The 133,673-nt window shown below is 46.6% G+C and overlaps 10 protein-coding genes, 2 long non-coding RNA genes and 5 pseudogenes across 17 annotated transcripts in view; 10 read left to right on the forward strand and 7 right to left on the reverse strand.

Annotated features, from left to right (window-relative positions):
- The window catches only part of LOC120663054 (non-homologous end joining protein Ku-like), a 1,214-nt gene extending 962 nt beyond the window's left edge, over positions 1–252 (forward strand). Inside the window, exon 1 of the mRNA XM_039942088.1 lies at positions 1–252. This exon is cut by the window's left edge and continues 962 nt beyond it. Coding sequence (XP_039798022.1) covers positions 1–14 — 14 coding nt within the window. The 3' untranslated portion in view covers positions 15–252.
- A 76-nt stretch (positions 253–328) lies between these two features.
- Positions 329–3,549, reverse strand: LOC120663055 (annotated as a pseudogene).
- Positions 3,550–5,763: 2,214 nt separating this feature from the next.
- On the forward strand, positions 5,764–8,024 carry LOC120659130. Its single transcript, XM_039937184.1, has 2 exons — positions 5,764–6,306; positions 7,823–8,024. Exons 1-2 carry the CDS (start codon positions 5,764–5,766, stop codon positions 7,829–7,831), a joined length of 552 nt encoding a protein of 183 aa, XP_039793118.1. The 3' UTR covers positions 7,832–8,024.
- Positions 8,025–19,791: 11,767 nt separating this feature from the next.
- LOC120663056 lies at positions 19,792–22,682 on the forward strand. The gene is made up of 4 exons (XR_005670294.1): positions 19,792–20,918; positions 20,993–21,193; positions 21,773–22,018; positions 22,107–22,682. It is a non-coding gene; the product is annotated as an uncharacterized LOC120663056 (long non-coding RNA).
- Positions 22,683–28,487: 5,805 nt separating this feature from the next.
- LOC120663057 (disease resistance protein PIK6-NP-like) lies at positions 28,488–33,139 on the forward strand. 2 transcript variants are annotated; one of them, XM_039942089.1, is made up of 2 exons: positions 28,488–29,354; positions 32,999–33,139. In XM_039942089.1, exons 1-2 carry the CDS (start codon positions 28,522–28,524, stop codon positions 33,063–33,065), a joined length of 900 nt encoding a protein of 299 aa, XP_039798023.1. In that variant the 5' UTR covers positions 28,488–28,521; the 3' UTR covers positions 33,066–33,139. The 2 variants fall into 2 exon arrangements, with proteins under 2 accessions (XP_039798023.1, XP_039798024.1); XM_039942090.1 differs by lacking the exon at positions 32,999–33,139 and adding an exon at positions 30,918–30,962 and having other exon boundaries at positions 28,490–29,354.
- A 5,257-nt stretch (positions 33,140–38,396) lies between these two features.
- Positions 38,397–45,737, reverse strand: LOC120663058 (disease resistance protein RGA5-like). 4 transcript variants are annotated; one of them, XM_039942094.1, is made up of 5 exons: positions 45,562–45,737; positions 42,598–43,490; positions 39,741–41,034; positions 39,487–39,646; positions 38,397–38,901 (listed from the first exon to the last, which is right to left on the reverse strand). In XM_039942094.1, exons 2-4 carry the CDS (start codon positions 43,428–43,430, stop codon positions 39,533–39,535), a joined length of 2,241 nt encoding a protein of 746 aa, XP_039798028.1. In that variant the 5' UTR covers positions 43,431–43,490; positions 45,562–45,737; the 3' UTR covers positions 38,397–38,901; positions 39,487–39,532. The 4 variants fall into 4 exon arrangements, with proteins under 4 accessions (XP_039798028.1, XP_039798027.1, XP_039798025.1 ...); XM_039942093.1 differs by having other exon boundaries at positions 39,487–39,640; positions 39,741–41,811; XM_039942091.1 differs by having other exon boundaries at positions 39,741–41,811.
- On the forward strand, positions 45,001–45,531 carry LOC120659132 (disease resistance protein RGA5-like). Its single transcript, XM_039937185.1, has one exon. It carries the CDS (start codon positions 45,001–45,003, stop codon positions 45,529–45,531), a length of 531 nt encoding a protein of 176 aa, XP_039793119.1.
- Positions 45,738–73,143: 27,406 nt separating the features above from the next.
- Positions 73,144–82,365, forward strand: LOC120659133 (annotated as a pseudogene).
- Positions 82,366–82,375: 10 nt separating this feature from the next.
- Positions 82,376–83,167, reverse strand: LOC120663060 (annotated as a pseudogene).
- Positions 83,168–87,370: 4,203 nt separating this feature from the next.
- LOC120659134 (probable LRR receptor-like serine/threonine-protein kinase At2g16250) lies at positions 87,371–90,598 on the forward strand. The gene is made up of 5 exons (XM_039937186.1): positions 87,371–87,960; positions 88,904–89,032; positions 89,662–89,684; positions 89,806–90,245; positions 90,581–90,598. Exons 1-5 carry the CDS (start codon positions 87,806–87,808, stop codon positions 90,596–90,598), a joined length of 765 nt encoding a protein of 254 aa, XP_039793120.1. The 5' UTR covers positions 87,371–87,805.
- A 1,926-nt stretch (positions 90,599–92,524) lies between these two features.
- On the reverse strand, positions 92,525–93,837 carry LOC120663063. Of its 2 annotated transcripts, XR_005670296.1 has the most exons (3): positions 93,791–93,837; positions 92,821–92,931; positions 92,525–92,731 (listed from the first exon to the last, which is right to left on the reverse strand). It is a non-coding gene; the product is annotated as an uncharacterized LOC120663063 (long non-coding RNA). The 2 variants fall into 2 exon arrangements; XR_005670295.1 differs by lacking the exon at positions 93,791–93,837 and having other exon boundaries at positions 92,821–93,137.
- A 7,894-nt stretch (positions 93,838–101,731) lies between these two features.
- LOC120663059 lies at positions 101,732–106,206 on the forward strand (annotated as a pseudogene).
- On the reverse strand, positions 106,207–106,980 carry LOC120663062 (protein app1-like). Its single transcript, XM_039942095.1, has one exon. The coding sequence runs from the start codon at positions 106,912–106,914 to the stop codon at positions 106,459–106,461; it is 456 nt and encodes a 151-aa protein (XP_039798029.1). The 5' UTR covers positions 106,915–106,980; the 3' UTR covers positions 106,207–106,458.
- Positions 106,981–108,450: 1,470 nt separating this feature from the next.
- On the reverse strand, positions 108,451–109,618 carry LOC120659135 (uncharacterized mitochondrial protein AtMg00810-like). The gene is made up of 2 exons (XM_039937187.1): positions 108,904–109,618; positions 108,451–108,563 (listed from the first exon to the last, which is right to left on the reverse strand). Exons 1-2 carry the CDS (start codon positions 109,616–109,618, stop codon positions 108,451–108,453), a joined length of 828 nt encoding a protein of 275 aa, XP_039793121.1.
- A 2,648-nt stretch (positions 109,619–112,266) lies between these two features.
- Positions 112,267–113,094, reverse strand: LOC120659136. Its single transcript, XM_039937188.1, has one exon. It carries the CDS (start codon positions 113,092–113,094, stop codon positions 112,267–112,269), a length of 828 nt encoding a protein of 275 aa, XP_039793122.1.
- A 2,851-nt stretch (positions 113,095–115,945) lies between these two features.
- On the forward strand, positions 115,946–121,628 carry LOC120659137 (probable LRR receptor-like serine/threonine-protein kinase At2g16250). The gene is made up of 6 exons (XM_039937189.1): positions 115,946–116,121; positions 117,065–117,193; positions 117,822–117,844; positions 117,966–118,299; positions 121,276–121,308; positions 121,418–121,628. Exons 1-6 carry the CDS (start codon positions 115,967–115,969, stop codon positions 121,626–121,628), a joined length of 885 nt encoding a protein of 294 aa, XP_039793123.1. The 5' UTR covers positions 115,946–115,966.
- A 7,352-nt stretch (positions 121,629–128,980) lies between these two features.
- LOC120663064 lies at positions 128,981–131,457 on the forward strand (annotated as a pseudogene).
- The last annotated feature ends 2,216 nt before the right edge of the window (positions 131,458–133,673 follow it).

Consider the following 133,673-nt stretch of genomic DNA (forward strand, 5'->3'; position numbering starts at 1 on the left):
CTCCCAAGGCCTAAGCAAGCCATGTAATCATGGACGTATGCAGACATCTTGCTCTTCAGTTCGGCACACAGGCCAGCCAGATGGTTGTCTTAAGTTGTGAATTGGTGTTCCTTTTTTGTGATGGTTTCATCCATATTCTTGTGTAAAGTTTGAATGTTAATTTTGTAATTCTGTATGTATGCACATATTTGTGTATATGGTATATGTATGATTTTACCCTTTTTAACCAATATGATTTATTTTGACCTCTGACAGAATGTCTATAATTTTATCTTTGTTAACTCTTCATGGATTACAAGCATAGTAGTTTTACATCCTGGTCTACAGTAAAAAGCTCTAAAATACCTGTAATTCTTTTCCCCTTCAGAACATGTACACGGCAAGGAGGCATGATTTGCTCGGATTTTTGCAGAAATACTACATATACATCATCTAGCTAATCTACCTCTATGCTGTTTTGGTATGCTGCTGCTGCTGCTGTAGTTTCTTCTTCCTTGGATGTCTCTGCAGCATCTGAAAATGTCTCCACAGCACCTTTTCTAGCTTCGAATCTCGCTCTCCTCTCAACGGCCTCCCGCACCCTCTGTGCAAATTCTTCATCAGATCCTGTCAGCATGTACCGCAGCTTCATGTTGATCCTGTTGGCCACTAATGTTTGGTGCCGAGGCTCTATCCTGTCCTCCAGGGAGTAACTGAAGAACCTGAAAACCATCCAACGGCGAGGTACAAGGGTGAAGGTCACAACAAAGGCAAAGCATCAGTTAGGTATTGTTATCTTTGTTTTAGATGCAAACAATGAACTCCAACTCACCGCGGAAATTCGATGAGGTCTTTCAGTGGCCGCACCATTACACGCCTCAAGTACTGGTATTTTGGCTTTAGGATGTCCACGTTGTATCTGAGAAGTGCTGGAAAGTTGGCAACCATCTGACCGAGCACAAAGTGGTAGATACCCAGTGACCGGAAGTACTTGACGCTAACTTCTAGCTTGTGTGCAATACTACAGCCCAAGAGCTGTGGATCCAGAGCAATAACCTTTCCAATGTCATCCTGTTTTACTCCACCTTTTGTCAACAGGAATATAACCTTTGGTTTGCACACGTGTAAGACAGATGGAATAGTAGAAGAAATATGTAAAAGTAAAAAAATCTGGAAACAAACACACTACTTATACCTAACACATTTAACTGAAAATATGTTGCCAAAGTTTTTTTTTAAAAAAAAGGAACAGGAGGGGCAAGCCCTACTGGATATAATTAATGTATGAAATATGAAAAACAAAATTTATGTACAGAGGAAAAGAAAAGTAGAAAACGAAATTTTTGTACACAATTTTCTACTAAAACCAAGTATTGTAAAAACAAGACAAATTGAACTAATAGTTGCAGAAACCAAAACGAATAATAACAAGATATGAGAACACACCACTGGGCGTATTTTCTTGTACAGGCTGTAAGTTAATACAGGAGGGAACTTCACAAGCACATTGCTGATTGCATCACTCCTTACACCAATATCTTGTAGAAATTGTACCTGAAACAGATGTTTGCATAGAGGTAGAGGAGTCAAACTACCAGACTTCAGAGCATTAAGATCTATAAACCCCAGTAGCACACTGTGCAGAAATAATTAAACACTTAGTCCTATTGGACATTTAAAGAGGAAGTCTCACAAATCAAACTATTTTCAAGGAGCTTAGATAATCATAATAGTTTTCTGTGAATACCAGAAGTTGAAAAGCGCATAACAGCTAAAAGATGCAAATATATTTCAAAGCAAGTATGAAGTTACCTTTGTTGCTATCACTGTCTCCAAATCAAGACAGAATATTGTAGGTTGGACCAGCAGCATTCGCTTCATGCCATCCCGTGAAACATTCAGGTGATACAGATACTTCACAAGAGGCTTCCACCTTTCTTCAATGCTACAGGCCATGAGTTGTGGCTTGAAAGCCAGTAGCCTCCCAAGTTATTCGTTGCTCAAACCAAACTCTTTGAGATACTGAACCTGTGACCCAGAATGATATTTCATTAGCAACTAGAAAAGTAGAAGTCAAGGAACTGAATGTAATATCTAAACTAACTCAGTAGTTATCAGAGACCTTCCAAAAGTAACAAGGAGGGTTAGTAAATGAGTTCCTTACTTCTTTATCAATTCACACTTCAAAGTAGATAAATTATTTCATATGGAACTCTCTAGACATAAGACCACATATTGCTCATCAGCACAATGATGGATAATATTAGTAGGGGAAAAGACATACTGCGACTCAGTTTTATTCACCCTTTTTTTTCCTAGAGAACAAAAACAAATAGAGCTTCAACCATTGTGAAGTTCAACTCTTCTTTTCGTAGCAATAAACAAAAAATGAATTGCATAAAACAAAAGAGGCTAACAATCCTGCCAATGTACCGTGTGCAACAAAAATAGCACAGAACTTAAACTAAATGTAAAGCAAACACCTTACTGTTCATCTCTTCCAAGCTTAAAAATCCAAGAACTCTTGGATAGTCATAGACCATAGTGCCAAAATCCTTCTCATCCATTCCCATATCTGTATAAAACCCCACTCTTGTCTCCAACTCATCCATGGACAGATTCAGCAGCTGTGGACATCTACTGATCACATAACCAATCCAGTCTCTCCTCACACCACAGCTTTCCAGACAGTCAATAATCTCTTCCAATTCTTCAAAGCTTCTGTTCAAAAAGGATCCACCATTGGCAAGGACACGTCCCAAAAAATCTCCTTTTACATAAATTGACCTCAGCCACTTTATGATCATCCTTACTCTCCCCAAATCACCAGAACACACACAAACTACTTTGGCAATTTGGGGATATGTCATAGCATTGTGCTTGAACCACCTAAAGTATGCAATGTAATCATCTCAATAATGGAGAATTTCACGTGTATAAAATAAAAAAATTGCATTTTTATGATTGGCAATGCATCTGGTAGTGGAATTATCACAGTTCTTGTGCAGACAGAACAGAAATAAACCGAGGAAACAGATGAAGGAATGCAAAGCTGGGATCTTTACTTGACCTTTGCCCGCGCGTTGAAGGACATATGCGCGAGGTCTGGCCGGTCCCGCCGCATTGCAGCGGCCTCGACGACGATACGGTCCACGAACGGCCCCATCCGCGCCGTGGGGTTATTGATGTACGTCAGGCCACTGAGAGCACCTCAGCGGCCACCGCGCGGCGCACCTCCAGAGCGCGCCGCAGGACGGCATCCTCCGCCTCGGCGAGCCCATCGGCGGCGGCGGAGCCTGTTGGGGTGGAGACGGATCCCGGAAATCGGTGCTCCCGGCGCGGCGCGAGGGAGGCCCCCTCGGCGGCGAGGAGGGCGGCGGAGGGGGCTGGTGCCGGGGGCGGGAGGACCGGATGGGTCGCGGTGGTGGAGTTCTGGAGTCGTGAGGCGGCGACGAGGGAGGGGAGGCGAAGGCGATGGCGGCGGCGGGAGGAGGGGTCGGGGGTGCGGAGCGGGAGGTGGAGGCGGAGATGGGAGTGCCGGAGAGTGGCGGCCATTGGAGTGGAGTGGTGGAGCTCTATCCACTTTGCCTCTTTGGTTTGGGGCCTTGGTTCCAGGAAAGATTTTTCCAAAAATGAATTATTGCCTGTAATAAATTTAACATTTCAAACAGGCTATGTAAAAAAATTGTTGTTGGCATATCTAGAAACACCCAGATATTTTAAGGAGTCCTGTCTTTACCCAGTACTTTTTTCAAACAGGTTATGTAAAAAAATTGGTGTTGGCATATCTAGGAACACCCAGATATTTTAAGGAGTTCTGTCTTTATCCAGTACTTTTTTCTTCCTACCTTCTCCTATCCTTTTTCAACTTCATCGAGGTTTCCCAACAATTATCCTACAACTTCTCTTATATTTTCTATAAACTTAGTTAGAATAGTTTGATCTAGAACAAACTTACTTATACTATATTTTAGGATGCAGGAAGTAGTAAATAAGTCCACTTCATTCTCTCATATAAAGTAAGGTATAGAGAAAAGTTTGGCAGAGGTTTCAAAAAAAAAGGTATGGCTCTAAATCCAGAGGTCTCTTGCTGTAGTTTCTTATTTTTCTAAATATTAGAAAACTTTCTTGTGAAGCTAGAACATTTTTTATTTGATCGTGAAGCATTTGTTCTAAACATCAGTAATTTTTTTAGGATAGAACAGTTTTTACTTTGAACATGAGATATTTGTTCTACTGAATGAAAAAAGGATTTAGAGAGAGTATCATCCAAACACAAGTGTGGTTTTACCATCAAGATCTTGTTGTAAAGAAACAATAGTGCTTTGAACACTATAATCTATAAAACCTATATAGAAGCTCCCCACTAAGCATCATTAACTTTGATTTCTCTCAACTCACATTGCGCCACATCATCAACAAAACTGTGTCCATTCGATCTTAAGCCCAAGTTTAATCATGATAGTTGATTCATCATTCTAGTTTATGTCTCACTACTACAAAAAACTGATTAACAGCGACCTTTTTTTAGAGGCTCTGAGGCGGGCACAAAAAATAACCGCCAACATTAATAGAGGTGATCATTTCTTATTAACTGAGGTGGTTACAAAAACCGCCTCAGAAAATCGATTAATAGAGGCGGTCAACATTAACGTGACCGCCTCTGTTATTTGTCATATTTTTAGAGGCGGACCATTTACAATAGCCCACCTCAGTTAATGGTCTGAGCCCATTAAAAACCCATACCCAGCCAAATCCTAACTAATCTCTCTCCCTCACTCTCTCCCTATCTCTCCCTCCCCCATCTCTTTCTCCTGCAATGGCCAGTGCGGCGGCGGATCCGGCCCACGCGGCCTTCGGTGCGGCGGCCGGCGGGCGGAGCCAGCGCGGTCTCTTTCTCCCCTTCCTCCTTCTCTTTATCTCTCCCTCCCTCCCTCTTTCTCTCTACATCCACGCGCTGCTCAAGGCTGGCCTCTCTCTACCCCCCTCTCTTGCGCGCGAGCGGCTGCTCAAGGACGGGGGCGGCGCGAGCGGCATTTTAGTTGGTCAAATTTTATTAGCAAGCACCTAATTACTAGATGTAAGTTTATACCAACCCACTTAAGAATATAAACATAAAGGATCCGACATTATAAAGCCATAGTACCACAAATTAAATTATTCTTCAAGTTCGATTATCATGTGAGGGTCCAGGCCACTCTTGATCGTGAGCACGGCTGATATATCAGTTTTACACTCCGCAGAGGTTGTACACTGTAACACCTCATGTGTTAATTCCTAGTAATTAGGAGTAATCATGTGTTTAACATCGTCATTAACACTAACTGTGCATGCAAAAAAAATGTTTTTAATTACATTTTGCTAGCTTGTTAACACATGAAATGATGACTATTTTTTCAAATCCAATAAAACATGTTTTAAAAATAACTTTTAAATTTTTGCTCAAATAAACCTTTGCCAAAAAAAAACAAAGGTTTAGAGTTTTATACTGTGAACAACTTTCATATTGGTGGATTTTGAGGTTGCTATGCAAAAAGTGAAGAAAACTTTTAGGCTTTGAATAGGACATTAATACTTTGGTTTTAACATTCCAAATTTTAAACCATGATTTGATCTTCAAATGAAGTTTTGCCTAAAACAAAAGTTGGAGGAAATCAAATTTTGAACAACTTTCATTCTTGGAATTTTTTGAGTTTCTCTATGAAATTTTGAGTTTTGGACGGTCAAAATCGAGCTAAGTTTCGTTGAACCATTTTCTCCCTCTGTTCACAGCTCTCGGTGCCCATGCCGCATGCCCATGCCAGCGACGAGTCCACGCGTCGGCGATCCTCGGCCTCCGCTCGAGCGCGTCCTTATCCTCTCCCCGAGGCCACGTTGCCCTTTCACCTTTCCTCTTCTCCTTCCTCGAGCTCGAGACGAGCGTCGACGTCGCGCCGACCACCCCTCGCTTTCCCGCCCCGTTTCCACTCCCCAGAGCCGATTCGCCTCGCCCCGAAGCTCCGTAGCCTCTCCACGAGATTGACCGAGCCTCTCCCCGGCCGAATCGGCCCGGCGCCGCGCCATGGCCGCTACGGCCACGAGCTGAGCACCAAGCCGCCGCTCCCCTGCTATGCCGCTGTCGCCATCGCCGGCCACCCCAAGCCCATGTGCCGCGCCTCTGCGAGCCACTGCGCGCCGCGGACGCCCTTGGCCAGGCTGATCTCCGCGCCGCTCCGCTGCGCCGTCGACCGGCCTCGCCGCTGGCAGGAACGCCGCTCGCCATGGCCGCCGTTTGTCCTGCACGTCGAGCCTTTCCTCCGGTTCTCCTCCGCCCGAATCAAAGCCGTGGTGAGCTCCCTCTCGACGCCCTCATCCTCCCTGGCCCCTTCCCCAACCTACATCGGCTGCCCCCTCACCGGAATGACCTCGCCTCGCAGCTCGAGCTGCTGCTCTGCCGCTGCCCCCCTACAGACCACCTCCGACCCCGGCTCTTGCTTCAAATCGGCCCTAGGCGAGCCTCTTGTGCTTCCCCACCACCCCACTGCAGCCGCCATGGCCTCCCCTTGCCAAACCGAGCTCGTGAGCACCTCCTCTGTTCCAACTTCACGTGGAGGGCCTCGTGCAGCAATTCAGACAAGTGCAGGGGGGTTTCTGCACTGTCATTGACTCATAGAAATAGTGTTTCAGGGACCAAATCGCTTGAAACTTTGAAAATGCATAGTAAATAGTAGAAAAATCGTAAAATAGAAAATTAAGATGTTTTGGAATTCTTGTGAGTAGATCTATGCAGTGGAATCATAAAATAATGGATGTTAGTTGAAAATATTTGCTGTAAAAATAGATTTGTGCTTGTTAAGGTTTTAATGCTAGTGTTGCTTGTCTTTTTCATAACTGCAGTTATATTGCTCTAAATGATATGAAATTTTTATGGTAGGCTATTCTTGTGATGTGTGTGCTGTGATAAAAATTTCAAGTTCATTGAGGGCAGTATGACTGAGTTTTTGATTAAACTTGTTGAATGCTAAGTAAATAGTTTATAAATAATAGAAATGCGTGAAAATGGAAAATGGGATTCCAATGCCCTTGTATGATGTTATGTTGGCCTAAGAAAATATAATATGGCCATGTGTTTACAGAAAATATAAAATTTTACATTTAACTTGCTCTCACACGATTAAGTGCAATAAAGATTTGTGTTTTTTTATAATCAATAAAATATAAAACCTGATCATGTGAAATTTGTACAGTAGACTATTAGGAGTATTGGTGATCTACTGTGATTTTTGGTAGAATGTATTGTGCACTTTACATGTATGATCATATATATATATGCCTATATGTCTTATTATCTAAATAAATTAAGAAAGGCTTTAAATAAATTAATTTGGGGTTGGATGCTATGTTTTCTGGTGATCATAAGTCATGTATGACATGTTAGTATGTTGCTCAATTGTGTTAGTTCTGTTTGAGCTTTCAAATGAGATGTGCATGCTCTCTTTTAACAAAACAAGCAATGCACAAGATATCTGTTTAATGAATTTTTACATAGGTTGCTTGAGTAATTAAAATGTGGCTTAGGTGGAGGCTTAGCTCCTATGGCATGTTTAATGTAAACCTTACTGCTGTGAGTAGTGTTTGAATGCGAGCACCTATCTTGGTTATAGCTCCCTTATATGTGTAGATGTTGCTCATGCAACTCTTGTTTAAGCTTGATATTGTTTGCATGTTTGCTAAAGCTAGCTCATGACCTTCATTCATATGGATGCTCAGTCGTGACCTTGTGTCTGTCTTGCTTGCTCTTTTTGATGCATTGTCTATTGTACCTCTGTGCATTCATATATCCGCATTGTTGCATCTCATTTAGGTACGCTAGATGTGTGACGCGTGGAACTGAAGGGTGATGTTGGAGTCGATCCAGAAGATGGTGTATTGATGAACCGACCCAGAAGATGGAAGGACCGACTGGAGTGCATGCTTGGACTGGGATGATGTCAAGCCGGTGCAAGACTACAAGCTAACTAACTGACTTTGTGTCAAACCCAGGCAAGCCCCGGAGCATAACCATAATTTAAATTATTCAATGTTTATTTAAGTATTGTGCATTTATATTCTAGGAGTTGAATGGAACCATAGTATGCATGTTTTCCCTAGGTACCGTGGGCCTATACTAGTATGCAGGTGTCGATAGAAATGCTTTGCTAAATAGGATTTCGGTAGAAGTCGAGTGATTACTGTCACTCGCGAGTTTAGGATCTTGATCCCTTAGCTTTGGCTTGGAAATACGTTGATGAGTAAAAAGAATTAGAGACCGGGCGGGAATGAGTTGGAATAGATGAGAAAATGAACTTCCGCCTGTGTCGATTGAGGACCGTACCGTTGTTGGCCCTGATGACCGAGTTTGAACAGTACTAACCACATACCGGAAGTAGGAGGTAGTCGAAACCGGTGAGCTGTGTACCACTTTACAGCGGTGATTTGAATTCCGTCATGCTACGCTGGGCGTGGGAGTTGGCGGGTGTTGGATAGGATGCCGCCTCCGGGTTCTCCGGGAGTTCACCGCGAGGGGCCCATCACCTGGGTTTTAGCAGGCGTAGTTCAGATGCCGTGGTAATGATGGAAACAGTTGACGCGCGTGACCCGACGGGGTTTACATGCGTCGTGTGAGTTAGGTCCGCCTTGCAAGGTTAAATCGGATCGATTTGCCGTCTCTCTCGGTTAAGAGAATCTTGGTCACTGCGTCACATCGTAGTAAAATATTGAAATGAGATTGAAAAGTTGAGATGATGAGATATGAGTCTGGTACTCTAAAAAGATAATGTGATCAACCATGCGTGCTCTAGATATTCAGACAAACCTAATTGGTATTTATATGATAAATTTGAGCTAAAATATTGAAAGTAAGGATCCACTATTAGTAGCTTTTCAGCAAAACAAACCCAGAGCCAAAAGCCTGCATGTCTAGGAGTCGGCTAAGTATATACCATAGTCGGGTAAGCCTTGCTGAGTATTAGTATACTCAGGGTTTGTTGTTACCCTGTTTTCAGGTAGCTACTGCTGGCTGGAGCTAACCAGGATTCACATCGGTGGGCTCGATGTGACGTCCTCACGTCATCGTAGTAATCGTTGTTTTTCTAAACTAAACTTCTATTTAATTTCTGCTGCATTTTGAACTCTGATATTTTACGTAAGCTTGTTTGTAAAACTCCGCATTATAAATTAAATTTGAGAACTTTTATCTGCTTGTAATCATCTGTGCTCGTCTTCGTGCGAGACTTCCAGTGTTTTCGATCCTTAACCCAACAAGCTGCCGGATTACACCGTTTTAAGTGCGTGTTTACTTGATTAACGCTTAAGATGATAGTTAGCGCACTTAAGCCGGTTTAATTTGGGCGGTTCTGCTACAGCTGGTATCAGAGCCGAAACGCACTGGGATGATTACTTGTATGCTTAATTAAGTTTAAAACTAACTTTTTGGCTTGCAAAATGTTCGGTTTCAAAAGTTTGACGCTAGTTGCGCTAAGGAATTAGATAGATAGCTCGTATGCCCTATCTAGGTTTTATTAGCTATGGTGGCATCTATATATCTATTTTATTCCAGCACTTCCAGCTCTTTGCATTCTGTTAAAACTTACTTTCTTGCACAACTGGTATCTAATATTCTGTAACGACGCACCTACGCTCAGGTGAGCCAGGTAAGCATTCTTGGTAGTCCTTTAGAATAGCTCACGTGTTTCATACGTGTGCGGGTCCCGTATGATGAGCATACGAGGAGGTGATAAGGTTCAATTCAAACGAGCCTGTCGCTATCTGCCGCCTGATATGGAGTGCGGATTTCCCACCGTGTGATTGTAATCATGGCCATCTCGTAAGGTAATGTTACGAGCTGAAGACCTGTTATGTGGTTAGACATAACCGTGTACCTTGGGACACGTGTACCCTTGGGTGTCCCGTAAGGCGATTTGTACGGGAAGTGAATACGTTGCTTCGGTAACGTATGAAGCGCTGCCCATTCAGCGTCGAACGTTTGGGTGCCATCTCTATAGTGGATGGTAATGTATGTGTGAATATGCGGGAAACTACATATGCGTTACCCGTGTGGCGTAGGACACATGGGAGCCGTTCGTGTGTGCTGGCACGAAGGGTTCAGAAATGGATATTTATGTCTCTTTATATCTTGTGTTTGTCTGCAGGTACACTAACCACGTTACGTAAGCTTTGAACGTAAGAACGACTAGTATATATAGGGAGAGTACGTATCTGTGCCACCAATTGTCCCCGTATGCCTAGTTATTGGCATTTGTTGGTGAGGAACGATAGAACGTGCATGCATCTTGGCATAATCTTGAGTTTGATTGATTGTCATGCTTGTTGCGTCGTTTGCTAAAATGTGATGCTTTTACCTAAAGGTTCACCTAGGTTTTGTGTTGTAGTAGTGGGGCTAACATAATCTGCTAGACTAATCTTGGCTTAAGAAGATCTTTTGCAAGTTGGTGGCTTGGGTCTTACGTGAATCTTATGTTTCTCTTAGCCTGCCATTCCAATCAAACCCTTGATCTACGCATTGCACTTGTTCTAGCAAAAGCAAGCTTTTCCTTCAATGTCTAAGCCTCAATGTTTGTCAACAAAATCCTTCGATCCATCGTTCAATGACCGGCCTATCATTGATTTCCTAATCTATATTGTTGGTTATTTTGGTTCTCACACCGGAACCTTGTACATTCCATTCTTGTTCAGTAGTTTTGGATAAATTTAAAAGGTTCATGACAAAATAACTTTTTGAATATAGTCATTGCAACAATCATGCATCATGTCATTGATTAGTGCATGGCGTTGCATCATCGTCGAGAATCCATAGATTGACTAACGGGAATGTGTTCGAGTGTAACATCGTGGGTTGTCTTGGGTTCCCTTTAACCTATCTTGCTCTTTTGGCCTGTTGGGTTGCTACTCTTGATTTCGTGTGGTGGTGTTTAATCACATAACCCTGATGCCGCGACGGAACCTAGGGCCACATGTGCGCTGCAGCCACATGATCGAGCCACTAGGAGCGCGCTGGTGTCTAGGTATGTGTGACGTAACTCACTACGATCCCCTTTTATGCAACCTTACTAGTGTCCTATCTGTTGATCCTTCCTCGAGGGTATAGATCTAACAAGGTGTTAGCCATGAGAGAATGGTTACGGGGTGTGAATCATGTGCATCATGCGTATGCATATCATACATGCATACATTAAGAGCATTATCATCTTTGCATAATGGTGTATGCATCATTGAGTCGGCATCATGACAAATGCATCATGTCATATGCAGCGTTTCATTTGTGCACGGGACCTTCCCTTATCGCGTTGCACCACCATTGCAATCATCCATCTCTAGGGTGCATCATTATCATGGCTATCGAGCATTTGCACTCTGAGTTGGAATATACTTTGTCATTATTCCTTGATTGCATCGGCATAAATGGGCATGTTTTGCAACTAGCATCGTGCAAATCAATAAATCCGCATTGTTAGTATGTTTTAAGCTTGATATTCTGTAATATTACATGCCCATGAATCTCACCGATATGGCTTGTTTTAAGCACAAGCCTCCATCGTGTTATCCTCACTTGTTCTCCCAAGCCTTGTGCTGAATCTCACCGATATCCGTTTTCTTCGTGTTGTGATTTCAACTTGATGAGAACATGATCACTTCGTCTCATCACCATATCCTTGATTTGTTAACCTTTTCCCTGCTGGATCAAGAAGCTTTACGAGACTTCACCAACCGTTCTAGTTGAAGAGCCGTGTACGAATCGAGTATGGTGTTTTCTTAAAAGCATTGTCGTTAGCAAGAGCCATCCCTGGCTGCATGCAAAGAGGAACTTCCTATCACCTTAGTGGTGAAATCCTAAATCTGAAATGCGTGTCTAATCTTTTGAGTTCCATAAATGGCCCTGATCAAGGTTTTGAGCTAGAAATCTTAAACGCAGTGCTAGTTACGGTTGTTTGTGTTGCAAAAAAATCCAGGATCTATGCATCCTGTAGACATTTTCATTGACCCACTTACCCTAGCCAAGTTTCACCAAGTGCTTGTCTATGTCTGTGGTCTGCTCATGTGCCTGATGTTCAAAAGCCATACCTACAATCCTGGTGGAACCTCTCTGTCGCTTATTCTAAAGATGATCTAGTGCAATGCTAATCTCTTTTCTACCTTAGCGTCAAAATCGTTCCTTTGTAAATCACGTCATTGCTTTATCAGGTAAGTCTCTGGAGGGTACATCGGCTTTGTTCCAGGTGTTCTGCTTGTTTCGTTTATAGTTCCCGTAGGTTCCTGAATGGTTAGCGATCTTGATCTCATGTTATTGTCCAACCGGACCAAATGGCATGTTGATCGTTAAACAGATAATTTTGTCGATGGACGCAAGCTGTATGTGAAGCTTATGCAAGAGTTTTAATTCTTGCAGTCTGTGGCAGCTAATCTCTGTTGCTCTCATGTTATGCCTCCATTTTTTTTTCAGATCACTTCTTTGCTACCCCTCATTCTCATAATGCTCATCCATGCATGCTCCATCTGTGCAACAAGGGAATTCTCATCAGTGGTATCCTCAGTAATGGTGTAATGATTAAGGATAGACGGTGACGCGATGAAACCAAGAGCCTTCTATGAGTGATCGACACACACTAGGATTGAGGTTGCTAATTATGATCCCTTATACAACTATGTTGGTGTGCTATCTCCTCGTGGACATTTCCCGCATCTATCCTTCGCTATTCTGCCTAGAGATCTCTATGTTGGACCTAAATCTAGTGGGCCTTTCTACCGAAGTTACTTCGAAAGAACTGCTACTGGATGAACATATTAGAAGACTGCAAGAGGTGGTAGACAAGGAACGTTATCCCGATGATCAAGCAACCTGTGCCATTATGGTTGGCACGAGCGGGCATAAAACATGCAAAGTTGGACAAGCTAACCATTGGACAAAATCGTGGGAGATATCGTATTTCTTATACCTTGCTTCTTAAACTTTCTCTAAGTTCTCACTCTTTATCTGCAAAGGATCATATCGTTAACATCAATCTTCTCTAGTGTGACTTTGTCCTGCTGGCTTTGATGGTTAGTCTGCTCCTCTCTCCTTGAAAGTATTTCGTTCTGAACCTCGGGTAGAGATTCTTTTAAGGGGGTGAGGCTGTAACACCTCATGTGTTAATTCCTAGTAATTAGGAGTAATCATGTGTTTAACATCGTCATTAACACTAACTGTGCATGCAAAAAAATGTTTTTAATTACATTTTGCTAGCTTGTTAACACATGAAATGATGACTATTTTTTCAAATCCAATAAAACATGTTTTAAAAAAAACTTTTAAATTTTTGCTCAAATAAACCTTTGCCAAAAAAAAACAAAGGTTTAGAGTTTTATACTGTGAACAACTTTCATATTGGTGGATTTTGAGGTTGCTATGCAAAAAGTGAAGAAAACTTTTAGTTTTGCTTTGAATAGGACATTAATGCTTTGGTTTTAACATTCCAAATTTTAAACCATGATTTGATCTTCAAATGAAGTTTTGCCTAAAACAAAAGTTGGAGGAAATCAAATTTTGAACAACTTTCATTCTTGGAATTTTTTGAGTTTCTCTATGAAATTTTGAGTTTTGGACGGTCAAAATCGAGCTAAGTTTCGTTGAACCATTTTCTCCCTCTGTTCACAGCTCCCGGCGCCCATGCCGCACGCCCATGCCAGCGACGACTCCACGCGTCGGCGATCCTCGGCCTCCGCTCGAGCGCGTCCTTATCCTCTCCCCGAGGCCACGTTGCCCTTTCGCCTTTCCTCTTCTCCTTCCTCGAGCTCGAGACGAGCAGAGCCGAGCGGAGCGCCGTCGACGTCGCGCCGACCACCCCTCGCTTTCCCGCCCCGTTTCCACTCCCCAGAGCCGATTCGCCTCACCCCGAAGCTCCGTAGCCTCTCCACGAGCCCGACCGAGCCTCTCCCCGGCCGAATCGGCCCGGCGCCGCGCCATGGCCGCTACGGCCACGAGCTGAGCACCAAGCCGCCGCTCCCCTGCTATGCCGCTGTCGCCATCGCCGACCACCCCAAGCCCATGTTCCGCGCCTCTGCGAGCCACTGCGCGCCGCGGACACCCTTGGCCAGGCTGATCTCCGCGCCGCTCCGCTGCGCCGTCGACCGGCCTCGCCGCTGGCAGGAACGCCGCTCGCCATGGCCGCCGTTTGTCCTGCACGTCGAGCCCTTCCTCCGGTTCTCCTCCGCCCGAATCAAAGCCGTGGTGAGCTCCCTCTCGACGCCCTCATCCTCCCTGGCCCCTTCCCCAACCTACATCGGCTGCCCCCTCACCGGAATGACCTCGCCTCACAGCTCGAGCTGCTGCTCCGCCGCTGCCCCCCTACAGACCACCTCCGACCCCGGCTCTTGCTTCAAATCGGCCCTAGGCGAGCCTCTTGTGCTTCCCCACCACCCCACTGCAGCCGCCATGGCCTCCCCATGCCAAACCGAGCTCGTGAGCACCTCCTCTGTTCCAACTTCACGTGGAGGGCCTCGTGCAGCAATTCAGACAAGTGCAGGGGGGTTTCTGCACTGTCATAGACTCATAGAAATAGTGTTTCAGGGACCAAATCGCTTGAAACTTTGAAAATGCATAGTAAATAGTAGAAAAAATCGTAAAATAGAAAATTAATATGTTTTGGAATTCTTGTGAGTAGATCTATGCAGTGGAATCATAAAATAATGGATGTTAGTTGAAAATATTTGCTGTAAAAATAGATTTGTGCTTGTTAAGGTTTTAATGCTAGTGTTGCTTGTCTTTTTCATAACTGCAGTTATATTGCTCTAAATGATATGAAATTTTTATGGTAGGCTATTCTTGTGATGTGTGTACTGTGGTAAAAATTTCAAGTTCATTGAGGGCAGTATGACTGAGTTTTTGATTAAACTTGTTGAATGCTAAGTAAATAGTTTATAAATAATAGTAATGTGTGAAAATGGAAAATGGGATTCCAATTCCCTTGTATGATGTTATGTTGGCCTAAGAAAATATAATATGGCCATGTGTTTACAGAAAATATAAAATTTTACATTTAACTTGCTCTCACACGATTAAGTGCAATAAAGATTTGTGTTTTTTTATAATCAATAAAATATAAAACCTGATCATGTGAAATTTGTACAGTAGACTATTAGGAGTATTGGTGATCTACTGTGATTTTTGGTAGAATGTATTGTGCACTTTACATGTATGATCATATATATATATGCCTATATGTCTTATTATCTAAATAAATTAAGAAAGGCTTTAAATAAATTAATTTGGGGTTGGATGCTATGTTTTCTGGTGATCATAAGTCATGTATGACATGTTAGTATGTTGCTCAATTGTGTTAGTTCTGTTTGAGCTTTCAAATGAGATGTGCATGCTCTCTTTTAACAAAACAAGCAATGCACAGGATATCTGTTTAATGAATTTTTACATAGGTTGCTTGAGTAATTAAAATGTGGCTTAGGTGGAGGCTTAGCTCCTATGGCATGTTTAATGTAAACCTTACTGCTGTGAGTAGTGTTTGAATGCGAGCACCTATCTTGGTTATAGCTCCCTTATATGTGTAGATGTTGCTCATGCAACTCTTGTTTAAGCTTGATATTGTTTGCATGTTTGCTAAAGCTAGCTCATGACCTTCATTCATATGGATGCTCAGTCATGACCTTGTGTCTGTCTTGCTTGCTCTTTTTGATGCATTGTCTATTGTACCTCTGTGCATTCATATATCCGCATTGTTGCATCTCATTTAGGTACGCTAGATGTGTGACGCGTGGAACTGAAGGGTGATGTTGGAGTCGATCCAGAAGATGGTGTATTGATGAACCGACCCAGAAGATGGAAGGACCGACTGGAGTGCATGCTTGGACTGGGATGATGTCAAGCCGGTGCAAGACTACAAGCTAACTAACTGACTTTGTGTCAAACCCATGCAAGCCCCAGAGCATAACCATAATTTAAATTATTCAATGTTTATTTAAGTATTGTGCATTTATATTCTAGGAGTTGAATGGAACCATAGTATGCATGTTTTCCCTAGGTACCGTGGGCCTATACTAGTATGCAGGTGTCGATAGAAATGCTTTGCTAAATAGGATTTCGGTAGAAGTCGAGTGATTACTGTCACTCGCGAGTTTAGGATCTTGATCCCTTAGCTTTGGCTTGGAAATACGTTGATGAGTAAAAAGAATTGGAGACCGGGCGGGAATGAGTTGGAATAGATGAGAAAATGAACTTCCGCTTGTGTCGATTGAGGACCATACTGTTGTTGGCCCTGATGACCGAGTTTGAACAGTACTAACCACATACCGGAAGTAGGTGGTAGTCGAAACCGGTGAGCTGTGTACCACTTTACAGCGGTGATTTGAATTCCGTCATGCTACGCTGGGCGTTGGAGTTGGCGGGTGTTGGATAGGATGCCGCCTCCGGGTTCTCCGGGAGTTCACCGCGAGGGGCCCATCACCTGTGTTTTAGCAGGCGTAGTTCAGATGCCGTGGTAATGATGGAAACAGTTGACGCGCGTGACCCGACGGGGTTTACATGCGTCGTGTGAGTTAGGTCCACCTTGCAAGGTTAAATCGGATCGATTCGCCGTCTCTCTCGGTTAAGAGAATCTTGGTCACTGCGTCACATCGTAGTAAAATATTGAAATGAGATTGGAAAGTTGAGATGATGAGATATGAGTCTGGTACTCTAAAAAGATAATGTGATCAACCATGCGTGCTCTAGATATTCAGACAAACCTAATTGGTATTTATATGATAAATTTGAGCTAAAATATTGAAAGTAAGGATCCACTATTAGTAGCTTTTCAGCAAAACAAACCCAGAGCCAAAAGCCTGCATGTCTAGGAGTCGGCTAAATATATACCATAGTCGGGTAAGCCTTGCTGAGTATTAGTATACTCAGGGTTTGTTGTTACCCTGTTTTCAGGTAGCTACTGCTGGCTGGAGCTAACCAGGATTCACATCGGTGGGCTCGATGTGACGTCCTCACGTCATCGTAGTAATCGTTGTTTTTCTAAACTAAACTTCTATTTAATTTCCGCTGCATTTTGAACTCTGATATTTTACGTAAACTTGTTTGTAAAACTCTGCATTATAAATTAAATTTGAGAACTTTTATCTGCTTGTAATCATCTGTGCTCGTCTTTGTGCGAGACTTCCAGTGTTTTCGATCCTTAACCCAACAAGCTGCCGGATTACACCGTTTTAAGTGCGTGTTTACTTGATTAACGCTTAAGATGCACTTAAGCCGGTTTAATTTGGGCGGTTCTGCTACATACACTTTCACCACAAGTCGCGTAAAAGTTCAAAAGAACTTTGGACCCAACCACGCTGATCAGGCACAATACCACACTTCCGAGGTGTGATTGCATAGGGACGCGACAATTCCTTTACAAAGATTCTCTAGTAAGAAGTAGTCCGCTAAAGTTTCCGGAGTAGTAGCAGAGCATGAACCTCCCTAATGGGCATAGTGTCTTAGCAAAGCCCACTTCCCAAGAAGAGCAGGTTATACCCTGTCAACCGCCGCCCCTCTTGCACTTTCGGTTAGACCACTTCAAACTAGAGTCTCTAATTAATCAGCCAAGACCAGAGCCATATGGTTCTTGTGGTTCTACTGTTTTCTTGGGTGGTTCTCTATGTTCCAATTAAAGTCATATAATCTTGTAATTAACCACATATAACAACATGAATAAAGCATGATTAACATTTCTCAAAAGATTATGATATCACAATTCCCAATGTTAAGAACATAAGCATTTCTACCCAACAGATACATTAAACCCGGTGTTCAAGGTTTTGGGGTAAAAGACTCGGTAAAGTCCTTAATAGGTGTCCCATCAAATTTATGCAACTCAGCAATAAAGTAAAGTGAACTATCATGCTACTATTGTGACAAAATGGAAAATACAGGGAGAGAAAGTCCACTTTCCTTCCTTGACAAACTGTTGTTGCTCTTCTTCGAACTGCTGCTCTTGATTTCCCTCGAACGGCGTGTCATCTACACGATCACACAAACAAAACATGCACAAAATAAGGAACAATACATAAAATTGTAAAAACAGAGAAGGATATGGTGATAAAGCTGCTGTACGCCTTGCGAGGATCGCGTGAGCGCAAGGCTCGCTGAAATCGGAGTTAAAACGAGAAAGATATGGCTAAAGCAAGGTTTCGGGAGCTTTTTTGAGAAGAAACCGAACTTCCAGCGGCTAGATCTAAAGAAGCCAGGGGCTAGAATGAAATTAAACCTAAACATTAGGGGTTAGCTTGCTAAATAGGGGTCCTTGGATGGTGGGTTGGATTTTGTAGAAGTGTAGGGGTGAAAACAGAAAGAAGTGGACTTGTTTGTAATGACTTTTGAACTGGGATGGACTGCGGGTTGATTATCAAAAAACCCAGGGGCCTTTTTGCAAAAATGCCAAGGGTTGGCCGATATCTAAGGGTATTAACTTGGATTTGATTGAATCCGATTCGTCGGTTTGAGATCCGACGGTGCGGAGGACGGCTTGTCGGCTCGGATCAAAGGCTCAGCCCTGGCGACGACTCAGGCGAGAGGCTCGGGGCGGGGCTGGGCAGCTCTCCTACACATGCAGCTCGGGCGGGTGGCGCTAGTGGCTTGGTTCGGCTCGCATGGGCGAACTCGCAGCATACGCGGCGAGCGGCACGACGGCGGATGGCCGGAATCGGCAGTCTGGAATTGGTTTGGGCCGGGGAAAGGCCAAAGAGGAAGAGGAGGGCACGGGGAAGCCGTTGGAGGGGTCGGAGAGGTGCTGCGATGGCCGGAGTGGAGCTCACGGTGGGGAGGGGCAGATGGTGTGCTCCGGCAAGGAATTGCTGTGGCGCTGGTGCAGGAGAATGAGGGCAAAAGGGACTGGGGGCATCCTCACCACGACGCGCAACTCCAGAGGTGGTCAAAAGTCGATGGGACATGACGGAGCGGGAGATCGACGACGACGGCACTCCAGACGTGGCGTGCAGCGGCGCTACGGGGTAGAGAAAGGGGGCGCAAGGTCCGGGAGCAGGGAAAGGAGCGAGGCAAGAGCCCGGGTGTGTCATTTATAGGGTGAGGGAGGGAGAAGGAAGGCCGGGAAAGAGAAGGGGCAACGGAGCTCGATGGCCAGTCTTGATGGCCATAATGGCGGCAACGGTTACGACCGAGGGAGGGGAGGAGGCGAGGGGATGGTGGCGGCACAGATAGCGGCATCAAGGCGGGCTCAGGTGGAGATGGAGGCGAGCGGGCGTGGGCACTCGGGTAGGCGATAGTACGCGCGGCGGTGGGGAGCTGGGCAGCCGAAGGTAGAAGAGGGGTCCGATATGCGGGCCCCACCTGGCGGTGAGAGAGAGCAGGAGGGAGGCGAGTTGGGCCGGGAAGGCGAGTTGGGCCAGGTGGGCTGTGCGCGAGAAAAAGGGTGGGATGGGAAAAAGAGGGTTTGGGCTGGGCTGGAAAAGAAAGATGGAGAGAGAGATGTTTGTTTTTTTAACACAAGAAAAAGATACATTTTTTTGAACATGCCAAATAGGTCTTTTGAAATTGAAACATTTACTTTTTATAAAAAATGATTTTGGGTGTTACAGCTGGATCTCAGTGGATCGTGGCAGCAAGGCCACTCTACCACTTTCAATGCCCCGTCTTGTATTTAAGTCGTCCGCAAAGGATTCAGCCCACCGCCCGTGAGGAAGGGAGCTTCGTGGCGGCCTGCCAAGACACGTCGGCCAGACAGGCTGAGCCAATGGCACAGGCCCTTGGGGCGCGAACGTCCTAATGTGGGTCGGGGCGAGCGGTAGGCACAGGCGCCGGTTGCTAGCTTGGATTCTGATTTAGAGGTGTTAAGTCATAATCCGACACACGGTAGCTTCGCACCACTGCCTTTTCAACCAAGCGCGATGACCACTTGTGTGAATCAATGGTTCCTCTTGTACTAGGTTGAATTACTATCACGGCATGGTCATCAGCAGAGTAAAACTAACCTATCTCACGACGGTCCATACCTAGCTCACGTTCCCTATTGTTGGGTGAACAATCCAACACTTGGTGAATTCTGCTTCAAAATGATAGGAAGAGCCGACATCGAAGGATCAAAAAGCAATGTTGCTATGAGCGCTTGGCTGCCACAAGCCAGTTATACATGTGGTAACTTTTCTGACACCTCTAGCTTCAAACTCCGAAGGTCTAAAAGATCGATAGACCACGCTTTCTCGATTCGTATTCGTACTGGAAATCAGAATCAAACGAGTACCCCCCCATGCAATGGTGGAGCCACCAATACAGCAGGGTGAGGCAGCTAGCCCAGCTACTGCCGAAGCAGATCCCGACTCCCCATGGTGTTTTTAGTCGGCCGGAGGCGAGCAGGAGGTCGGAGAAGTGAGCGGTGGCGGCGTTCTGGCGAGTAGGAGGTCAGAGGAGGAAGAAGGAAAAAGAAGGCCGGCTTGGGCCATCGCTGGTGAAGTGGTGGTTAAGTGGAAAAAGCCCATGACCCAAATAACATTGGCCCAACAGCAAACCAAAACATTCACCTCCACCGTTTCCCCCTTCTCGCTGGCTCTGTGTCGCCTCCGACCCCCCTGTCCCATTTGTGTCCACTCCTAGCGGGCGGCCACCAAAACCCTAGCCGCCGCCCCTTCGGTTGCCAGATGACAGAGCCGCCGCCCACCAGCCCGCGGCCATTGCCGCTGTCCTGTGGGCAGTGGGGGATTCCATGGAGGAGTAGGAGGGCCAAGACAGCAGGGGAGCAAGCCCCCCCTCCCCCGCCCCAGGAGTGGCGTGGATGCCACCGCCGCTGTTGGGCACTTCCGTGAAAGAAGGGCGGCGCCGGTACCACCTGATGCTGAGGAGCAGAGCACGGTCTCGACCGGTGCTGGCGTTGGGCGAGGGCATGGCGCCCCAAATCGCCCCTGTCTTCCAATCGGTGAGAAGAAATTGGTGACAAGAGGTAAAATCTCCCCTGTATTTCAATTGAATTGGAACTCTTAGCATTTATTCATATGCTCAATGTGATTTTTGTAGATTTGAAGAGCTTCTTTTCTAGTGTGAGTGTCAGCTCTGGTCCTGATGCATTCGGGTGCCCAAGTACCCGGGAAAGTGAAATTGTGGATCAAGATCAAAAGCAGGTCCAAGTCCAATCTGTGGTTGTTGATGTAGAAGAAGCATTACCTGAGGTTGGGGCAGATCTAGCAGAAGCAAATGTGGAAGAAGAAGAGGATGAAGGTACTGCTCTTATAATGACATTTTACTCAAATGTCCACTTTATTTCTGGTCTAGGACTTCGGATACCAATTGCTAGTTTCCATCCTAACATTAGAGATGATTTTAAGAGGGCCTATTTGTTGAAGGGTCCGACCCAACCAAAAGGTCATTCATTTCCTCTCAGCAATTTTATGGCCTTTAGAGCATAATGGTTTGATGATTATGATTGGCTAGAATATAGTGTGTCAAAGGATGCAGCCTATTGCTTTTATTGCTTTCTTTTTAGAAAGGAAGTCAATCATGAAAAGTTTGGTCATGAAGTTTTTCGTAAGACAGGGTATGACAATTGGAAAAATGCAGCAACTAGAGGGTTCCAGATCATTGCTGTGTTGTTAAAGGTTGCCATAACAAAGCTAGGAGGTGTGCTCATGACTTTAAAAATCAAAGGGCAAGTGTGTCATGAAAACTTGAAAGGAACACTTTAACTTCTGAATAGCGATATGAAGCTCGTGTGACTACTGCTATAGATATTGCTAGATTTCTCATTACCCAGGGTCTTGCATTCCGTGGGCACAATGAATTAGATACTTCCTTAAACAGGGGCAATTTCTTAGAGATGCTTGAATGGCATAAGAGAAGGGACCCTAAGGTGAAGACTGCATTTGACCATTTGTGTCCAAAAAATGCAAAAACAACTTGCCCAGAAATTCAGAAGGACATAACAGACAGTTGTGCAAAAGAAATCAGCAAAGTAATAAAGGAGGAAATTGGGGATAATCTTTTTTCCAATCTCATTGATGAATCTCGTGATGTCTCAATAGCAGAGCAAATGGCTATTATTGTAAGGTTAGTTGTTACACAAGTAAATCAGAATTTTTTATTATTGATCTCTGCTATACTATTTATTAATACCAATATTATCATTTTTTTGCAGATTTATGAACAAACAAGGAATGGTTGTGGAAAGGTTGCTAGATTGACTGAAATATATGATCAAGATTTCTCTGACCTAGAACGTTCTAATATAAGAGATCAACTTGAGACCTTTGTCATACATATGCGAAGAGTTGATTTTTTCAAAGATTGTCATAATTTGGGAAGTTTGGCTATATAAATGGTTAAACATGAAAGAGATATTACTTTTCCATTAGTCTTTTGGCCCATTAAGTTAGGATTGCTTCTACCATTAGCAACAACATCGGTTGAAAGAGCTTTTTCAGCTATGAATATAATCAAGACAGATCTACGAAATAGAATGAATGATGAGTGGCTTCATAGTTTGATATTGTGCTACATTGAGAAGCAAATTTTTAGAGACCTTGATTCAGAAGAAATTAAGAAGATATCTCAAGCTACCAAGAATCGTATAGACTTGCCCAGGCTACCTAGAAAACCTAGACTTGAATAGTTTGTGTTAGTAGAATATGTGTTGAAAAAATTATGTTATGACATCTTAAACCTTTGTATCTAAAATTTATTTGTAGTTTGGTGATTTACTGTCGTTATTTCAGTATAAATGTTGCATGTGAATGTGGAATGTTTTTTTGGCACTTGTGTTATGCTCGTCGTGCGAGTCTGCCCCAGCTAAAAATTTCAGCTAGCTCCGCCGTTGCCGTCGTGTATAGGGTGACAGTCATCCAAAACCGACACCACGAGCATGCTTTGCCTGATCCTGATGGGAGACAGCCCCCATAGGAAGGAAGGAGGGTCGGGTGGGCTAGGCGCAGTCCCCGGAGTCAACATCGCCTTGGGGCAAGGACGCGGTAGGTGGCGTACGCATCCTGAGTGCCACAGTGACACGTGCTGTTACCGAGCCATACGTCGCTCCGCTCGCAGCCGCCCGGACGGCCCGGGACGTGGCTACACTAGGGATGCCACAACCCTAAAATGGCTGATGCGACCGGACGGCCCGCCCATGACGTCAAGAGGATCATCATGAGCTCTAAGCGCAGGAATTTACACGGCGGGACGGCCCCTCACCCCCTCCCCCCTAATCATTGGACGGCGATGTACGACAACCCCGTCTACAAGCTTGCTCCTTTTCTATCTCTTCCTGCTTGTAACGTTCCATCTCTTCCACATATAAAAGGGATGGCGCGATCCCGTGACCGGGACAAAGCTCTCTGCGCAACTGCATCCGTTGAGAAGTTGTTAAGCTCACCTAAGTTCTTAGACACACACGAACACATACATACTTGGGAGTTCCTCTCTTGCCTAGTTATAACACGTCTTGTGCGTGATAACACGAGTGGCCGACTTGGACTAAGAGCATTCCGTTCGAACCAGCATAAATCCTTGTGTTCTTCACGCTCACTATCCCAGCTTGACATGTAATGCAAATTTACAATTCGGCGGATCGAAACATTGACAGCTACGCTAGCAGTGCGCGCCGGGTGAAGCCTGTGCCGAGGCGGGGCTTCCCTGGCGGCCTGACGACCGAAAGCAGAGCCATTCTTGCATTGCCCCTAGTTGTCTTCGGCGATGGACAGCAACAGCGGCAGAGCCATCTTCACGTTGCTGGACGCTGCCCGATGTGCCAAAAACATACTAGTGTTCATGTTCTTACGTGGGTGCTTAGCTCATGTAGAACTTCATGCTGACAATGTGTTAGAAACCAGGGTTTTTCACACACTCATGAACATAGCACACATGAACAGGAAGAGAGTTCTGTATTCATTCTTTCATTTTATTGTTACATACACTGAGGGTAGTCTCCTATTTATAGGAAGAGGAGGATGTCATGCAATGTGAACTCCCTGACTTTGTTCTCCCTCTTTTATTTAATTAGCCACATTCAGAGTCACATGTTCACATTTGTTCATTGACATTGATTCATACAGTTCCATCAGCGAATCGATTACTAGCATTGCAGAAAAAAGGGGAAAAGATAAAAGAAACCTAGAAAATGCAATAAAATCTACAAAAATTTTATTATTTCTATATTTCTTTATTTTTCTGGTGGGGGAGTAGAGAACTCTGCCCATGCAATTTTAAGGTAACACTTAATTTCGCATAGCTGCTCCCAAGCCCAGGAAAAGGAGGAGGGGCTACCCATTGGTCAGTTCAACCACAAACATGCTAAGATTTGAACAGTGCTGCATCGGAGGACAAACAATGTCTTGATAGTATTTTTACACAAATGCGAATCTATTGTGCGAGAGAATGTATTTTTTCTTTTAGTTTTTTAGCAAATCACGGTAATGCAAAACATTTCCTCATTGTTTATGGTAGGAAATTATCAAGTCGTTTCAAGTGTCAGAGGGCCTCATAAAGCTAACTTCAGCCTGGGACTATATATCACAATGGTAGAGAGTCGGATTTTAAGAAACGAAAAATACGGTTCATTTCATGCTCACTGCACTGTCGGCTCTTCCCTCCCCATCCCTGGTGACCGGCTCCCGTGCCCTCACTCCACCCTCGCCGTGGCACACCCAGCTAGCCTCGAAGCAGGGGCGGATCTAGGGGGGGGGGGGCTAGGGGGATTAAGCCCCCTACCTCCCCAAGATCCATAGATACCCCCCTAAGCCCCCCCTTCAATTTTGGCATGAAACAATGAAGAAGAAGATGGGTGGAAGAAGAAGAGAAGAGGAGGAAGAAGAAAATAGTAGATATGAGTCCCCTCTAAATATTGAGACTAGATTCGCCACTGCCTCGAAGCAATGGTGGACAGATACAGCCACGGTTGGTGGCCATGCCCAATGGCACAGTACATCATGGCTTTGCGGCTGTAGGCTCTTTTTTTTCTTTCTCACTTTTCGATGAACCTTTTGAACTGCTTTTATTTATTTAATAAATTCTAGTAGGGCCGTGCCCCTCCTGATTCCCTAAAAAAAAGAGCTGGTGACCTCGGCAGGGCGGCCGAGATAGCACGACATGGTCACATGGCTAGGCACAAGCACGACAACAGTGTCGTACCAGTGCCGTGCGTTCCTGTTGGCACATGCACGACAACATGGTCACATGGCTAGTTCAAATTGAAGAATCACGAGAAGAGTTGAGAAAAACGAAGAGTTCACATGGCCGGCCCAATGCTTCAGTATCACATGGCCGGGCCAATGCTTCAATATACAATAGCAGAGAACTAAGTTTCAATACACTATCTTATATAAAAAAAAGAAGCTTCAATACACCACACCTACCGCACAGCAAGCAAGTAGATATAGTAAACTATATCATCACTTGGTTCAATTTACCCCCTAATTGAATTCGTCTTTTTTATTTCTCTATGCACAAGTGGAATTTTAAATTCAAATTTTACAAGGTGGTAGTAGACATCACAAAGAATGTCAAAAAATATATTGTGAATTTTTATCATTATTTTTTCATATAAATTTATATTTCAATGATTAATTTATTATTAAATGCACTACCCCGTCAAGACGCTGATGAAAAAAACATGATGCATATTTTTAAACATATTTCATGATGTCTACCACATCTCACAAAATTTTAACTTAAGATTCACTTGTGCATGGAGAAACAAAAAAGATAAAATGTGTTAGGGGTATATATTGAACCAAATGATATAGTTTAGAGGGCAAACTAAACCAAAAAATAGTTTGGGGGTAATTCGGACTTTGGCCATATTTGAGGGTAGTAATTTGGATTTTTTTTCCTATAGTAAATATAGGTAGAGTGGCCAGTCTTGAGAGTTCACCATCCAAGGATGTGGTTAACTAACCGGAGTTCCATCTGCATTTTTTTTCTTGTTGTATTGTACGAAGTAGCCTGGCGACCCATGCATGGAGGCCATGTGAATGAGCACACCGAGGCCCGTAAATCTATACGGCGCCATGATGGCCAGTGCACTTGGCATCTTAAACAAAAATGAAATTCTACCCCGTCAGGAGTAGTATAAGCTCAAAGTCACACGAGATAGGCAGGCCTCCCCCGACACCCCCATGTTGACAAATGAAGAATCCCGAGGAGGAGGTGAGGCATGCCAACAAACAATAGACATATACAGTAATACAGAAGCACTAGCGCTTCTTCAGCCCCCACACCCACACGCTACCACAGCAATCTTGAGAGAGAGCTCACCGGCGGCAGTCATGGATCTGGTGATGGGGGCGATGGGAAACCTCGCCCCAAGCTGTACCAGCTGCTCAAAGGTGAATACGAGCTGCAGAATGGTGTGAGGAAGAAACTCATGTTCCTCCATCAGGAGCTCGTTGATATGCTCTCAGTGCAATAATGGCCACGCTGACTGCGTCAAATGCTCTCTTCGTATCAATCGGAAGTGCTGGTGATGCGACCAACCGATTCGCGACGTCCATATAGCGCATAGTGTTTCTCCGAAAGGTAGTGTCATCACTATTGGATGGAGATTAACGACGTATACTTGTTTCGAAATAAAGATTTTTTTAGCTTATAGATAGTTTCAATGTGAGCCTGAATAAATACATCACTAGAGTGTCAAAATAATCAATTCATAATAAAAAAATCTATTATAATTCTTTCATTAGTTCATTATAAAAAAATTAACTATCCACATTATGGTTATATCTACTACAATAACATGTTTTGTCTACACTCATTCTAAAAATTTCTACTATCCACATGCTCATCTGAATCTAAAAATAAAAAATGTGCTACATTCATTTGTAATATATAGAAAATGATTGAAAAATATGTCTATAAATTTTTCATATTCAACCTAGCCAATAAACCCACTCCCACATTCAAGTCATCGGTTCTATATATCTCAAATCATTGCATAAATCAAAGAAATCACACTCATCCTCACTATTTCTAAAAGTCTCAAATTTCTCTAACTATAGAGCATAAAACGAAGAATAAAGACTATCATTGAAGAGAGGATGAAGTTGCAAACCTTTGGCATACTTGGACAACTAGAACACTCACTAAAACTAGAACAAATGGTGGCAACTCTCTAAGGGAAGAACAACCCCGAGCTCGAGCTTCTCTGGTGAAATGGCACTGGCTCGGGCTCGGGGAGGAAGAAGGGTGGGCTCGGGCTCCAGCCGGTACTAACGCGCCACTTTTAGTACCGGCTGGAGCCACCAGCCGGTACTAAATTTCCTCACGGCAGTTTAGTACCGGCTGGTGGTTCCAGCCGGTACTAAACTGTCACTAGCTGTCGGTGGCGGACTTTAGTACCGGCTGGAGCCACCAGCCGGTACTAATACGCTCCCAGGGCCACAGTTCCTTTGGCCCGGTACTAAATTTGCACGTTAGTACCGGGCAAAGCCGTGACCGGTACTAACGGCCGCGGACGAATGTGCGTTTTTCCAGTAGTGTCCCCATCCTTGGTGACCGGTCCCGTGCCCTCACTCCACCCTCGCCGTCTCTTGCGGTCAGATCTGGCCTGGGCGGAATCAGCCTCGGCAGCGGTACACCCAGCTGGCCTCGAAGCAATGGTGGGCAGATACAGCCACGGTTGGCCGCCATGCCCAACAGCACAGTACATCATGGCTCCGCTACTGTAGGCTCTTTTTTCTGTCTCACTTTTCGATGAACCTTTTGAACTACTTTTATTTATTTAATAAATTTCAGTAGAGGCACTCCTGATTCCCAAAAAAAAAAAGAGCCGGTGACCACGGCACGGCGGCCCGAGATAGCACGGCATGGTCACATGACTAGGCACATGCACGTGCCAGTGCCGTGCGGTCCTGTTGGCCATCTATTAGTTCAAAATGAAGAATCACGAGAAGAGTTGAGAGAAACGAAGAGTTCACATGGCCGGGGTGTCTACCATCATCTCACAAAATTTTAACTTAAGATTCCATTTGTGCATGGAGAAACAAAAAAGATAAAATGTGTTAGGGGGTATATTGAACCAAATGATATAGTTTGGAGGGCAAACTGAACCAAAAAAATAGTTTAGGGGTAATTTGGACTTTGGTCATAGTTGAGGGTAGTAATTTGGATTTTTTTCCTATAGTAAATGTAGGTAGAGTGGCCAGTCAGTTCACCATCCAAGGATGTGGTTAACTAACCGTGAGTTCAATCTGCATTTTTTTTCTTGTTGTATTGTACGAAGTAGCCTGGCGACCCATGCATGGAAGCCATGTGAATGAGCACACCGAGGCCCGTAAATCTATATGGCGCCATGATGGCCAGTGCACTTGGCATCTTAAATAAAAATTAAATTCTCCCCCATTAGGAGTAGTATAAGCTCAAAGTAACACGAGACATGCAGGCCTCCTCCGACACCCCCCATGTTGACAAACGAAGAATCCCGAGGAGGTGAGGCAAGCCAACAAACAATTGACATATACAGTAATACAGAAGCACTAGCACTTCTTTAGCCCCCACACCCGCTTCTTTAGCCCCCACACCCACACGCTACCACAGCAATCTTGAGAGAGAGCTCACCGGCGGCAGTCATGGATCTGGTGACGGGGGCGATGGGAAACCTCGCCCCCAAGCTGTACCAGCTGCTCAAAGGTGAATACGAGTTGCAGAATGGTGTGAGGAAGAAACTCGTGTTCCTCCATCAGGAGCTGGAGAGCATGAAGCCTGCCCTTGAAAAGGTGGCACAATTGCCGTGGGATCAGCATCACAAGCAGGCCAAGGTCTGGGCGTGTCAGATGAGGGAGGTGTCCTACGACGTAGAAGATCTACTCGACACCTTCCTTGTGCGTGTCCAGGGTTCTGAGCCCGCTGACCAGAGCAAGCTCAAACGCGCCCTGAAGAAGATGGGTGGCCTGTTCGGCAAAGCCAAGGCTCGCCGTGACATTTCTAGTGCCATCGAAGACATCAAGAAGCAACTCCAGGAGGTGGCTGACCGGCGCGACAGGTGCAAAATCGACGAGATGGTGGCCAAACCTGCTGACACTTCGGCAATTGATCCTCGTCTTGAGGCTATGTACAAAGAGGTGACTCAGCTCATTGGTATTGATAAGTCAAGAGGTGAGCTCCTATCAATGCTTTCATCGCCCCAGGGGAATGAGGTGTCCCATGAGAAGATGAAGATAGTTTCAGTTGTCGGAGTTGGAGGATTGGGCAAGACAACTCTTGCCAAAGCAGTGTATGATGAGCTTAAATCGCAATTTGATTGTGGGGCTTTTGTTCCGGTTGGTCGAAATCCTGACGTGAAGAAAGTCCTAAGAGACATTCTTATAGATCTTGACAAGAAAGAATTCAGGGAGCCGAAATATGATATATTGGACGTAAGGCAGCTCATCAACGAACTCAAAGATTTCCTCCAAAGCAAGAGGTATGAATTATTAGCCATTTTCTGATACTGCGCGCTGCAAATTAAGAGTGTATTTTCCACTGTAATTCTATCATTAGTGCAGTATAGAATTATTTTGTTACACCGGTGCCAACAACCCAATAGTGCCAAGTTTGGTATGCTTACATGGTTTTAAATAGCGGGCTATAGCCCCACTATAGCCCCGCTATAGCCTTCTTAGAGAGTCTCCGCTACGCTATTTGTATTTGTGCCACTATGGCAGCTATGGAAGCTAATTGGGTTATAGTTGTGCTAAATGGCATAGCTTTAGCGCCGCTATAGCCTTATACTTAGCTCGGTGCTACTGCTTTGGTCGTTTTGACAACTGAATATTTGATTGTATTAATTTTGTTGTATTGTCAACTTAAATAATGTTCCTGTAGCCCTAGAAATATATTTATGTTTATGAAATTCCCTAATTACTATGTTTTTGTGCATCTATTACTTGTATTTTCCATGGTTCAGTATTAAACCGCTATTTTCCATAGCCCGCTATAGCCTCTTAGCCTTGGAAAAAATACGCCGCTATTTATCATAGCCCGCTATTTAAAACCATGTATGCTTACCATTTCATGCATATATCTTTGGATCTTAATTAAAACCTTAACTAATTATTACGAATGTTGTTAACTTATTATCGATTGGTCAAAATGTACAATGTAATTCTTTGAAATGATGATTTTCTTTTAAATCCTTCATCTAGTCATAATAACTCCTTGTTTTGTAGATGGCTTAGACATATTTTACTAACGGAGGCTCTTGACATGCAGATATTTTATTGTTATCGACGATGTATGGGAGACAAGATATTGGAAGAAAATAGAATTGGCTTTGGTTGAGAATGACAGAGGAAGTATAGTAATCAAAACTACACGTAAATCAGAAGTTGCCACCGGTGTTATTTACCAGCTACCACCACTCTCAGATGATGACTCCAAAAAGTTGTTATACACAAGGCTGTTTGATGGTGGAGGTGAATGTCCTGCAAATCTTCCTGCCGAGGCATTTAAAAAGATTATGAGAAAATGTGATGGTGTACCATTAGCTATCATCACAATGGCTAGTATGCTTGTGGGTAAAAAAAGGGAAGATTGGCTTGCTGTGTGCAACTCTTCTGGTTTCTATCGCTGTAATGATGGCGGCCAGCAAGCAGATGATACTGAGTGGATATTGTCTCTTAGCTACTATGATCTGCCTATGCATCTAAAGACTTGCTTATTGTATCTAAGTGTGTATCCCGAAGACTATTTCATTCCGAAAGATTTATTGATATGGAAATGGATAGCTGAAGGTTTCGTGGAGACGAAAACAGGAACCAGCTTGTTTCAGCGGGGGGAGGAATACTTCAATCAGCTCGTAAATAGAAGCATGATCCAGGCAGTCAGGGATGAGGATGAAGGTGGGGACATACGTGGGTGCCAAGTTCATGACATGGTGCTCGATCTCATCCGTGGGTTGTCATACGAAGAAAACTTTGTGACTATCTCAAATGATGACAAAGTCACGTCACCTTCAGGAAACAAGGTGCGCAGATTAGCTCACCAGAACAGAGTGATGAAGCAATTAACCCAGCAGGAAGATGATACGGGCATGGCAAGAGTGAGGTCATTGGTTGCCAGTAGGTGTGATATTGGAAGTTGGGTCTTGCATCCAAGCTTCAAACTCTTGCGTGTGCTAGCTTTAGAGGGCTGCAACTGTGAAAGATACGGAGATATGGTATTTAAAGGCTGGCAGGGTCTTAGCTTTGGAGATCTACTTCATTTGAGGTACCTTGGGCTACAACATACATATGGTATTTATGAGCTCCCGGAAGAAATAGGAAAGCTCAAGTTTCTACAGATACTTCAACGCAGCTGGTCTGCCTACGTGGTGGCTTCCATACGTGCGCGCCGGATGGGTTGCTGAAGAAGCTGACGTCATTGGAGGAGCTGCATATACGTATCGACAACCTGAATGACGAGTCCAAGCGGCAATTTGTGAAGGCCCTCGGCAACCTGAGCGAACTCAGAGTGCTTCACGTTTTTGGTTCTTTGAAAGGGACGGTGCAGTCGGATCTAGCGCAGTCGCTAGGGAATCTCCACAAGCTCCAGCATCTATCACTACGGTATGGTAAAGCCCCAAGGGGGGAGTGGGACAGGGTGGTGCTTTCGCAGCATCTCCAAATGTTGATAGTACAAACAGTAGTGCTCCGTCGGCTGCCATCATGTATTAGCCCTGCGCGTCTCCCCAGCCTCTGCTACTTGAACTTGTTTGTGGATGATATAGACGAGGCCGGTCTGCGAGCCGTGGGCGGGTTGCCACAGCTCCATCGACTCGATCTGTCAACGCCTCGGTCGTCGATGGCTTCTTCCACAGCAACTGTTGTTATTGCCGGCGATGGCTTCTTCCAGAAGTTGCGACATTGCAGATTCTTCGGCTGGATGGTGCAGTTTGTGGTCAACGAGGACTCGGCTTGTGTTTCATTTAGCCTCTGGAAGGGAAAGCAGCAGGGTGCTCTGGCAGCCTTTGGTTCCAGCACAGAGGACGAGTCCTCCAGCAGATCAGTCCCACCAACCGTGATGCCAAATCTGCAATACCTCAAGTTTCGTGTCCCCGTCAGGGCCCTATACAAGGATGGGAACGATAGCTGCCACAGCCTGGGGTTGCACTGCCTCCCTTCGCTTCGCAGAGTCACAGTATATGTCGAGTGTGAGGGTGCCTCTCCTGATGAGGTGGAGAAAGCAGAGGCTGAGCTGAGGCACGCAGCACAACTCCATCCCAACAGCCCCATACTTGATCTCCAAAAACTGAATGAAGATGAAATGATACCACACTCAACGGGTCAAATCGGCGATAAGGTACATACCAGATGCTCTGCTCACTTGGGTTCGTATGTGAATTCAACAATTTTTTATTTTTTTATACTGACGATCAAATTCCTTCCCGCTTCCAGTCCAAGGATGTTGATGATTTGTGTGAGGAGGAAGAGGAAGAGGAAGGTGAGGTCTCATCTGCTGGCGATGAGGTCGTTGCCACGGAGTTAGGAGCCGATCCCACCAGCGCTTGAATCGGTTGGACGCAAGTCATCCTTATTTCCTTCCCGTAGTATAAATGTAAGCACACTCATCATTTCAGCCGCATGCGTTCTATTTCTACATTATTATTATTTCTTCATCTGTTTCATGTTCTTCGGTTTCTTCGGTTGCACTACCTTCTTCCATGTTAATAGTCCGTCTGGATATCAGTTACTAGCATGCATGTTTTCAATGTTCCTCACTTCGCTGGCAAACAGACTGTATTTCTTACTTCCTCGAGGTATACATATAATTAATTAAGGAAAAGGTCCAACTTACTAATCTGCTGAAGATTCTCTTACTTCTACCATAATGTTTTTGCTTTGGTCAGTTAGATTGCATGCCGCATTATACCCTATTTATTGATCTTTAATAATTGCATTAATGCACAAGTTAATAAATCTCTTGGCAGCCAATCCTCGGCATATCAAATTTTGTTCAGTAGTATTGCACATGTCCGATCCGTTCTTGTGGCTGAGTTCCATTTCCGATGACTTTCGTTGCTCATTAACGTTGGTTTCAGGGTGTGCAAGATTTTATGTTTCTTGACCACCTTCCCCTCTGCCCTCGCAGGTCCAGCTTGGCTTGCTCAATGGGAGGACTTAATTTCACCACGTTGGAATTGTGGCACTACATGTGACCTGGCGCAAATGGGGCCTTCCTGTCTATTTTTGTGTGTGCATGTGCTTCTTAGCTTAGAAAAAACCAAAAAAACAAAAAACCAGAAAAAACATAAAAATGCAAAACCTAAAAACTACAAAAAAATGCATTATCCTATATTTCTTTTTTTGGGGGTTCATTGCTTCTTAGCTTAGAAAAAACCAAAAAAATAGAAAACCAGAAAAAACAAAAAAATGCAAAACTTAAAAACTACAAAAAATACTTTATTTCTTTTTTTTGGGTGGGTGGGTAGGGAACTCCGCCTATGCAACTTGAAGTAACATTTAATTTTGCATAGCTGGTCCCAAGCCCAGAAAAAAGGAGGAGGGGCTACCCATACACATTGCTGAGATGCTGTAACACTTTAACCGTTTGGTCATATGGTTCTGTTCCCATCGTTCTTATAGTTTTATGTCTATTGGTCCGTTCCACAACAAAAATGTTCTCAGATTTAAATAGTGCTGCATCCTAGGAAGAAAGATCGTCATAGAGTATGTCTTGATGGTGCTTTTGTGAAAATACGAATCTGTTGTGCGAGAAAAAAAATTCTTTTCATTTTTAGTATATTACAGTAATGCTGAACTTTTGATTTTCCCATGGCTATCTTAGGATGCTCTTACTTTTAGGGTTCGAAATCAGTGGCAGTGGCGGAGCCGGGACATGCCGCTGCCACCTCCAGGCGGGACGGATCCATAGACCTCTGGACCCCGGAGGCTGCCCTCGGCGCAGTCAACGCCGACGAGGAGATGGGATCCAGCCTCGACGCCTGCCGGTCTAGCCACGGTGGCCATGGATCTAGCAAGGTGGGTTGTTCCCTCCTCTACTTCTCCAATCTCCAGCACACCCCGCTCTTCGTCCCCCATGAGCCCGGCCCCTCTCAATCCCCTCCTGCTCCAGGTATGCCCTCCCTTTCTCTTCCCTTTCTGCTGTGGGTAGGTCCCTGACTAGGTGTGTGATGCGTCTTGGGTCGTTTCGGTAATGTGTTCGATGATATGCCTCCGAGGTTATCCTTGCATTGGTTTGATAATTTGTTAGTTCCCATTCACAGATCAGACAAACTCTAGGTAAAAGGCCTCTAGCTCCTCCTTGATGTGTTGTATTTGTGCAAATTGTTCCTGTTCTGAATAATCTAGTTCTTACACTTGGTATGTGATGAAGAATTATTTATAAGCTCCAGAACATGCTATATGTGAAGGTGTATATACTCTAAACCTGTGCTTGTATAGGCTACAAAATAAGCATTTGACCTGTATTGAAAGTATTCTCTATATGGCTCAAAAAGTTTGGATGTTCTGTTGAGAACATTTGTTTGTTGACAGAACATATTCTCTATATGGCTCAAAAAGTTTGGCATCTTTCTTGTCCTGAACATGTTTATGCAAGTACGATCTCTGCATATCCATCTGGTACTTATCTGAATTATATTGTGGATCCATGGCTTAGTTTTTATTTGGACATGAGCCTACTGTCAATAAAGAAAACTGATAGTAAGGACCCAATAATTTTCACTTCTTTTGGTGCCCCTCTGCGCTTCATCCTGATCTTAAATTCTGCTTAATCGTAGATGCAATTCATGCACAATTGAGCGAAAACTCATTGATAACCGTCTCTGTTGCTGAAGATATATCATAAAACATGAATATAGCTTTGTTCTAGGAAGCATTATGTTGCTCTTTCATTGATAATCGTCTTTCTCAATGCACGTTCATGGGATGCAGCTGTAAAAAGCTTTCCCAGGGAACACCAGATATAACCCGGTGATCTTTCTTGTTCCAAAGTTTATTTTGGTTGCTTGTTTATATATTTTCTTGCACCTGTATCAGCTTTATGTGGTATCAAGATTAATTACTATATTGCTGCTATGTTTCTCTTTATCAGCCTATTGCAGCTTGGCTTCTGGCAATTGCTATGATGTATGACGGTGTATCTTTGTTAATCCTTTTTCCGGTATTGAATACACTTGGAGCATGAATTACCTTCTGAACCTTCTATCACTTGAGTTTCTTTATAACATATCATTGCTGGTAGCATTTGGTGCAGAAAAACTGACAATTCGGTTTGGTCTACAGGTTATGGTTAAAAAGGGCCCATCTTCCCCTCCTTTGTTTGTTCCTGCATCCCCTCCTCCCTTATTCTGGTGACTATGTATGACTTATTTGTTGCTGTCGATGCCAATTGTGTGAGATACATCTGAGAAAGATTTTTTTACTAAGCACTTGTGCATGCCGATATACATCTGAGAATAATTTTTTTACTGAGCACTTGTCCATGCCGATGATAACAGTTTGGGCTTTGCTACGGTACACCCATTACCTCCTAGGAGGTAAGATAACAAAAAAATCTGAGCCAATTTCAAGAGAGACAAAATAATTAATTAAAGCTGATAATTGCTATAATCAGCGTCTCATCTGCATGCATGCATGCAGTTTGTTTTAGATTGGTTGTAACCGACAACAACAAATGCACATTTCTTGGAAGGCTGCCTTGAGATAATTTTGGATCGGGGAAATTAAGTGGGAGATGCCTGTTATTTTTTTTTTGAAAGCGCTAGTGCATCGTCAGAATCAGAGGTGTATGTATACGGAGTCTTCAAATTTCATCGGAATTTTGAGATGGACTCCACCTCATGTTGGGGAGGGGCCCGGGGTGTAAAAACATGTCACGTTACCTCATTTTGGGGAGGGGGGGGGGTTACACGTTTCATGTACGTCCATGAGGGAAAAAATAGTATTATTACAACTGACCCATCTCATATCTATTATAAGATCTATTACATATTTAGATCACACGGCATGCCACTTTTTTTTTCTAGCAAATCCATGTCAAAAGGTATGATTATCAAAATGTCATGTAACGAGATGGCAAAAGAAGAAAAAAAGAAGTAAATTTACATGCAATGTGCTCATGGGTATGTTACGTGATTGGAGGGGGAAATGTTTCTTTTCTCAATCTAATTCCCATAGCCGGCACATCAGGTGGAAAAAAAAACAGGAATCTGAGATCTCAACTTTTTTTCCCACTAGGAGGGGCAACGAATCATGCATGCAATATACGGTAGATCTAATTCTCTATTTTCTAATTAAAATCTATAAAATAAATATTAAAAGTATTACCTCCTAAGAGGTAATATGACATTAGATCAACGGTCCATATTCATTTCGGTGTACCGTAGCAAAGCCCAAACTGTTATCATCGGCATGGACAAGTGCTCAGTAAAAAAATTATTCTCAGATGTATATAGGCATGCACAAGTGCTTAGTAAAAAAATCTTTCTCAGATGTATCTCACACAATTGGCATCGACAGCAACAAATAAGTCGTACATAGTCACCAGAGTAAGGGAGGAGGGGACGCAGGAACAAACAAAGGAGGGGAAGATGGGCCCTTTTTAACCATAACCTGTAGACCAAACCGAATTGTTAGTTTTTCTGCACCAAATGCTACCAGCAATGATATGTTATAAAGAAACTCAAGTGATAGAAGGTTCAGAAGGTAATTCATGCTCCAAGTGTATTCAATACCGGAAAAAGGATTAACAAAGATACACCGTCATACATCATAGCAATTGCCAGAAGCCAAGCTGCAATAAGCTGATAAAGAGAAACATAGCAGCAATATAGTAATTAATCTTGATACCACATAAAGCTGATACAGGTGCAAGAAAATATATAAACAAGCAACCAAAATAAACTTTGGAACAAGAAAGATCACCGGGTTATATCTGGTGTTCCTTGGGAAAGCTTTTTACAGCTGCATCCCATGAATGTGCATTGAGAAAGACGATTATCAATGAAAGAGCAACATAATGCTTCCTAGAACAAAGCTATATTCATGTTTTATGATATATCTTCAGCAACAGAGACGGTTATCAATGAGTTTTCGCTCAATTGTGCATGAATTGCATCTACGATTAAGCAGAATTTAAGATCAGGATGAAGTGCAGAGGGGCACCAAAAGAAGTGAAAATTATTGGGTCCTTACTATCAGTTTTCTTTATTGAAAGTAGGCTCATGTCCAAATAAAAACTAAGACATGGATCCACAATATAATTCAAATAAGTACCAGATGGATATGCAGAGATCATACTTGCATAAACATGTTCAGAACAAGAAAGATGCCAAACTTTTTGAGCCATATAGAGAATATGTTCAGTCAACAAACAAATGTTCTCAACAGAACATCCAAACTTTTTGAGCCATATAGAGAATACTTTCAATACAGGTCAAATGCTTGTTTTATAGCCTATACAAGCACAGGTTTAGAGTATATACACCTTCGCATATAGCATGTTCTGGAGCTTATAAATAATTCTTCATCACATATCAAGTGTAAGAACTAGATTATTCAGAACAGGAACAATTTGCATAAATACAACACATCAAGGAGGAGCTAGAGGCCTTTTACCTAGAGTTTGTCTGATCTGTGAAGGGGAACTAACAATTTATCAAACCAATGCAAGGATAACCTCAGAGGCATATCATCGAACACATTACCGAAGCAACCCAAGACGCATCACACACCTAGTCAGGGACCTACCCACAGTAGAAAGGGAAGAGAAAGGGAGGGCATACCTGGAGCAGGAGGGGATTGAGAGGGGCCGGGCTCATGGGGGACGAAGAGCGGGGTGTGCTGGAGATTGGAGGAGTAGAGGAGGGAACAACCCACCTTGCCAGATCCATGGCCACCGAGGCTGGACCGGCGGGCGTCGAGGCTGGATCCTATCTCCTCGTCGGCGTTGACTGCGCCGAGGGCAGCCTCCGGGGTCCAGAGGTCTATGGATCCGTCCCGCCTGGAGGTGGCTGCGGCATGTCCCGGTTCCACCACCGCCACTGATTTCAAACCCTAGCACCGTCACGAAGAAGAAGGCGGCCTCGGGAGAAACCCTAGATGTGCCCTGCGCGCCTCTAGGGAAGGGGGCGCCTCTAGAGAAACCCACTGAATATTTATGTGGTAAGGTAACAGCTCCAAAACTTGAAAGCAAATCAACGGTAGGTGGCGAGAATACTCCACGACTGAAGCTGACGAGTTAATAATGAGGTAGCTTAGCTTGATGATGAGGTCTTGTGACACTTGAAACGGTTTAATAATTTTCTATCTACCACTAAAAGTAAGAGCATCCTAAGATAGCCATGGGAAAATCAAAAGTTCAGCATTACTGTAATATACTAAACAAAAAGAAAAAAAAATTCTCACACAACAGATTCGTATTTTCATAAAAGCACCATCAAGACCTATAGTCTATGACGATCTTTGTTCCTAGGATGCAGCACTATTCAAATCTGAGAATATTTTTGTTGTGGAACTGACCGATGGGCTTAAAACCATAAGAACGATGGGAACAAAACCATATGACCAAACAGTTAAAGTGTTACAACATCTCAGCAATGTGAATGGGTAGCCCCTCCTCCTTTTTTCTAGGCTTGGGACCAGCTATGCGAAATTAAGTGTTACTTCAAGTTGCATAGGCGGAGTTCCCTACCCACCCACCCCAAAAAAAAGAAATATAGAAATAATGCATTTTTTTGTAGTTTTTAGGTTTTGCATTTTTTTTCTGGTTTTCTGTTTTTTTTCTAAGCTAAGAAGCAATGAACCCAAAAAAAGAAATATAGAAATAATGCATTTTTGTAGTTTTTAGGTTTTCATTTTTTGTTTTTTCTAGTTTTCTATTTTTTTTTGTTTTTTCTAAGCTAAGAAGCAATGAAAGTACATGGACCCACAAAGATAGACAGGAATGCCCCATTTGCGCCAGGTCACACGTAGTGCCACAATTCCAACGTGGTGAAATTAAGTCCTCCCATTGAGCAAGCCAAGCTGGACCTGAGAGAGGGAAGAGGAGAAGGTGGTCAAGAAACCTAAAATCTTCCACACGCTGAAACCAACGTTAATGAGCGACGAAAGTCATCGGAAATGGAACTCAGACACAAGAACGGATCGGACATGTGCAATACTACTGAATGAAATTTGATATGCCGAGGAGTGGCTACCAAGAGATTTAATTTGTGTATTAATGCAATTATTAAAGATCAATAAATTGGGTATAATGCCGCATGCAATCTAACCTACCAAAGCAAAAACATTATAGTAACATATTCATGGCATAACATCCAAGAAGATGGTAGAAAAAGAATAAAATAAAATAGACCGAGAAGTAAGAGAATCTTCATTGGATTAGTAAATTGGACCTTTTCCTTAATTATATGTATACCTGGAGGAAGTAAAATACAGTCTGTTTGCCAGCGAACTGAGGAACATTGAAAACACGCATGCTAGTAACTGATTCCCAGACGGACTATTAACGTGGAAGAAGGTAGTGCAACGGAAGAAACCAAAGAAAATGAAACAGATGAAGAAATAATAATAATGTTGAAGTAGAATGCAGGGGTCCGAAATGAGTATGCTGACATGTATGCTACGGGAAGGAAATAAGGATGACTTGCGTCCAACCGATTCAAGCGCTGGTGGGATCGGCTCCTAACTCCGTGGCAATGACCTCATCGCCAGCAGATGAGACCTCACCTTCCTCTTCCTCTTCCTCCTCACACAAATCATCACCATCCTTGGACTGGAAGCGGGAAGGAATTCGATCATCAGTAAAAAAAAATAAAAATTGTTGAATTCACATACGAACCCGAGTGAGCAGAGCATCTGGTATGTACCTGATCGCCGATTTGATCCGTTGAGTGTCGCATCATTTGATCTTCATTCCATCGATCTAGATCGAGCATGAGGCTGTTGGGATGGAGTTGTGCTGCGTGCCTCAGCTCAGCCTCTGCTTTCTCCACGTCATCAGGAGAGGCACCCTCACAGTCGACATATACTGTGACTCTGCGAAGCGAAGGGAGGCAGTGCAACCCCAGGCTGCGGCAGCTATCGTTCCCATCCTTGTATAGGGCCCTGACGGGAACACGAAAAGCGAGCTCTTGGAGATTTGGCATCACGGTTGGTGGGACTGATCTGCTGGAGGACTCGTCCTCTGTGCTGGAACCAAAGGCCGCCAGAGCACCCTGCTGCTTTCCATTCCAGAGGCTAAATGAAACACAAGCCGAGTCCTCGTTGACCACAAACTGCACCATCCAGCCCGAGAAAATGCAATGTCGCAACTTCTGGAAGAAGCCATCGCCGGCAATAACAACAGTTTCTGTGGAAGAAGCCATCGACGGCCGAGGCCTATGAAGATTGAGCCGACGGAGCTGTGGCAACCCGCCCACGGCTCGCAGACCGGCCTCGTCTATATCTTCCACAAACAAGTCCAAGTAGCATAGGCTGGGGAGACGTGCAGGGTTAATACATGATGGCAGCCGACGGAGCACTACACTTGGTAGTATCAAACTATGGAGATGCTGTGAAAGCACCACCCTGTCCCACTCCGCCAATGGGGCTTCATAACTTTGTGATATCTGCTGGAGCTTGTGGAGATCCGACTGCACCGTCCCTTCCGAAAAACCATAAATGCGAAGCACTCTGAGTTCGCTCAGGTTGCCGAGGGCCTTCACAAATTGCCGCTTGGACTCGTCATTCAGGTTGTCGATACTTATTCGCAGCTCCTCCAATGACGTCACCTTCTTCAGCAACCCATCCGGCGCGAGCGTATGGGAGTCACCACGTAGGCAGACCAGCTGCGTTAACTGGCAAACGCCAAATGGCAGTACCTGTATGCCAGAATTGACCAAGTCAAGTATCTGTAGAAACTTGAGCTTTCCTATTTCTTCCGGGAGCTCATAAATACCAGATGCACCTTGTAGCCCAAGGTACCTCAAATGAAGTAGATCTCCAAGGTGCTTAAGACCCTGCCAGCCTTTTTCACAGTTGCATCGCTCTAAAGCTAGCACACGCAAGAGTTTAAAGCTTGGATGCAAGACCCAACTTCCAATATCACACCTACAGGCAACCAATGACCTCACTCTTGCCATGCCCGTGTCATCTTCCTGCTGGGTTAATTGCTTCATCACTCTGTTCTGGTGAGCTAATCTGCGCACCTTGTTTCCTGAAGGTGACGTGACTTTGTCATCATTTGAGATAGTCACAAAGTTTTCTTCGTATGACAAGCCACGGATGAGATCGAGCACCATGTCATGAACTTGGCACGCATATATGTCCCCACCTTCGTCCACATCCCAGACTGCCTGGATCATGCTTCTATTTACGAGCTGATTGAAGTATTCCTCCCCCAGCTGAAACAAGCTGGTTCCTGTTTTGATCTCCACGAAACCTTCAGCTATCCATTTCCATATCAATCTATCTTTCAGAATGAAATAGTCTTCGGGATACACACTTAGATACAATAAGCAAGTCTTTAGATGCATAGGCAGATCATAGTAGCTAAGAGACAATATCCACTCAGTATCATGTGCTTGCTGGCCATCATTACCGCGATAGAAACCAGGAGAGTTGCACACAGCAAGCCAGTCTTCCGTTTTTTTACCCACAAGCATACTAGCCATTGTGATGATAGCTAATGGTACACCACCACATTTTTTCATAATCTTTTCACATGCTTCGGCAGGAAGATTTGCAGGACGCTCACCTCCACTATCAAACAGCCTTGTGAATAACAACATTTTGGAGTCATCATCTGAGAGTGGTCGTAGCTGGTAAATAACACCGGTCGCAACTTCTGATTTACGTGTAGTTTTCATTACTATACTTCCTCTGTCATTCTCAACCAAAGCCAATTCTATTTTCTTCCAATATCTTGTCTCCCATACATCGTCGATAACAATAAAATATCTGCATGTCAAGAGCCTCCGTTAGTAAAATATGTCTAAGCCATCTACAAAACAAGGAGTTATTATGACTAGATGAAGGATTTTAAAAAATCATCATTTCAAAGAATTACATTGTACATTTTGACCGATCGATAATAAGTTAACAACATTCATAATAATTAGTTAATGTTTTAATTAAGATCCAAAGATATATGCATGAAATGGTAAGCATACATGGTTTTAAATAGCGGGCTATGATAAATAGCGGCGTATTTTTTCCGAGGCTAAGAGGCTATAGCGGGCTATGACAAATAGCAGTTTACCACTGAACCATGGAAAATACAAGTAATAGATGCACAAAAACATAGTAATTAGGGAATTTCATAAACATAAATATATTTCTAGGGCTACAGGAACATTATTTAAGTTGATAATACATCAAAATTAATACAATCAAATATTCAGTTGTCAAAACGACCAAAGCAGTAGCACCGAGCTAAGTATAAGGCTATAGTGGCGCTAAAGCTATGCCATTTAGCACAGCTATAGCTCAATTAGCTTCCATAGCTGTTATAGTGGCACAAATACAAATAGCGTAGCGGAGATTCTGTAAGAAGGCTATAGCGGGGCTATAGTGGGGCTATAGCCCGCTATTTAAAACCATGTAAGCATACCAAACTTGGCACTTTTGGGTTGTTAGCACCGGTGTAACAAAATAATTCTATACTGCACTAATGATAGAATTACAGTGGAAAATACACTCTTAATTTGCAGCGCGGAGTATCAGAAAATGGCTAATAATTCATACCTCTTGCTTTGGAGGAAATCTTTGAGTTCGTTGATGAGCTGCCTTACGTCCAATATATCATATTTCGGCTCCCTGAATTCTTTCTTGTCAAGATCTATAAGAATGTCTCTTAGGACTTTCTTCACGTCAGGATTTCGACCAACCGGAACAAAAGCCCCACAATCAAATTGCGATTTAAGCTCATCATACACTGCTTTGGCAAGAGTTGTCTTGCCCAATCCTCCAACTCCGACAACTGAAACTGTCTTCATCTTCTCATGGGACACCTCATTCCCCTGGGGCGACGAAAGCATTGATAGGAGCTCACCTCTTGACTTATCAATACCAATGAGCTGAGTCACCTCTTTGTACATAGCCTCAAGACGAGGATCAATTGCCGAAGTGTCAGCAGGTTTGGCCACAATCTCGTTGATTTTGCACCTGTCGCGCCGGTCAGCCACCTCCCGGAGTTGCTTCTTGATGTCTTCGATGGCACTAGAAATGTCACGCCGAGCCTTGGCTTTGCCGAACAGGCCACCCATCTTCTTCAGGGCGCGTTTGAGCTTGCTCTGGTCAATGGCCTCAGAACCCTGGACACGCACAAGGAAGGTGTCGAGCAGATCTTCTATGTCGTAGGACGCCTCCCTCATCTGACGCGCCCAGACCTTGACCTGCGTGTGATGCTGATCCCACGGCACTTGTGCCACCTGGTCAAGGGCAGGCTTGATGCTCTCCAACTCCTGATCGAGGAACTCGAGCTTCTTCCTCACACCCTTCTGCAGCTCGTATTCACCTTGGAGCAGCTGATACAGCTTGGGGGCGAGGTTGCCCATCGCCCCCGTCACCAGATCCATGACTGCCGCCGGTGAGCTCTCTCTCAAGATTGCTGTGGTAGCGTGTGGGTGTGGGTCAACCTGGTAATGGTTTGAGATCCGGACCATATAAGAGTTAGAGTCAATATGCCATATCACAGATCAAAATCAGAAGTACAGCTTACAGTAATACATGGGGTTAGGAACACGCAGAATGAGGGGCTAGCAACCAGAGTGCGAGATCGAGCTAGGAATCCATGAGGCTAGCAGGATTCTTATCGATCCATGGGAGAGGGGAGAAGTATCCAGTGGATCTACGGGGATCTACGGACAGACGGATGGGGAGCTTCACCTTGCAGACGATATGGAGCTAGTGCCGGAGCAGCAGACCGTAGTTGCGATGGATGCTGCTGGCCAGTGAATTCTCCACGAGGAGCACGACGCGGTCGGAGATCCAGGGTTCCAGCTTGAATGGGTCGCAGCTTGAGTACGCCTTGCCGGCAGCCTTCTTAGCGCCCGGCATGTCCTAGTACGCCATGCGCAGCTGCTGCGCTGCTGCCGCCGTTGCTGAGCCGAGTAGGATGAATACGTCCAAGGTGTTGAACGTGACTCGATCGGATACGTATATATGAAACAAACAATAGAGATTAGTTGTGTACTCTTGCTCAACCGGCCGCGTGACTGGCACTCTGTCTGCTAGCTCTTCTCTCTCCTCTCCTCTCTCTCTCTTCCTTTCTCGATTCTCCCTTCCCCAGTTGTGTATTGATCGGCTACAATACAAGTGGACTGACATGTGGCTCCACTGTAGCTGCTGTTGCATTTGGGATCGATCCGACTCAGTTAGAAGGATATGCACAAGGTAAGAGGTTAAGAGCCTTTTGGTACAGGATAAATGACACGGTGATAGAACCGAGACATTTTGTCTCGTTTCATAGTACTGATTGGAAATCAGTATCGAGACATTTCCTCTTCTGCTCGGCAAATGGCCAATTTTCTAGTAGTGGGATTAGGTAGCCATGGTGGTACGTCGCAAAGCAGGAGATGGGTTTAAGTTTTACTTAAACTACCTAGTGTGTTGCTGTCTCCAAGGTGTTGAACGTGACATTATCGGATACGTACAGATGAAAAGAGTAAAAAACAAGAGAGATTAGTTGTGTACTCTTGCTCAGCCGGCCGCGTGACTGGCGCCCTGTCTGCTAGCTCTTCTCTCTCCTCTCCTCTCTCTCTCTTTCTCGATTCTCCCTTCCCCAGTTGTGTATTGAGCGGCTACGATACATGTGGACTGACGTGTTGTTCCACTGTAGCTGCTCTTGCATTTGGGATCGATCCGACTCAGTCAGGGGGGATTAGTCGCCTCACTCACCTACCCTGCTAGTGCTAGTAGTCCATCTCTTAAGCAAGCTAAGGTAGAGTAGTCTCAAGAACAAGAACAGCCATCGTCCACGCACCTAGCTCTCCTCCGTTGGAATTCATGCGTCATGGAGAGAGCGATTGTGAGCGCAGCGGCCGGAGTAATGAGCTCCGTCCTCGGAAAGCTGGCGGATCTGCTCCACGAGGAGTACAAGCTTGCCAAGGGCGTCCGCAAGGACATCGAGTTTCCGAGCTGAGCGCCATGAACGACCTGCTGTACGTGCTGGCGGAAGTCGAGGAGCTTGACGCCATCAACAAGGGGTGGCGCGACAGGGTGCGGGAGCTGGCCTACGACGTCGAGGATTGCATCGATCTCTCCGTCGCCCGGCTCGGTCGTGCTGACGATGCCAGAGAAGCAGGTCGCCTCGGTGCCAAGCTGGCGCGCAAGTTCAAGAAGATCAGAGTGTCCCACCAGGTCGCTCACCAGATCAAAGAGCTCAAGGATCGTGCCATCGAGGAGAGCAAGAGGCAGAAGAGATACAAGCTCGACGGCCTCGTCGGTGCTTCTCCTAGCAACAAGGTTGACCTCCGGATGCGCGCGCTATGGGAGGAGACCGAGAAGCTCGTCGGGCTCGACGGACCCAGGGATGAGATCATCCGCTGCCTGATGCCAGAGGGAGAGGAGGAGCCCTCGCAGCAAGTCAGGGCTCTGGCCATCGTTGGGTGTGCAGGCCTGGGCAAGACCACTCTCGCCAATCAGGTCTACCAAAAGATTAAAGGAGATTTCGAGTGAAAAGCCTTTGTAACGGATGGGGAACTTCACCTTGCAGACGATGTGGAGCTAGTGCCGGAGCAGCAGACCGTAGTTGCGGTGGATGCTGCCGCCCAGCGAGTTCTCCACGAGGAGCACGACGCGGTCGGAGATCCAGGGCTCCAGCTTGAATGGGTCGCAGCTTGAGTACGCCTTGCCGGCAGCCTTCTTAGCGCCCGGCATGTCATAGTCAGGGTTTACAAAACCGGTGGGAACCGGTCTGGTTTGACCGGCCGGTCAAACCGGTCCGGTCCAGTTTCGGTTTGGGCCGGTACTAAACCGGCTCAAATTCAAAATTCAAATTTGAATTCAAAAAAAATGAAAAATTTCCAAAAAATTCCTAAAAATACTTTAAGGTGTGACGAATCTAATGGTGTCAAATTTTCTCAAAAATTCTTTCGTTTAACATACTTTTTGGGCATTTAAAGTTAAACCAAAAAAGAAAAAGAAAAAAAAACGAGACGGCCCATTAAGGCCCACTTGGTAAACCGTTCAAACCGGCCGGTATACCGTTCCAAACCGGTTACACATGCGATTTTAAATTTGGATTTGAATTTAAACCGGTCAAACCGGCCGGTAAACCGGTCTAACCGGCCGGTATACCGGTACGAACCGGTTGAACTGAGTTTTTTGAATTCAAATTTGAATTCGACCGGTACCGACCGGTTTCCGGCCAAACCGGACCGGTATACCGGTACCGGACCCCGGCGGTTTGGCCGGTCCGGTCGGTAAATGAAACCCTGGTCCTAGTACGCCATGCGCAGCTGCTGCGCTGCCGCCGCCGTTGTTGAGCCAATGAGGACGACGGATGAGATGACGGGATCTATGAGCAAACCAGCCCAGACCGGATTGACCCACTTAAATCATGAATCCAAACCGAACCAATCCATTAGCTATCTCAGCCCGATTACCACCAAACTAGTTGGCCCAAATAAAAAAACCAACCCATAAAACTGGTTTTGGCCCAACCCATTAGCAGATTGAGGTGTGGGGGCTGAAAAAGCGCTAGTGCTTCTGTATTACTGTATGTCTATTGTTTGTTGGCTTGCCTCACCTCCTCCTCGGGATTCTTCATTTGTCAACATTGGGGTGTCGGGGGAGGCCTGCCTGTCTCGTGTGACTTTGAGCTTATACTACTCCTGACGGGGTAGAATTTCATTTTTGTTTAAGATGCCAAGTGCACTGGCCATCATGGCGCCGTATAGATTTACGGGCCTCGGTGTGCTCATTCACATGGCCTCCATGCATGGGTCGCCAGGCTACTTCATACAATACAACTAGAAAAAAAATGCAGATGGAACTCCGGTTAGTTAACCACATCCTTGGTTGGTGAACTCTCAAGACTGGCCACTCTACCTATATTTACTATAGAAAAAAATCCAAATTACTACCCTCAACTATGGCCAAAGTCCGAATTACCCCCTAAACTATTTTTTGGTTCAGTTTGCCCTCTAAACTATATCATTTCGTTCAATATATCCCATAACACATTTTATCTTTTTTGTTTCTCCATGCACAAGTGGAATCTTAAGTTAAAATTTTGTGAGATGATGGTAGGCATCATGAAATATGCTAAGAAAATGCATCATGATTTTTTCATCAGCATCTTGACGGGGTAGTGCATTTAATAAAAAATCAATCATTGAAATATAAATTTATAAAAAAATATTGATGAAAATTCACAATATATTTTTTTACATTCTTTGTGATGTCTACTACCACCTTGTAAAATTTGAGTTTAAAATTCCACTTATGCATGGAGAAATAAAAAGACAAATTCAATTAGGGGGTAAATTGAACCAAGTGATGATATAGTTTACTATATCTACTTGCTTGTTGTGCGGTAGGTGTGGTGTATTGAAGCTTAGTTCTCTGCTTTTGTATATTGAAGTATTGGTCCGGCCATGTGATATTGAAGCATTGGGCCGGCCACATGAGCTCTTCGTTTCTCTCAACTCTTCTCGTGATTCTTCATTTTGAACTAATAGATGGCCAACAGGACCGTACGGCACTGGCACGACACTGTGTCGTGCATTTGCCTAGTCATGTGACCATGTTGTGCTATATCGGGCCGCCGTGCCCAGGTCACTGGCTCTTTTTTTTAGGCAATCAGGAGGGCACCCCCTACTGAAATTTATTAAATAAATAAAAGTAGTTCAAAAGGTTCATCGAAAAGTGAGGAAGAAAAAAAGAGCCTACAGGCGCGGAGCCATGATGTATTGTGCCGTTGGGCATGGCGGCCCACCGTGGCTGTGTCTACCCACCATTGCTCCGAGGCCAGCAGGGTGTGCCGCTGCCGAGGCTGATTCCGCCCCGGCATGCCACCTAGGCCAAATCTGACCGCAGGAGACGTATGGCGAGGGTGGAGCAGGGTTTATCTTTTCGTTTTTTTTCCGAATCCCGCCGTTTGCCGGAAACGAAATTTCGGCCGAAATTTCGCCGAATTTCGCTAATTCCGAACGGAAAGAGAATTCAAATTCAAAAAACGAAATTTCGGTGAATTCCGACCGAAATTTCGGTGATTTCGACCGAAATTTCGGTGATTTCGACCAGAAAATGATGTCCGTTGTGATTTTCGTACTGTTCCCGAGGTCAAATGAAAAACTTTTGAATACCAACTTTGTTCAGTTTTTCGAGATCTACAACTTTTGTTTTAGGAACTTTTTCATTTGAGCAATGGTTTGAAAGTTATTTGATTATTTCAAAAACTACCAATTAAAAGTCTTGTCATTTCATGTGACAACTTTCATTTTCTCTCTTAGGCCTCAACTGGACTTTTATTATTCTTGTTATGGCGGATATTCCTATAAATTTTTAGGGACATTAGTTGACCAATTGAAAGTTGTTTTAAATCCAGGACAAACATGATTTGAATTGGTTATCAATTCATGTGACAGTGTTTGAATTTTTTGTTTGATTCAATTTGTATAGAGAATTGTTAAAGCATTCTGAAAGGTGTGTTTTCCGGCAGTTTTCCAACGGAAAGTTTTTCCCTGCTCTATAGATGGTGACAATTCTCTTGTGGCCTAAGATTTTGGTCACATGTATGCTGTGGATGCAAGAATTTGACCTTCTCTTCTTATCCTCGGGACTGGAATGGCGTCGGAGGAAATTCACTGGAATAAGGTTACAGTCACCGACCTACTATTGCAATGCAAAGCTTTCTTCCACGAAGTGGGGGCAGATCAAAGGCCACAACTGACTTAATCTGTAGTTGCCAATGGAGAAGAATTGCCAATGGAATTTAACACGTATCAGCAATGGCCACAACTTCAAAAAAAAACTCCCAAGTCTCCACAGTTACCGGCTACAAAGCTAGAAGAAGAGCCAGATCGAGGGCCTGGTTAAGAATAATAGACTACAGCAGACAGAGGGCTTTAGCTGCCATCTCATTCGATCTCACCGCTACATACAAAAAAAGAGAGCTGCTAGATGATAATATAAAAGCAGATGCAAAAGGCAAAAGCGAAGCAAGATTGACGACGAGCCTAATTGGACAGCACGAGGAAACCAGATCTACTAGTCTACTGATGAGAGTATAGTCCACCCGGGCCGGCCGATGGATCATCATCCTAGTTGTAGGTATGCATATGAAATTGAAAAGGTACCTCACCAATATCATGATAAACCAAAGTCTAGTTGAAGTCGAGGGGAGAAAACAAATTTTTGCACATGAAATGACGAGTCATTCAAATTACGGTTTCAAATGTTAATTTTAGCCTAGCAAATGATCTTAGATTTGAGTGTGTTCTAGTCCTATTTGCTTAGAAAAACACCTAGTTTTTTATCATATTTTTTACATATTTTTTTACAAATTTTTTTGAATTTTTGAATTTTGAAACGAAATTTACCGAAATTCCACCTCCCGGTAACTACCGAAAACGAAAAAAATACCGAAATTTCGCCGAAATTTCACCGAAATTTTGAACCTTGGGGTGGAGTGAGGGTACAGGAGCCGGTCACCAGGGATGGGGAGGGAAGAGCCGACGGTGCAGTGAGCATGAAATTGAATCGTATTTTTCGTTTCTTAAAATCCGACTCTCTACAATTGTGATATATAGTCCCAGGCTGAAGTTAGCTTTACGAGGCTCTCTGACACTTGAAACGACTTGATAATTTTCTACCATAAACAATCAGGAAATATTTTACATTACCGTGATTTTCTAAAAAACTAAAAGAAAAAATACATTCTCTCGCACAATAGATTCGCATTTGTGTAAAAATACTATCAAGACATTGTTTGTCCTCCGATGCAGTACTGTTCAAACCTAGCATGTTTGTGGTTGAACTGACCAATGGGTAGCCCCTCCTCCTTTTCCTGGGCTTGGGAGCAGCTATGCGGAATTAAGTGTTATCTTAAAATTGCATGGGCGGAGTTCTCTACTCACCCACCCAAAAAATAAAGAAATATAGAAATAATGAAAAATTTTGTAGATTTTATTGCATTTTCTTGGTTTCTTTTATCTTTTTCCCTTTTTTCTGTAATGCTACGAAGTAATCAAAGACAGAAAGGAAAAGCTCGTTTGCGCCAAGTAACACCTATCGCCACCATTCCATCATGCTGAAATTAAGTCCTCCAATCGAGCAAGCGGAGGCCGAGGGGAAGGTAGTCAAGAAAAATAAAATACACTCGGTATAGCACATGCTGCAACCAACGTCATGAGTGACGAGGCCACGAAAGTCACCGGCCGGAAATCGAACTCAATCGCACGTCTGTAATGTTGATATACTACTGAAGAAAATATATTTGTACTGGCTGCCAAGAGATCACGGAAGAGCAATAAATACGGTATATATAATGCAGCGCGAAAGAGATCTGAGCAACAATTGAAAACATGCTAGTAATCGATTCTCTGATGGAACTGTTATGAATCAATGTCAATGAACAAATGTGAACATGTGACTCTGAATGTGGCTAGCTAATTAAATAAAAGAGGGAGAACAAAGTCAGGGAGTTCACATTGCATGACATCCTCCTCTTCCTATAAATAGGAGGCTACCCTCAGTGTATGTAACAATAAGATCAGAACGAATACAGAAAGAACTCTCTCTTCCTGTTCATGTGTGCTATGTTCATGAGTGTGTGAAAAACCCTGGTTTCTAACACGTTGTCAGCACGGAGTTCTACATGAGCTAAAGAGGTAAGAAGGTAAGAAATCAGTTCTTATGCACACAGAGGCGATGAACAGCATCACCAGTGGATGCGCAAGCACCCACGTAAGAACATGAACACTAGTGTGTTCTTGGCACATCGGCAGCATCCGGCAACTTAAAGATGGCTCTACCGCCATTGCTAGTCCATCGCCGAAGACAACTAGGGGCGATGCAAGAATGGCTCTGCTTTCGGTCGTCAGGCCGCCGGGGAAGCCCCGCCTCGGCACATGCTTGACCCGGCGCGCACTGCCGGCGTAGCTGTCAATGTTTCGATCTGCCGAATTGTAAATTTGCATTACATGTCTAGCTGGGATAGTGAGCGTGAAGAACACAAGGTGAGGAATGTTGAGTACTCTATCCTGCTTGTGATGAGTGAATTGTCAACCGTGCGGTGTGATCATGCGCTTGGTCTTTGGATTGCAGGTACACGGGCGTCGAGTGTCGACGGGGAGCTTCCGTGGAGGTGTTGTGGCCGATGGACCGTGTGGTGGACGGCGGTGAAGGGCAGCCGGGACCGGAGCTCGGACCGGGCGGTAGCTGTGGCGTCCACTCCTGGATCGAGGGAGCAAGCGACGACGGAAGGCGGGTTTCTTGGTTTGCGCCACAAAACCAAGGAGGCGGACGGCGGTTGAAGACGCCAAGTTGTGGAGGTGACGGGCGTCGGTCTCGGGACTGACGGAGGTGACGGGCGTCGACGGCGTCTAGGGCCTCGCTGCGGGCGAGGAGGTGACGGGTGTTGGGCGGCGTCTAGGGCCGTCAGAAGGCCGAGGCAGGAACGACGTCTAGGGCCACGGTGTGAAGGCGGGAATCTTCCCGCGCGTGAGGTTTTGGCAGTTTTCTCAAAACCGGCCACCTACCCGGGTTTCGCAGACCCTCCAAAACCGCGGACTGGATCTTCATCAAGAAGGCGGCATCGTGGAGAAGACTTCGTTCCGAAGAAAGAACCTCGGCCGTCGGATGAGATCGTGTATAGGGGGTGCTGCAGGCCAACCGGTCTGACCGGTCCCTGGCACCGGTCTGACCGGTCTAACCAACCGGTCTGACCGGTCCAGCGTACCGGTCTGACCGGTCCCGTGGGTATAAATACCCCTTCACTTGTGTTAGGTTAATTGCGGCTTTTGTAATCTGATCGTGGACTCCTCTGTTCTCCAGGGCGCCGCCCCTGTGTCTCTCTCCCCCTGTTCTTCTCTTTAGAGTAGAATTAGTCCATGGATTCGTGAGAGTTTGTATTGGATTTGATTGGGAAAGGAGGCCCCATCCTCCTTGTGCCCTCTGGGCTTTTGAATCAATTCAATTCCGTCCCTCTTGTGCATTTTGTGATTAATTTTCGTTTCGATTTTGATGCACTTGATTGCGACGGTTCGTAGAGCTCTTTGGAGTGATTCCCGTGCTTCTTGCTTCGTGCCAAACGCTCTGGAATCACGAGCTCTTCAGATTTGAAGTTCTTGAGTTTTTGAGAAAACACCAATCCTTTTTTATCCCCCCATAATTCTCAAGATTCTTTGATCTTTAGCACGAGATCTCTTAGGGATATGTTCACGGGGTAGGGGCGAAGCTATCCCCCAAGTTTCATCAATTTTTGTGGACGTTTGGTTGAGATTCGTCGTTTGAATCCAAGTTTTTGGGGGTTTTCTGGGTGCCACCGGTCAGACCGGTAGGCAAGACCGGTCAGACCGGTCTGCTAGTTCTTGAACAGCCAAGACCGGTCAGACCGGTCCAGCGCACCAGTCAGACCGGTCCAGGCAGATCAGTTCTGCAGTTTTCCCAATTCGCTTCCGATTTGCTTTGTGGGTTCGCTCGCTCGTTCGAGGCCTTTTTGTGTTGGTTTAGCTTTTCCATAGCTATTCCAAACTCTGGTCAGAACGCTTGAGCGTTTAGGTAATTTTGGGACATAGGTCGACGATTCGGATTTCGAAGAAATTTTGATCGGCTCCCATTCACCCCCCTCTGGTCACCGGCTTCGGTCCCTCAATTGGTATTAGAGCTTGGTTGAGGTTTTCAATACCTTAACCGGTTCGAAAACCACTCGGCGACCATGGCGAGTCTTGGTAAGATCCCGGTGTTTTCCGGCGAGGACTATGCCTACTGGAGGGTTCGCATGAGAGCCTTCCTGCAGAGCATGGGAGCCGATGTCTGGGAGATTACCACGAACCACCTTTACGAGGTGCTTGCTATTCGGACCACACCTCTCCAGGTGACCCAGCACGAGGCTAACGCCAAGGCCGTCAATGCCTTGTTCACTGGCGTTTCTTGTGCGGAGTTCTCACGCGTCCAGGGTTTTCAGGAAGCTCACAAAATTTGGACGTGCCTTGGGAACTACCACGAGGGTACATCTCAGGTGAAGGCCAGACTGTTCGAGACTCACCGGCGTGAGTACGAGAACTTCACACAGGAGCCGGGTGAGAGCATTGACCTGATGTTCAGTCGTTTTCAGTCGATTGTGAACAAGGTAAATGCGAACAGATCTACTGGTGCCCTTGAGTACACAGAGCACGAGAAGGCCCTCAAGTTGCTTTACACACTTGATCGCTCTGTGTGGGATCTCAAGGTGAACACGATTATTGAGTCTGCAGGCTATGAGACTCTGACCGTGAACGAGCTTTTCAGCAAGCTCAAGGCCACGGAGGTGGATAACCAAACACGAGCCAAGCTCAATGGTGCCCCTCCTTCCAAGAGCGTCGCTCTTGTGACTGGCCCAGGTGGATCGAGCTCTAACGCTGACTATGCTCTTGGCTTTTCTCTTGCCTCTTTGCCTTATGTTTCAGATGAGCAGCTGGAGACGATGGGCGACGACGACTTGTGCCTCCTGATCAGCAAGTTCTAGTGCGTCTACCACAACAGGCAGAGGAAGAAGAACCCCGGGTGCTACAACTGCGGCGATCTGAACCACTTCATCGCCGATTGCCCCAAGAAGTCCGGCGGTGGCCAGAACAACTCCTTCGACTACTACCGCCACCGCGACCGCGACGAGGGAGGCTCCAACAAGGAGCGTCGGCGCCACAAGCACCGCAGTCGTGACCTGGGGAGGACGCTTCGACAAGGAGTCGCTCAAGAAGCGCTTCCAGTACAAGGCCAAGAAGCGGGAGAAGGCCTTCCTGGCGCAGCTCAGCGACCTCGACAAGAGCTCCGACACCGACCGCTCTTCTTCACCGACCTCCGACGACGACGACAAGAAGAAGAAGTGGGACAAGGAAGCCACCGGCATCATCGGCCTTTGCTTGGCGGCCGGTCGACGCAAGAGCTTCTGCACCATGGCGGGCGAAGCTGATGGTGCTCGTGCGTCTTCGGGTGGACATGCTACACCGACGCACTCCGGCTCTTCTCCTGGATCCGAGAGCGATTCAGAGGTAAACTCCATGATCGACCTGCTTGATACAGAGGTTAGGGAGTTGTACACCGCTCTCGACAACCAGAAGAGGCTGCTTAAGGAAGCAGCTAGAGAGCGTAGAAAGCTTAGGGCTGAGCTGGCTTGTGCTAGGGAGAAATCTAGTGAGGATGAGTGCGCTGGCTGCATATCTCACATGAATGATCTTGTTGCTCTCCGTGCCAAGCATGATGAGAACGTCGCGAACTTAGATGTTGCTAAGACTTCGCTTTCTGACATGTCTCTTGAGCTAGCCAAGGCCAAGCATGAGCTTGAACTTGTCAAGGACGCTCCCATTGTTAGTGATGTGCTAGAATGCGATGAGTGTCCTATCTTCAAGTCTGATCTTGCTTCTTTGCAGTCCAAGTTTGCTACTGTTGTTGAGAGGAGCTTAGATCTAGGCCAGCTTTGCTTGGCGCTTGCAAGCTTTGTCCCACGCTTAGGTCGGAGCTAGAGGAGAAGAACGCTTTGATCAAGTCTTTTGGAAAGACTAAGGTCATAGAGTTTAGCCCACCTATTGACTGCTCTGTTTGCCCTGGGTTGATTGCTGATTTAGATAGTCTTGCGGTAGAGAAAGCCAACTTAGAGAATGAGAATACCTATCTTAGGGCGATTCTGAGTTGGGTTTCTAGCAGTGAGCCGCAGTTGGGCATGATGATTAAGCAGTTCAAGCGTGGTGATGGGTTTGGGGTCGGTTACACATACACGAAGTCAGACTTTGACGGGTTGTATGGTAAGATTGGCAAGGCTGCTGGAAACACTGCTAGCACAAGCACGCAGCCTTCGCTTGTTGACCTTGCGGATGGTGTGCTTAAGGAACCACCTAAAGCACCTCCGCAGAAGCAGGTTTGGGTTCCGAAGCCCAATGAGCTGAGGAATTCCCTCGACACGCTCCCTGCTGCCACAGTCCAGGTTGCCCAGAAGAACGGGACTGCTCCTCCCCGTCCGCAGGCTAGGCCTCCACCTCCCAAGCGTGAGGTGAGGTACCACTGTGAGTTCTGTGACAGGGAAGGTCACCTGGAGGAGTTTTGCTTCCGGAGGAAGCGGGCTGTGAGGAGAGAGCAGAAGAGACGAAACGCGGACATGTACTCTGCTCGGGTGCGTGGTCCTTCTCGGTGTGGTGATAGGCGAGATGCTAGGGCGCGCCGTGTAGGTGGAGGTCAGGGAGACGGTGGTGGTTATCGTGCTCCAGAGGGTGGTCGCTTTGCCGGTTGTGCTCCTGGTCATTTTCAGTACGGCTATGGACCACGGGACCGAGGCTTTGGAGGAGGTTTCGAGGCTCCGCGCTTTCCTCGCGGTGGTGTTCGTCAGTCACGCGATAGACGGGACGGGGGATACGCTTTGTCTGGTTTTTGCTAACCCTTCTGTAGAGCAAATGGCTCGACACTCGTTTGCTTCCCACTTTGCTAACCCCAGTGTTGAGACATTTGCTCACTCTTTGTCTCACTACTGATGTGCAGGTCGGAGCCTTGGAGAACAGGTGGATCATGGACTCCGGTTGTTCGCGCCACATGATCGGGAATGACAAATGGTTCTCCAGCCTCACCCCGATGCGCTCAAAGGAGTACATTGTGTTCGGGGATAATGGAAGAGGAAAGGAGATGATGAGCTCGGCACCTCCATCTTTGAAGATGAGAAGGAAGAAGCAGCAGATGGCGACGCTGAGGCTACCACGCGTGCTGTGGACCCAGCTATCTCTACCACGAGCTCGGATGATGACGACGTCCCCGACCCGACTACGTCTACTTCTAGGGGGCTGTTCGAGGAGGTGACTCAGGCTTCACCAGCTGCACCTGAGGAGGCACCAGCTTTGGTTGAGGAGGAGGCGACTTCGACACGGGAAGCACCGCGACACATTCAGCGTCGTCATCCACCTCAACAGATACTAGGTGATCTAAACGAGCGAGTCACCAGGTCCAAGGTAACAAGTATCGCTGGCTTTGCTCATTCAGCATTTGTTGCCTCTTTTGAGCCCAAGGATATTGGACACGCTCTTTCTGATTCTAATTGGGTCAATGCCATGCATGAGGAACTTGAAAATTTTGAAAGAAACCAAGTTTGGGTTTTAGTCGAGCCTCCACCTGCTTGTAATCCCATCGGAATGAAGTGGGTTTTCTAAAACAAGCAGGGTGAGGATGGTTTGGTTGTTCGGAACAAGGCTCGTCTTGTTGCCCAGGGGTTTTGCCAAAAAGAGGGTATTGATTTTGAGGAAACTTTTGCCCCTGTTGCTCGATTGGAAGCTATTCGAATCTTTCTTGCATTTGCTGCTTCCAAGGGTTTTAAGGTTTTCCAAATGGATGTTAAATCTGCCTTCTTGAATGGTTTTATTGAAGAAGAAGTTTATGTGAAGCAACCCCCTGGTTTCAAAAATTCCAAGTTTCCAAACTGTGTTTATAAACTTCAGAAAGCTCTTTACGGTTTGAAACAGGTACCTAGAGCTTGGTATGATAGATTGAAAACCTTTTTGCTGGCTCAGGGCTTTAAAATGGGATGTGTTGATAAAACTTTGTTCCTCATGCGATCTGGCACTGATTTTCTTTTGGTTCAGATATACGTGGATAATATTATCTTTGGTGGCTCTTCTCACGCTCTTGTCTCCAAGTTTTCTAAGCAGATGTCCAGGGAGTTCGAGATGAGCATGATGGGTGAGTTGCAGTTCTTCCTCGGGCTGCAGATCAAGCAAACTCCTCAGGGCACTTTTGTCCATCAAGCCAAGTACACTAGAGACTTGCTGCGGAAGTTCGACATGAGTGACTTGTCTCCTCAGCTGACTCCGATCAGCACATCTACGGCGCTTGATGAGGACTTGGACGACGAGGTGGTGGACCAGAAGGAGTATAGGAGCATGATCAGCTCTCTCCTGTACCTGACAGCGACGCGACCGGACATCCAGTTCGGCGTCTGCCTCTGCGCACGGTATCAGGCTTCGCCGCGCACCTCCCATAGGCAGGTGGTGAAACGCATCTTCAGGTATCTGAAATTCACCCCTGAATTTGGTCTTTGGTATTCTGCGGATTCTTCTCTGGTTTTGGTGGGCTTTTCTGATGCCGATTTCGGTTGGTGTCGGTTGGATCGCAAGTTGACATCAGGTACTTGTCAATTTCTCGGTACATCTTTGGTGTCTTGGTCCTCTCGCAAGCAGGCTAGCGTAGCGCTTTCTTCCACAGAAGCTGAGTATGTTGCCGCTGCTAGCTGCTGCTCCCAGATCCTTTGGATGAAGCAAACCTTGCAGGATTATGGTTTGAGTTTCGGTAGGGTTCCCATCTTTGTAGACAACATGTCAGCCATTAGCATTGCAAAGAACCCTGTCCTACACTCCAGAACCAAACACATAGATATCAGATTCCATTTCCTACGAGACAATCATGAGAGAGGCCACATAAACTTGATCCATGTCCCTTCAGAGAGGCAAACCGTAGATATCCTAACCAAACCGCTAGAGCAGGACACCTTTGCTCGTTTGCGAGGGGAGATTGGGGTTTGTTACCCCTTTTGATCGCTGACTTTTGTTTTGGTTAGCTTGGTAGGTCTTTGTTTTGCTTCTCTTGGTTTTCTAAGTTTGGTAGTTGCATTGTGCATATGCATTGTACATGTTTACATTTTGCATTGTCTCACTTGCACTAGCATTCTTGTATACACTGCTATGATCTTCTAGTACCTGCTAGTGTGAGTTGATAAATTTGATCATGTATAGCTTGCTCCACTGTGTATATGACATCATCTGAGTTGAGCTATTTTGATTTGAAAAACTGAAAACATGATCACCCTGTCTTGGCTACTAGCATGTTAGGGCGTGTTGATATGCTTTGCTATCTTATTCATGCTAGTGTGGCTTTTCGTTCCGCAATTCATACTTGAAATGATTTAAATCTGATAAATTTGCTTGAACTGTTCTTGAAATGGATTGAAAAGATCCAGGTGGGATTGCTTGTCGCACTGATTGAGCTTTCGGGACGGCTCACTTTGCACTTGTGAGAACCCGGGCAAGGCTGTGCATGACTGAAACGAGTGCTTTAAGCTTCTGATTGTCTTTTGGCATAGGCTTGGTCTCGTTGCTAAGTGAAGCATGACAACCTTTCAACCCCTGGCATTAAGAACTGATTGCCATAAATTTAATTGAAAAATGGATGTTGGCAACTTGTTTTGGCTGATTTGGCTCACCTGTATGAGTATGAGTAGCACTGCTTTTCTTTCCCTACTTGTTAGTGCCAGATCATGGGTGATGCTTTTATTTCTCCTAAACTGAACTTGCCTAGCTCTAGATTGATATGATATACCCTGTTGAGCTAGATGCAGGTCTTGTTTATGGATGCACACGTGCTTGTGACTAGATGTTGCTCATATCCTTGTATCCCTTAATGCTTTCACTTACACCTCCTGCATTGCATTCATTGCATAGCATCTGTTCAGGGGGAGTTTCAGCTTCAGGGGGAGCTTTAGAATTTTTTAGGCTTGATGTGTGCATGTGCCAACAAGGGGGAGAATTTTGAGAGAAGTGATCGAACAAGGGGGAGACTTGTTTGATTTTTGAAAAACTTGTTGTGCACAGGGCTTCGAGAGTGCATCATTTTGGGAGAGTTGCACTTGTGAGAGGGAAAAGCTTTGCTTGGGGAGTTTCTGCCTTGTTCTTGGCTCCAGGTTTTCCTCGTTTTCCCTCTGCTTCTTGCATGACTGCGTCGAGCGTTACCTCTGTCTTTGAGGAGTCATGTTTTGGCTTTTGATCGATTGCGTCGAGCCTTTGCCCTTGTCTTAGGGGATCGATTTTGCTTGAGTAAGTGACTGTTCCTGCCTTTCTGAGCCTTTTGTCACTTGCTTGTGCTTCTTTGTTCTTTTCTGGTTTCACTTCTCTTGGTTCGTTTGTGGTGTGTTGACAATGCACTCATCAAGGGGGAGATTGAGGAATGTTGAGTACTCTATCCTGCTTGTGATGAGTGAATTGTCAACCGTGCGGTGTGATCGTGCGCTTGGTCTTTGGATTGTAGGTACACGGGCGTCGAGTGTCGACAGGGAGCTGCCGTGGAGGTGCTGTGGCCGATGGACCGTGCGGTGGACGGCGGTGAAGGGTAGCTGGGACCGGAGCTCGGACCGGGTGGCAGCTGTGGCGTCCACTCCTAGATCGAGGGCGCAAGCGACGACGGAAGGCGGGTTTCTTGGTTTGCGCCACAAAACCAAGGAGGCGGATGGCAGTTGAAGACGCCAAGTCGTGGAGGTGACGGGCGTCGGTCTCGGGACTGACGGAGGTGACGGGCGTCGACGGCGTCTAGGGCCTCGCTGCGGGCGAGGAGGTGATGAGCGTCGGGCGGCGTCTAGGGCCGTCAGAAGGCTGAGGCGGGAACGGCGTCTAGGGCCACGGCGTGGAGGCGGGAATCTTCCCGCGCGTGAGGTTTTGGCGGTTTTCTCAAAACCGGCCACCTACCCGGGTTTCGCGGACCCTCCAAAACCGCGGACTGGATCTTCATCAAGACGGCGGCATCGTGGAGAAGACTTCGTTCTGAAGAAAGAACCTCGGCCGTCGGATGAGATCGTGTATAGGGGGTGCTGCAGGCCAACCGGTCTGACCGGTCCCTGGCACCGATCTGACCGGTCTAACCAACCGGTCTGACCGGTCCAGCGTACCGGTCTGACCGGTCCCGCGGGTATAAATACCCCTTCACTTGTGTTAGGTTAATTGCGGCTTTTGTAATCTGTTCGTGGACTCCTCTGTTCTCCAGGCCGCCGCCCCTGTGTCTCTCTCCCCCTGTTCTTCTCTTTAGAGTAGAATTAGTCCATGGATTCGTGAGAGTTTGTATTGGATTTGATTCGGAAAGGAGGCCCCATCCTCCTTGTGCCCGCTGGGCTTTTGAATCAATCCAATTCCTTCCCTCTTGTGCTTTTTGTGATGGATTTTCGTTTCGATTTTGATGCACTTGATTGCGACGGTTCGAAGAGCTCTTTGGAGTGATTCCCGTGCTTCTTGCTTCGTGCCAAACCCTCTGGAATCACGAGCTCTTCAGATTTGAAGTTCTTGAGTTTTTGAGAAAACCCTAATCCTTTTTGATCTCCCCCATAATTCTCAAGATTCGTTGATCTTTAGGATGAGATCTCTTAGGGATATGTTCACGGGGTAGGGACGAAGCTATCCCCCAAGTTTCATCGATTTTCGTAGGCGTTTGGTTGAGATTCGTCGTTTGAATCCAAGTTTTTGGGGGTTTTCTGGGTGCCACCGGTTAGACCGGTAGGCAAGACCGGTCAGACCGGTCTGCTAGTTCTTGAACAGCCAAGACCGGTCAGACCGGTCCAGCGCACCGATCAGACCGGTCCAAGCAGATCAGTTCTGCAGTTTTCCCAATTCGCTTCCGATTTGCTTCATGGGTTCGCTCGCTCGTTCGAGGCCTTTTTGTGTTGGTTTAGTTTTTCCATAACTATTCCAAACTCTGGTCGCCGGCTTCGATCCCTCACAAGGATTTATGCTAGTTCGATCGGAATGCTCTAAGTCCAGGTATATCTGTGTTCGTGTGTGTCTAAGAACTGAGTTGAGCTCAACAACTTGTCAACGGATGCAGTTGTGTAGAGAGCTCTGTCCTGGTCACGGGGTCCCGCCATCCCTTTTATATGTGGAAGAGATGGAACGTTACAAGCAGGAAGAGATAGAAAAGGAGCAACTTATAGACGGGGTTGTCGTACATCGTCGTCCGTGATTGGGGGGGGGGCGAGGGGGTGAGGGGGCGTCATGATGATGCTTTTGACGTCATGGGCGGGCCGTCCGGGCGGCTGCGAGCGGAGCACCGTATGGCGCGGTAACAGCACGTGTCACTGTGGCACTCAGGGTGCGTGCGCCACCTACCGCGTCCTTGCCCCAAGGCGATGTTGACTCCGGGCACTGCGCCTGGCCCGCCCGACCCTCCTTCCGTCCTATGGGGGCTGTCTCCGTGAGGATCAGGCAAAGCATGCTCGTGATGTCGGTTTTGGATGACCGGCACCCTATACACGAGGCCACGGGGGTACTCGTTTGATTGTGATTTCCAGTACAATACGAACCGAGAAAGCAGTGGTCTATTGATGTTTTAGACCTTTGGAGTTTGAAGCTTGAGGTGTCAGGAAAGTTACCACATGGATAACTGGCTTGTGGTAGCCAAGCATTTATAGCGACATTGCTTTTTGATCCTTCGATATCGGCTCTTCCTATCATTGTGAAGCAGAATTCACCAAGTGTTGGATTGTTCACCCACCAATAGGGAACGTGAGCTGGATTTAGACCGCCGTGAGACAGGTTAGTTTTACCCTACTGATGACCGTGCCGTGATAGTAATCTATTATCTTATTATTTGGCCAACAAACGGAGCCTCCACGTTCGCTCTCAAGGCCTAGAAATTCCCACGTTAATCCGAGAAAAAAAGAAAATTAAAATTACCCACCACTGCCATTACAAAAAAATTAGCCTAAAATACCCATATACATGTTTGTAAATTACCCACCACTGCCATTATGTTAAATATTAGCCCAAAATATCCTTAAATATAAATAAATATAACCCACCTTTGACATTAGATAAATAATTAAATCCAAAACATAACAGCTTTGGTACGCTACGAGCTACTCTTACACATAAATAAATATAACCCACCATTACCATTAAATAATATTTATTATCTTATTATTTGGCCAACAAATGGAGCCTCCATGTTCGCTCTCAAGGCCTAGAAATTCCCACGTTAATTGGAGAAAAAAATTAAAATTACCCACCACTGCCATTACGAAAAAATTAGCCTAAAATACCCATATACATATTTATAAATTATCCACCACTGCCATTATGTTAAATATTAGCCCAAAATATCCTTAAACTTAAATAAATATAACCCACCTTTGCCATTAGATAAATAATTAAACCCAAAACATAACAGCTTTGGTACGCTACGAGCTACTCTTACACATAAATAAATATAACACACCATTACCATTAAATAAATACTTTAAATCAAAAACATAAAAATTTTGGTATATTGTATGCTACGAGCTACTCTTACACATAAATAAATATAACGCACCATTACCATTAAATAAATTTTTAAATCCAAAAAATAAAAATTTTGGTATATGCTACGAGCTATGAGTACCAAATAGAGAGGAAGAGATAAGAACAGAATGATGCGATATATTTAATGTTGTAGCGTCTTAAAAGAGAAAAAACTTCCACAGGGAATGCCATGAGAGCTCCAACGCCCATGTCAAGGAGGAATATGTTGATTCATGAGACGACACCGAAGGATGATGAGGAGTAGCAATGAAATTAAGGGTGTGTTTAGATCACTTTGCTAAAAAAATTTTGAAAGGGAATCTTGCTACAGCAATGAAATTAAGGGTATGTTTATATCACTTTGCCCAATATTTTTTGAAAGGGAATCTTGCAAATTTAGAGTATTAAATAAAATCTATTTACAATTTTTTTTGCACGGATGGGTTGTAAATCGCGAGACAAATCTAATGAACCTAATTAATCCATGATTAATCCATAATTAGCATATGGTTACTATAGCATCACTATTGCAAATCATAGATTAAGTAGGCTCATTAGATTCATCTCACGATTTACAACCTATCCGTGCAAAAAAATTTATAAATAGATTTTATTTAATACTACATGCATGTGTCCAAACATTCAAAAGTGACGTTTTTGGGTGTAAAATTTTGGGATCTAAACACAGCCTAAAGCCACTGCCATGGGCATCCGTTGTGATGACGATGATTCTCCAACCTCAGCAAGAATCATGAGTTCATTATCTAAATACCAAGCACATAGACGTGCAGTAGAAGCACAGCCTCAAAAGTCTCGACCTTCAACCGGAGCACTGTTGTATATGTTAATGCACCTATTGTCTCAAATGGACTTAAGGAGCATTAACAGATTGAGAACCTGCTGCCATGGAGATGAGCATACTTCTAAAGTCTGAGCGCTGAGTTCATCGGCATCAATGGAGCAACACCATGTTGGTGGGTCGTGGACTCAATCTATATTCCACACACCATTACACCAAGCGCGACATGCCGGCCTACATGTCCAAAGACATCGCAAGAACAATAGTTTGGTGGAGTGGGGCAAGCAACAATATCAAAATAGTCGTGCAGATGATCTCCACTTTCACTCTCAGAGCTTATAAATTACTCACATTAATCGAAAAAATAGAAATTACCACACTACCATTATGATAAATATTAATGTAAAATATCTTACACCTAACTAAAAATAAATCCAAGGGCCACTATGAAAAATTAATCTAAAATATCATTCATCTATGTGCAAATTAGAAACATACTATTAATTAGAAAATTAAATAATAAACAATTATTCAATCAGGCTAGAAGGAAAATAAAAATATTTATATGAAGAATATAGTAGTAAAACTTAATCAAGCTAGATCTTAGTATTTACCCAACAAAAAGAGTCTCCATGATCTCTCTCAAGACCTAGAAATTACCATGTTAATCATAGAAATTAGAAAAAAATAACAACCATTGGTTTTTATGGGTATGTTTGAGATTGATTTGTGATATGATGGCAACATAGATTATCATGTATATTTTAACAGAGTCATGATGGAATATCCTATGGAGATAGATCATGTACATGTTTGAGTTCACTAGGACTCCAGGAGATACTGTATATTTGAATGGATCAAAATAGAATATCATATGTATTAGATATCGCGAGATAGATTATGTCTGTATTTGAATTGACCACGAGAACTCCAGGAGATATAACAAAATGTCAAATATGGAAATAAATGATTACTTTACCATGTTGGAATAGAATCTATCAAACACTAGGTAATCATGAATCGTGATGCAAAGCAAGCAGATCATAATAGCAGGAAGAGCTTCCAAGGCCGGGTTCCCACGGGTCATGCAGAGAGACGCCGTCGCCATTATCAGTGAGTCCGGTGATCGCATCATATTAAATTTGTAGCTGCAGAAGTTGTACCAGGCAGCCAGCTCAGGCTTAAGAGGAGCAAACCATCACCCTCAAGGACTCCGGGAAGCTGACGTAGTAGCCACCGGATGCGAACAAGCTCCGGAGAAGCTAGCGTGATGACAAATAGCCGATGATGGAACTCTAGATCTCTCTAGAGGACGAAGAACTACAAGGTGATATCTAATTAGGTTCCGTGCAACAAACAACGCGGAAGCAGAGTTTCAGCAAATAGCCAGAAACCTATACTAGATCACTGCCGGCGGCTAGCTTCTCCAACATCAATCAAGATTGCTCTAGGGATGAGATCATGCGATCATGAGAGAGAGAGAGAGGGGAGGTTGGAGGGAGGATCATTAGGATAACGCAACAATTAACCGTGAGCGCAAGTGGCTAGCACAGGATCGGGTCAAGGAGGTGTTGCAATTTTTAAGCTTCAAAGGCATCGACCAACGACTAAACGCGCGTGCACGTCATGTAGCCCCCTGAAGCATCTCCGCTCGCACAGGAAGTTGTGCGTTGGGCCCTAGCCAGCTATGCTAATTATTGCAGCATAAATAAGTTCAATATTCACAACTCCAAAAGCCATGAGCAGGGAGTTACAACAGATACAGTCAAAGCCTCAAAGGTAAGCACGTTGGATCAATTGACCAGCACTTTTCACTGTTTATCATTCATTTGTCTTTCTTGGTTCTAATAAAAACATTATCTTTTCATGAACACCACATGCTCACAATGTTGAAAATTCAGACTAATCTGATACATTTTCGTCGTTCCGGCAGCATCCGCCTCTACCTACCCTGAATAACCCAAGCATGGTAACTTTGCTTATGTTGTCTTTTCAGTTGCAGGGCAAAGGATATTTGCTGAGTGATTACTTTAAACTATCATGAGCTACTACTCCAGAATAGTTAGTACTAACTCATACATATTATGGTGTTTAAGCAAGATCTCAAAAGGCCGGGCAAGAAGGTGTAGATTACCAAATATTCAATTAAGCTCCATTGGGTCAGGCTGAGGTATGCACATCAGAACTCATATTTTTTGTTGTTACTACACAACTTATCTTCATCTTGACTGTATGTACCAACGGTATACAAGTTTGTTTATATAATAAACTATTTCCTTAATTAAAATAGAATCTTACAAATCCAAAATACAATAACATAACAGAAAGTACTAATCCAAGCAGGTGCGGAGGGCACCGGCAGCGCAGGTTGCGCTGGGAAGCAGGTGATGGGGGTAGGGATGGAGGTGGCGCCGGGAGGCGGAGGGGGCCGAGAGCGAAGGAGATGCCAAAACACATGCGGATACAGGGTTGGCCATGCGGAGGAGGAGAAGGAGAGGGCGATTGGATTAAGGGTAATACTACCTACAAGTCAAAAAATCATTTTGGCATTGACACAATCCTCATAACTTTGATTACTACAACAATACACTTTAATAAAACTAAATAATTTTAAATTGACATTAAAAAAACAAACTTACAACTATCACAAAATGATATCTAATTCAAACCTAGAGGGGGTATAAAAAAATACAATTTGATTCGCAAAACACAACTTTGAGTCTTTGAGTACTACTTTTATCTAAAAATATCAAAACATATAAAAGGTAAACTTTTATAAAATTACAAGTAAAAAAATTACTTATATATATTAATATATTCACACTCAAAACCTCAAAATTATTTTATAATCAACATTAAAACAACAAACTTAGAACAATCTCAAAACTTGAGGGAATATGAAAATATAAACCTAATTATTATATGGAGACAAAATGACTCATCAAAATTGAGGTAACACTTTAACACATCTTGATTTTCCTAAAAGCATATTGCTTTATGAGAGCCAACATAAAAAAAGGTTGTAACCTAATAGATACTTACATCTAGCCGCACGAGTAATAAATAGAAACAATTAAAAAAAGGTAATGTTAGAAATAGGAACACCTAGCTGAGCAAATGCGCGGGTGGCCTTCCTAGTTCAACCTAGTACGAGAGGAACCGTTGATTCACACAATTGGTCATCGCGCTTGGTTGAAATGCCAGTGGCGCGAAGCTACCGTGTGTCGGATTATGACTGAACACCTCTGAGTCAGAATCCAAGCTAGCAACCGGCGCCTGTGCCTGCCGCTCGCCCCAACCCACATTAGGGCGTTCGCGCCCCAAGGGCCCGTGCCATTGGCTCAGCCTGTCCGACCGATGTGCCGTGGCAGGCCGCCACGAAGCTCCCTTCTTCACGGGCGGCGGGCTGAATCCTTTGCGCACGACTTAAATACGCGACGGGGCATTGTAAGTGGTAGAGTGGCCTTGCTGCCACGATCCACTGAGATCCAACTGTAACACCCAAAATCATTTTTTTTTAAAAATAAATGTTTTAATTTCAAAAAGACCTTTTTGCCTTGTTAAAAAAAATGTATCTTTTGCTTGTGTTAAAAAAACAAACATCTCTCTCTCCCTCTTTCTTTTCCAGCCCAGCCCAAACCCTCTTTTCCCCTCCCTCCCTTTTTCTCCCGCACAGCCCACCTGGCCCAACTCGCCTCCCTAGCCCAACTCGCCTCCCTCCTGCTCTCTCTCACCACCAGGTGGGCCCCGCATGTCGGACCCCTCTTCTTCCTTCGGCTGCCTAGCTCGCCACCGCCGCGTGCACTGCCGCCCGCCCGAGTGCCCACACCCGCTCGCCTCCAACTCCACCTGAGCCCGCCTTGATGCTGCCATCAGTGCCGCCACCATCCCCTCGCCTCCTCCCCTCCCTCAGTCGTAACCGTTGCCGCCATTATGGCCATCAAGACCGGCCATCGAGCTCCATTGCCCCTTCTCTTTCCCGGCCTTCCTGCTCCCTCCCCCGCCCTATAAATGGCACACCCGGGCTCTTGCCTCGCTCCTTTCCCTGCTCCCGGACCTTGCGTCCCCTTTCTCTACCCCATAGCGCCGCCGCACGCCGCGTCTGGAGTGCCGTCGTCGTCGATCTCCCGCTCCGTCGTGTCCCGTCGACTTTTAGCCACCTCTGGAGCTGCACGCCGTGGTGAGGATGCCCCCAGTCCCTTTTCCCCTCTTTCTCCCGCACTTGTGCCACAGCAATTCCTTGCCGGAGCACACCGTCCGCCCCTCACCGCCGTGAGCTCCACTCCGGCCACCGCAGCGCCTCCCCGACAACCAAGTCCAGACGGCTGATTCCGGCCCTCCGCCGCCGCGCCGCTCGCCACGTACGTGAGAGGACCTTGATGTCGCCTAGAGGGGGGGTGAATAGGCGCACCTACAGATTTTCACTCAAACGCAGCGGATTGAATTGACTGTCTGCCAAACCCGAAACTTCCGGGTTTCAAATCTGGAACTTCCGGATTTGGGCTAGACAGTAGGTGAACTCGGAACTTCCAGGTTTGTCAATTCGAAACTTCCAAGTTCACTCAGAACAGAGTGAACACAATAAAAGTAGTGCTAGTAAATGAATATAAATTCAAACCCCAATTGTAGAGTCTGCTCAGTGAAGTTCCTTAAGCAGGTTCACACAGATCCAGCATGCACAAAGCAACAATCTCTCTAAGACACAAGTGTCTAATGGAAAGCTCCTCAAATCCTAGTCTCCGTTGAGGAAGCTTATATCGACCCCAAGGTCAACCTATCTCCTCCTTCCACTATGTGATCATACGCCCTTGTGGCACAAGATCGGTGCTGCAACAAACTTGCCGCTGCTCACCACAATCTTTGGGAGCTAGCCGGCGACACCTAGCCATCTAGGAGGCTTCACCTCCAAGAGTAACAAATGCGAACCATACAAATCACGGCTAAGCTCAAGTGCTCAAGGTTTGCTGTGCTCTTTAGTGCTCTCAAGCATTCACTCTCTCAACCCAACTCAAGGATATACTCTAATCACACTATCTCACAAAGAGAGGTTGGGGAGAGCTCAACTATGACTACCAAACTTCTTGGGACGACCAGCAATGAACAGAATAAAGCCTGGAGCAGCAGCCCACCAAGGAGGGGGCTAAGGGGTATAAATAGCTAGTCCCAACAAAACTAGCCGTTATGTGACAGTTAGAACCTGGAACTTCCGGATCCTATAACCCGGAACCTTCGGGTTTTCAAACCAACTAGCCGTTAGTGCTATAGGTGCCAAATCCGGAACTTCCGGATTTGCCCTGGCAGCAAAGCTAAACTGTGCACGTGAGGCTTTTGTGTCTCTTACAACTCACTAGGGTTATTTGAGCACTGAGACTAAACCAAAGACCATTGTGATGCATCCCTCTTGATAGTATGGCATACCAAAACTCAAGATTAAAGATAAATTATATTTCAACTTCTTGAGTTTCTCATTTTCATCTTATGTCGTGCCTTGATCAATCACAATTTGAGGGTTGCATCCAACTTGACTTCTTTACTTTGAGCACGTCTTCCTTGAGCTAGTGACCTTGAACTTTATTCTTTGAATGAAATCCACTTCTAGTTCAAGTCATCATCTTCACAATAAGATTCTAGAAAGATTGATACTTCCCAACATGAACACTACACATGATCAAGATTCTTCAAGTTGAACCCAAAGAACATTTCGTCACCCTAGCATCGGTTCCTCGGCACAACCAAAATTGTTCTTCTCCAAGCTTAGTTTCTATAAACCCATTCTCGAATTCCAACTCTTCATCCTTGCATCATATATAGCTTCATATAGGCTTGTATCACATTTAACTCACAATGAAATCCATTTTGATTCACAATCAATTTTTCTTCTCTAATGAATGACACTTGTCAATATAAAATTCTCTATGTCTCTTAGAATTCTTGGACTAGATCATTATCGGTTTCTTTGCTCATGCCAAGCCTTTGCTTACAGAGCCTCTAGAAACACGCCTTTCGATCCCATCCATTTATTCTCAAGAGCCCTCTTGAACTCACATTGATTTTGCCATTATAATGAACATCATTTCTTTCATGCTTGCTTGATCATCAACTATCTCATGTATTTCTTGTGACAAGTTTCTCCAAATGTGAGACTATGCCTAAGCATACACCTTTGTCTCATTCTCAATACCTTGACTTGTCACTTTGAGTACCACATATATCAACAAGCTTTATTTGGATATACGAATAAATTCTTCATCGTTGATTCATATCTCAATTTATATGATAACCGTTGCATGTTAATATTCTCATACTAGAACATGTCATAGCATTCACTTGTCATATGAGCCTTATCTTGAACATTGATATATTACATCACACAGATTACAATTATGATAATCAATTTCTGCTCATATACTTAACAAGATAGTTAGTCCTTTAATCATGGTGTCAATCAATCCACCAAAACACACTAGGGGCCTAGATGCACTTTCAGTACGCCGCGAGTTCGCCCACGCGAGCCGAGCCAAGCCTCTAGCGCCACCCGCCCGAGCCGCGTGTGCAGGAGAGATGCCCAGCACCGCCCCGAGCCTCTCGCTTGAGCCGTCGCCAGGGCTGAGCCTTTGAGCCGAGCCGACAAGCCGTCCTCCGCACCGTCGGATCTCGAACCGACGGATCGGATTCAATCAAATCCAAGTCAATACCCTTGGATATCAGTCAACCCTTGGCACTTTTGCAAAAAGGCCCCTGGGTTTTTTGATAGTCAACCCGCAGTCCATCCCAGTTCAAAAGTCATTACAAACAAGTCCATTTCTTTCTGTTTTCACCCCTACACTTCTACAAAATCCAACCCACCATCCAAGGACCCCTATTTAGCAAGCTAATCAATGATGTTTAGGTTTAATTTCATACTAGCCCCTGGCTTCTTTAGATCTAGCCCCTGGAAGTTCCGTTTCTTCTAAAAAAAGCCCCTGGAACCTTGCTTTAGCCATATCTTTCTTGTTTTAACTCCGATTTCAGTGATCCTTGCGCTCACACAATCCTCGCAAGGCATACAACAGATTTATCACCATTCCTTCTCTGTTTTTACTGTTTTATGTATTGTTCCTTATTTTGTGCATGTTTTGCTTGTGTGATCGTGTAGATGACATGCCGTTCGAGGGAAATCAAGAGTAGCAGTTCGAAGAAGAGCAACAACAGTTTGTCAAGGAAGGCAAGTGGACTTCTCCCCCTGTATATTCCATTTTGTCACAATAGTAGCATGATAATTCACTTTACTTTATTGCTGATTTGCATAAATTTGATGGGACACCTATTAAGGACTTTACCAAGTCTTTTACCCCAAAACCTTGAACACTGGATTTAATGTATCTGTTGGGTAGAAATGCTTATGTTCTTAACATTGGGAATTGTGATATCATAATATTTTGAGAAATGTTAATCATGCTTTATTCATGCTATTATATTGTGGTTAATTACAAGATTATATGACTTTAATTGGAACATGGAGAACCACCCAGGAAAATAGTATAACCACAAGAACCACATGGCTCTGGTCTTGGCTGATTAATTAGAGACTCTAGTTTGAAGCGGTCTTACTAAAAGGGCAAGAGGGGCAGCGGTTGACAGGGTATAACCTGGTCCTCTTGGGAAGTGGGCTTTGCTAAGACACTATGCCCATTAGGTAGGTTTATGCTCTGCTACTGCTCCGGAAACCATAGTGGACTACTTCTTACTAGGGAATCTTTGTAAAGGACTTGTCGCATCCCTATGCAATCACACCTCGGAAGTGTGGTATTGTGTCTGATCAGCACAGTGTGGTTGGGTCCAAAGTTCTTTTGAACTTTTATGCGACTTTTGGTGAAAGTGTACAACCTCTACAGACTGTAAAACTGATATATCAGCCGTGCTCACAATCAAGAGCGGCCTGGACCCTCACATGATAATCGAACTTGAAGAATAATTTAATTTGTGGTGCTATGGATTTATAATGTTGGATCCTTTATGTTTATATGCTTAAGTGGGTTGGTATAAACTTACATCTAGTAATTAGGTGCTTGCTAATAAAATTTGACCAACTAAAATGCCGCTCGTGCCGCCCCCATCCTTGAGTAGCCGCTCGCGCACGAGAGAGGGAGGTAGAGAGAGGCCGGCCTTGAGCGGCGCGGGGAGGTAGAGAGAAAGAGTGAGGGAGAGAGAGATAAAGAGAAAGAGGAAGGGGAGAAAGAGATCGCGCTGGCTCCGCCCGCCGGCCGCCGCACTGAAGGCTGCGCGGGCCGGATCCGCCACCGCACTAGCCATTGCGGGAGAAAGAGAGGGGGAGAGAGAGAGTGAGGGAGAGAGATTGGTTAGGGTTTGGCTGGGGTATGGGTTTTAATGGGCTTGGCCCATTAACTGAGGTGTGTTGTTGTAAATGGACCGCCTCTGAAAATATGACGATTAACAGAGGCGGTCACGTTAAAGTTGACCGCCTCTGTTAATCGATTTTCTTAGGTTAATAAGAAATGATCACCTCTGTTAGTGCTGGGCATTAACAAAGGCGGTTATTTTTTGTGCCCGCCTTAGAGCTTCTAAAAAAAGTCGCTGTTAATCAGTTTTTGTAGTAGTGAGACATAAACTAGAATGATGAATCAACTATCATGATTAAACTTGGGCTTAAGATCGAATGGACACAATTTTGTTGATGATGTGGTGCAATGTGAGTTGAGAGAAATCAAAGTTAATGATGCTTAGTGGGGAGCTTCTATATAGGTTTTATAGATTATAGTGTTCAAAGCATTCTTTACAACAAGATCTTGATGGTAAAACCACACTTTGTGTTTGGATGATACTCTCTCTAAATCCTTTTTTTATTCAGTGGAACAAATATCTCATGTTCAAAGTAAAAACTGTTCTATCCTAAAAAAATTATTGATGTTTAGAACAAATGCTTCACGATCAAATAAAAAATGTTCTGGCTTCACAAGAAAGTTTTCCAATATTTAGAAAAATAAGAAACTATCCATGATGGATCTTATTTTGTTGCATGTAACACAAAGTTGAAACATACGTAAAAGCGGGCCTAAGTTTAAGAGAAGAACGAATTTGAAGTTTCAAAAATGATCTACACACTTTGATTATTATTGACATTTGTATGCACATAACAGCAAAACAAGGAAGGACCCGACTACATTGAGAGGGCTCACGATTTAGACACCGAGGGAGAGCCCCCCTATCATCTTCACTTCCCGCCCCTCCGCCCCCTCCATCCACCCCCGCTGCAGACCTCCCCCTCTCCAGCGTCACCTCCGATGTCGGCAAGGACCACCGCTCCAACCCCTCCCCATCCCCTCCAACCCCATCGGCCTCCACCGCTCGTCCTCGCCGCTGTCCACCTCCTTCCCTCCCTGCCACAGACCTCACACTCGCTGGCATCACCTCCGATGCCCGCAAGGACCGCCGCTCCAATTCTCTCCCTCCCCTCCCCTCCCTTTCACTCCAACCCCGTCCCTCCACCGCTCACCCCCGCCGCCGCTAACCCTACCCACCGGGGGTCCTCCACCACCCTGCCGGTGCCGGTGGTGCTGGCCTTGCCGCTCATGCCCACCTCCTCCGCCGGGCCGGCTACTGCCCACGACCATTTCTCTAAAGCCACCGGCCATGGAAACTCCTCAACCCCGAACCACTGCCACCGCGCTCGGCGGCGACCCACCACTGGCCGCTTCGCCCACAACCCACGCCGACTGTTCCACCCACCTCCCACCGAGCTACTTCCTCTGATTTGTTACTTTTTGTATCTCGGTTGATACTTTACATTGTTGTAATGGGAGGGACTCTCGATTTGGCTCTAAATCCAGAGGTCTCTTGCTGTAGCATTATTCCGCTATACTTTTTTTTTTGAAACCTCTGCCATACTTTTCTTTATACCTTATTTTATATGAGAGAATGAAGTGGATTTATTTCACTTATTACTTCGTGCATCCTAAAATATAAGTAAGTTTGTTCTAGGTCAAACTATTCTAACTAAGTTTATAGAAAATATAATAGAAGTTGTAGGATAATAGTTGGGAAACCTCGATGAAGTTGAAAAAGGATAGGAGAAGGTAGGAAGAAAAAAAATACTGGATAAAGACAGAACTCCTTAAAATATCTGGGTGTTCCTAGATATGCCAACACCAATTCTTTTACATAGCATGTTTAAAATGTTAAATTTTTTACAGGCAATAATTCATTTTTGGGAAAATCGTTCCCGCGGACCCAAGGCCCAAAACCAAAGAGGCAAAGTGGATAGAGCTCCACCACTCCACTCCAATGGCCGCCACTCTCCCGCACTCCCATCTCCGCCTCCACCTCCCGCTCCGCACCCCCGACCCCTCCTCCCGCCGCCGCCATCGCCTTCACCTCCCCTCCCTTGTCGCCGCCTCGCGATTCCAGAACCCCACCACCGCGACCCACCCAGTCCTCCCACCCCTGGCACCAGCCCCCTCTGCCGCCCTCCTCGCCGCCGAGGGGGCCTCCCTCGCGCCGCGCCGGGAGCACCGATTTCCGGGATCCGTCTCCACCCCAACAGGCTCTGCCGCCGCCGGTGGGCTCGCTGAGGCGGAGGATGCCGTCCTGCGACGCGCTCTGGAGGTGCGCCGCGTGGTGGCCGCTGAGGTGCTCATGGCCGCTCTCAGCGGCGGGAAGGTCGGCGGCCTGACGTACATCAATAACCTCACGGTGCGAATGGGGCCTTTCGTGGACTGCATCGTTGTCGAGGCCGCTGCAAGGCAGCGGGACCGGCCAGACCTCGCGCATATGTCCTTCAACGCGCGGGCTAAGGTGTATGTAACACCCAGGTATTAATCCTTGGTAATTAAGTTAATAAAAGTCATTAGTTTTAAACTCTCACGGCAAAGCACAAAACCAAAACATCTCCTGTCAGCCTGGGCCGGACCGGTCTGACCGGTCTCGGCAACCGGTCTGACCGGTCTGACCGATGTTCTCCCAACGACCCATTCACCCTTCCCAGCTCTCCCAGCTCGCCTTCCCGAGCTCTCCCCCTCCCATGTTCTCCCCCAAACCCTAGAGCCCAAAACCTCCCCCTCCATTTGATTCCAAGGCCTAGAACGGATCAAATCGGCGTGGGGAAGCTTCATCTCCTCGATTCCTTCCCTTGGGTGCTGTGGATTCAAGTTCTTCGTGGGGAGGAGCCCATTCAAGGTATTTTTGCTTGGGATGGTCGATCTCCTTTTCTAGAAGGTTTTAGGTGATATCCTCTGGTCGAAAGAATCCACATGAACTCCTGAACTAGATCCTAGAAGGTGTTTGGAGTTGGTGGACGATCTTTGCCGTGCCAAGGATTCTAGGTTCTGGTCTGGGTAGGACCGGTCTGACCAGTCCGAGGGACCGGTCTGACCGGTATAATGTAACACCCTAACTTAATATTCCAGCGTTTAATAATAAATTTAATTGGCTTTATTTAATTTTCTAAGGTTTATTGTGTTTAGACTTGCATTTAATCTAATTTTGATCCTAAAGTAAATAAAATTTATTTTGGGTTTAAACTTGTTTGTGCATTCATGCTGGTGCATAGGTTTTATTTGTTTGTTTGAGTGCATAGGTTTTTGAATTCAAATTTGATTTGAATTCAAATTAGTTTGGGTGTTGTTTGAAAAAGAAAAAGGGAGAAGAAATAGAAAAGGAAAACCCCAGCCCAACCCAGTAGCCCAAACCCGCCTCTCTCCCCGTGGCCCAATTCCTTCTGCGCGGGCCCAGCAGCTCACCCGGCCCAACCCGCACCCCAGCTCTTTCCCTCAGCCGCAACCCATCTCCCCGCAGACGGCCCAGTCCTCCAGTTCGCTCCCACGCTCAGCCCACGAAGCGCAGCAGCCTGGCGCCCTCACCCCGCACGCACGCGCCCCGGCCTGCCCCGCCTCAGCCAGCAGCACCGCGCGCGCTTTTTCTTTCCCTGACCGGGCGGGCCCACGCGTCACCCGTTCTCCCCCCCCCCCCGTTCGCTGACATGCGCGGCCCACCCGTCAGCTGCTGCAGCCGCTAGCCCCGCGTCGCCCGTTCCCCCCGTGAACCGCTCCCTCTGCTGCTGACCAGCGGGGCCCGCTTGTCGGCCCCGTCTTCTCCACCGCATCCGCGCCGAGATCCTCTTGCCGAAATCCCCGCTGCCCTCCCTTGCTCCCATGCCGAGATCTCCGGTCTGCCTTCTTTAAACCGCCGCAATCCCCTGCGCTCCCTCCCATCCTCACCCCTGCAACTCACCCAAACCCTAGCCGCAGAGCACCCCGCCGCCGTAGAACCTTACGCTCGGGAACCGCAGCTACGCCACCGTAGACCCACCTCCTCAGCGCCCCTCTCCAGCCACCGAGCACCGCAGGAGCATCGCGAGGTGGAGGAGGTCGACGCTGGCCGCTCTCTCCGCCCCTACTCCAAGCTCCGCACGGGAATTGCTCACCGGAGCATCGCCGAGCCGCCACGCCGCGGAGGGTCCACTGCTGCGAGCTCTCTGCGCCGTTTTCGAGCACCGCATGAACTTCATGGAGTAGTAAGGAACCTCCCAGCCCCCTTTTCCCTTGCTCCTCGACAACCGAGCACCTCTGCGCCTACTCGCCGGAGCGCGATGGCCGCTCCGCCATTGCGCACCCTGCTAGAGCCGCTATAGACCCGCACAGACACGCCCAGTGGTTTACGCATGTCACACTCATGCTTCTGGGCCAAACTGCTACTTGAATCAACCCCGGGAACGCTAGTTAGGCCAAGTCCGGCGAGGAATCGACGAGCGCCGCCGCGGAAACCTCAAGTCCGGCGACTCGCGCCGCCGCCTGCGCGCCCCTTCTTCCAGAACCACCCGATCCGTGGCCAACGGATCAGATTAGATCCCGATTCCTTACGCTTCGAGCCACTAGATCAAGATCCAACGGCCCACGCGCGTAGATACCGGTTCGGCCTGGACGTTTTGCTAAAGAGTCCCTGCTTTCTTTTGAAATCAACCCGCCGTCCAGACGCTTGCAAAAGTATTTGCATGTGAGCCCAGTTTTTGGCATTTTAACCCCTGACCTTCTTAGAAATAGGACCCGCAGTCCAGTCAGCGCAGTTTTGCACGTTTGACCCTAGAACTAACCTTTAATTACATTTAAGCCCTCGGTTTTTGCAGAAAACCCCCTGGAACTTAGTTTTTCTCGCAGATAAGCCCCTAGAACTTGTTTTTAGCCTAGATTATGCGTTTTAGCTCCGTTTTAGGCGTTCTTTATGTCCACGCGATTGTTGTAACACGTAGAATAGTTCTAGAGTAGTTTTGTGTGCTGTTTTCATGTATTGTTGTACTGTTTCTTAGTTTTTATTAGTGTTTGCTTGTATGTTTATTATTGTGCATTGTTTTGGCCATGTGTTCGTGAGTAGACGTTGATCCATCTGAGGAGCCCCAGTACCAGTACCCGGAGCAGCCGTATTCCGAGCACTTTGAGCAGCAGCCAGAGCAGTACGAGGAAGGCAAGTATAACATGAACAACCCATCACTTTTAAATACAATTTCATACTGCATTTTAATACTGTATGCCTTTAAGGACTTTCCTAGCCACTTTATATCCTTTATATATACCTTTGGGTTGCATTTTGGTTAGTTGTGCTAGGTTGCTGCGCTATAACACATTCTGGTCCTTTTTAATTAAATTGATTAATGGTTTACTTGAACATAATTCTGAGAGTGGCCCTCTGTGTGGATGAGTGGCTCACGTCTCGTTAAAAGATGGTTTTTGTAGAAACATGGTTTAGGGGGCTAGCACGGTGCTTAGTGCTTGGTTGGCCACTCTCCATAAGGACCGGTTCATAGAGCGACAACCTGGGACAACAGCGCTACCACAAGGCTAGAATGGGATAGACTTGGCTTACTAATTAGGTCTTTTTGGTTTGGAGTAACTTACCTGCGGGGCAAGAGTAGTAAGCTTCAATGGTCCCTGCTCCTCCGGCTTGGTCTGTGCTTGGATTGCGCTCCTGTGCTTGTACCCCCGGAGGTGGGCCCCATCGTCGCCGATCTAACTCTTCGCGGTTACGCCTTACCAACGAGATTCTTTGTAACGGCCTCGTAGTGAGTCGCTAGTCATCTCACCTAAGGAAGTGTGATGAACCTCTAGCGTAGCTCACGATTTGTGGGTAAAGATGTGCAACCTCTGCAGAGTGTAAAACTGGTATACTAGTCGTGCTCACGGTTATGAGCGGCCCAGATCCTCCTTTTGATTAGTGGAGTTATCTCCTTCCGACGAGGGAGGTGCTTCTCGGGGTTACCTTAGTGGTTTTGGTTTGGTTCTCAGTAGTAACATGATTAATTCTGATTAATTACTATGTAACTGGGTTAATGGTAATTCATCAACTTGTAGTAAATAGCTTTAATAAAATTTTGCCAAAACTTAAAAGCTAATGCAGTTGAGTCAGCCAACCTTAGAGCCTCATAGTTTGTGCTATACTTGTTGAGTACAAGTTGTGTACTCACTCTTTCCTCTTCTCTACTTTTTCCTCTTGGCTACGCTACTGCTGCTCAGTTCCTGCCGACACGAGGGAGTTCGTCCAGCGCTACCAAGACTACGAGGACTTCTAGGCGTTCGTCTCCCAGTCGACGTCCCTGTGGCGCCCTGCTCAGCTTCGGAGAGTTTTATTCGTATTTGTACTTCGCTTCCGCTGTATCAGACATTTTTGTCATTAATGTAATAAATAACATTCGTATTCGCTTTATTATATCTTTTTACGTGATATGTGCTATGATATACTGTTCATTCTGTTGTATATACGTGTGACTTGATCCTGGCACGTATATGATTGCTCGGTTTATGTTCTTTTATAAACCGGGTGTTACATATAACGATAGGTTAAGGGAGACCGGTCTGACCGGTCGGGTGGACCGGTCTGACTGGTATAGCAGTGGCTGAGAGGGTTAAATTGGGGTTTGCTGGTGAGATTAGTTGGAAATTAGTGGGTTTAATTGTTGATTGTAATTTTTATAAATCATGCATGCATTTCTCATGTCATATGCATATGCATACGTGTAGCAGCCGCGGCGGAGGAGGTCGTATACGAGGTGGTTACGGAGCCACAGGAGCCCCAGGGGCAAGCCCCGCAGCAGGAGGTTCGCGGGGACTTGGCCCAAGGCCCAACTCACCCCAGTGTCGAGCAGCAGACGCAAGGCAAGCCCCGGTGCACATCCTTTTATTTCAAATTATGACACCTATATTTATGTTTCTATTACTTGTGCATTAGGTTCAGGAATTGTTTGGAACCCTAGTTGCATGATCCCTAGGTTTCCCGAGTTATACTAGTATGTAGAGGACGATAGAAATGCTATGCTTAATAGAACTCGGTAGAAGACGAGTGATTTCGGGTCACTCGCGAGATATAGGGTATTTAGTTATTTTGAATATATGGAATATTGAATTAGGTAAGAAAGGAAAAGAATTTGGAGACCGGGCGGGGAAAAGTTAGCCACGTCTGTGTCGGTTAAGGACCGTTCGTTGTCTGGCCCTGTGATTGAGTTTGAACAGTACTAACCGCATACCGGGAGTAGGAGGTAGTCGAAACCGGTAAGCCGAGTACTGCTTTGCTTCGAAAGTACAGGAACCCGCACCCAACTCCTGGGGTGAGTCGAGTAGTCGCGGAGAATTGGGATGCATATGTTTACTTTTGGTGGTCTCACGTTGAGCTCGGCTGACCATATGTCGTTGGGCTGGTTCCTGTAGTTCGAGACGGGGAGGGGAAAGGTTGGTGCATGGGGTCCGACGGGGCTTTTGCGTGCCGTGTTGGTTAGGTCCACCTTGCAAGGTTAAATCGGATCGATTCGCCGTCAGTCGCTCTCGGATATGAGCACCTTGATCGCAGCACCGCATCGTAGTAATGCTATATGGAATTTTAAGTGATGATTGGAAATGACTATCATGAATTATTATTCCATGTTTGTCATGATTTGCTTAGCTGGTGCAAATACTAGTTAATGATTTTTGTATATTAAATTTGGAGCTAAAAGAGGAAAAATAAGGACTAATTTTAGAAGTTTTTTATGCAAATTAACCACCGGCCAGAAAGCTTTGCATGTCTAGATATGTGGGCTAAATTATACCCACTGGTCGGGTAAGCCTTGCTGAGTATTAGTATACTCAGGGTTTGTTGCCACAATTATTATTTCAGGACTCCCGGACGTCGATTTCTGCCCCTGCTGCGTTAAATTCATCCGCAGAGATGCAGAGGGGTGGGAAGTGTTGGAGAGAGACCCTTAGGCTAGGGCTTTGTCGCATTGTACACTTGGGGCTCAGTGTGCAGCCTTTCTGTTTTGCGCAGGCCGGTCTGACCGGTCCGTGGGACCGGTCTGACCGGTAGGGTCGGCAGGTATTGCTGACCGGTCCGACTGGTTAGGAGCACCGGTCTGACCGGTCTTGATGGATCGGAACTGACGTAAGCTAAAGTAGTTACAGGATCTTTATATTCGACTTCAGTCACATTCATTGTAAAAGTTAGTCTTGTAAATTATTTATGTATTTGAACTCAACTTGTAAAAATTAAATATCTCGTGTCGTGATCACTCTCGTATTTTAAGTATTTTCTCGTGCTTGTACCATTTGCGCCCACCATCGCGTGGGATTACCGGTGTTGTTTCGATCGGGCCGTGGGTTGAGAAAGGATCGCCAAATTAAGCCGTTAAAATGATGCGCGCGATGTGTTCAAATGACGGCCATTACGCTTAATTAGAGTTTTAATTTGGCGGTTCCGTCACAGTGTACATCCAGGAATCCGGCCTTGTCGAGCTAGTCAAGTAAAGATCCCAGCTTTTCCTCGGTTTATTTTCCACTACCAGATGCATTGCCAATCATAAATTGCAATTTTTATAGTTTATACACGTGCAATTCTCCATTATAATTGAGATGATTACATTGCATACTTTAGGTGGTTCAAGCACAATGTGATGACATATCCCCAAATTGCCAAAGTAGTTTGTGCGTGTTCTGGTGATTTGGGGAAAGTAAGGATGATCATAAAGTGGCTGAGGTCAATTTATGTAAAAGGAGATTTTTTGGGACGTGTCCTTGCCAATGGTGGATCCTTTTTGAACAGAAGCTTTGAAGAATTGGAAGAGATTATTGACTATCTGGAAAGCTGTGGTGTGAGGAGAGACTGGATTGGTTATGTGGTCAGTAGATGTCCACAGCTGCTGAATCTGTCCATGGATGAGCTGGAGACAAGAGTGAGGTTTTATACGGATATGGGAATGGATGAGAAGGATTTTGGCACTATGGTCTATGACTACCCAAGAGTTCTTGGATTTTTAAGCTTGGAAGAGATGAACAGTAAGGTGTTTGCTTTACATTTAGTTTAAGTTCTGTGCTATTTTTGTTGCACATGCTAAATTGGCAGGATTGTTAGCCTCTTTTTTTTTATGCAGTTCATTTTTTGTTCATTGCTACGAAAAGAAGAGTTGATCTTTAGAATGGTTGAAGCTCTATTTATTTTTGTTCTCTAGGGAAAAAAGGGTGAATAAAACTGAGTCGCAGTATGTCTTTCATACTAATATGATGCATCAATGTGCTGATGAGCAATATGTGGTCTTATGTCTAGAGAGTTCCATATGAAATAATTTATCTACTTTGAAGTGTGAATTGATTAAGAAGTAAGGAACTCATTTATTAACTCTCCTTGTTACTTTTGGAAGGTCTCTGATAACTACTGAGTTAGTTTAGATATTACATTCAGTTCCTTGACTTCTATTTTTCTAGTTGCTAACAAAATATCATTCTGGGTCACAGGTTCAATATCTCAAAGAGTTTGGTTTGAGCAACGAAGAACTTGGGAGGCTACTGGCTTTCAAGCCACAACTCATGGCCTGTAGCATTGAAGAAAGGTGGAAGCCTCTTGTGAAGTATCCGTATCACTTGAATGTTTCACGGGATGGCATGAAGCGAATGCTGCTGGTCCAACCTACAATATTCTGTCTTGATTTGGAGACAGTGATAGCACCAAAGGTAACTTCGTACTTGCTTTGAAATATATTTGCATCTTTTAGCTGTTATGCGCTTTTCAACTTCTGGTATTCAAAGAAAACTATTATGATTATCTAAGCTCCTCCTTGAAAATAGTTTGATTTGTGAGACTTCCTCTTTAAATCTCCAATAGGACTAAGTGTTTAATTATTTCTGCACAGTGTGCTACTGGGGTTTATAGATCTTAATGCTCTGAAGTCTGGTAGTTTGACTCCTCTACCTCTATGCAAACATCTGTTTCAGGTACAATTTCTACAAGATATTGGTGTAAGGAGTGATGCAATCGGCAATGTGCTTGTGAAGTTCCCTCCTGTATTAACTTATAGCCTGTACAAGAAAATATGCCCAGTGGTGTGTTCTCATATCTTGTTATTATTCATTTTGGCTTCTGCAAGTTATTATTCATTTTGGCTTCTGCAACTATTGCTTCAATTTGTCTTGTTTTTACAATACTTGGTTTTTAGTAGAAAATTGTGTACAAAAATTCCGTTTTCTCCTTTTCTTTTGCTTTGTACATAAATTTTGTTTGTCATATTTCATACATTGATTATATCCAGTAGGGCTTGTCCCTCCTGTTCCTTTTAAAAAAAGACTTTGGCAACATATTTTCAGTTAAATGTGTTAGATATAAATGGTGTGTTTGTTTCCAGATTTTTTACTTTTACATATTCCTTCTACTATTCCATCTGTCTTACACGTGTGCAAACCAAAGGTTATATTAAGGTGGAGTAAAATAGGATGACATTGGAAAGGTTATTCCTCTGGATCCACAACTCCTGGGCTGTAGTATTGCACACAAGCTAGAAGTTAGCGTCAAGTACTTCCGGTCACTGGGTATCTACCACTTTGTGCTCGGTCAGATGGTTGCCGACTTTCCAGCACTTCTCAGATACAACGTGGACATCCTAAAGCCAAAATACCAGTACTTGAGGCGTGTAATGGTGCGGCCACTGAAAGACCTCATCGAATTTCCGCGGTGAGTTGGAGTTCATTGTTTTGCATCTAAAACAAAGATATCAATACCTAACTGATGCTTTGCCTTTGTTGTGACCTTCACCCTTGTACCTCGCTGTTGGATGGTTTTCAGGTTCTTCAGCTACTCCCTGGAGGACAGGATAGAGCCTCGGCACCAAACATTAGTGGCCAACAGGATCAACATGAAGCTGCGGTACATGCTGTCCGGATCTGATGAAGAATTTGCACAGAGGGTGCGGGAGGCTGTTGAGAGGAGAGCGAGATTCGAAGCTGGAAAAGGTGCTGTGGAGACATTTTCAGATGCTGCAGAGACATCCAAGGAAGAAGAAACTAAAGCAGGAGCAGCATATCAAAACAGCATAGAGGTAGATTAGATAGATGATATATATGTAGTATTTCTGCAAAAATCTGAGCAAATCATGCCTCCTTGCCATGTACATGTTCTGAAGGGGAAAATAATTACAGGTATTGTAGATCTTTTTACTGTAGACCAGAATGTAAAACTACTATGATTGTAATCTATGAAGAGTTAACAAAGATAAAATTATAGATATTCTCTCAGAGGTCAAAATAAAATCATATTGGTTAAAAAAGGTAAAATCATACATATACCATATACACAAATATGTGCATACATACAGAATTACAAAATTAACATTCAAACTTTACACAAGAATATGGATGAAACCATCACAAAAAAAGGAACACCGATTGACAACTGAAGACAACCATCTGGCTGGCCTGTGTGCCGAACTGAAGAGCACGATGTCTGCATCTGCATACGTCCATGATTTACATGGCTTGCTTAGGCCTTGGGTGGTGGTGCGAGGAAGGGGATTGTTGGCACGCCGGGGATGAACATGGACGGCATCGGTGGCAGCGTCACCTTCGGGATGCCAGGGACTGCCGGCATCGGCGGCAACGTCACCTTGGGCACGGCAGGCATGACGCCGGCAGGAACCGTTGGAAGTGCGGCGCCCGGCATGGCTGGTACTGCGGGCACCGTTGGCACGGTAGGCACCGCAGGCACCAGCGGCACGGTCACCATCACCACGGGCACCGCTGGCATCGGTGGCACGGTGACCGTGGGTACGGCAGTGATCTGTGGCACGGTGGGCACTGCCAGCACCGTCGGCTTTGGCACGGCCGGGATGGCAGCTGCAGGTGCTGCGGCGGGCACCGTGGTGTCGCAAGCCAGCGAGCCGCGTGGCATGTGCTGCTGCCTAGGACTAGCATGAGTGCCACGACGATGGCCATTGCGGGGAGGCTCGAGGTGGAAGCCATTGGTGGGCTGGTGATTACTGCAATGGCAAAGGCGTAAGCTTTGGTTAGTAGGTTATTAGGTATGATTTTGTTGTGAACTTGTGATGCAGAATCGGGAGATATGCATGATCGTCAATTTATAGTTCAAGATCGAACAATGGTGATCGATCATGAGCCATCACCTGGCATTTTGGTTGTTGAACAATGGTGATCGAACAATGCCTTCCCAGACATCGCAGGATGCATCGGTCGGTAAGCAGAGTGTTAGCATTGATCTCGCCAGCCCAACGGCTGGTCAACCCTTGGTTAGCGCCCTGATCGGGGGCGCTCAACCAATCAATGGTTGTGGGCTCTCGTCGCGCAGCGCCATATTAATAGAGAGGGTGGGGGCCAAGGGCTCGGTAACCAAAGTTCACCGTTGCCCCCCCTAAACCCACCTACAGACCTAGCCCGATCCGATCTGGGAGGAAGCACCACGCCGCCTTCACCGCCGTCCACGACTACGCCGCCATCGTCCCCGACCTCTGCGCCGGCGTTCCTGACTTCGGCATGGCGCACAACTCCGAGGCTGGCACCTCCAAGAACTCCGCCGATGGTCTGCATCTCTAACTCTCTCTCTCTGTCCATTTTTAGTCCTAGCACAAGATCACCTTGTCGTACTCAAGTCAGTCAAGTCAGCACCCACTGATCTACTACCTAGCGATCCGTAAGGTTTAACACAGAGATGTGGGGATCAAGATGGTTTGATGACGTTGCGTCCATGGTTCTTCCACGGTTAGCTCACCATATCTTGCTGAACCTGGATTATTTTGCATGATTCAGCTCACTTTCTTCTCTGAAGTCTGAACCCATTCCGTCATGACACAAGGCAGGTTTCTGGAAACAAGCAAATGTGTTATACCCACATGCTGACATGCTGTTTGGAAATGGAATGGAAACAATGCAAATGCTGAAAGGGGGCAAACGAAAGAACAGAGAGCAGCTGCAAACCTTGAAATACAGGTCGCCAGGTGGCAAAACAAAAAAGAAACAAGAGCGGCATCGCTTACACCCAAAAATTCGTGAGTGTAGAGGTCAGAACATTTTACTTCTTTATCTAAAAAATAACCACCCAAAAGCTAAAACAGCATCGATCATCTGAATATCTTTCAGCAATCAGATTCATACGCATCGATCTCCCGTTTTCAGTTTTTCTCTACAGCTTGCTACATACCGGCATGGCGGCATAGATTAATCACATTACCACCTGCTCCCAGAAGCAGAGGTGCCGTCTGTACAGAGAACGCGCCTTGCCGCCGAGTCATGACTGGAGAAGCGCGATGGCGTTCGGTTCAGCCCCTGATGATCCGGCACAAGTCCTCGCCGAGGTGTGATGGTGGCTGGGCAGCTTCCGGGCGGGGTCGTAGCCCCGTAGAGGTAGGACAGAAGGCACACGCCGCCACGCCGGCATGGTGCGGTCGGCGGTGGCGAGAGACGCCCGAGCTCCGAAGCCGAGCAAGGAGACGACCGCGCGCCACGAGCGCTCATCAAGCAGCACGTTCGCCGAAGGATTGGGGAGATCGAGGTGGAGGGAAGGAGCAAGGGCGCGCGTGGTTGCGCCGACGATGTCAGCCGGCGGGCGGTGGCGAGTGGCAGGCTGGCAGCCCGACCCACGCAGACCAGGGGGGGTGGACGGTAAATCAAATACCGTCCACCCTGGATAGTCTGGGAGCCGTTGGATCGAGCATCTGCGGCTAAGATTGCGGCGCACGATAGGATGGGAAGCGAGGATCCTTGGCCCTTTCCTTTTCTTCTTCCTCGCGCGCTCGGCCTCGGCTCGACCGGTCGCCGGCGTACTCCTCGGCGACTCCGGTGATGCAAGTAGCAGTCTCCGTTTGTGTTGTGGCATGTCCGGTGAATGGAGGATCGCGGCCACCTTCAGGAGTTGGGGTTCCCGTCCCCGTCCCCAGCTCGATGGCGAGCTCAACTCTCCAGCATGTCGTCAGTGGTGGTGGTAGGCTGGTTTCCTTGCAGGATTCGTAGGTCAGATGTTGGCGGGGTGCTGGTGCAGAGAGGTCTTCAGAGGCCTGACCTCCAGTTCATCTCTAGTCTGCAGCTCCGTTCCAATCTTGTGCAGATCATGGCAAGGGGAGAATGCTGCGAGATAGATACGCTTTGATTCCATGACCATGGACAGATGTTGAGGACAAAAAGCATGGGATGCTCCACAGATACTATAAAGTTTAGAGTGCTATGCTGACTCTGCCTATGAGTTCTAAGTTCAGAGTGATACATCGCTTTTATTTTAGCGAAACAGCTTGAACCCACATAGCATAGGTTGGCACTTTTTTTACTCCAATTTTTTTTCCATAGGTTCCAATTTTGTAGGAGTGAGTTGCATCCGAAGATCGAGCAGGCCACATTTACTATCTGTTTGAAAAGGTTTCATACTTATCCATGGCAGGTAAATGAAATACCAACCACCGCTGTGATTGCTAAAGCCAGAACTGAAAAATCAAAGCCATAAATTAAATTCAGAATTGATTGATTCCCTTTGCTTGTGCCAGCCAACTTTGGAAATATATGCACTAGGATGGTAGTCGAGAACTCTGTACTGCATTTAAGTCTTCACATTAGCTATTTTGTTGAGTGCTCCATTCCTTATATATAGAAATATGTACATGTCTGAATCAAAGGCAAATTCTTGAAACCGAGCCCAGATTCAATGGAGGAGCAGAAATATCATTCAAGAGTGGAGGGGAGGCCATCTGTGTTACGGTATAATGGTAACGTAAGCAAAGCTTGTAGGAGTCGGAGGTGCCAGGAATGCAAAACATTCCCAAGGCTGGCAGCAAGCAAGTTAGGGCATCTCCAACCTACAGACATCTGTCGTCTGTAAGTTTTTGGAATTAGCAACACAGACAGCTTAGCAGGTAGCTTCTTCAACCCACAGACAATTGCTGTCTATTTTGCTGTCTAATGCTTGGAATGTAGCCTATGATCAACCATGAATACTGTTTGTGTAGACTATTAGCAGCTGTCTATTAGCAGCTGCAAACCGTGAAATACAGGTTGCTAGGTGGCAAAACAAAAAAGAAACAAGAGCGGCATCACTTGCACCCAAACATTCGTGAGTGTAGAGGTCAGAACATTTTACTTCTTTATCTAAAAAAAATAACCACCCAAAAGCTAAAACAGCATCGATCATCTGAATATTTTTCAGCAATCAGATTCATACGCATCGATCTCCCGTTTTCAGTTTTGCCCTACATACCGGCATGTCGGCACCACCCGCTCCCAGAGGCAGGTTCTATCTGGACAGAGATTCAGAGAACGATTTGCAGCGCATCACAGAGCGCTTGCTCGTCACGGAGCTCAAGCAGATTGATTCATACGCAGAAGGCCTTCACTTGCACATGAGCTCTCATGGCTCATGACTGGAGACGCGTGATGGCGTTCGGCTCAGCCCCTGTTGATTTGGCACAAGCTCTCGCCTAGGTGTGATGGTGGCTGGGCACACGCCGGCCGGCATGGTGCGGTCGGCGGCGGTGGCGAGAGACGCCCGAGCTCCGACGCCCAGCAAGCCGACGACCGCGCGCCACGAGCGCTCATCCAACAGCACGTTCGCCGAAGGATCGGGGAGCTCGAGGTGGAGGGCAGAAGGAAGGACGCGGCTGCGCCGACCATGTCAGTCGGCGGCCGGCGGCGAGGGGCAGGGGGCGGACGGTAATACAGTCCGGGGTGGACGGTAAATCAAATACCGTCCACCCTGGATGGTCTGGGAGCCGTCGGATCGGATATATGCCGCTATGATTTGCGGCGTTGGGTAGGGTGGGAAGCGCGGTCCTTGGACCTTTTCTTTTCTTCTTCCTCGCGCGCTCGGCCTCGCCCTCGGCTCGACCGGTCGCCGGCGAACCAACCCCTCGGCGACTCTGGTGATACAAGTAGCAATATCTAGAGCTCGCATGTCGTCAATGGTGGTGGTAGGGTGGTTTCCTTGCAGGATTATATTCGTAGGACAGATGATTGTTGGCAATTGGCATGTTGCTGGTGTAGAGTTGTTCAGAGCCCTGACCTCCAGTTCATCTCTAGTCTGTAGCTCCGTCAATCTTGTGCAGATCAAGGCAAGGGGAAAATGCTGCGGGATAAGCTTCTACTCATTCCATGACCATGGCCAGATGTAGAGGACAAAAAGCATTGGATGCTCTGGCCACAGATGCTACTGAAGTTCAGAGTGCTATGCTGCCTGACTCTGCCTATGAGTAGTTCGGACTTGAGAGTGATACATCGCTTTTAATTTATTTTTGCAAAACAGCTTGAACCCACGCATACCAGAGCGCTTTGGTTACTCTAATTATTTTCCTTGGGTTCCAATTTTTAGGAGTGAGTTGCATCTGAAGATCGAGCAGGCCTCATTTACCATCAGTTTTGAAAAGGTTTCATACTTGTCCATGGCCGGTAAATGAAATACCAACCACCGCTGTGACTGTGACTGTGACTGTGACTGTGACTGTGATTGCTAAAGCAGGAACTGAAAAATCAAAGCCATGAATTAAATTTAGAATTGATTGGTCCCTTTGCTTGTGCCAGCCAACTTTGGAAATATATGCATTACGATGGTAGTTGAGAACTCTGTAGTGCTTTTAGTCTTCGCATTAGCTATTTTGTTGATTGCTCCATCCATTCCTTATATATAAATATGTACATGCGTCGGAATCAAAGACAAATTCTTGAAACTGAGCCCATAGTCAATGGAGGACTTGACCAATGCATTACACAAGAATCCTGTAGACACTGCAGATGGCTTGCCCTCGCTGGATTGGATAACTAGACTGAAGATTGCAACTGGTGTGGCTGAGGCTATGTGCTTCCTTCATGATGAGTGTAGCCCGCCATTAGTGCACAGGTATGCCTTTCTATATGATCCAGATTTGTAGTTGTTCCATTTGGTACTGCAATGATATGCTGTTGTTGCTTGGTACAGCCTAGTATTCAAAACATTATTCATCCATGTCCTAGTTTTGTTTTGTCCCAACACTTTGATCATAATCTAGAACACCATGGAAGGACCAGATCCAGATGCCTTCCTTTTCAGTTTTCGGCATCCTATTGGCAAATTAAGGTGACAGTTACATCAAAGACCACAAGAGTTAGGAACAATGAAAAATGTATAATCGATTAATTTTATAATTGTTAGGGGGGTCCCCTTTGTTGCTTTTATGATGACACCAATGCATTTAATGTTATCGATGCACTACTGCTGAACAAAATGAATTTCTCTATGCATCAGTCTTTTGTTTATGTATCACTTAAGTAGACTGAATATGCTCTATCTCTGTATGTTGACTAGAAGCAACCCAGTATAAAAAAAACATTTTGGTGTGATTAGCCATTCCTTGTAATTCTTTTTGTTGGAAAAGAAATGTTGCTAATATGTATGTCTATCTGAACTCATTATGCATTCTTCTGGATCTTCATGCTGTTTACTTTTACTAAAGTCTTGAACAAGTACGCCATCACATTCAATCTCTACCACAGAATTGCATTTGCATTTGACAATTTACCTTCATGTTATGCGGATGCCATCAATCATTCAATGAATCTTTACTTAATGTACTTTGACATTACTAGAAGTAGTCATCTTCTGTTCCTCCTACCCTTTTTGTTTCATTAATTGTTTCAACATCTATCATTTTGACTCGGCTATCCTCTCAGTAGGTGAGTTCAAGTTTTCTTAGTTTATACAAGAATACCTCCAAACTTAAGCATGATGCTCAATGCCAGAATTTTCCTTTATGTCACTGTTGACACTGATTTATTGACTACTCGTTTCTTCATTGCAATTGTAGAGATGTCCAAGCAAGCAGTGTCCTTCTCGATGATAAATACGAAGTGCGACTTGGGAGTATGAGTGACATATGCGTCCAGCAAAGTGGGGGAAGCCAGAATGTCTTCTCTCGGATATTGAGATCATCAAAGTAAGATTACTACCTGAACCACATTTCTTCCCTTTTCAGATAAGGCATACGAGAACTGCACTCTTTAAATGGCTTAATTTGTTGGCATTAGGATGTAAGCAGTATTGATTTGATTACTGAATAAAATAAAGAGTATTCTAAAATAAATATACTCATAGAAGTCATGGTAAAATAACCATCACTTTATTCTTACATATATATTAGTTTACTTAATTTGTCTTTGTAGGCTCCGTTGTATGTACTACTGCGGTTGTGATGTCTGCCAATACTTGATGTTATCATCACTAGTTTAGTTAAATGATGCAGCAACATGTTTACTGAGTGTGAATTCTGGGAGCATCCGAGCATGCCATTTTTTTTCCAGTTAAGGACACATCTATATGGATTTGGTGAAATTGAGCTGAATTTCAGATTCTGTAGCTATGGTTTGCTGATTACAGATAACCAAAGGATTCTGTTTTACGGGCATGTGTTGGTTTTTTTGGTGGTGGCTGATAGTTGGTAGTTCACTGTCTTCTGCTGCTATTATATGTTGTTGAGCGAACTCCAACATTTGTGTGCCTGAAACCATTTTTGTTTTCCTCTGAAGTTGGTAACTGACGTTGGTATCTGACGCGTTCTTGTGGCAGGTCTCTCGACAAGCACACATCAGGTGCGTAAATCTTCCACAAATGCTGCTACTTTTTTGTAATCCATGTTCATCTGAACAAACTCCTTTATTTAGAAAAATGCAATGTCCACAGATTAATTCTAGAACAACTTTGGCATGACAGGTCCACCGGCCACTTGTTCCTACGACGTCCTGTGCTTTGGCAAGGTGCTGCTGGAGCTGGTGACCGGCAACTTCGGCATCAGCGGGTCGAACGACGCCGCCTCCGAGGAGTGGCTGGCGAACACGCTGAGCAAGATCAACGGCGGCGACAAGGCGAGCATCACGAGCATCATCGACCCGCTGCTCGTCGTCGACGAGGACCACCAGGAGGAGGTGTGGGCGGTGGCGATCATCGCCAAGACCTGCCTGAGCGCCAAGCCCTCAGGTCTGGCAGGGCTCCTCCCGGTCCAACTCGGCGCGGCTGCGGAGCTCGTCGTCGCGGAGCTCGTGGCAGTCCGTGTTCCAGGGGAACCACCACCACCGGGCGCACAGCCTGGACCGGCGGCACTCGGCGCGGTCGCACGGGAGCGCAGGCAGTGGGGAGGGGTCCTTCTCGTTCTCGTTCTCGTTCAAGAGGGCCGCGGCGGCGACGGAGGTCGCGCCGGAGCTGGCGGCGGCGCTCGACGAGGACGCCGTCGTTGTGTAGCGTTAGCGTGTCGGGTGGGCGCCACCCCCCCCCCCCCATTTCTTGGTTCCTTTTTACAGGCATTCCTGATTCTTTTTTTTCTCACGTGATATCGTCACATCGCTTTTGTGTATAATTTGTTGTTGTCTGATGCGTTCATCCGGTACGGTGTTCCAACGTGAACAAAAAAATTTGTGCATAGAGAGCATGTTTCAAATATTTTTGGGTGAATTTTTAACTTGTCTTGAGGATGCGTTTCTCCTCTTTCTAGCGTGCAATTGGCGGTTGAAAACGAAACCGAAACGAGTACTTTGCGCGCGCCTTGCCGCGCCTTTACTTTCCTTTTTTTTTCAAGGTATATAAACATAGAAAGCATATATTTGTATTGGAATATTGAGTGTACAAAGATATTGTAATAGGCACCTAAATACATAGGTACATGTATGTACAGGTGCTAAAGCTAACATCTCTGTTTTTTTCTGGAAATTCAAATGAAGAACTGCATATAGTCACAAAGATGATACACCTGAACATTTTATTGCTAACTGAAAAATTGGATTCCGATGTTTTTGGAGTCTCTAACTGCTTCCATAAAACATTTCTTGCACATGGTTTCCTGCAAGACATTTAAATTTTAAAATATAACATATAGAAATAAAATTATCTTTACCTGTGTAATAAGTTTATTTATTAGTGCTCTAGGAAGTCACATGATTTGCTCTTTTTTGGCAATGAAGACTGGGAGCACATCCTTCCTTGAATTGAATTGAAAGAAGCATATTTTTCTTTAGAAGTTCTTTGGCAGCATTCCAAGCTTTATAAACCACTTCAGCACAATACAGTGCATATAGCATTAATAGCTACCGTAGAAAAGTGTTTTGGGCTATGAAACTAAAGAACCTCTCAAGCTCGGTAGACATAGCCTAACCACAATGGTCCATACTGTTGTGGGTGAGATAAGAATAGCCTAACCACGGCATAAATAGTTTCCTCAAATGAAAAATTACGATACAGAAGGGTTTGGGTCAGCTGGCTGAGCCCAGGAAAAACAGATCTATGACACAACATGCAGAAAGCAAAGCATTACTGAATCTTTGTGAGTCTGAAACAATTACTGGACCTACAACTGTAGTTTTCTGTTTTAATAAAAGTAGCCATGACTGTAGGCACCCAGAGCCTACTGCCTTTAAAAGAGTAAGACTACCTTCATAGCCGCCATACACTGGATCTTCGGACAGTAAAAGGGGTGTGACCAGACCAATAAAAATGCATCCATAAATCTCAAGAATAATATAGCAGCCGAAAACATATATAAGTGTCAAACAAAGTGGTATTTCTTTCAATTTGTGGGCTGGAGCATCCTAATGACAATGTAAGAAAAGGGTTTGCATACTTCCACAACAAACGCACCTGGAACAACAAAGCCCATGGCGATTCTAGTCTCAACCATTCAGTGGCGGAGCTAGAAATGAAACTTAGGGGGGGCTATTTTTCCCTGACCAAGAACTGAGGAGGAAGAAGTCTGTCCTTGGTAAGTGGCGTTAGGGATTGGATGAACCACAAACTAATTGGGATTGGTGGATTATGGCAGCCTGAGTTCAATCCATCTTGCGGCCGGTTGCGAGGCCGGCGAGCGGCAAACATTGGAGACCGCAGATCGGGGGGCGAGGGCGAGGGCCAATGAGACGCGAGCGGCGATGCGACTGTCACCCCAGCGTTGTGTGCCATCTGCACCTTCTGGCATGGCTGCTAAGGCCTGGGTGAGTGGGTTTACATGAGATGCCTATGTGACTTCATTTGGATCGGTTGGATCGGGGGGGGGGGGGGGCATAGCCCACTTTTATCGACATGTAGCTCCGCCATTGCAACCATACCACCAATCATCAAAGCAATATTGGCTTTTCACGCAACATAAATTATTTCAAGGGCTCCAATAACCCCTAATTTGGCGAGCTTGATGTTAATATCATGAGCGAGATTCCCACGTATTATTTTCTGAGCATCATGTAAATTCTAATAACTTTTATCAGCAGCGCTAGTGACATTGTATTTCTCCATGGCAACAATACTAATATCACGGAGACCATCCCTATAATCTTTGTGAACTGTTTGCTCAAAGAGCACAGGGGTCACACCCATTTTCTGAAACCAGTGATAGAATAAAAACAAAATAAGTTTTGAGAAATACTGGGATAAAGTTGGAATACCCAGATAATGAACAGCTAATAAATTCGAAATATTGAGGAAAGATCAAAAGGCGATTTCATATAGTAGCACAGAGTTTGCAGGAGTACAAACCGTTTTTCCAAACTTGTATATCCGAGTTCAAGTTTTTCCCAAACTTGAGCTTCAGCGTTTGAAACCCTTGCACTCATTATTTTGCGGCCAATTGTGCAGCTTCATTTGGGGCCACGATTGGAATCTATGTTGGAAAATATGGAATATCAACTTTGGTGAAAGTATTTATAAATTTTGTTGATCTAGACAGAGTATGATGGGATGACCAAATACCGTTATGTCTGTAGTCACAGTATCTGATGCCCCTCCAAATAATTTCCACACAGGGATGCGAATGCTGTTAGGAATTGCGTCAATCAGTGCCATCTCTACTCCTGCTCTAGCCTTAAATGGGAAACATACAATTAAATACAGATGCAATGGGAAATCTTGTATGAGAAGAAAAAAACAGCAACCAAACACTTGAGTAGCCATTGAGAATATCAGAAATAAATGGTAATCATGTCTGTTTTATCCTTCACCTATCATATATGTAAATGGAGCACTTCCACATGAGCTAAACGAAAGAATCATTTTTTTGTTTGCACAGAAAGGACATAGGGTAGTGTTTTAATTGATACAAAACTGTTAGGTTCAGTGGCTTGTATTCTAAACGAACTGTTCTAAGCTTGTAAGTAATCAAACATTTTGCAGGTCAGATGGGTATTCAAGGACAATTGTACCAGGCAGACACCATCCAGAGAAAATATTAGTAGATGTAACCAATCTTAGTTTGAGGCTACGCATATGAAGAAACATGGGTACTAGCGGCAGAAATTGGTGATAAAGCAGTAAAAGCACATTAGTTCTGTAATTCAGTGCCTAAAGGGCAATTCCCGTCATCATGGAAGTCTATACTTCAAACAGCAGTCACCCCATCGACATCGGGAATTTGGGATCAACACATTTGAAAAATTCAGATTTTCACGGCATCCTAGACTTGTTAACGCGAGTCAGGTATTCCAGCTCCATGAACCTCTGCTCATGGCACAGGAAGCCAAGAACGGCTTAGATAATTGAATAATTTATCTGCTCACCCACTCCACTCCAAGAACACGACATCCAATCTCTTAGCCACATCCGAGTTCCAACAGATCAGATCGAGGGCCCGACCAAGCATGCAGCCTCAGGTTAACCAGGAGGAGTACATTGTCGAGCTTGAAGGGGATGATGACACCAGTCTCAGGTCAACCAGGAGGAGTACCTTGTAGAGCTTGATTGGGATGATGAAACCGAGGCAGAACATGAGCCGGAAGGGCCTTTAGAACAGGAAGAAGGCCTTTTGGTTGGGTCGGATCCTTCAACAAACATGCCCTCTTAAAATCATCTCTAATGTTAGGATGGAAACTAGCAATTGGTATCTGAAGTCCTAGATCAGAAATAAAGTGGACATTTGAGTAAAATGTCATTATAAGATCAGTACCTTCATCCTCTTCTTCTTCCACATTTGCTTCTGCTAGATCTGCCCCAACCTCAGGTAATGCTTCTTCTAAATCAACAACCACATATTGGACTTGGACCTGCTTTTGATCTTGATCCACAATTTCACTTTCCCGGGTACTTGGGCACCCGAAGGAATCAGGACCAGAGCCGACACTCACACTAGAAAAGAAGCTCTTCAAATCTACAAAAATCACATTGAGCACATGAATAAATGCTAATAGTTCCAATTCAATTGAAATACAGGGGAGATTTTACCTCTTGTCACCAATTTCTTCTCACCGATTGGAAGACAGGGGCGATTTGGGGCGCCATGCCCTCGCCCAACGCCGACACCGATCAGGACCGTGCTCTGCTCCTCAGCGTCAGGTGGTGCCGGCGCCGCCCTTCTTTCACAGAAGTGCCCAACAGCGGCGGTGGCATCCACGCCACTCCTGGGGCGGGGAGGGGGGGTTGCTCCCCTGCTGTCTCGGCCCTCCTACTCCTCCATGGAATCCCCCACTGCCCATGGGACAGCGGCAATGGTCGTGGGCTGGCAGGCGGTGGCTCTGTCATCTGGTGACCGAAAGGGCGGCGGCTAGGGTTTTGGTGGCCGCCCGCTAGGAGTGGACACAAACGGGACGGGGGGGGGGTCGGAGGCAACACAGAGCCAGCGAGAAGGGGGAAACGGTGATGGTGAATGTTTTGGTTTGCTGTTGGGCCAATGTTATTTGGGTCATGGGCTTTTCCACTTAACCAGCACTCCACCAGCAACGGCCCAAGCCGGCCTTCTTTTTCCTTCTTCCTCCTCTGACCTCCTACTCGCCAGAACGCCGCCGCCGCTCACTTCTCCGACCTCCTGCTCGCCTCCGGCCGACTAGAAACTCCATGGGGAGTCGGGATCTGCTTCGGCAGTAGCTGGGCCAGCTGCCTCACCCTGCTGTATTGGTGGCTCCACCATTGCATGGGGGGGGGTACTCATTTGATTCTGATTTCCAGTACAAATAGGAATCGAGAAAGCGTGGTCTATCGATCTTTTAGACCTTCGAAGTTTGAAGCTAGAGGTGTCAGAAAAGTTACCACATGGATAACTGGCTTGTGGCAGCCAAGCGTTCATAGCGACATTGCTTTTTGATCCTTCGATGTCGGCTCTTCCTATCATTGTGAAGCAGAATTCACCAAGTGTGGGATTGTTCACCCACCAATAGGGAACGTGAGCTGGGTATAGACCGTCGTGAGATAGGTTAGTTTTACTCTACAGATGACCATGCCGTGATAGTAATTCAACATAGTACGAGAGGAACCGTTGATTCACACAAGTGATCATCGCGCTTGGTTGAAAAGGCAGTGGCGCGAAGCTACCGTGTGTCGGATTATGACTGAACACCTCTAAGTCAGAATCCAAGCTAGCAACCGGCGCCTGTGCCTACCGCTCGCCCCGACCCACATTAGGACGTTCGCGCCCCAAGGGCCCATGCCATTGGCTCAGCCTGTCTGGCTGACGTGTCATGGCAGGCCGCCACGAAGCTCCCTTCCTTATGGGCGGTGGGCTGAATCCTTTGCAGACGACTTAAATACAAGACGGGGCATTGAAAGTGGTAGAGTGACCTTGCTGCCACGATCTACTGAGATCCAGCTGTAACACCCAAAATCATTTTTTATAAAAAATAAATGTTTCAATTTCAAAAGACCTATTTGGCATGTTCAAAAAATGTATCTTTTGCTTGTGTTAAAAAAACAAACATCTCTCTCTCCCTCTTTCTTTTACAGCCCAGCCCAAACCCTCTTTTTCCCGTCCCTCCCTTTTTCTCGCGCACAGCCCACCTGGCCCAACTCGCCTCCCCGGCCCAACTCGCCTCCCTCCTGCTCTCTCTCACCGCTAGGTGGGGCCTGCATATCGGACCCCTCTTCTTCCTTCGGCTGCCCAGCTCCCCACCGCCGCGCGCGCTACCGCCTGCCCGAGTGCCCGCGCCCACTCGCCTCCATCTCTACCTGAGCCCGCCTTGATGCCGCTATCTCTGCCGCCACCATCCCCTCGCCTCCTCCCCTCCCTCGGTCGTAACCGTTGCCGCCATTATGGCCATCAAGACTGGCCATCGAGCTCCGTTGCCCCCTCTCTTTCCCGGCCTTCCTTCTCCCTCCCTCACCCTATAAATGACACACCTAGGCTCTTGCCTCGCTCCCTTCCCTGCTCCCGGACCTCGCGCCCCCTTTCTCTACCCCGTAGCGCCGCTGCACGCCACGTCCGGAGTGCCGTCGTCGTCGATCTCCCGCTCCATCATGTCCCATCGACTTTTGGCCACCTCTGGAGTTGCGCGTCGTGGTGAGGATGCCCCCAGTCCCTTTTCCCCTCATTCTCCTGCACCAGTGCCACAGCAATTCCTTGCCGGAGCACACCATCCGCCCCTCCCCACCGTGAGCTCCACTCCGGCCATCGCAGCGCCTCTCCGACCCCTCCAACGGCTTCCCTGTGCCCTCCTTTTCCTCTTCGGCCTTTCCCCGGCCCAAACCAATTCCAGACGGCCGATTCCGGCCATCCGCCGTCGTGCCGCTCGCCGCGTACGCTGCGAGTTCGCCTGCACGAGCCGAGCCAAGCCACTAGTGCCACTCGCCCGAGCTGCATGTGCAGGAGAGCTGCCCAGCTCCACCCCGAGCCTCTCGCCTGAGCCGTCGCCAGGGCTGAGCCTTTGATCCGAGCTGACAAGCCGTCCAACGCACCGTCGGATCTCGAACCGACGAATCGGATTCAATCAAATCCAAGTCAATACCCTTGGATATCGGCCAACCCTTGGAATTTTTGCAAAAAAGCCCCTGGATTTTTTGATAATCAACCCGCAGTCCATCCCAGTTCAAAAGTCATTACAAACAAGTCCATTTATTTCTGTTTTCACCCCTACACTTCTACAAAATCCAACCCACCATCCAAGGACCCCTATTTAGCAAGCTAATCCCTAATGTGTTTGACGAAATTTTGTGCGTCCATTAATATAAATTTATCAATCATTTGCATTGTACGCTGATTATATAAAGAGACTAAAGATTAGCTGTGTAGATATCACGGGAGCTAAGCTAACGTGTGAAGCCCCAAGCAAATCAAGAGAACATGCAGGGTACGCATGCACGTGAATGGTGTGTGTAAAGCCCATGCTACTATACGTATATGCAGGGCCGACGCGTACATACGAGAGGCTGTGTGCACCTGTTCATACTTGGCACGATAAGTGGATGAACCGCCATGTGGCCGGGCCCACGCGGCAGCCGGCGCAATTTAGAAGATTCCAGAAGCATCAAGTCGACCCCCTGAACTCTCTCGCGGTGACAACGGCGCCTCCGCGCATTGGCTTGTAACAAGATATGAGAAGCGTTTGTTGGCTGCTCATGCACGTGTACAAGAGGGTTTTCTGGGACAGGCCCACGATGCAGTGAAGTCGGGCGGCCATGAGCCTAGGATGCTTATCTACTCCGTTCTGCACGCGAGGGGCCGGGGGGGTAAGCACGCCAGCGGATTTCTCTCAACAGAACGGGCGGCGGCTGATGGCAAACCTAGCAAAAGCCTCATCTGAACCCGGCGTCCCGGCCTATATAAAGGCACCTACCCCTCCGTGCTCCGGGTTCCAGAAGAGGGAGGAGTCAAGAAGGCAGGCGCGAGGGAAGCCAAGGAGATCACGTCCGCCTGTGTCTTCATCTTCCTCGCCGCCGTCGCCTTCATCCACACCACGCCGGCGGCGACCTCGTCAACCTCGCCGACGCCAAACAGAGGCCGAGAAGCGAGTCAAGGGAGCCGGGGAAGAAACCATGGCGCCTCGCTTCGTCTTCGGAAGCGCCGCAGGTTAACCTTCTATCCTCTCCCAATTCTTCTACATTTTTGCATGCACACACACGTCCACTGGCGTTCGCTGGGTCGTCATCCATCCATGTCGCCGAAGAAGTGTTGTACGAGCACGTGATGGAGACGCCGAGCAGATGATGAAGCCTGAAGGTCCGGCCGGTGACAACACCACACCAAGCCCGGCTGCCGGCCGACGCTGGCGCCACTACCGGCGATGACACCACCAGCATCGTCAAGCCCGGCTGCCGACTAACGACGACGGCGCCGCGAGTACACTGAGATGGCCGGCGACGACGACACCTCGGTACGACTCCGAGCCCGGCTACTGGCGACGACACCCCGGTACGACTCTGAGCCCGGCTGCCGGCCGATGACGGGGTCGAGTTGCCGCCGCCTCCGATGGCACCGTGAGGACACTGAAGCGCCGAGCGACGAAGCCAGTGCTGCGCCACGAGGCCGGCACGGAGCCGCCACCGACGTCGCCGCAAGGACGCCATGGCAAGCCGTGGCGACGACGGCGCCGGTGATGTTGACGTCAGGCTGCCGTGTCATGTTGAAGGCCACGCGTGGAGCCGAGAAGCCAAGGCCCACATGCAAGCCCAGGCACGCGCCATCACCGTGCAAGTGCACCTGTAGAGAAGCAAGCATGCTACAGGACCATGCAAGCACGTGCTCCACCAAAGAACAAGCTGCATTGCAAGATCCAAGTGCCCTGCGGATGGGAATTTTCCCGCAGAACTACTTTGCCTATGATCTGCTGCCACGACACTTCGTCAACTCCGTCTAGCTCGCCGACTCTGCATCGACTACCCACCTCTACTACGACTACGACGCCGTCCGAGACCGACGAGGCTGGACGACCCAGGCGGGCGCCGCTGATGTCCCAGCGACGTTGCACCGGCTCATGGACCGACGAGGCCATGGACGACGCCGACGCTATCTACACCACTACCACCACCACACATGCATGGAGAATACGAGCGAAGATTGATGATGACGACCACAGCAGCAGAATCGGAGGTACTCCAGCAAGCTAGTCTTGCGGAGATAATTAACCGGGAGCTTTCCGAGGCCCCGGGAACCAGAAGACCATGTCGCCTGAGTCAGATCACCGCCAGCAGGCTGTCTGCGGAGCGCATTTGTATTGGGAACCTTATTTGTATTTTATAAAATATGAGTAAAGTTTGTGTTCCCGCATTTTTATTCCTTTTGTGTATTTCCATATACACTGGCACGCCTGCATCTTTATTTCCACGCAGAGAAAATCATGTGCGAATTTTCTCTCCAAACATAATGTTTAGGTTTAATTTCATACTAGCCCCTGGCTTCTTTAGATCTAGCCGTTGGAAGTTCTGTTTCTTCTCAAAAAAGCTCCCGAAACCTTGCTTTAGCCATATCTTTCTCGTTTTAACTCCGATTTCAGCGATCTTTGCGCTCACGCGATCCTTGCGCTCACGCGATCCTCGCAAGGCGTACAACAGCTTTATCACCATATCCTTCTCTGTTTTTACTGTTTTATGTATTGTTCCTTATTTTGTGCATGTTTTGTTTGTGTGATCGTGTAGATGACACGCCGTTCGAGGGAAATCAAGAGCAGCAGTTTGAAGAAGAGCAACAATAGTTTGTCAAGGAAGGCAAGTGGACTTCCTCTCCCTGTATATTCCATTTTGTCCCAATAGTAGCATGATAATTCACTTTACTTTATTGCTGAGTAGCATAAATTTGATGGGACACCTATTAAGGACTTTACCGAGTCTTTTACCCCAAAACCTTGAACACCGGGTTTAATGTATCTATTGGGTAGAAATGCTTATGTTCTTAGCATTGAGAATTGTGATATCATAATCTTTTGAGAAATATTAATCATGCTTTATTCATGTTGTTATATGTGGTTAATTACAAGATTATATGACTTTAATTGGAACATAGAGAACCACCCAGGAAAACAGTAGAACCACAAGAACCACATGGCTCTGGTCTTGGCTGATTAATTAGAGACTCTAGTTTGAAGCGGTCTAACCGAAAGTGCAAGATGGGCGGCGGTTGACAGGGTATAACCTGGTCTTCTTGGGAAGTGGGCTTTGCTAAGACACTATGCCCATCAGGGAGGTTTATGCTCTGCTACTACTCCGGAAACTTTAGCGGACTACTTCTTACTAGAGAATCTTTGTAAAGGACTTGTCGCGTCCCTATGCAATCACACCTCGGAAGTGTGGTATTGTGCCTAATCAGCACAACGTGGTTGGGTCCAAAGTTCTTTTGAACTTTTACGCGACTTGTGGTGAAAGTGTACAACCTCTGCGGAGTGTAAAACTGATATATCAGCCGTGCTCACGATCAAGAGCAGCATGGACCCTCACATGATAATCGAACTTGAAGAATAATTTTATTCGTGGTACTATGGCTTTATAGTGTTGGATCCTTTATGTTTATATGCTTAAGTGGGTTGGTATAAACTTACATCTAGTAATTAGGTGCTTGCTAATAAAATTTGACCAACTAAAATGCCGCTCGCGCCGCCCCCGTCCTTGAGCAGCCGCTTGCGCGCGAGAGAGGGAGGTAGAGAGAGGCCGGCCTTGAGCGGCGCGTGGATGTAGAGAGAAAGAGGGAGGGAGGGAGAGATAAAGAGAAGGAGGAAGGGGAGAAAGAGACCGCGCTGGCTCCGCCCGCCGGCCACCGCACCGAAGGCCGCGCGGGCCGGATCTGCCGCCGCACTGGCCATTGCGGGAGAAAGAGAAGGGGGAGGGAGAGATAGGGAGAGAGTGAGGGAGAGAGATTAGTTAGAATTTGGCTGGGTATGGGGTTTTTAATGGGCTAGACCATTAACTGAGGTGGGCTGTTGTAAATGGTCCGCCTCTAAAAATATGACGAATAATAGAGGCGGTCACGTTAATGTTGACCACCTCTATTAATCGATTTTCTGAGGCGGTTTTCGTAACCACCTCAGTTAATAAGAAATGATCACCGCTATTATTAATGCTGGGCATTAACAGAGGCGGTTATTTTTTGTGCCCGCCTCAGAGCTTCTAAAAAAAGGTCGCTGTTAATCAGTTTTTTTAGTAGTGAGACATAAACTAGAATGATGAATCAACTATCATGATTAAACTTGGGCTTAAGATCGAATGGACACAGTTTTGTAGATGATGTGGTGCAATGTGAGTTGAGAGAAATCAAAGTTAATGATGCTTAGTGGGGAGCTTCTATATAGGTTTTATAGATTATAGTGTTCAAAGCACTATTGTTTCTTTACAACAAGATCTTGATGGTAAAACCACACTTTCGTTTGGATGATACTCTCTCTAAATCCTTTTTTCATTCAGTGGAACAAATATCTCATGTTCAAAGTAAAAATTGTTCTATCCTAAAAAAATTACTGATGTTTAGAACAAATGCTTCACAATCAAATAAAAAATGTTCTAGCTTCACAAGAAAGTTTTCCAATATTTAGAAAAATAAGAAACTACAGCAAGAGACCTCTGGATTTAGAGCCATACTTTTTTTTTGAAACCTCTGCCATATTTTTCTCTATACCTTACTTTATATGAGAGAATGAAGTGGATTTATTTACTACTTCCTGCATCCTAAAATATAGTATAAGTAAGTTTGTTCTAGATCAAACTATTCAACTAAGTTTAAGAAAATATAAGAGAAGTTGTAGGATAATTGTTGGGAAACCTCGATGAAGTTGAAAAAAAATAGGAGAAGGTAGGAAGAAAAAAGTACTGGATAAAAACAGAACTCTTTAAAATATCTGGGTGTTCCTAGATATACCAACACCAATTTTTTTACATAACCTGTTTAAAATGTTAATTTTTTTACAGGTAATAATTCATTTTTGGGAAAATCGTTCCCGCGAACCCAAGGCCCCAAACCAAAGAGGCAAAGTGGATTGAGCTCCACCACTCCACTCCAATGGCCGCCACTCTCCCGCACTCCCATCTCCACCTCCACCTCCCGCTCCGCACCCCCGACCCCTCCTCCCGCCGCCGCCATCGCTTTCGCCTCCCCTCCCTCGTCGCCGCCTCGCGACTCCAGAACCCCACCACCGCAACCCACCCGGTCCTCCCGCCCCCGGCACCAGCCCCCTCCGCCGCCCTCCTCGCCGCCGAGGGGGCCTCCCTCGCGCCGCGCCGGGAGCACCGATTTTCGGGATCCGTCTCCACCCCAACAGGCTCCGCCGCCGCCGGTGGGCTCGCCGAGGCGGAGGATGCCGTCCTGCGGCGCGCTCTGGAGGTGCGCCGCGCGGTGGCCGCTGAGGTGCTCGTGGCCGCTCTCAGCGGCGGGAAGGTCGGCGGCCTGACGTACATCAATAACCTCACGGCGCGGATGGGGCTGTTCGTGGACCGCATCGTCGTCGAGGCCGCTGCAATGCGGCGGGACCGGCCAGACCTCGCGCATATGTCCTTCAACGCGCGGGCTAAGGTGTACATCCAGGAATCCGGCCTTGTCGAGCTAGTCAAGTAAAGATCCCAGCTTTTCCTCGGTTTATTTTCCACTATCAGATGCATTGCCAATCATAAATTGCAATTTTTATAGTTTATACACGTGCAATTCTCCATTATAATTGAGATGATTACATTGCATACTTTAGGTGGTTCAAGCACAATGTGATGACATATCCCCAAATTGCCAAAGTAGTTTGTGCGTGTTCTGGTGATTTGGGGAAAGTAAGGATGATCATAAAGTGGCTGAGGTCAATTTATGTAAAAGGAGATTTTTTGGGACGTGTCCTTGCCAATGGTGGATCCTTTTTGAACAGAAGCTTTGAAGAATTGGAAGAGATTATTGACTATCTGGAAAGCTGTGGTGTGAGGAGAGACTGGATTGGTTATGTGGTCAGTAGATGTCCACAGCTGCTGAATCTGTCCATGGATGAGCTGGAGACAAGAGTGAGGTTTTATACGGATATGGGAATGGATGAGAAGGATTTTGGCACTATGGTCTATGACTACCCAAGAGTTCTTGGATTTTTAAGCTTGGAAGAGATGAACAGTAAGGTGTTTGCTTTACATTTAGTTTAAGTTCTGTGCTATTTTTGTTGCACATGCTAAATTGGCAGGATTGTTAGCCTCTTTTTTTTTATGCAGTTCATTTTTTGTTCATTGCTACGAAAAGAAGAGTTGATCTTTAGAATGGTTGAAGCTCTATTTATTTTTGTTCTCTAGGGAAAAAAGGGTGAATAAAACTGAGTCGCAGTATGTCTTTCATACTAATATGATGCATCAATGTGCTGATGAGCAATATGTGGTCTTATGTCTAGAGAGTTCCATATGAAATAATTTATCTACTTTGAAGTGTGAATTGATTAAGAAGTAAGGAACTCATTTATTAACTCTCCTTGTTACTTTTGGAAGGTCTCTGATAACTACTGAGTTAGTTTAGATATTACATTCAGTTCCTTGACTTCTATTTTTCTAGTTGCTAACAAAATATCATTCTGGGTCACAGGTTCAATATCTCAAAGAGTTTGGTTTAAGCAACGAAGAACTTGGGAGGCTACTGGCTTTCAAGCCACAACTCATGGCCTGTAGCATTGAAGAAAGGTGGAAGCCTCTTGTGAAGTATCTGTATCACCTGAATGTTTCACGGGATGGCATGAAGCGAATGCTGCTGGTCCAACCTACAATATTCTGTCTTGATTTGGAGACAGTGATAGCACCAAAGGTAACTTCATACTAGCTTTGAAATATATTCGCGTCTTTTAGCTGTTATGCGCTTTTCAACTTCTCGTATTCACCATGGTTCTTACGGCGGTAAGGCGAGGCGTGGCGACTCACCCCCTTCCAGACGCCTAGGCGAGTATGGCGCGCGGCGAGGCGACACCATACACATGCCTTAATCTAGATGGAGTAAGACAAACATACCTCCACTGCTCCATCTTCAGGACTCTAATCTCCAGTACTCTAATCTCTAATCTGAGCACACACTAATAAACTAGTAAAAGCATGGCAGAAACAATAATCAAAACAGAGGCACAGATCACAAAGGCACAGCCGCATAGATCAATAAAATAACTAAAGGTTAGGCAAAGAACAGATCCACAAGGGCACCATGCTTTGAACGGAAAAACAGGATCCACAAGGGCACCATGCTTTGAACGGAAAAACAGAGGCCGGACGGCGGGGAACAGAAAAACAGATCCGACCTTTTCTTCTCAGCCTTTTCGCTGCTGCCCCCTTCCCCGAGCTCCCTCCTTCCCCGAGCAGAGGCCGGACGGCGGGGACCGGACGGGCAGAGCAGGGGTCGGATGGCGCCGAGCAGAGGGCCAGACGGCAGGGAGCGAGGTGAAGGAAGAGCAAAGAAGGGGAGAAAAAGAGAAGATATACCTCTGGGCAGCAGCAGAAGGTTGGAGGTCACGGAGCAGCAGGAGGCAGAGCAGAGCAGCAGCAGGTCAGAGGTCACGGAGCAGCAGTAAGAGGTCGGAAGCCGCGGAGATGCAGGCGGGCGATGGCTCAAATTGGCGGAGCGGAGGTCAGAGGCTGCGGAGCAGCAGCAGGACGCTCGAATCGGCAGAGGAAGGAGCGGCAGGCCGCGCGCCGCCGGAATCCAGGTGCCGCCGCCGCCCTCTTCTCCCTCCCTCTCCTCTCTTTCCTCTCTGTTTTGGCTCGCTGCAGGGTTGGGGGCTCCCGCGCGGGGGTATAGGCGTCACGATTTCCCGCGCGCGCCCGCGCCCTGACCCTTCCCCCGCGCGCGCATCGCGCCGTGCCCTTTTTCACCCGCGCGCCTCTGCTTTTCGCTCGTGCGGCGTCCGCCTCGCCATGTCCGACGCCTAGGCGACGCCTTTCGGCTCGAGGCGACGCCATATCCAGAAAAGGCCTGGCGGGCGAGACGCCTCGATTGGAAACTCGCCTCGACGCCTAGGCGACGCCTAGGTGACGACTAGGCGACGCCGTGAGAACCATGGTATTCACAGAAAACTATTATGATCATCTAAGCTCCTCCTTGAAAATATTTTGATTTGTGAGACTTCCTCTTTAAATCTCCAATAGGACTAAGTGTTTAATTATTTCTGCTGTGTGCTACTGGGGTTTATAGATCTTAACGCTCTGAAGTCTGGTAGTTTGACTCCTCTACCTCTATGCAAACATCTGTCTCAGGTACAATTTCTACAAGATATTGGTGTAAGGAGTGATGCAATCGGCAATGTGCTTGTGAAGTTCCCTCCTGTATTAACTTATAGCCTGTACAAGAAAATACGTCCAGTGGTGTGTTCTCATATCTTGTTATTGTTCGTTTTGGTTTCTGCAACTATTGCTTCAGTTTTTCTTGTTTTTACAATACTTGGTTTTTAGTAGAAAATTGTGTACAAAAATTTCGTTTTCTACTTTTCTTTTCCTCCGTACATAAATTTTGTTTTTCTTATTTCATACATTAATTATATCCAGTAGGGCTCGTCCCTCCTGTTCCTTTTTTTTAAAAAAAAAACTTTGGCAACATATTTTCAGTTAAATGTGTTAGGTATAAATGGTGCGTTTGTTTCCAGATTTTTTACTTTTACATATTCCTTCTACTATTCCATCTGTCTTACACGTGTGCAAACCAAAGGTTATATTCCTGTTGACAAAAGGTGGAGTAAAACAGGATGACATTGGAAAGGTTATTGCTCTGGATCCACAGCTCTTGGGCTGTAGTATTGCACACAAGCTAGAAGTTAGCGTCAAGTACTTCCGGTCACTAGGTATCTACCACTTTGTGCTCGGTCAGATGGTTGCCGACTTTCCAGCACTTCTCAGATACAACGTGGACATCCTAAAGCCAAAAATACCAGTACTTGAGGCGTGTAATGGTGCGACCACTGAAAGACCTCATCGAATTTCCACGGTGAGTTGGAGTTCATTGTTTGCATCTAAAACAAAGATATCAATACCTAACTGATGCTTTGCCTTTGTTGTCACCTTCACCCTTGTACCTCGCCTCTGGATGGTTTTCAGGTTCTTCAGTTACTCCCTGGAGGACAGGATAGAGCCTCGGCACCAAACATTAGTGGCCAACAGGATCAACATGAAGCTGCGGTACATGCTGACAGGATCTGATGAAGAATTTGCACAGAGGGTGCGGGAGGCCGTTGAGAGGAGAGCGAGATTCGAAGCTGGAAAAGGTGCTGTGGAGACATTTTCAGATGCTGCAGAGACATCCAAGGAAGAAGAAACTAAAGCAGGAGCAGCATACCAAAACAGCATAGAGGTAGATTAGATAGATGATATATATGTAGTATTTCTGCAAAAATCTGAGCAAATCATGCCTCCTTGCCATGTACATGTTCTGAAGGGGAAAAGAATTACAGGTATTGTAGATCTTTTTACTGTAGACCAGAATGTAAAACTACTATGCTTGTAATCTATGAAGAGTTAACAAAGATAAAATTATAGATATTCTCTCAGAGGTCAAAATAAAATCATATTGGTTAAAAAAGGTAAAATCATACATATACCATATACACAAATATGTGCATACATACAGAGTTACAAAATTAACATTCAAACTTTACACAAGAATATGGATGAAATCATCACAAAAAAAGGAACACCGATTGACAACTGAAGACAACCATCTGGCTGGCCTGTGTGCCGAACTGAAGAGCACGATGTCTGCATCTGCATACGTCCATGATTTACATGGCTTGCTTAGGCCTTGGGTGGTGGTGCGAGGAAGGGGATTGTTGGCACGCCGAGGATGAACATGGACGGCATCGACGGCAGCGTCACCTTCGGGATGCCAGGGACCGCCGGCATCAACGGCAACGTCACCTTGGGCACGGCAGGCATGACGACGGTGGGAACCGGTGGAAGCGCGGCGCCCGGCATGGCTGGCACTGCGGGCACCGTTGGCACGGTCACCGCCGGCACGGTCGGCACCGCTGGCATCGGTGGCACGGTGACCGAGGATACGGCAGGGATCTGTGGCACGGTGGGAACTGCTGGCACCGTCGGCTTCGGCACGGCCGGGATGGCAGCTGCCGGTGCTGCGGCGGGCATCGTGGCGTCGGCAAGCCGGCGAGCCGCGTGGCATGTGCCGCTGCCTTGGACTAGCATGAGTGCCACGACAAGGGCCATTGCAGGGAGGCTCGAGGTGGAAGCCATTGGTGGGCTGGTGATAACTGCAATGGCAAAGGCGTAAGCTTTGGTTAGCTAGGTTATTAGGTATGATTTTGTTGTCAACTTGTGATGCAGAAACGGGAGAGATGGTCGTCAATTTATAGTTCAGGATTGAACAATGGTGATCGATCATCAGCCATCACCTGGCATTTTGGTTGTTGAACAATGGTGATCGAACAATGCCTTCCCAGACATTGCAGGATGCATCGTTCGGTAAGCAGAGATGTGGGGATCAAGATGGTTTGATGACGTTGCGTCCATGGTTCTTCCACGGTTAGCTCACCATATCTTGCTGAACCTGGATTATTTTGCATGATTCAGCTCACTTTCTTCTCTGAAGTCTGAACCCATTCCGTCATGACACAAGGCAGGTTTCTGGAAACAAGCAAATGTGTTATACCCACATGCTGACATGCTGTTTGGAAATGGAATGGAAACAATGCAAATGCTGAAAGGGGGCAAACGAAAGAACAGAGAGCAGCTGCAAACCTTGAAATACAGGTTGCCAGGTGGCAAAACAAAAAAGAAACAAGAGCGGCATCACTTACACCCAAAAATTCGTGAGTGTAGAGGTCAGAACATTTTACTTCTTTATCTAAAAAATAACCACCCAAAAGCTAAAACAGTATCGATCATCTGAATATCTTTCAGCAATCAGATTCATGCGCATCGATCTCCCGTTTTCAGTTTTTCCCTACAGCTTGCTACATACCGGCATGGCGGCATAGATTAATCACATTACCACCTGCTCCCAGAAGCAGAGGTGCCGTCTGTACAGAGAACGCGCCTTGCCGCCGAGTCATGACTGGAGACGCGCGATGGCGTTCGGTTCAGCCCCTGATGATCCGGCACAAGTCCTCTCCGAGGTGTGATGGTGGCTGGGCAGCTTCCGGGCGGGGTCGTAGCCCCGTAGAGGTAGGACAGAAGGCACACGCCGCCACGCCGGCATGGTGCGGTCGGCGGTGGCGAGAGACGCCCGAGCTCCGAAGCCGAGCAAGCAGACGACCGCGCGCCACGAGCGCTCATCCAGCAGCACGTTCGCCGAAGGATTGGGGAGATCCAGGTGGAGGGAAGGAGCAAGGGCGCGCGTGGTTGCGCCGACGATGTCAGCCGGCGGGCGGTGGCGAGTGGCAGGCTGGCAGCCCGACCCACGCAGACCAGGGGGGTGGACGGTAAATCAAATACCGTCCACCCTGGATAGTCTGGGAGCCGTTGGATCGAGCATCTGCGGCTAAGATTGCGGCGCACGATAGGATGGGAAGCTAGGATCCTTGGCCCTTTCCTTCTCTTCTTCCTCGCGCGCTCGGCCTCGGCTCGACCGGTCGCCGGCGTACTCCTCGGCGACTCCGGTGATGCAAGTAGCAGTCTCCGTTTGTGTTGTGGCGTGTCCGGTGAGTGGAGGATCGCGGCCACCTTCAGGAGTTGGGGTTCCCGTCCCCGTCCCCAGCTCGATGGCGAGCTCAACTCTCCAGCATGTCGTCAGTGGTGGTGGTAGGCTGGTTTCCTTGCAGGATTCGTAGGTCAGATGTTGGCGTGGTGCTGGTGCAGAGAGGTCTTCAGAGGCCTGACCTCCAGTTCATCTCTAGTCTGCAGCTCCGTTCCAATCTTGTGCAGATCATGGCAAGGGGAGAATGCTGCGAGATAGATACGCTTTGATTCCATGACCATGGACAGATGTTGAGTGTAGAGAGATTGTAGGATCAACCACGGTTTGTATTGGTCACGTTGAACAGCTTATATAGGTGTACAACAACGGCTTATGGAGCCAGTACAAGCGCGGAACGCGCAGGCGAGCGCGGTCACGGCGCGTCGTGGGCGCGGTGGACCCGGTCTGCGTGCCGCGGGCGTCGCGGGGCGCGCATGGCGCGCGCGAGGGCAACGCTGCGATCGGGAGAAGAGCGAGTCCTCCGGGCGATGCAGTTAGCCACGCCAACACCCCTGCAGTCTTAGCAGTCGTCTCGCCGATGCAAAGACGGGAACGGAAGTCTTCGAAGAGAGCCGTCGGTAATCCTTTCGTGAAGATGTCCGCGAACTGCCGGCCACTGGGAATCTGCAGAACACGAAGCTCTCCGAGTGTGACCTTCTCCCGCACAAAGTGAATATCCAGCTCAATGTGCTTCGTGCGCCTGTGATGGACAGGGTTGCGAGACATGTACACGCTGGAGATGTTGTCGCAGTAGGCCACCGTTGCCTTGGAGATGCCGCAGTGGAGCTCACTAAGAAGATGCCTGAGCCAAGTACATTTAGCGCTTGAGCGGGACACGGCGGTCTGACGCTTGCTGGACCAAGACACCAAAGCCTCGCCCAAGAACACGCAGAACCCCGACGTCGACCGACGAGTGTCCGGGCACCCTGCCCAGTCCGCATCGGTGTAGGCAGTGAGGAACGGGTGTGCGCAACCGTTCAGGTGAAGGCCGAGTGTAGCTGTGCCCTTGACATAACGCAGAACCCGCTTGAGGAGATTGGCGTGGCTGGTCCGGGGAGCGTGCATGTGCAAGCAGACTTGCTGCATGGCGTACGCGATGTCCGGTCTTGTAATCGTCAGATACTGGAGGGCGCCCGCCATGCTCCTATACCATGAGGGATCTGAAAAGGGCTCGCCATCATCGCTGGAGGCCTTGGGCTTGGTGTCAGCAGGGGTTGGCGATGCTTTGCAGTTGAGCATGCCGGCAAGCTCAATAACGTCCATGGCGTACGAAGCCTGGGAGAGGGTGAAGCTGTGTTCGGTGCGCTGCACGTCGACGCCGAGGAAGTAGCTGACGGGGCCGAGGTCCTTGACAGCGAACGTGGACTAGAGGTTGCCGATGATCTCGGAGATGAGCTTGCTGCTTGAGGCCGAGAAGACCATGTCGTCGACGTACAGGAGCAGGTACGTAGTGTCGTTGCCTCTGCGGTAGACGAACAACGACCAGCCAAGGGAGGTGACGTGCTCGACGAAGTGCAGAAACCATGCCCGCGGCGCTTGACACAGCCCATAGAGAGACCGAGAGAGAAGACAGACAGCATCTGGCTGTTGCGGATCCTCAAAGCCGGTGGGCTAGTTGCAGTAGACGCGCTCGGAGAGGTTGCCATGCAAGAAGGCATTGGAGACGTCGAGCTGATGTCTAGGCCAGTTCTTGCCGGCGACGAGCGTGAGCACGGTGCAGATTGTCGCTGGTTTGACCACCGGCGAGAACGTCTCCTGGAAGTCGATGCCGGGTCGTTGATGAAAGCCGCGGACAACCCACCAGGCTTTGTAACGCTCGAGGGAGCCATCGGGGTTCAATTTGTGCTTGAACACCCACTTGCCGGAGATGACTTTGGCATCAGCAGGACGAGGTACGAGCGTCCATGTGCTGTTGTGCTGGAGAGCATCGAACTCGAGCTGCATTGTTGCTCGCCAGTTCGGATCCCGCAGCGCGGCACGGACGGAGGTCAGCACTGGGGATAGCTGCTGCTCGGACGCGTTGAGGGCGTACTTGGGATTTGGTTTGACGACGCAGTGCGTGCACGGGTCACCATATGGTGGCGGGGTGCTGGTGGAGGTTGGGATGCGGGGGCCGCTGTCGTTGGTGGTGCAGCTGCTGTGGAGTGCGGCGCTGTCGAGGTGGGCTTGGCAGGAGTCGGTGGCGACGGAACGGGCGCAGGACACGTCGACGTAGACATCGCAGATGCGTGCGGTGCCAAAGGCGCCGGGCGGGCGACGTGTACTGGGATGTCGTCGTAGGTCGCGTCGCTGCGTTCGGCGCCGTGCGGCGCCGTGGTCGAAGACGTTCGAGTGGAGCTGAATGGGAACACGTCCTCAACAAAGACGACATGGCGAGACGTGTAGACGCGATGGGTGTTGATGTCGTAGCAGCGGTATCCACGGTGGTCGGTGGGGTAGCCGAGGAAGACGCAGGCGGTCGACCGAGGGCTCAGTTTATGAGCTGTTGTGGCCGAGATGTTGGGGTAGCACAAGCATCCGAAGACGTGGAGGTCGTCGTACTGCGGTGCCACGCCGAGGAGGAGGTGATGCGGAGTCTCGGAGCCGGTGGCGTGGCATGATCGCCGGTTCAGGAGGTGAGTCGCCGTGTTCAGCGCTTCTGCCCAGAACGGTAGAGGAGCTGCACTATGGATTAGTAAAGTTTGTACACAATCGTTCAGTGTTCGCAGGATCCGTTCGGCCTTGCCATTTTGCTGGGAAGTGTAGGGGCAAGAGAGCCGAAACGTGGTGCCTAGGCTGCCGAGGAGCCGACGAACGGCGACAGAATCGAACTCCTTGCCATTGTTAGTCTGGAGAGCGAGAACGGGGAGACCGAATTGTGTGCGAACGTAGGCGAAGAAAGTATGCAAAATGGGGAGAACCTCAGACTTTTGACGCATGGGGAACGTCCAGACATAATGTGTAAAATCATCAAGCAACACTAAATAGTACTTGTAACCAGAGTTGCTACAAATAGGAGAAGTCCAGACATCGGAATGTAAAACTTGAAACGGGAAATATGTGGAGGTAGTAGAGTTCTGGAAAGGTAGCCGCGTGCTCTTGCCAAGCCGACAAGAGTTGCAAGAGTGCGGGGCTGACTTATTACATTGGAACGCAAAGGAATGAAGCACCTGCTGAAGAACATGAGACCCGGGATGTCCAAGACGACTGTGCCACAGCTCCACTGATGAGGGGGTGGCCGCAGTGAAGGTCTAATGTGGCCGGAGTCGAAGTGGATAGAGGTCGCCACTGCTATCACATCGGAGCTTCACCGTTTGAGTGCGAAGATCCTTAATGGAGAAACCAGATGGGTCAAATTCAATGGAATCGTTATTATCACGAGTGAGTTGTTCACAGAGATGAGGTTCTTGATCAGAGAGGGAGAGACGAGAACATTGCGTAGGTAGAGGGGGCGAGAAGATGTCGGAATGGGTGTGCTCCCGGTGTGGGAAACCGGAAGCTGGGCACCATTGCCGACGGTGATGAAGTTGGGTAGCTGGAGAGGGTGTGAGTGGCTGAGATTACCGGCGTTGGAGGTCATGTGTGCAGAAAGCACCAGTGTCGAGGTACCAGTCGTTGAAGCTTGGCGGAGCGGTGGTGACGCCGGCGGAGTTGAGCGCAGTGTAGAGCGCGCTCATGTCCCAGGTCGACGCGCCGGTGTTCTGGGAGTCCGTCGGGGTTGACGCGTACGCCGGCGAGGGAAACTGGTACGACGGCGCCTGGAACCCCTGTTGAGCCATCATAACCTGTTGCGGCTGGAACGGCGGGCGTGGGCCCAGAACGCCCGTGGCGGGGGCACGGAACGGCATGGGCCAAGCCTGGACGAGGCCGGTCCATGGGTTGTAGCCAGCCTGCCAGGGGGTGTTGGGGAACGGCCTGCGCCGCTGCTGCTGCTAGGACGTGCCGGAGGAGCCGCCGCCGGAGGACTTCTGCTTGGACTTGCCCTTGGACTTCGGTCTCGAGCGGGAGCCCGAAGCGGAGCCACTGGATGGCGCAGGAGGCACGGTCAGAGTCTGGCGGTCGTGGGAGGCGAGCAACGCCTGACCGGCCTCCATCTTGTCATCGTGCTGCATCTGGAGTTCCTCGAGGGCCAAGAAGGAGCGTGCGCTCTGGAAGGTGTGAGGCGGGCGCTTGGAGGTGATCACCGGCTTGACGTGGCGATACTTGGGATTCAACCCGCGGAGAAGGTTGAGCACTTGGCTCGGCTCCGAGACGGGCTGCCCAATGTCACGGAGCTTGTGGGCGAGGCGCTTGAGGGTGGAGCAGTACTTGTCAATGGTGGCGTCGCCTTGCACGATGGAGCGCAGTTCGGCCTCGAGGTAGACGGCACGGTGCAGCTCGTTGTCGAGGAAGAGACCCTCGACGTCGCCCCAGAGGGTGAACGCGGAGACGCGCGGCCTGTAGATGATGTCGAAGACAGTCTTGTTGATGGTGGTGTAGATCCAGTTGACGACGGTGTGGTCGATCTGTTGCCACTCGGCGGTGCGTTGGGCGATGGGCGGCGCGGAACGGACGAAGTCATCGAGCCCGAACTTGCCGAGGACGGACTCGAAGAGAACGCACCACTGCCCATAGTTCGCAGAGGAGAGGTCGAGGAGGACGGGAACATGCAAGCGGATGTTCACCTGCTGCACGACGGCGGCCGGAGCAGGCTGAGGAGCGTCGGGAAGGGGCTCAGAGGAGACGGAGGAGCTGGAGGAGGAGTGTGCCGGCGACGACATGGCGGCGCGTCGCGGCACGCAGGGAGAAGCGGATGCGGAAGCTAGAGAATAGGATCTAGGGTAACTGATACCATGTAGAGAGATTGTAGGATCAACCACGGTTTGTATTGATCACGTTGAACAGCTTATATAGGTGTACAACAACGGCTCATGGAGCCAGTACAAGCGCGGAACGCGCAGGCGAGCGTGGTCACGGCACGTCGTGGGCGCGGTGGACGCGGTCTGCGTGGCGCGCGCGTCGCGGGGCGCGCATAGCACGCACGAGGGCAACGCGGCGATCGGGAGAAGAGCGAGTCCTCCGGGCGATGCAGTTAGCCACGCCAACATTGAGGACAAAAAGCATGGGATGCTCCACAGATACTATAAAGTTTAGAGTGCTATGCTGACTCTGCCTATGAGTTCTAAGTTCAGAGTGATACATCGCTTTTATTTTAGCGAAACAGCTTGAACCCACATAGCATAGGTTGGCACTTTTTTTACTCCAATTTTTTTTCCATAGGTTCCAATTTTGTAGGAGTGAGTTGCATCTGAAGATCGAGCAGGCCACATTTACTATCTGTTTGAAAAGGTTTCATACTTATCCATGGCAGGTAAATGAAATACCAACCACCGCTGTGATTGCTAAAGCCAGAACTGAAAAATCAAAGCCATGAATTAAATTCAGAATTGATTGATTCCCTTTCCTTGTGCCAGCCAACTTTGGAAATATATGCACTAGGATGGTAGTTGAGAACTCTGTACTGCATTTAAGTCTTCACATTAGCTATTTTGTTGAGTGCTCCATTCCTTATATATAGAAATATGTACATGTCTGAATCAAAGGCAAATTCTTGAAACCGAGCCCAGATTCAATGGAGGAGCAGAAATATCATTCAAGAGTGGAGGGGAGGCCATCTGTGTTACGGTATAATGGTAACGTAAGCGCTTGTAGGAGTCGGAGGTGCCAGGAATGCAAAACATTCCCAAGGCTGGCAGCAAGCAAGTTAGGGCATCTCCAACCTACAGACATCTGTCGTCTGTAAGTTTTTGGAATTAGCAACACAGGCAGCTTAGCAGGTAGCTTCTTCAACCCACAGACAATTGCTGTCTATTTTGCTGTCTAATGCTTGGAATGTAGCCTATGATCAACCATGAATACTGTTTGTGTAGACTATTAGCAGCTGTCTATTAGCAGCTGCAAACCGTGAAATACAGGTTGCCAGGTGGCAAAACAAAAAAGAAACAAGAGCGGCATCACTTGCACCCAAACATTCGTGAGTGTAGAGGTCAGAACATTTTACTTCTTTATCAAAAAAAATAACCACCCAAAAGCTAAAACAGCATCGATCATCTGAATATTTTTCAGCAATCAGATTCATACGCATCGATCTCCCGTTTTCAGTTTTGCCCTACATACCGGCATGTCGGCACCACCCGCTCCCAGAGGCAGGTTCTATCTGGACAGAGATTCAGAGAACGATTTGCAGCGCATCACAGAGCGCTTGCTCATCACGGAGCTAAGCAGATTGATTCATACGCAGAAGGCCTTCACTTGCACATGAGCTCTCATGGCTCATGACTGGAGACGCGTGATGGCGTTCGGCTCAGCCCCTGTTGATCTGGCACAAGCCCTCGCCTAGGTGTGATGGTGGCTGGGCACACGCAGGCCGGCATGGTGCGGTCGGCGGCGGTGGCGAGAGACGCCCGAGCTCCGACGCCCAGCAAGCCGACGACCGCGCGCCACGAGCGCTCATCCAACAGCATGTTCGCCGAAGGATCGGGGAGCTCGAGGTGGAGGGCAGAAGGAAGGACGCGGCTGCGCCGACCATGTCAGTCGGCGGCCGGCGGCGAGGGGCAGGGGGCGGACGGTAATACAGTCCGGGGTGGACGGTAAATCAAATACCGTCCACCCTGGATGGTCTGGGAGCCGTCGGATCGGATATATGCCGCTATGATTTGCGGCGTTGGGTAGGGTGGGAAGCGCGGTCCTTGGACCTTTTCTTTTCTTCTTCCTCGCGCGCTCGGCCTCGCCCTCGGCTCGACCGGTCGCCGGCGAACCAACCCCTCGGCGACTCTGGTGATACAAGTAGCAATATCTAGAGCTCGCATGTCGTCAATGGTGGTGGTAGGGTGGTTTCCTTGCAGGATTATATTCGTAGGACAGATGATTGTTGGCAATTGGCATGTTGCTGGTGTAGAGTTGTTCAGAGCCCTGACCTCCAGTTCATCTCTAGTCTGTAGCTCCGTCAATCTTGTGCAGATCAAGGCAAGGGGAAAATGCTGCGGGATAAGCTTCTACTCATTCCATGACCATGGCCAGATGTAGAGGACAAAAAGCATTGGATGCTCTGGCCACAGATGCTACTGAAGTTCAGAGTGCTATGCTGCCTGACTCTGCCTATGAGTAGTTCAGACTTGAGAGTGATACATCGCTTTTAATTTATTTTTGCAAAACAGCTTGAACCCACGCATACCAGAGCGCTTTGGTTACTCTAATTATTTTCCTTGGGTTCCAATTTTTAGGAGTGAGTTGCATCTGAAGATCGAGCAGGCCTCATTTACCATCAGTTTTGAAAAGGTTTCATACTTGTCCATGGCCGGTAAATGAAATACCAACCACCGCTGTGACTGTGACTGTGACTGTGACTGTGACTGTGATTGCTAAAGCAGGAACTGAAAAATCAAAGCCATGAATTAAATTTAGAATTGATTGGTCCCTTTGCTTGTGCCAGCCAACTTTGGAAATATATGCATTACGATGGTAGTTGAGAACTCTGTAGTGCTTTTAGTCTTCGCGTTAGCTATTTTGTTGATTGCTCCATCCATTCCTTATATATAAATATGTACATGCGTCGGAATCAAATACAAATTCTTGAAACTGAGCCCATATTCAATGGAGGACTTGACCAATGCATTACACAAGAATCCTGTAGACACTGCAGATGGCTTGCCCTCGCTGGATTGGATAACTAGACTGAAGATTGCAACTGGTGTGGCTGAGGCTATGTGCTTCCTTCATGATGAGTGTAGCCCGCCATTAGTGCACAGGTATGCCTTTCTATATGATCCAGATTTATAGTTGTTCCATTTGGTACTGCAATGATATGCTGTTGTTGCTTGGTACATCCTAGTATTCAAAACATTATTCGTCCATGTCCTAGTTTTGTTTTGTCCCAACGCTTTGATCATAATCTAGAACACCATGGAAGGACCAGATCCAGATGCCTTCCTTTTCAGTTTTCGGCATCCTATTGGCAAATTAAGGTGACAGTTACATCAAAGACCACAAGAGTTAGGAACAATGAAAAATGTATAATCGTTTAATTTTATAATTGTTAGGGGGTCCCCTTTGTTGCTTTTATGATGACACCAATGCATTTAATGTTATCGATGAACTACTGCTGAACAAAATGAATTTCTCTATGCATCAGTCTTATGTTTATGTATCACTTAAGTAGACTGAATATGCTCTATCTCTGTATATTGACTAGAAGCAACCCAGTATAAAAAAAAACATTTTGGTGTGATTAGCCATTCCTTGTAATTCTTTTTCTTGGAAAAGAAATGTTGCTAGTATGTATGTCTATCTGAACTCATTATGCATTCTTCTGGATCTTCATGCTGTTTACTTTTACTAAAGTCTTGAACAAGTACGCCATCACATTCAATCTCTACCACAGAATTGCATTTGCATTTGACAATTTACCTTCATGTTATGCGGATGCCATCAATCATTCAATGAATCTTTACTTAATGTACTTTGACATTACTAGAAGTAGTCATCTTCTGTTCCTCCTACCCTTTTTGTTTCATTAATTGTTTCAACATCTATCATTTTGACTCGGCTATCCTCTCAGTAGGTGAGTTCAAGTTTTCTTAGTTTATACAAGAATACCTCCAAACTTATGCATGATGCTCAATGCCAGAATTTTCCTTTATGTCACTGTTGACACTGATTTATTGACTACTCGTTTCTTCATTGCAATTGTAGAGATATCCAAGCAAGCAGTGTCCTTCTCGATGATAAATACGAAGTGCGACTTGGGAGTATGAGTGACATATGCGTCCAGCAAAGTGGGGGAAGCCAGAATGTCTTCTCTCGGATATTGAGATCGTCAAAGTAAGATTACTACCTGAACCACATTTCTTCCCTTTTCAGATAAGGCATACGAGAACTGCACTCTTTAATTGGCTTAATTTGTTGGCATTAGGATGTAAGCAGTATTGATTTGGTTACTGAATAAAATAAAGAGTATTCTAAAATAAATATACTCATAGAAGTCATGGTAAAATAACCATCACTTTATTCTTACATATATATTAGTTTACTTAATTTGTCTTTGTAGGCTCCGTTGTATGTCCTACTGCGGTTGTGATGTCTGCCAATACTTGATGTTATCATCACTAGTTTAGTTAAATGATGCAGCAACATGTTTACGGAGTGTGAATTCTGGGAGCATCCGAGCATGCCATTTTTTTCCAGTTAAGGACACATCTATATGGATTTGGTGAAATTGAGCTGAATTTCAGATTCTGTAGCTATGGTTTGCTGATTACAGATAACCAAAGGATTCTGTTTTACGGGAATGTGTTGGTTTTTTTGGTGGTGGCTGATAGTTGGTAGTTCACTGTCTTCTGCTGCTATTATATGTTGTTGAGCGAACTCCAACATTTGTGTGCCTGAAACCATTTTTGTTTTCCTCTGAAGTTGGTAACTGACGTTGGTATCTGACGCTTTCTTGTGGCAGGTCTCTCGACAAGCACACATCAGGTGCGTAAATCTTCCACAAATGCTGCTACTTTTTTGTAATCCATGTTCATCTGAACAAACTCCTTTATTTAGAAAAATGCAATGTCCACAGATTAATTCTAGAACAACTTTGGCATGACAGGTCCACCGGCCACTTGTTCCTACGACGTCCTGTGCTTTGGCAAGGTGCTGCTGGAGCTGGTGACCGGCAACTTCGGCATCAGCGGGTCGAACGACGCCGCCTCCGAGGAGTGGCTGGCGAGCACGCTGAGCAAGATCAACGGCGGCGACCAGGCGAGCATCACGAGCATCATCGACCCGCTGCTCGTCGTCGACGAGGACCACCAGGAGGAGGTGTGGGCGGTGGTGATCATCGCCAAGACCTGCCTGAGCACCAAGCCCTCGCGGCGGCCGTCGGCGCGGCACGTGCTGCGCGCCCTGGAGAGCCCGCTGCGGGTGGTCCGGCAGGGCTCCGTGTCACACCCCAGAAAAAAAAAAAGAGGAAAAAGAAAATGAAAATCCCCGCCGGGCCCACCTGTCAGCCCTTCACTCTCCTCCTCCTCTGTTTTCCTCCGTGCGCCGCGGCACGCGTCGTCGCCGGCGTCCATCCTCGGCTTCCGCGCCACGTGCCGGTCATCGTCGAGTCCCGTGCCGCCCCTTCCCTCTTCCCTCGCCCCTCTCCTTATCCGCGTCAAGGCCGGCCCCCGTTCCCCTTCAAACCCTAGCCCCCACCACCATTTGTGCCGCCGCCGAGCTCCCGTCGCCGCCTCGATTCGCCGCCCACGGTGAGCCGCGGCTCAATCCCTCGCGTGGGGAGCGTCTCCTCGCTTCCCTCGACCCGTTCCACCCCTAACCCGGCCCCCTCTCCCTCCCTGCAGAGCTCTCGGCGGAGCTTCGCTGCCGGCGCCGCCCGTCGTCGTCGCGCAGCCTCCTCGTCGCCTCTCCTCGCCGTCCGTCGTCGGGGTGAGCTATGCGTCGCCCTAGAACACGCCATGCCCCTGCCTCTTGCCCCGCTCCGGCTCCGGTCCGCCGCCGCCGCTTTGCGCCGCCGCCGCCGTCGCGCACGGCGTGCGCGCGCGCGACCCGTGCCGTGGCCGCGCCCACGCCGCGGTCAAGGCCCGGCCTTGCCTTGACCCGGCCTGGGTGGGGCGCCTGCCCGTGGGGCCCGCCTGTCGGCCTCTAGCCTGCGGGTGTGGTCCGGCCCGGGTACACCTAGCGATTTAGCTAGGGTTTTATTAGGTTTAGTTTTGCTGCAAACTTGCAAAATCCATAGAAAATCATGTGTAGCTCCAAAAATTGTGAAACTTGTTTTGTTGGATTCCTCTAGCTGATATCTACTTAGGAAAAATATTGTTTTGCATGTTACTTTGTTGTAGATTTATTTATAGTTTTATCTTGCAAAAGTGAGTTTATTGCTTAGTTATTTGTGTACTGCTTGAAAAATGTCAAACTAAATTTTGTTAGACTCCTTGTAAGGTGTAGTTTCCAGTAGTGCAACTTACTCATGTGTTTCCTTGCTGTTGGTTAGGGATTTCATTTCGATTTCATGCTTGTTGTCCAAAATGTGGTTTATTATAGAACTTTTTGCTGGAAAGTGAGAAATTAGTAAAACCAGTTTTGTTAGCCTTATGTTGCTTCCTGGTTTCAAAGATAATTTTCTTAAATTTGTTTAGTTCAGTTTGCATGCCTTTTTCGATTTATCTTGTTTAGAGTGGCTGAAAGCTAAAATATTTACGGTTATTTATAGGAAATTGCTTTTACTGCATAATCAATTTTCATGAGTTCTTTGCATTGTCCTCTGCATGCTCAAATTGTTTCATGATTTATTCTTGCTGTTTAGTTCATTCTTTAATTCATGCATCGCATTCATGCATTTTAGTGACCGGACCGTCGGAGAACGAACCCGTGGAACCCGCCGAGTCCGTGGAGCCTGAACCCGGAGCCCCGTTCGTGGTCGAGTCGGAAGTTAACCCAGGCAAGCAGCTAAGCATGAATCCTTGCTCCTATTTAATCTGACTTAACTAGTTATCTCACCGGGTAATATGGGGTTATATATAGTATGTATGTATTGCATCCTTATACCGAATTTCCTGCATTATCTTCCTTGAATTGTTAACCATGTCCTTGTCACTTGCTAGTCAGTAATAACTTAATTTGACTATATGCTTAGCCCTGCTTAGAATACTTATCTTGCTTGCTAGAAAGGAATGGATTGGAGTACCACACTTACCTGTTTATCCTTGATCGCACTTGAGCCGGGGCAAGTATAAGTTGGTAGTATCGAGATTCGAGCGGAATGTTAGGGCCTAGAGAATGAAGTCACATGGGCATAGTCCGCTTGGATCGATTAAGGACCGAGTGGACGACGTCGGTTTTGAGCACTTTTCCGTGCTATCACATATCCAATATAATGGAACGGATAAGCCAAATACCTTCTTTGACTTGATCATTGGGGCCCGGTCCCAGATGCGTGGCCAACGGGCTATGCAGGGAGGCTTAGCAGGTCCCCGAGTGGAACTTTGTGTAGGAAAATTTAGAAATGTCCTCGGTGGAACTAAGTCTCCACGCGCAAGCTGGGCGTACCCTCAACGGTTGAGCCTTGTTGGGAACGGTTGACGCGAGTATCCCCTTATCCAACTCTGGCCAGTTGGGTGAGTCGCATATTCCTCGCGCCGTGTGGGTAAAGTAGTACACCCTTGCAAGGTTATAATCAATTCGAATTGCCGCGCTCTCGGTTATGAGCACGCTCTTTAACCCATGAACTCCTCATAGATTATCGTTTATGATGAGAATGGTTCTTGTTACAGCTATGAACAGTTATAGTTTGTATTACTCTCTTAATCAACTAAAATTGTTTGGGGTTGGGCAAGATTAATTAATTCTGCTAGGTGATAGTGTAAAGAGCTCATGCTTATGCAATAATTACTTAACCTTAAAGATTTTAATTGAGCCAATGCATGATCCTTGCTTATTTAATCGCGTAAGTCTTGCGGAGTACCTTTTGTACTCAGGGTGCTTTCTAAACCTAGTTGCAGGTGAGCCGGAAGTGGTGTTCGGCCACTTCTACCCCGCTGACCCGAACGCGGGGGAAGAGTAGGTCGTGGTGGCTGTAGTGATGTCCTTGAGCAAGGCATCATTACTTTAGTAAGTTTTATCGTAGCTGAGCTTCAGGAGAGCATGTATTTTCAATAAGCTCTAAATCTCTGTTTAATACGACTCGCGTGAGCCCAAGGCTTGTAAAGTGAAGCTTGAAACCCACCTATATTGAACTTGTAATATTAAGTTTCGAACTCTGGTTTTATATAACTGCTCTTTGTGGATTGTTGGCTATGTATTCGATTGTATACGGTATGTGCATATGCTGATTCTGGGCGTATGTTGGAGCACATACCGAGACTACCGGATTTGATATTATTTTGAATGAATGACGTGTCGGTTATTCGTGTCTCTAGATGTGGGATAACACGTGGCACACTCTACGGCAAGTACGTGTTAACTCTCATCTGGGTGATAATGACCGGCGGTTCGTTTAAAATAGTATCAAATTGGGCGGTTCTCACACTCCGCCCGGTCCAACTCGGCGCGGCTGCGGAGCTCGTCGTCGCGGAGCTCGTCGCAGTCCGTGTTCCAGGGGAACCACCACCACCGGGCGCACAGCCTGGACCGGCGGCACTCGGCGCGGTCCCACGGGAGCGCAGGCGGAGGGGAGGGGTCCTTCTCGTTCTCGTTCAAGAGGGCCGCGGCGGTGACGGAGGTCGCGCCGGAGCTGGCGGCGGCGCTCGACGAGGATGCCGTCGTTGTGTAGCGTTAGCGTGTAGGGTGGGCGCCCCCCATTTCTCGGTTCCTTTTCACAGGCATTCCTGATTTTTTTTTCTCACGTGATATCGTCACATCGCTTTTGTGTATAATTTGTTGTTGTCTGATGCGTTCATCCGGTACGGTGTTCCAACGTGACCAAAAAAATTGTGCATAGAGAGCATGTTTCAAATATTTTTGGGTGATTTTTGAACTTGTTTTGAGGATGTGTTTCTCCTCTTTCTAGCGTGCAATTGGCAATTGAAAACGAAATTAAGATGTGCAAAATAGGCCGCCGCAGGCGCACAGATGGAGATGGCTGCCTGCCCTGTCCGGTCTGGAGGCCTGAGTAAACCTTAAATGAAAATTTTCTATGTGCTAATGGGCTATCCCACGCAGATGGAGGCCCGCTATAGCCCAAACTTGGCGCGGTTTTTTCTTTTTTATATTTTTTAAAAATTAAAATTTCAAAAATATATGTCCGTTTTGAAATATTTCAAAAATATCCCCTGGTCGCCCCCCATAGGGCGACAGGCCTTAAGTGTAAATTTTTTTTTTCAAAATCGCAATGAGGTCCTTGGAAAAAAAAAGCCCTGTCGCCCCCCCAACGGGCGACAGGGGCCTGTCGCCCAGCCCACGGGCGACCGGCCGCTGGGCCCAGCCCACGGGCGGCAGGGGGGCCTGTCGCCCCCCCCCCCGCGGGCGACCGGGGTATCCCCCTATAAAAGGTCCAGCCCCCCTTCCCTCTTCATTTAAGCCCGAAAATTCCACCAAAAATCCAGAAAAAAAGAGAGGAGTGAGGAGAAGGAAAGCGGCGAAGCCCTACCGGATTCAGCACTTGTGATCTGCAGGTTAGTACATTTAATTTATATATTGTTATATTTAAGTACTACGTATTTAAATATGAGTAATTTAAGTAGGGGTAAGTAATTTAATTTAATTAGTGCTATAATAGAACCATTTAAGTAGGAGTTCAATGATACTTTAGTTTGTAGTTACGTAGTAGCAAATTAGTTTAGAAAATTAGTTCTACGTATTTATTATTATAATTGCAGTACTATTAGAGACGTGTTTATAAATTAATTATGATTTAGAATAGAATTTGGCATATGCAGTATAGAATTTGAGTGTCATCACGTAGTTATGAATACTTATACGTTGTAGTTGAATTTCATACTTAGTTTTTACGGATTATTGAATAAGGTAGTGAAGTAAAGAGTATAACTCGATAAGTATTATGTAATATACAGATATGTCGAGCAAGATGCAGTTTCAAGTATTTTATGGTGAATACAATGTTATGTATGGGCCAAATGGAGTAGATCTTTCTACCTTTAAGCGCACATCTAGCGGCATAGATAAACCTCTGGAAAGGAGTTTTGGTTCCATATGTAAGTGGCTGCAGCGTGGGTTCCATGTTGATCCGTTGACACATGTGATCACTGTCCAGTGTCTTGTTAATTGGGAGGTAGATAGTGAATTATGGGAATTAATGATGATACACAGCACTGATGACTGGCAGAAGTACATGCAAGCAGCTCTAGAGCGTGGGTGGCCTCTGGTCATTCTTGTTCAAATTCAGGAGAAGACACAAAATGAAATCCAACATTGTGCAGATCAAGGAACTCCGAGTATTCGAAGAGAGACCAATTATGTTGAGCAAGATGAGTCAGAAGAGACAGAGAACCAAAACATGGGACCACAGGGCCTTGCTGATGAGGGAGAGAGGATACATAGCATTGTGGACGAGATGGAGGCAGATGACCAAACCGCAATAGAGATGGAAGAATATGAGGGCTCATCTGATGACGAGCAGTACTCATTGCCAAAAGAGTGGAAGGAGCATGGTTTTGGCAGTCATGTCGCAGAAGATGTACGAAATCAGGAGTGGGAGTATAGAGGGAATGAGGTAGTGCAAGGTGCAACATATCCAAACATTTAAGCCGTAAAAAATGCTGTGAGACTATGGGCAATCTCATTGAAACGAGAATTCAGAGTCGTAAAGTCTGCCAGTAAAGAATATGAGGTGAAGTGTGTGAATGCTGGATGTCCATGGCGAGTACATGCATTCAAAGGAAAATGGAAGTCAAACTGGAAATGTTCTATTGTCACAGAGCACACTTGTTTGCTGTCAGAAGTTGTTCCCTCGCATCGCAATATATCATGCGATTTTGTTGCAAAGCAAATGTATGGGTTTATTATGGACAACCTAAATTATGAGCCAAAAATGATTGTTCGACACATTGAGCAGACTTACCAGTACACCATCAGTTATTTGAAGGCATGGCGGGCTAAACAAAGGGTGTTGGAGATGCGGTTCGGCACATACGAGGCATCATATGATAACCTACCTCGTATGTTATCCCAGATTGCTGCTAGAAATCCTGAAAGCTTTTATGACACATACCTTGTACCAGCCTTGACTAGGGGACAAAGAATTATGCAACGAGCCTTCTTTTGCATAGGTGCTTGTGTTAGAGCATTTCAGTTTTGTCTTCCGGTGATCTGCATTGATGGCACATTTTTGACTGGAAGGTATAAAGGTCAGATACTCACCGCAATCGGTGTAGATTGCAACAACCAAATAGTTCCGCTCGCATTTGCATTTGTTGAGAATGAGAACATAGACAGTTGGTATTGGTTCCTTGAACGAGTGAAGATTTATGTTGTTGTTGCACGTCCAGATGTGTGCCTTATTAGTGATAGGCATGCAGGTATCCTGCAATCAATACTGAAATTGCAACGTGGAACTGCGACAACGCCTCCATTATGGCCCGATGTTCAAAACAGGTGGTGCATTAGGCACATGGGTGCAAACTTCTATGAGCACTTTAAGAACAAGGATCTTAAGAACCTGTTTAAGAGGTTGTGCATCCAAAATCAACAGAGAAAATTCAATGCATTATGGCAGATGCTTGATTCGTTGACTGCAGAGCTAGTGAAGGTAAGGGCATCAGGAGCAGGCACGAGTCAGGCTGCAGAGGCTAGGGATTCAATTGAGAAGCCATTTTCACACTGGATTCGAGGTGCACCTAAGGAGAAATGGTCATTCCTTTATGATACCAACGGAATACGGTATGGTATTCAGACAACGAACCATGCAGAGTGTTTCAATATGGTTATGCGTTCTTGTCGTGCCTTTCCTCTTGTGGGAATTGTTGAGTTCATCATGTATGGGTGCATGAAGTATTTCAGAGAGCGTTACACGGCTGCAAGCATAAACATCAGCAACCCCCAAATTCAGTTTTGCAAAAGAGTTACACAATATATGCAAGAGAAGATTGAAAAGACCAAACTGCACCGTGTCATATCGACAAGTACAATGGAGCATAGATTTGAGGTTCTATGCAAGGATAGAAGTGGTCGTGGTATCCGTAAAGATAGAGTGGTACAGGAGAGCTTGATTACAGTTGATGGCAAAGCCTTCTGCTCCTGCATGAAGCCTAAGTTAGTGCATTTGCCATGCTCCCATCTCATTGCGGCATGTGCAGAGTCTGCGTTGCAGCCAGGAGTATTTGTTTCACCGTACTTCAGCAAGGAAGCAGCTGTATCCACCTGGAGACATGAGGTATACGGGATTGGAATTGTGGGGCCTTTCACTCAGGATAATGAGAATAAGATGTTTATTCCTGATCCAGCCACTAAGAAAGGCAAAGGCCGCCGTCAGATACGTCGTATTCGGAATGGTATGGACGAGTCGGAAGCAAGCAAGACACAAAAGCGTTGCAGCCAATGTGGATCATTGAGTCACAACTACAAGAAGTGTCCTCAGAATGCACTTCACGATGCTGCTGACGTCGGTCCTTCCGGAAATCCCAGAGATGGAGCATCTCCTACGTTCAGACGAGCATCGGCGAGAATTGCTCGTGGAAGACATTCGGTGTCATGATCCACAATTGTATTTCAATATTTGTAATATGTAGTAATCGTGCGTCCAGTTTGTATGGAGGATATCTGTAATGTATAAATATCGTGCGTGCAGTTTGTATCGAACCTATCTGTAATATATAGTAATCGTGCGTGGAGTTTGTATCGAACCTATATGTAATGTATAAATATTACGCGTCCAGTTTGTATGAAATATATATTTACCTATGTGTTCTCATATATTTTTGAATGCAGGTATGGAGATGGACTCCTTGCTAGACCCAGTGATCGACTCGAGCCACAGGTCTTACTTTGCAGCTGTTGAGCACTGAGCCCTAGAGGTGCTACGTCCTCGTCCACCCGGGGAGGCGATCTCTATACACCACGATTGGTGTGACCGGTATGTAATGAAATATTATTGTTTATCACTTATGTATTCGTCGGTGTTCCTTTGTTTCGACATTTATGTTTGTTCTCAGGTTACGTGAGGCCGGTCTACTGACTCTGAGCCGTCTTGTCGAGGTTGGGCCTATTCAGCTCGACCGATCCCTCCTGACGGCGCTCGTTGACAGATGGAGGCCGGAGACACACACGTTCCACCTCCCGTGTGGGGAGATGACTCCTACGCTGCAGGACGTGGCCTACCTCCTCGGCCTCCCTATTGTCGGGGAGGCTGTAGGTCCGCGTGTGGTGGCGGCCTCGTGGAAGGATGAGCTGGAGGCCCGTTTTGCCCTGGTTGACCGCGTGGACGAAGCAGGTCCGATCAACGCGCACCCACGAGCATCAGGTCCTTCGAAGACCTAGTTCCTACAATTTACAGTACGTATTTATTGCATATATAAATTTAATTGTTACAATTCACATGTTCCATTGACAGTTGAAACCATTAATCTTAATTGTTTATGCAGCCTGCCCTGTTGGCTGCGGATGCCGACGAGTACAGTGTGACCAGATCGCTGGAGGCGTACCTACTTTGGTTGTTTGGTTACATCATGTTCAACAACACTCATGGCAACTCGGTCGATAGGATTCTCCTTCCGTATGCACGGGAGATTGCGGATGGGGACGAGGACGTACCGCCCTACAGCTGGGGTGAGGCGGTACTTGCAGCCACTTACCGTGGACTCTGCGATGGGTGCATGAAGACACATGGGAATGCTATCCTGTCAGGGTGCCCACTGCTACTACAGCTTTGGTCGTACGAGAGGCTAGCCGTTGGTCGGCCCTTGGTCAGCCACGAGCCTTACCACGGGGGCATGTACGGCGACGAGGAGGACGAGAGGCCCACTATGGGAACTATCTGGATCTGGCGTCAGGTATGTTCGCAACAAATCTAATTTTGTTATTTATTGTTACATGATGTATTAGCGCACTTTTAATTTTACTTATTCGGAATGCAGAGGTCCTGGGCACATGCGCGGGTTAGACGCGCATATCCTGAGTTTGTTTCGGAGCTCGACATGCTGACGCCCGAGGACGTTGTCTGGGAGCCTTACAGCCCAGAGGCTGTGGCTACCCGTGCACCAGCAGGCCTGTCTTCGCACTGCTCCGCGAATGCGAGCCTGTGGCTTACTTCCGCTGTCCTGGTTTATGACATCGCGGTTGAGGCATATTGCCCCTGGAGAGTCAGGAGACAGTTTGGGCAGCGCCAGGAGTTTCCGGTGCCCACCGCGTTGAAGCGTGTCAGTCGCCAGGACCACAGGTAATTATGAATGAACTTGGCTCATACATTCGTGTCGAATCTAACGATTATTCATGGTCCACTTTGTAGGTTGTCAAGGAGTGGCTTACCGTGCTCTGATGATTGGCTCACCAAGATCCAAACCGTGGGTGGACCAATGGGAATAGTCAGACGAGCACTTGGTCCATCCAACAGGACCACACACAGATAGCTCCTTTAGGGCTTACCTCACCTAGTACTTACCCCGGACTCGAGCTCGTCTGGTTTTTGTTGACACTCACCCGCAGCCACACCAGGCGAGGCCTCAGGATGGCTATGCCCGGCACCACGTGGAGGCACTAGCTGGAGCGGTGAGTCTCTTGATCATATTTGCATATATATATAATCATATTCATAAGATAATTCATGTGTTTCTAACTGTACCTTTACTGAATTGATGCAGCTTCGCCTTTGCAACATGATGGAGACGGACTGCTCGACTTACTTGACGAGGGTACGTGCCGGATCCCCAATGACCCAGTTTGAACAGACAGAGGCATGGTCGAGGCAGCGTGATCAGTTGCGTCAGGTAGCGCACAACTTCGGAAGCCGTGTGCAGTACGAAGACAGCCACGGGTCGTCTCAGGCCTCGTCGTCGTTCCCGTGTCCGTCGACCGTGCACGGGCCGACGTCGTAGTTCTTCCCAAGCGCAGGTAACGTACATATCTCTTTAAAATTAGATCAAGTGTTCCTACATATTTACTAATATCACATACAGGATACGATCCAGCTACTGCGTTCGGCCATACTGGAATGTTTAGAGGGACAGCACCAGTTGGCGGACCGTATCCAGGGATGATACCGGGGCCACAGATACCGGCCTACACAGGTTAGTTTATGTTTCGTATTTTGGTTTCTACATGTCATGACAAAATATACGAGCGTACGCTAACATCCACATTTTTTGCGTAGGATTCTACCCCCATGCGGGCGCCGGATCTTCTTCTTCCTACTTTGGACCAGATAACGAGACCTTCACCTTAGACGACTTCGACAGCTTGAGTCCAGAAGAGCCTGCCGCGTAAGGTGACCCCGATGTCTTAGGGTATTCACAGCTAGGAGGTGCACCACTTGGGATCTCTCAGCAGCAGACACCGCAGCCCCTTGCGCGTCTTGAGCGACAGGTGAGGTCTCCGGATGTTCTCACCTACTCCGAGGGCCATGTCCGTGCCCAGCAGAGGGCTAAGAGGGTCCGACGCCCTAGGGGTGGTTAGATGTATCTGATGTTTATTTGTAATGAGATAGCTGTGGACCGCTTATTTGTATCCGATGTTTAAGATTGTGGTAGGTTACTTGTCATTTGTTTCTATAGATATTATTGATGTTTGTGGGTTCCATAATGCTCGTGAAATAAGGGAAGTTATTGCGATTTTTTCCCGTGATTTAATGAAGGACAAGTTACGTGCGGTAGGAGTTAGCGGCCGAGATCTTGCTGACGATGATGATGAATACACGCTCGAATAGCTCAAAATAGGTCCCTGGAAAAAAAAAGTCCCTGGAAAAAAAGGGTCTGTCGCCCCAGGGGTGGGCGACAGGTCCCTGTCGCCCGTTGGGGGGGCGACATGGCCTTTTTTTTTCCAGAGACCTCATTGCGAATTTGAAAAAAAAATTACACTTAAGGCCTGTCGCCCTATGGGGGCGACCGGGGGATATTTTTAAAATATTTCAAAACGGACATATATTTTTGAAATTTTAATTTTTAAAAAATATAAAAAAGAAAAACCGCAAACTTGGCTCACCGAGGCAGCAGCCCAAGGGCTCTTCTGCTTCTCTGCTGAAATAACACAACCGAAGCGGGAAGAAGAAGAGCGGAGCAGCGGCGGCGGCATGGCGGCGCGACTCCTGCGCGATGTGGCATTCGCTGCGGCCCGGTCGGCGCGCGGCCACCGCGTCCCCGACCCCTCCGGCGCCTTTGCCGGTCCTGGAAGCCGAGGCACCGCCCCTGCCACTCTGGTCTGTCCGCTCCCCATCCGAAACCCCTTGCTCAGCTTCCTGCGCTAACCCTAGCTCCGTGCGCGTGACGCCCCGTTGCCGCCCCGCGGTGAGTGGCTGGCTGGGAGGCGAGGATCTCGTCGGCGTTCCCATAGTTCACTCGCGCGGCAAGGCGAGCGAGTTTGGGGGTATCGGTTTTCATTTTTACTTCATGGAGTCAAGCGAGAGAGCATTTCGAAATGTACCGTGCGTTCTAGTTCTTGTTCTCGTTGTCGTTGCCGTTGCCGTAGATTGATTTTCACTTCTTGCAGTTGTACTGGTCAAATGTTTTTTTTTCGTTCAAAACGGGTAATCCATTCTTTAAGACAATCCAGCTTTCCATCTATGAACACAAGCACACAAAGAAATGAGCAGACCTCTCTGCTACGAGGGATCATAAATTGAACGCACTGATTGACTGATTTCTATTTTCTCCATCTCACTTGTGTAAATCATCAAGATAAGTAGCATCCAAAGAACTGACCTTCCTGTCTCGTGTAAAAGATTATGATTTTCATTTTCGTGGTCATCGGCACCAACTTCAGCCTGTGAAACTATCCGTCTCCATGCCTAAACGTAAAACCATAAAGTCTCCATGCTAGCATTTCCTTCAGCATTAGCAAAGTGACCTCAAACCTGTGATGGAATTTTACCAATGACCGATCGATCAGCTTCTCCATGGTAGAATATCTTCAAACATTTGACATGGGCAACTGCATACTCTCACAATTTTTTTTTAACTCTAGATGAGCGTGAGAACCATTGCAAGCAAGGAACTGAACCACCTTATGGCCTTGGTTGAAACTTAGGGTACAGAACAAACTTATGGTGTTGTTTGCATCGTTGCAAGTCTTAAGGCTCAATGCTCACAGAAACATGATCCCTGAATATATGCTCTGTTTGTTTTGTTCCACATTCTCAATCACATCTTTTTTCCTCTCGACTCAAAAGTCAATGAAAGTTTCATTTCTAAATTTTCTCACTGTGTAACAAAAAAAAGTAGTTTATCACTGATGTTTATGTTAGCTAATTGGATTGATGGGTAGTTTACCTTGCTGTAGTGTGGGACCCAGGAGAATTTATTCTGGCCCCAAATCCTTTCATGTGCCTTTCGAAAATAATTTTCACTCGCATTTTTTTGATGATTGCTATTACTGCTTAAACAAACCTATCTTGATCAAATCAGACAGCCTACATTTCCAAGAAGGCAACAACTCAGAACCATATTCAGTTTTGTGTGTTGCTAGTTGAATGAAGAACACAAGTGGTCTCACAAGTGTGCCAATTGAAAAGCAGTCATCTTACAATTTGAAATATCCCTAATGATAAATCTATGACTGCCACTGCACGCTTTTGGGAACTATATATGCCCCCCTGCTGGTCACAGCCCAATAACATAGACAACTTTTCCTTGGTTCAATACTATGATATTAGACAAACAAATTAAGTTAAGATTTGTCCTTGCTCCATCTCCTTTTTCTGTTTCGTTTTGGTTCTATCACCCTACATGTAATTCAACATTTTCATTAGTTTTTTATGCATCTATAAGAAGGCAATGTTTTCACTGAGCTAATTACAAATTTCCACACAGGGCCTTCGTCATTATGCAGCACCATCCAGTGAAGCAGTGGGGAACTTAGAGATGAGCTTGGAATTGGATGCACCCAAACCAAAGCGTAATCGATCACGTATCTCAAGGAAAAGCGGAACAGCCATGATGCTTCCACTCCATTTCCATTACGAAGATGTCCTACGTCAGGATCTGTTGCTGAAACAGAACCATGTCAATATCATGCAAGTTCCTGGATTGTATGAAATCAGATTAGCACCAAAAGCAGGTTCTGATTTGAGGGTTCCAATTGGAAAATTGGCTATGGAGATTTTGAGTGGCCAGAGATTCAAAGAGGTACAAATAAAGTGACCCTTTTGCTAAAGCAAAAAAGTCTGCTCGAACCAATCCATTCATTGGGGTTGGCAAAGACAGTGGCAGTGCCTTTGCAAGGCAAAGTGTTCTCCGAGGGCATGCAATGTACAATTTCTTGGTCAGAATTGACAGTGGTGTCCATGTTAGATTCTCGTGCCGAAATTCGGGAAAACACCATAAAGTTCTTCATGGAGACGGAGTTCTGTGAGTTCTCCCCGGAACTGGAAGATCACTTTGAGATCTTTGAGCATATCTGAGGATTCAACGTGACTATCGTCACTTCGGCCGACACAAAAGATGAGACCTCGCTACTGTGGAGTGGCTTCATGCTAAATGATGAGGGGGAAACCAAGTAAGGTAATAGTTCCTATCTTTATTCCCGCTTAATGTCCCGGACATTGTACTTGCTGCCCTCCTTGAACTGAACCTTCAGTTGACTGTTTGGCAGGGGCTGAAGGTGGTCACTTCTCTCAAAATGGATTTTGGTGGTTATTGCTCAAGCAGTACAATGCAGCATCCATCAGTTTTGTAGAGTGAATGAATGAAGCTTGCGTGATTGTTATGTGTAGCGATGTATGGAGCTCATGTTTAATTGCTACATTTAATACTGTATGGACTTAATAATGTAGTAGGATCCAATAGGTAAGTTTTTGCTTATTTCTGTGGGTCATGCCAAAGTAGTAGCATGGAATGCTCGTTGCTGTTTGTCAAAACCATTGCAAGAGAGGGCAAAGGAACGAAGCTCAGCTTCAGTACATGTAGTACTGTGAACTTGATCTTCGCAACGAGTTGCATTTTGCTTGTCTCTGGCTCCTGTCCTGTAGTGACATGGAGAGCTTGCGTGTTTCTCGAAATCATTGTAAGAGGGCATATTTCCTTGTGTTCCAGATAATTTTTTCAGCAGCACGGTGTACAATTTGTCTGTTGTTGGAAATTGCAGAAGGCTGCAACTCGTGCAATATGATGAAACTTTCAAACACAGGTATTGTACACCTGTATATCTAGAATCAGACTCTGAATGGTGTCTAGTTCTGCAACTAGCAGTAGAATGGTCGTTTTATGATCAAGGATGAAAACGGGGCGCAGCTGATCTTGAGGTTGAAAGCGTAATGGTTCTTGTAAGCGATGGTGTAATCAAGCGTCGGCACCTTAGATGAAGTAAGGGTATTGATCTAGATGTTGATAAATGATGACAGATTGAGTTTCAGAACGGCATGTCAATTGACCAAGTTTGAGTTTCAGAACGGCACACTATCTTAAACCAAGAAGCTTACTAGTACTTCTTCCAGGCAAATGCTACAGAAAGAGAGATCAATGCTGCACAAGATTGGCAGCAGAACCGAGCCAAGCTGACCATCTTGTTCCTTTGCTGAAATTTTGAGTTCTACGTGTAGTGGCACGGCAGTTAAGGGTTGACATGGCACGGCAGTGGTGTTCTCACATAGTTCAGAGATTCTTTTTTCGGGGTTCGCTAGTTTGCGGGCGACCGTAACTTTTGCTCTGTACGGTCGATTTTCTGACTTTTTTTTCCATTTTTAGTACCTTTTTTGTCGTTTTGTGATAAAAAAAATTCTGAAAAGTTTTCAAGGGAAAAAATTGAGGAAGCGAAAAAATTTGACGAGAAAAGTTGGAAAGGAAAATTTTCAAAGAACAAACAAATAAAAATTGGGGAGAAAACTTTTACATTCAAAACGAAAAAAACACTGAAAAAATTTTTATGCATCCAAACAAAAAGAAAAAGCTCTGAAAAAAATTCATCCAAAATCAGAAGAAAATTCAAGAAAATTTTTTTGCAAAAAAAAAAAAATTACCTGCGCGGCGGCGCCGCCGCTCCGCCGCCACGGTCCCGCCCCGGCGCGCTGGTGCCGCCGCGGGCTGTTGGCGCCGGGAAGGGAGGCGGAGGTGCGGCGTGCGGAGGGGAATGGAGGCGGCGGCGGGCACGGCCGGAGCAAGCACGCGGGCGCGGTGCTGCCGGCGGAAGACGAAGCGAGCCAAGGTGGAGGAAGGAGAAAATGAAAAAGGGGAAAAGAGAAAGGTGAGAGCGGAGGGTTGAGTCGACCGTGACAGAATTGGGTCTTTTTTCCCTTTCTTCTGAATCACAAACTTTGAATACATACACATGCCAAAATGCATGCGTACTGGATTTTTCTTTTCATTATCTATTTGAATGGAACTGAACTGATTCTTGAAAAAGAGTGTAAAAAAGGGCATTATGTGTAAAGATCAGCCACACAAGCTCCGATCCATTCGAGTTTGATCGACAACTAGATCACCAATTTTAACGGAATAACACATGAAGAAGCAGAACACATAAGCCCAAGGGCACCATGAAAATCAACATAAATGCGCGTCCAGAATCTTGGCGAGCACTTCCTTGACAACAGCGGGGCAACGCCTCGCCAGATGCTCGACGTCATCCGTCGCCATGACCGCTCTCGTGTTCCTCCCAGCAGCGATGAACTCCAGGCACTTATCCTTGAGCTTCCAGCACTGGTGGTGCTCGGCTACCACCAGCATCGGCAGCACCGTGCTTGCGCTGAAGCTGTGCTTGCACAGCTTGTTCTCAGTGACCG

The sequence above is a fragment of the Panicum virgatum genome, chromosome 2N (genome assembly GCF_016808335.1).
Source record: "Panicum virgatum strain AP13 chromosome 2N, P.virgatum_v5, whole genome shotgun sequence".
Taxonomy (NCBI): Eukaryota; Viridiplantae; Streptophyta; class Magnoliopsida; order Poales; family Poaceae; genus Panicum; species Panicum virgatum.

Bases quoted from the DNA above. Each gene is read 5' to 3' on its own strand.
- LOC120659130 (XM_039937184.1), top strand. From the start codon at position 5,764: ATGCCGCATGCCCATGCCAGCGACGAGTCCACGCGTCGGCGATCCTCG.
- LOC120663057 (XM_039942089.1), top strand. From the start codon at position 28,522: ATGGATCTGGTGACGGGGGCGATGGGAAACCTCGCCCCCAAGCTGTAC. The intron at 29,355-32,998 runs GTATGAATTATT...CTGCCCTCGCAG, and splicing joins GATTTCCTCCAAAGCAAGAG to GTCCAGCTTGGCTTGCTCAA.
- LOC120663058 (XM_039942091.1), bottom strand. From the start codon at position 43,430: ATGGATCTGGTGACGGGGGCGATGGGCAACCTCGCCCCCAAGCTGTAT. The intron at 41,812-42,597 runs GTATGAATTATT...CTTGACATGCAG, and splicing joins GATTTCCTCCAAAGCAAGAG to ATATTTTATTGTTATCGACG. The intron at 39,647-39,740 runs GTACATACCAGA...TCCCGCTTCCAG, and splicing joins CGGATCAAATCGGCGATCAG to TCCAAGGATGGTGATGATTT.
- LOC120659132 (XM_039937185.1), top strand. From the start codon at position 45,001: ATGAACGACCTGCTGTACGTGCTGGCGGAAGTCGAGGAGCTTGACGCC.
- LOC120659134 (XM_039937186.1), top strand. From the start codon at position 87,806: ATGGAGGACTTGACCAATGCATTACACAAGAATCCTGTAGACACTGCA. The intron at 87,961-88,903 runs GTATGCCTTTCT...TTGCAATTGTAG, and splicing joins AGCCCGCCATTAGTGCACAG to AGATGTCCAAGCAAGCAGTG. The intron at 89,033-89,661 runs GTAAGATTACTA...TTCTTGTGGCAG, and splicing joins CGGATATTGAGATCATCAAA to GTCTCTCGACAAGCACACAT.
- LOC120663062 (XM_039942095.1), bottom strand. From the start codon at position 106,914: ATGGCTTCCACCTCGAGCCTCCCTGCAATGGCCCTTGTCGTGGCACTC.
- LOC120659135 (XM_039937187.1), bottom strand. From the start codon at position 109,618: ATGGACGTTATTGAGCTTGCCGGCATGCTCAACTGCAAAGCATCGCCA. The intron at 108,564-108,903 runs GTCTTTGCATCG...TCTATCTCGCAG, and splicing joins CTTCGAAGACTTCCGTTCCC to CATTCTCCCCTTGCCATGAT.
- LOC120659136 (XM_039937188.1), bottom strand. From the start codon at position 113,094: ATGTCGTCGCCGGCACACTCCTCCTCCAGCTCCTCCGTCTCCTCTGAG.
- LOC120659137 (XM_039937189.1), top strand. From the start codon at position 115,967: ATGGAGGACTTGACCAATGCATTACACAAGAATCCTGTAGACACTGCA. The intron at 116,122-117,064 runs GTATGCCTTTCT...TTGCAATTGTAG, and splicing joins AGCCCGCCATTAGTGCACAG to AGATATCCAAGCAAGCAGTG. The intron at 121,309-121,417 runs GTACGTGTTAAC...GCGGCTGCGGAG, and splicing joins CGTGGCACACTCTACGGCAA to CTCGTCGTCGCGGAGCTCGT.